General features: G+C 40.0%; 8 protein-coding genes across 24 annotated transcripts; 3 read left to right on the top strand and 5 right to left on the bottom strand.

Moving 5' to 3' along the window:
• The first annotated feature begins 17639 nt into the window (after positions 1-17639).
• On the top strand, positions 17640-25161 carry LOC135252898 (angiopoietin-related protein 4-like). Its single transcript, XM_064331543.1, has 7 exons — positions 17640-18265; positions 19026-19136; positions 19308-19398; positions 22480-22593; positions 22780-22875; positions 23364-23642; positions 23768-25161. The coding sequence occupies exons 1-7, from the start codon at positions 17765-17767 to the stop codon at positions 23947-23949; spliced, it is 1374 nt and encodes a 457-aa protein (XP_064187613.1). The 5' UTR covers positions 17640-17764; the 3' UTR covers positions 23950-25161.
• A 2856-nt stretch (positions 25162-28017) lies between these two features.
• Positions 28018-44644, bottom strand: dpp9 (dipeptidyl-peptidase 9). 5 transcript variants are annotated; one of them, XM_064331538.1, is made up of 21 exons: positions 44445-44644; positions 41541-41631; positions 41133-41371; positions 40294-40406; positions 39145-39318; positions 38827-39019; positions 37786-37896; positions 36682-36810; positions 35358-35419; positions 35169-35269; positions 34471-34648; positions 34065-34224; positions 33494-33573; positions 33238-33390; positions 32934-33069; positions 32095-32240; positions 31653-31799; positions 31087-31239; positions 30327-30469; positions 29658-29769; positions 28018-29103 (listed from the first exon to the last, which is right to left on the bottom strand). In XM_064331538.1, the coding sequence occupies exons 2-21, from the start codon at positions 41594-41596 to the stop codon at positions 29011-29013; spliced, it is 2679 nt and encodes an 892-aa protein (XP_064187608.1). In that variant the 5' UTR covers positions 41597-41631; positions 44445-44644; the 3' UTR covers positions 28018-29010. The 5 variants fall into 5 exon arrangements, with proteins under 5 accessions (XP_064187608.1, XP_064187607.1, XP_064187610.1 ...); XM_064331537.1 differs by having other exon boundaries at positions 38827-39022; positions 44445-44642; XM_064331540.1 differs by having other exon boundaries at positions 38851-39019; positions 44445-44642.
• Positions 44645-47571: 2927 nt separating this feature from the next.
• On the bottom strand, positions 47572-49621 carry rps15 (ribosomal protein S15). The gene is made up of 4 exons (XM_064331544.1): positions 49471-49621; positions 48959-49044; positions 48139-48373; positions 47572-47735 (listed from the first exon to the last, which is right to left on the bottom strand). The coding sequence occupies exons 1-4, from the start codon at positions 49471-49473 to the stop codon at positions 47622-47624; spliced, it is 438 nt and encodes a 145-aa protein (XP_064187614.1). The 5' UTR covers positions 49474-49621; the 3' UTR covers positions 47572-47621.
• Positions 49622-52090: 2469 nt separating this feature from the next.
• dazap1 (DAZ associated protein 1) lies at positions 52091-75351 on the bottom strand. Of its 7 annotated transcripts, none has more exons than XM_064331531.1 (14): positions 75325-75351; positions 74823-75004; positions 72420-72460; positions 67475-67641; positions 67011-67076; positions 66408-66515; positions 65987-66035; positions 62459-62541; positions 59640-59793; positions 58751-58780; positions 57830-57982; positions 57540-57707; positions 56396-56435; positions 52091-53865 (listed from the first exon to the last, which is right to left on the bottom strand). In XM_064331531.1, exons 1-14 carry the CDS (start codon positions 75334-75336, stop codon positions 53817-53819), a joined length of 1302 nt encoding a protein of 433 aa, XP_064187601.1. In that variant the 5' UTR covers positions 75337-75351; the 3' UTR covers positions 52091-53816. The 7 variants fall into 7 exon arrangements, 6 of the variants coding, with proteins under 6 accessions (XP_064187601.1, XP_064187599.1, XP_064187600.1 ...); XM_064331529.1 differs by lacking the exon at positions 56396-56435 and adding an exon at positions 55689-55778; XM_064331533.1 differs by having other exon boundaries at positions 53626-53865; positions 57853-57982.
• Positions 75352-76236: 885 nt separating this feature from the next.
• Positions 76237-79767, top strand: gamt (guanidinoacetate N-methyltransferase). Its single transcript, XM_064331536.1, has 6 exons — positions 76237-76528; positions 77584-77729; positions 77850-77913; positions 78069-78136; positions 78914-79024; positions 79287-79767. The coding sequence occupies exons 1-6, from the start codon at positions 76354-76356 to the stop codon at positions 79425-79427; spliced, it is 705 nt and encodes a 234-aa protein (XP_064187606.1). The 5' UTR covers positions 76237-76353; the 3' UTR covers positions 79428-79767.
• A 4433-nt stretch (positions 79768-84200) lies between these two features.
• On the top strand, positions 84201-89304 carry LOC135252894 (proprotein convertase subtilisin/kexin type 4-like). Its single transcript, XM_064331528.1, has 11 exons — positions 84201-84766; positions 84888-84980; positions 85069-85191; positions 85294-85370; positions 85565-85653; positions 85762-85934; positions 86183-86395; positions 86555-87086; positions 87343-88063; positions 88293-88412; positions 89167-89304. Exons 1-8 carry the CDS (start codon positions 84689-84691, stop codon positions 86657-86659), a joined length of 951 nt encoding a protein of 316 aa, XP_064187598.1. The 5' UTR covers positions 84201-84688; the 3' UTR covers positions 86660-87086; positions 87343-88063; positions 88293-88412; positions 89167-89304.
• On the bottom strand, positions 88708-96058 carry LOC135252891 (transmembrane protein 79-like). 3 transcript variants are annotated; one of them, XM_064331521.1, is made up of 5 exons: positions 95709-96058; positions 92381-92665; positions 91643-92197; positions 90627-90840; positions 88708-90498 (listed from the first exon to the last, which is right to left on the bottom strand). In XM_064331521.1, the coding sequence occupies exons 2-5, from the start codon at positions 92652-92654 to the stop codon at positions 90222-90224; spliced, it is 1320 nt and encodes a 439-aa protein (XP_064187591.1). In that variant the 5' UTR covers positions 92655-92665; positions 95709-96058; the 3' UTR covers positions 88708-90221. The 3 variants fall into 3 exon arrangements, with proteins under 3 accessions (XP_064187591.1, XP_064187592.1, XP_064187590.1); XM_064331522.1 differs by having other exon boundaries at positions 95747-96058; XM_064331520.1 differs by having other exon boundaries at positions 88709-90498; positions 93980-96058.
• A 134-nt stretch (positions 96059-96192) lies between these two features.
• On the bottom strand, positions 96193-103997 carry ctdspl3 (CTD (carboxy-terminal domain, RNA polymerase II, polypeptide A) small phosphatase like 3). Of its 5 annotated transcripts, none has more exons than XM_064331523.1 (11): positions 103722-103997; positions 102563-102677; positions 102333-102464; positions 101888-101996; positions 101495-101606; positions 101132-101218; positions 99881-99943; positions 99215-99294; positions 98644-98770; positions 98393-98488; positions 96193-97467 (listed from the first exon to the last, which is right to left on the bottom strand). In XM_064331523.1, the coding sequence occupies exons 1-11, from the start codon at positions 103836-103838 to the stop codon at positions 97402-97404; spliced, it is 1104 nt and encodes a 367-aa protein (XP_064187593.1). In that variant the 5' UTR covers positions 103839-103997; the 3' UTR covers positions 96193-97401. The 5 variants fall into 5 exon arrangements, with proteins under 5 accessions (XP_064187593.1, XP_064187595.1, XP_064187594.1 ...); XM_064331525.1 differs by having other exon boundaries at positions 102563-102702; positions 103722-103993; XM_064331524.1 differs by lacking the exon at positions 103722-103997 and adding an exon at positions 103369-103697.
• Between the last annotated feature and the right edge of the window lie 2842 nt (positions 103998-106839).

The raw sequence follows: 106839 nt of genomic DNA, 5'->3' as shown, positions 1-106839 counted from the left end.
GTTTACGCATTTTGAGGAGTTAATGGAAGTAACCCACAAAGACGGGGAAAGAACTTTTAAATTTGATTGTTGCATTTAAAAACAACGAAAGGATATTATTCAATGTATTTATAAATTATTCAATAATATCACATAATGACAGTGATAGTTCAATATTGTACGAAATCAGCCACACTTTATCATGGTTTATAATAAAATGTACACAGGTTTTAAAATTAACACCATGAGGTATAAATGTAACGTATAATGCAACACGGTCAATAACGTTTGCCCACTGCTCTTACAGTAGCCTTTTCAGGATTGTACACGCAAAATTCAGACCTCTACCGACTGCCAATAAAAAGGAAGCAATTCGACAATCTTCGTGGAAAATATTTATAAAATAATGTTTTTGAACGATCTGTAAGAATGTGTTCCAAAAGTAATTTTAGTATATCAGGCATTATTTTTTATTTACATTAACTCAAATCATACATAATTTTAGGCAGTCACCTGTCCTTGAAAATTTAGTCTGGTTTTAAGATTAAATTTAAGCGGGAATTGTTTGCTACACGACCAAAAAACGTTATGTCCCCGCCTGTATAAATGCAACAGCTGATACAATTATTCCGCCTCTGAGCTGCTATAACAAACAATGTGCTTTTTTGCTGTTATATGTTTACAGAATGACATCTAAAGAAAAATCGATAGGGTTGGTACCCAGGGAGGCCATATGAACACGAGATGGTGTTTAAAAAAATAGTAAATAAACATCTACACGTAGTGTTCTTTTTGGGGATACCTCAGGCATTTTAAAGGGTTTTTAATAATTGTTAAAGAAATTAAATGGACTGCATTTATATAGCGCTTTTATCCAAAGCGCCTTACAATTGATGCCTCTCATTCACCAGAGCAATTAGGGGTTAGGTGTCTTGCTCAGGGAAGCTTTGACACGCCCAGGGCGGAGATCGAACCGACAACCCTGCGACTGCCAGACAGCTGCTCTTACCTCCTGAGCTATGTCACCCCCCAATTAATTATAAATTAATTGTACGCGTCAATTCGTTTGGCTTTTTAAGGTAGTTAAGTGTTTTATGTTAACTGTGTTGAGCTAATTTAATTGCTGCATTGACATAGCACCATCTTCTGGATGCTCCAAGTGATAAATGGAAATTAAACACCCGCCTGCTCTCAAGCATCTATGACAAGCACCAGATTTGGCCTGTATAGTAGACTAGTTGCTTTGAAAAAACGTACATGTGTGCTGAAAAACAAAAAACAAAAGCAGCTTTCCTCACAGATTTGGACTTCGCCACAACTCACTTCATGGTAAGTTACAAAGCTGTTTCTGCTTCAATGTTTGTGTCTTTTTTCATAAATAAAGCCCCATGCTTCATAATATGAGGATGTGGCTGGTCTCACGTTACCAATGGAAATGTGTTTCCTTCATTTACATTAGTACGCTACATGGTCAAAAGAATATGGATTCTAATTAGTGGGTTCAGCTACTTACACCCATTGTTAACAGGTGCATAAAATTAAGCATGCAACCATGCAATCTATATAGTCAAACATTGGCAACAGAATGGATTGTACTCAAGAGCTCTGTGGCATTCAACGTGGCACTGTCATAGGATGCCACCTTTCCAACAAGTCAGTTCATCAAATTTCTGCCCTGCTAGAGCTGCCCCGGTCAACTGTATGTGCTGTTATAGCAAAGTGGAAACATCTAGCAGCAGCAACAGCTCAGTCGCAAAGCGGTAGGCCACACAAGTTCACAGAACAGGATGGCCGAGTGCTGAAGCGTGTAGCATATAAATCATATGTCCTCATTTGCAACACTCACTACTGCGTCTGCAACGTCAGCACAAGAACTGTCCACTGGGGCTTCATGAAATGAGTTTCCATGGCCGAGCAGCCGCACAGAACCCTAAAATCACCATGTGCCATGCCAAGTGTCGGCTGGAGTGTTTTAAAGCACACTGCCATTGGACTCAGTGGAAACACATTCTCTGGAGAGATGAATCAGTCTTCACTGTCTGGCAGTCTGATGGAGGAATCTGAGTTTGAATGCACGGAAAACGCTACCTGTCCGAATGTATATATTGCCACAACTGTAAAGTTTGATGGAGGAGGAATAATAGCCTGGCTGTTTTTCATGGATTGGGCTGGGCCCCTTAGTTCCAGTGAAGTGAAATCATAATTCTACAGCATACAGTGACATTCCAGAGAACTGTATGCTTCCAACTTTGTGGCAACAGTTTTTGAAGAAGGCATGTCAGTGCCCCCGTGCACAAAGCGCAAAGGTCCATAAAGAAATGATTTGCCGAGTTTGGTGTGGAAGGACTTGACTGGCCTGCACGGAGCCCTGACCTCAACCCCACTGAACACCTTTGGGATCAATTGGAACGCCGACTATGAGCCAGGCCTTATCACCCAACATCAGTGCCCTACCTCGCTAATGCTCTTGTGGCTGAATGGAAGCCAATCCCCGCAGCCATGTTCCTAAATCTAGTGGAGAGCCTTCCCAGATGAGCGGAGGCTGTTATAGCAGCAAAGGGGGGACCAAATCCATATTAATGACCATGGTTTTGGAATGAGATGTTCACAAGCTCATGTGGGTGTGATGTTCAGGTGTTGAAATATTTTTGTGTACCGTGTCGTGTATGTGTCAAAAAACCTCCATTCACAGGTTATAAGGCATTTTCATTTGCTGTTGAATCATACCGACTAGTTCATAAGAATGTAACATCGGACAGCTTGTACTTTTGTTTAAATCGTATCAGTCTGACACACTGGCACAAGCACCCTTGAATTTGAATTTTATGCATTTAATGGCAGGATTGAGTGAAGGCAGGGAAGGGTGAGGTGTTGACACAGGAGGTTAAAATATGCTCTGAATTGTCCTCTGAATTATTTGTAGGGAGACTGGCCAGCAGGAATTTGGGTAGACAAGGTGGGCCTTGACCAGCTGTTTACTTGTTGAATGGAAATTATAAATACAGTAGTTACAGAACTAATTTAAACCCTCACTGATCATCTCCATCTCAGAAACTTTAGGAAGCCAATAAAGGTGGTATCCTGTAGGACAATAACTGCTCATCAATGTCCTTGAAACTTGCTTTTACATCATTTTGTACTATATAATAAATGGGCTTTAAAAATATATATATTCAAACGGAATAATGATTCAATTTTGAATGGTTGATATCAATTTCTTTTTACCCTGGGACCTCCACAAAGGAAATGCAATTCCAGAATAATTTAACTTTCTGTTGTTAATATTCCCTATTTTTTAGCACGGTGCTTTGCAGACACATTAGTGATTCCAAACCTAAAAATATTAATTTTGATTTTCTGATTTTTAGTGCTCCCTTGAAAGTTAGACTTCCAGTTCTTGCACCTCCCTGTGTAGAATCTTTCCCAACAATATGAAATGCAATGTCAATACAATATATTCTTTGCCTGTTTATAAACTGTGTTTTGACTTTCTATGTTTAAAGCCTGTGTTTGTTCCTGCTGATCTTTAATTATATGACTTCAAACACAAACAGCTTCTATTGTTGGCTGCTGTACAGCTTTACAGACTGCCGTTTGGATTATTGTACTGAAAAAGTAAATCTGTGCATGAAGAATGTGTAGAGCAGATAAACATAAAAAATGCACTGTACTGCGCACACTTAAAGTAGCGAAAATACAGCATTGTGGTGTCAAATTGACAAAAACTGAACAATGGTTAAACTGAACAGTAAGGAATAAGCCTGCAAACTTAATGTTCGTCAAAACACTAATGAAATTATCGATCCAAGAATATTTTGACCCAAGCTGGGTATTCAACTGGACTTCTTGATGTTTGATAAAGGCCCCGGTAGGTCTTTCAATGTTAACCACCAAAGGCCCATCCCTAGTCAGTTGTGTTAGAGCAAACAATACTTTACAGTTTCAGTTCAGACACATATATTTTATTTACCACCTTACAAGGAATCACTGTGGAGTACATATGCTTTCTGGTCATTGTAACTTGAACTGCACTGCATAATTTGTAAATATAAAGGATAGGTTAGGTCTACATATTCAAGATTTTCTTATTGCACAGTGTATGCATCCCCATTTACCATGGAAGTCTCTGTAATTGTGCATGTTTCCAGGAGAGGGCACCATCATACTGGTAAGCATCAGTACTGCATACAGTTTTCAGACCCTTCTGTGTTGGACTATACTTTCTCTGCTTCATCTTGTGGAACAGTTCATTGGAGGGAATAAGTTCACTTCAGTTTTGAACTGACATGCATTAAGTGTTTAGGTGGTCTAGAGTCTATAAATGTCTAAAATATGTTTGGTATATCAGTTTCCGCTCTGCTGGGCAAAGTGGTGTGCAACAACAGAGGCGAAGACCGTTTGCATCCAGTTGTTATTGAGATTCCAATGATTCTAAATGTTCATATCTCTGTTCTTTAACTTTGGTCTCAATTGTGCACAAAAAGTAATTAGAAGTGTTATTAATATTTCCTCCCAGTGTCCACCTGGGTTTCATCTGGGTGCTCCGGTTTCCTCCCTCAGTCCAAAGACTGCAGGTAGGCTAATTGGAGGCTCTAAATTGCCCATAGGTATGAATGTATGAGGTGAATGGTGTGCTCTGCGATAGATTGGCAGCCTGTCAAAGGTGTATTTCTGTCTCTCGCCCAATGCACGCTGGGATAGGCTCCAGTACCCCTAGTGACCCTGACCAGGATAAGCAGGTGTAGATAATGAATGGATGGATGGATGATTTGATTAACTTATATATAAAAATAAAACCAGTTTCTGACAGATGTATGAATAAGTTTAATCGGATGATGGTTTACATGTGAGACCTAAATAGTATGATTGTAATTCAGCTCTTCTGATTGTAGAAGTAACTTTTAGACTAGTAAAAAGAAACTAGATCCAATATTTAATACATTATTGGAAAATGCATTCCAATTTCTGTATTCAGTATGATCAATGGTTATAACAATGACACAGTTACACCTGGTTACTCTCAGTACACCTTCTACAAACTTTTCATTTTCCAGTTTTTAAGAAACAACATAGACAGCCATTGAGAGATGCAATATTTTCCAATCATTTGTAACCTTGTGGAAAAATATGTCCAGCTGCTCTAGTTTGGCTGTGAATGATCCTGCTAGAGCCAAGGTTTGATTTATAGTCACTGATAGTGTTACAATCAGTTTATATGAATGAGAACCAGACAGTTCATACCATACAGTTCCCCCATTCTCCACAGTCAGAATGGTTTCATGTATATGCAATGTAGAGGTGTGGGCCTCTTTGGAGTTAGACCAAAATACGCAAACACTGTTCACTTGGCCAGAAAGTCAAAAACAAGCTTGTCAGAAATGGGTGGAGAGATTTAGAGTGTTAGCGGTGAAATCACTGTCTTTTCAGAGATGACAAAGGGAAGAGCTCCCTGCTCTCTTAATAAAAATGTTCTTTCTGCAGATCAGTGGTGGGACAGCGGTGTTTACATAGTCCTCAGTACTCTCATTCTCCCCCTGGGGTCCATCCTGTGTGTCCACAGGGCTCCTCTTGCTCTGTGCCAGAACGAAAACAGCGGAGTTAACTTCAGTGTAAACTGCGCCTGGAGGGACAGCGGCATCTGCGCCCAGAAACATCAGTCCTCCTGCTCCACCGCAGCACTAACAAACAAAGCAGTTGGATGTTGGCAGAATGCCATCTGTCTGTAAATCTAAATAGCATACCTTTCAGGCCTAAGCCCATGTCCAATATGATTGCCTTATGTTTTGTCAATATGTTCTCACAGTACTGGCTCACCTCATTCTTCCCACACTTGACTCTGCACGCACCATAAATGTGAGAAAACTGTGACGGCTCTTGATCCTTGGTCATACCCAGCCAAACACACTATGACTGCAAAACAAAATGATTGCATAAATTTGTACTGCATGGCTTCATCCAGTACAGAATTATAACATTTGTTGTGTTTAGGTCTGTCTATATATGTCCAAAACCTTTTTCCCCATGGCAGTCATTTTTCACAACAGTCTCTCCTCCAGCTCACATCTGGTACATTCATCAGACATAAGAGTACAAGCAATCTCCTGGTCGTGCCACAAAGTCCCAGGCCACATAAAATCAAGACAAATGTTTGAAATACTACTACTGTTTCCCACTGTACATGATTATAGTTTCTGAACAGGAATTCACATATTTTATCAGTACCACATGTACTCTTAACAGCGGCGCAAATTCAACAATCATTCAGTTTGAAATCCTCATTTGTAAATAACTTTTGAAATATGCTTTCTTCGTGCAAGGATGAGAAATAATATTAAAACAAGTTTAGGCTATATAAATATCTTTTAATTAACGTGTCTGAATTGTATGTGAAGGAATAATGTTACTGTAAATACAGTTTTGGCCATAGGACAGTGTTGACTGACACTTAAGATCCAAGATAAAGGTGTTTTTCTCAGCAACAGGGTCAGACTGCCTCGCCACCAGTAAGCAAACCATTGGTGTCAATTGCTTTGCTCTGAAGTTTCATCTAATTTTAACGCACATCATCCTTCTTGGGAAGGCAGTTGTGCAATCAAGAGCATGCATACTGGGTAGGGAGCCAGTGCTTCTAGGGTCAACTCTCAGTGTCACCTTCTACACAGTAATATGCTTCCAAGGAGCACACATACATTCCTAAACCAGACATAGTGGTTCAAACATGCTCAGAGGCCTATGATCCATTTGTCAGAGAAAATTCTTCAGAATATTTGTGAAATTACCCTCGCTAACCTGCTTGCATGCATGCCTCTATGCCTCTCTCTCTCCCTCCCTCCCTTCCTCCCTTCCTCCAGAAGAAGTACTCTAAGGGAAACATCCGGGGGAAGAGGGAGAAATTTTACTGCTCTGGCCTCTGAGGACAGCTCAGGCTGAAGTGACCCCTGTTCAGGGTGGTCACGCCTGGTTAGAGGACTCCAGGGAGATGGAAACAGATGTGAATTGGCTTGAGGGTAACTATAGGACAGAGCAATTCCCTGAAGCCCCGCACGCACATCAGCGCAAGAGTGTTTTCCTCTCGGTAATGGCCGCACCCGAAACCTTGATTATTCTCGGTGAGAGACACACCATTTTACTGCTCTCAGGGCCGTGACATTGGAACAAAGAGCAGCCAGAACAGCCTTTTCAGATGGTCATCATAACACTGCCATTCAGGTACTTCCTCTGCCAAGATGTGCTATATTCAGTTTTCAGAATGGTACATAGCATTAACTCAGAACACGGTCTTTCTCCATCTGTCATTGTAGGGCATCTTGAGCATAAATGTAGCCACAAAAAGAGTTCATTATGGGTAAAATTATTTTTGTTTTGTTCCTTACTACTACATTCTATTTCTTGCCAACATTTATATCATCCTACAGTATACTGCGTATGCCATATTTAATTCAATTTGAGTATAGTAATGACTTAAGATGTCTGATCAGGTCTGGTGAAATGTCTTTGTATGAATGACATACAATGAGGCTGATTGAACAGCAGGTCGGACATGTAACTTCCCGGGTGGTATAAACTCCCTTTGTAAATAGTAAACCTATAATAAACTGTTTCCTTTGTAAATAATCATACTATAATTAAGAACCATCCAGTTCTATGCCTGAATAAATTCAGGACTGCAAAAAAACAAATTTTTCTGATGTTACTCAGAAAGGGGTTACACACTATCTATTATCTTGGCACTTGTGCTCATAAACAAAGGCCTTTCTAAACGTTTAAAAACACCATGCAGTGTGAAATGGTTTCCATGTAGCGAGTCATGCCTTGAAATGTTAGGAGTAGCTACCAGCAGCTGTTGGCATTCACGGGGGGAGCAGAGACAGGAACAATGGTTGTTTTTCATTTGTGCTACACTGCCATTTCCTCAATAGATTTCCACAGTGAGCAAAAGACACCTGTTCTTAGCTCAGGTGAAATGATTTAGTTCCGTCCAGTGCTCACACAAATGCAATTTTACAGAAGCAATGTGACTCCCTTCTTCACAGACTTTTTATGTCTGGCCCAGATCTCCAGGCATTTTTACAGTCAACAAACAGGCAATATTCAAAGCAATATTGTGAGACTTCCAATCTTTTATTGAATCAGGCTGGCGAGGGTTAGTTGATATATGCATGGAATGTCCATTTAATCACTTTGTGGTTTTATTTTTGAAATTGCCCTTTTTCAGAAAACATAAACAGATACAATTACTGTAAAAATAAAAAGTAATCCTTCTTTTACATTAGTTGGTACATTGAAAATAACTCCATTTGTTTTTATAAATAACAATACAATTTGAGGTCCAAAACGCATTGCATGGCCATTCCTTCTATGGGTTTTAGCACCCTATATAATTTCTACCATAAATGTGATGCAAAACAGATAAATATAATGTGCTGTTGAAACTATAATTACTATGGGGTCTATGTGACTGCTAGCAGAGCTGAAAATAATGACCAGGGGGACATGGCATGAGCGTTCGGCATTTACGAGCGACTCAAACTTTCCATGAGCTTGCTCTGCCATGTTAAACCTGTTAGGAAGCCATTCCATCTTGACATCATAAAAAACTGGATTTTAAAGGTTTTTTGAAAACAAAAAATCCTGTAATTGATTGCATCTGAACTCCCTCAGTGATTTTACATTTACATTCAGACACTGAGCAGACTCTCCAGTCCTGAGTGGTTAGCATAAGCGAAACAGAAAGTTAGATGCAATGGGAGTTTTAAAGGACATAGTGATTTGAAAATATATTCAGAGATACAACAGACAGATACAGCAATTGTTTTAAAAATTAATATTTCGTCCTTGTATGTGAAAAGTAATTTTTCTGCACTTTCCAGTGTCTCGTGTTATGCTATATGCAAACACAGATGTCTTCATGTTGAAATGAAATGGCACCAAAAAATGGCAAAATGAACAAAAAGGCACCATAACTACAGAGCTTTTGCCTTTGCTCAAACTGTGCATGAATAGAGGACTCTTCCCTTTACATGATAAAAATGAAATGCTGGCAGGATGTAGACATGTGCAGTTTTGCAGGAGTACATTCTGTGCCTTCACAGGCATGTCAGTTTGCCCTCAGGCCTTCACCTCCCAATATTTCCTGGGACCCTTAGTTTGGGTGAACTGTGAAGGACCCGGAGCTTTTGTCTCAGGTGGTTGTTGGAGAAACCCAAAGGTAAACTCTCCCTGGATGGCAACCTTACAGAATCCTTCCACTGCAGGAAAACAAGATTCAACAACTGCTGATCTACTGTATAGTGTGTTTACTTAGAGAATGACATAACTGTGAAAGTAGGCCAACATGACAAAGAGCAACCATATATTTCCCGGACAAAGTGCAGGTTCCTCATTATGGCTGAAGAAAAAGTACTCTCTTTAGCAGAAATTAAACTGGTACCAGGATGAACTGTATGACTAAGCTCTCTTATGTCATTCTGGACTGTTGTGGTGCCATTATGAAACCTAAGACAAGGTTATTTTGAGGATTGATATGGATTTTGGCCAGTTGCTCACACTGTAAAATTTAGCGTCATTAAATATTAAGTTATTTGCACACAGCATATGCTAAAGGGAAAGTTCAGTGTGGGCAGAGAAGATTATGTCAAGAACCAAAAAAAAAAGAAAAAAAGAACAAGTTGAGTTATTTTGAAGTTATTTTGAAATCATTGAAGCTGTAAAGGAAGCTAAACAAAATGTTCTTCAGAAACTTCCCTGCAGGCCTCTGTGCTGTTCAAGTTGAAACCTTTGATAGTAACAATGTCAACGCAATACTGCCACTGAAAGCAAAACAAACTGTTCTTACAAGAGTGCTCGTGCACACCAATACAGAATGTGATTGGTTGTAAAGCACACTATAATCATGTTGACTGCAATGGGTACGTATCCATGGCAAACTTCCCTGGCGACACTGGCATTGACCATTGACCCATTTCCGTTGAAAGGCTGAGCAGCTGTTCTCTGTTGTCCCCAGCCCAGAGGGGGCTCCATATGAACTGGATCTGTTGGCAGCTGGAGGAAGTCCAGCAGGCTCCATTCATCACTCACGTGCAATGGAAATAACCTATCAAAAAACGTAGCACGTTCACCGTAGCGGAATTTGACCCAAGCAAATATAGTGGGCAAAGAGAGTAGAGAGAGGATTCACTCCATTAAGGTTTAAAGAGTGACAGCCGCAGGGCAAATAACAAGTGGAGAGGGCACTGAGGTTCATGCTGAAAGCACTCTCCCTATTGGCACCATTTCAATTTGGTTTGATTTAGCTTGCAGTCAGAAAGGCATTACAGTCAGTACTCCACGTAATTCATTATATATGACACATAACATGCCTGGCAACACCTGCCTGCCAAGACATACTGTAGGTGTGCAGCAAGTAGTTTTTTATTTTCATGTTAAACCACCTCGGCTATTTCTGCTAGTCCTGTAAAAACAATGCACAAGATTGTTTCCTGATATTTTTAATTGTCCAGACCGCCAAAAGGCAAAAATAATCCTTCAGGCCATTTGATAATCTAGTAATTTAATAGTATACCATTGGGGAAAGTGGGATTTATGTAGACTCATGTCTTATGAATAATTTGTTTTTGAACAACACTAATTGCTAATCAAAAGTGCTTATTTTATATGTATATAATATATTATGTATGTTTTTTTTTACAATTGAATTGAACATGCAAAGATATTTTGCACATAGAAAAGACAAATAACCTTATTTAACCAAGATGAGGACTGGACCCCATTGAACGGCAATATTGTGCTGCATTTCATTAAGGCCCCAGAGCGATACACATAGAATTATTTAGCCTACATGACTTCTTGAGGTGATAAAAGAATAAAGAATTTATTAAACAAATAAATCAAACAACAACATAGTGTCAAGATAAATCTATTGATGGAAAAGCACAATTTCCAAGGAGAACAACAAATGTTAACGCTTAACCTTGTTTTTAGTGTCTTTGAGATTACACCGGTCAGATGTATTCCTTTTATTTAAAATAACCTAACACCGACTCTGCAGATGTGGCAGCTTTCAGACATGCTGAGGCTAGACTGTAAAAAAAAAAAAAAAAACTTTGCACAGAGAAAAACAAGTTTTCTAGAGCACAGAGAACAAAAAAGCATTTGGATCAGGGACAAGAAGGAGGAGCAGAAAGCCAGCCATCGTAAAAACATGGCAGAGTGGGTACAATACCAAGCCCTACAGTGTTGACACAAACATCTTTGGAGACGATGATAATAGGAGTTACAGTGCACTATGACACAGGAAGGATGGTAAGCACACTTCAATTAAATAGCATGAATTGCTTAATACTTGTTTACAGAAGAAGGCCAACAAGGAAAGGAGGCCATGTACAAACACCTAGAGCACAAGTAAGGCTTTTTTATTTTTACTTAGACTGCTGACACGCAGGCACCACCTTCATGTTGCATAATGGAAAGAATGCCTCACACACATAAATCTTATATAATTAGTTTGACTGGAATCTGGCATGTGAATAAAAAGTTAAACTGAAAGAAGCACATTTTTGATTGCCACCTTTTCTATCCCACCAACTGTGCTTACAGAACCGTAAGTGATGTTCAGTAATGTTCAGGCCTGATCCCCATTTGAAAAGTGCTCTATCCTGCCTAGATTCTGTATCTTAGCAAGCACATATGATAGTTGCAGAGCATATGCAATCATAGCACAAAGACAGCAAAACCAATGACAGTTAAAATATTCTTGAGATTCAGTTTATTAATATATTCACAGACATACTTTCTCTAGAACTAAAATAAAACTTTGAAAGGTCCATATCACAGAACACATCATCAAAGGGAACTAACTACAAAAATAGTCCCGTCTTGATTAAGCTAATCCAGCTGCTCAAAGTTAGGCCAAGCTGTAGGCAGCAACATGTGCAATATGTTTTTTTAGTTTGAAGGAGTCCTAAGCTAAGACACATTAAATGCTTCAATATCATTTTTAAGTCAAACATTTGAGGAAATCTGATTAAAATCGGTTTCATGTTTCCGGGCAGTCCAGGTACTCAAATCAAGTGAGCCATGCTACAAAATACTGATATAGACATATAATATTTGTTTACATATAATGAAGACAAATATAATTCCCATTGATTGAGTGATCACTGGGACCTTCTCATCAATTTGCTTTATTCTGAGTGAAAGTCCACTACACGTAGGCATGGAGCCCAAAGACCAACCCATTTCTTACTGGGACAGGGTGCACTGAACTCCACTGTGTATACAGCACTGTCTGAACAGTACTCCTGGAAGTATCAATCATGAACTATAGCACAGAATTAAACGCATGTCAGCAGCTGTCGTATGATCTCAGACATTATGATTCAGACACAACAGTGCACTGTGAAGGGGATTCTGACAGGGACCTAATATTTGGATGACAGCTCCCTACAACTGAAATCCAAAGCAGCACATCAAAAATGTAATATTTCAGAATTAGTATCAGGAAATGAACCTAGTGAATTGTAAAATCTGGGGAAGTGTGATCTATTCAGAGACCAATTATATGAACAAACACAATTTACTCTCAATATACAGGACCTATTCAGGGCTCAGATGGGCACCTAGACTCTGGCCACCAGGAGGTGCAGTAACAAATCCCAGTTTCTTGTAATTTCTCTCACTACTACTATGTCACACAAACCATTTTCTCTTTGTACTGCACTTATTTTTAGAAAGGCTTCTTTTTTGCTTATGACCTATCCTCAAGCTAAGCCCCTTTTCATCTGCTCTTACTATATGTATGTTCACAATGAACAGCCAGCAGCAACTCCACAATAGCAGCATGTGAGAATGTGAACTGTGGGATTGCATTCAAAGGTAATTGCCGACTTAATCAGTTAAACGGCTTTGATTGTGTGGTGTAACACCTGATAGGAAACCAACACCAGTTTAAACCCATATACAGTATTTTACCATGTAGAAGTCATGGTAGTGACCTAACCTCTTTCAAATAAAGCTCTGGGTTCTATATTTGTACAAAGCTAGCACCATGCCACTGATCACGTACTTTCACAAGAGCTAGGTACAGTTGCCATAGTCCAGCACGCAGCTCTGGATGAGCACAAACGTCAACCTGTTCCAAAGTTCTTAGAGCAAAGTCACTTTAGCAATTTACGCACATACAATTGTGGTTACTGTATTTTATGCCTTTTCAGTCATTCATTCTTCATACTCCACGAAAAAGATATTTTAACATTCTCTCAGAAATGATTGTAAGTAGATTATTAAGTTAAACATTTGTATGTATCTTATATTCATACATATTAATTTAAATTAGTATTTTTAAAGAAATAAGTACTGTATCTGTGTAATACAAAACCCAGACATTGCATCATGTGTACTGTGTCTCTATATTATATATATTCCATTTTTACTCATTTGCTTGCAACATGGATTAATTTGTGCCACAAGGTTCCAACCAAGCACACACACAATGCTTGAGCATTGTTGCCATGTAAATCATTTTACCTTTTTTTTCATCTTCCAAAAAACCATATAGCATGTGCTACAAGCACACTGTAGATGAACCAGCAATTAATTACTGCCAGTAAGGTCATACATTACCATAACTTTCTTCTTTGCCATCCTATGGTTCAAAATGGAAAACAACGCTAAACAAAATTAACCTAGTATTGATGTTTCTCAGCTGATTAAAATTTTTTGTGATCAATTATGGGATCCGTTCTAGGATGTAGAATTGTATATAAAAGCTGCACTATTAAATGCTTTACAACATTTTACAACAAAGTTTATATTCTATCTAACAAGGATGGGATATTTTTAGAGGATGGGCAATTGCATCTGGTGTCCTTTTTTTAATACAATCTAATTCGGCTCATTATTTCCTATAGTGGTGCCATCACTGCAAACTCCTCTAGCTGAAGGAAGTTAAAAATAACTTGCATTCAAACTTGGATTTTTAAAAAAAACTGTTCATAAACACTTCTTATATGACTCGTCTTTAAAGATCTCAAGCAAACTAAATAATCAAACAAACAAAATTTCCTTGCAATTTGTTTTAGTTTATTTATGCATTTATAGCCCTGAATCCACTTAGCCATATAGCCAACTTTGGAGTATAAATGAATATTTATACAATAAATTCAAGAAATCATGAAATGCCTGCAGTTGTGGACATCCTGCTTTATCAAAAGTCATCTACTTGGCAAATATGAACAATTTCCACCATGCCATGTCACCGCATGCTTACTCTCTGGCAAGTGTAGACACTGCCCAAGCACTGTTGCACATCTCACAAATGCACTTCAATGAAGCGTGTGTCTACAGATCAATGTCCTCATGCTCCCAATTCAAGGAAGGGCGTTTAGATTCTATTTCATCCAAGAATTACATAAAAGGCCATCTAAAAAGAATACAAGCATCCACTTGTATGTGTTAAACGGAAGACCCAGCAGAGGCCGCATTTTTGGAATCTGGGTAAAAGTTCACTCAATTGGAATCATGGGGAGTCCAGCGCCAGGATGTGGCTCTGGTAATGAGCTGTCAAAGATGAATGGAAAGCTGAAGATTAACCCTGTAGCACCCATAACATTGCTTCTCTGAGGCCCTGTTCAGTCTGTCTCGTAACAAAGCCCATATGCGTAGCACTTAGGAGGTATATTGAACGATGGTGGACAGACACCGAAGGATAGCTGCTTCTTGAACTACTGTATACTGAAGAAAAGGAACTGAAACTTTTCTTCCTTTCTTGTTCCTCAACTTCTTTTTATGAAACTGGTGTCAAGTGATCAGTATCAGTCAAAAAAAGAAATATATTCTCTTGTCAGATTGCTTTACATAGTTAGTTCAGCTTAAATGGACTATCATGTCACATTATGTATTTATATATATTTTTTGACACTTGGATTGGCTCCCTCTAAAATAAAAACACTAAACTCAATGAACCCTTTTTTAATGTTCTGTAGCCTTCACTTACTATGTTGATTTACTGTCTCATGCAGGTTTTACAGGTAAAGAAAGACGATTAAATTGAATCTCCCAATCTAAAATGCTGGCTTCCAGCAGTTCTCTTTTTTTCTTTTTTCTTTTTTTTACAGAAAATTCACCCCTTAGGCCACATTCCAGCACAGGTGCTGGCAAGGGGTGGTGGGCACATGATTTATCAGCACAACCTTTCACACAGTGACCCACCAGTGAACGAGTGGGGAACTGAGTAAAGCTGGGGAGGCTGGAGGAGTTCCCCCAGCCCTATAACCCCCTCATCTCACCCCACCAGACTTCAAACACTGAGACCTTGAAAGCTCTATTTTTTTTTTACTCTGCTTTCCAAATGCAGGTGAAAGTGCCTTCAACTAGTGACTTAATTCATAAACAAAACACATTTATTTTCTTGAACTTAATTTATTATTTATAATGATTGATTAAAAAATAGGCCATGAGGACTATTGAGGATTTAAGGGGGAAAAGTGTAGCAAATGAATTAATCTATCTTTTCGTCTGGTTTGGCAACTGCATACAAAGTACATGCACTGTATTTTCTTTAGAAAGTTCCAGTGGACCTAAAGATCTTACAAATTTTATATTTTGATATCACTAATATATGCAAAACTAACACATAAAAACAATGGCCATCATCAACAGTATCATCAGTGCTGTGTATAGTCATACCAGCCAGTGTCCCTAAACTACAACCTAATGCTTTAGATGTCTTTATTAGGAGAAACTGTTGTTGATGGACACTGGCAGATGATAATAACCAAGAAAATAATCTTTTGTCCATGTAAGAGCTTGGTCCAATAAGTCACACCAAAAAAAAACATTCTTACGCACATGATTGCGCTTGAATCAACTTCCCGTCATGAGTTTGTGTGGTTTTACAAGCACTAGATACAAAATACGTGCTGAACGTGCACATGCAGGATGGGAGGGGTAAGCTTTGGGACACATGCTACCCATAACAGAGCCACTACAGCCCCTGAACTCCTAAACTATGACACACTTCCCTTCTCTTTTCTCCAGGAAAAAAACATTAGCTTTATCTTTTACATACTGTTTGCTTAGTCTTAACATACATGACATCAAATTAATAAATTCTTCCAGATTTGTTTTCCAGATTAACATCTTTTATGTTACATGGATATTTCTATAGTGCCAGTATACTGTGACCAGGTTGACAAGCCCTTGATTATATTCTAGAAAGTGGTTTAAGAAGTGAATCAAACGGCCATTATTCAATATTTGGATATACCTTTTCTCTCCTGCACCTACATAACCTATTGGATGTGCATGTATTATTTTTGTTATACTACTACATTACATTACATTCAAGCATTTAACAGACACTTTTACCCAGAACTTTAAAAATTTATATTTTTGCTTACCATCCATTTATACTACTGGACATGTAGTAAAGTCGTATTAAGTGCTTGAATCATAAAATCATTGTATTTTGAATCATAAAATCATTGTATTTAAAATCAGGAACGTCCTTTTCACTTAAATCATCTGAGCCTGTGAATTTTCTGTAAAACAAACAGAGGTGTTGTTCGGATACTAAATATATAAAGCAGGGTCAATCCAAAAGAAAGCAGCAGGAATTTTTTTCATGTGATGGCCTGCCCATGCATTCCTTGTCTTCTCTACATGCTGTCAGCTCTGGTTTTGGGGATATGGATAATACCGGCATTCTCTATGCGTGAACTTTCCCCTACTTCTCACACTGCTCCAGCCTCCAAGCAGCATTTCTGTTTCCAAGACCACACTGTTCAGCACTATGACCACATGTTTCCAGAACATTGTGAGCATCACCAACTACAGCCAGTCCTGTGCAAATATGAAGAAATTAAAGATGTTTCCAGTTCGTATCAAGCGTTTTTGGAGCTGAGGTAGCTTCATATGTGTAAAAGGATATTCCACACAGGAGATATCAAACCAGAAAATAGACAGCTAACGCATAGCACAAATAATCAGTGACAGATTTCACAGAATAGATTTTCTCTTCTGGAATAATTTTTAAACTCTGAATAACATATTAATCACCTAGATATTTTTCATTCTTTCTCTGGCAGTAGATTAGACTTCCAAATAGCTACCACCTTCACTTCTGAACAGAAATAATACAGTCATGGTTACAAGGTGTCCATTCATAATGTTAAATGTTAGCTGGTAATCAAATATGCGTGTGTGTGTGTATATATATATATATATATATATATATATATATATATAATATACATACACATATGTATGTAAATATGTTTGTGTGTGTGTGTGTGTGTGTGCTTGTGTGTACATACATAGGTAAATTCATCATAGTATTACATTGTAAAATCCAAATTTATTTCACATTCTTGAAACAAACAAAAGTTGTTCGGTGAGTACACAATGCCACACTCAGTGAACAAAGTACAATAATAATAAATAATTTCATCATTATATATTACTCAGATCACTCAGCGTGGCTCACAGTCGGAGCAACAGGCTTCATTGTTGCATCATGGCCTTTTGTTCATACTCTCTGCAGGAACAGTTAAGCACTGAGGAAAAAGAAACCGGAGATGAGTAGCACACACCCCTAGAGGCCGGTGAGCCAATCAGAGCAGACTTCATGCAGGAGCCCAGAGCTCAGAAAGTATATAAGACAACTACTGCTCTCTGTGTAACGGCGCACAGAGCTCATATAGGCTACACAGAACAAGACCAACATTTGACATATACTGTACAATCAAGGTCCGGCAAGGAGAAAGCCAAAGAGGACAAGCCAGCAAAGATGAAGATTACTGCGACAAGCCTGATGCTCTGCACAGCCATTCTGGCTGGTGTCGTGTCAAGCTACCCCTTCGAAAGGAAGAGCGCATCAGGGAAGGAGCAGAATGGGAGGTACGCCTCCTGGGACGACGTGAACGTGATCGCCCACGGTCTCCTGCAACTGGGCCACGGCCTGAAGGAGCACGTGGACAAGACAAAGGGACAGATGAGAGACATCACCACCAAGCTCAAGTCCTTCAACGGCACAGTGACCGAGCTGGGCAAACAGACCCAGCGTCTGCAGGAAGATGGAGAGGCACTGAAGGCCAAGGCGCGGGCGCTGGAGGAGCGAGAGAACCAAGTGCTCAACATCTCCACGGAGCTCTGGGAGAAAGCAGAGCAGCTGCAGCAGGACAGGCAGAAGGTCCAAGAGAGGATAGGCAAGCTGGAGGAAAAGGTGGACGGCATGCTGCAAGGAGAGGGACCAGAGACCATCAACAAAAGCGATGCCCACATCATCCAAGTAAGCTGATTAACCACTGTCTCCAAAATCTTAGGGATGAAAACTGAGCTTTATAAAATACTAGTTATTTGAAACCCAATCAAACATTTTGTTTAAACTGCATGAGACTTTATAGGAATATTGGAATCTCAAAAGCAACCAATCTAATGTCCCAAACTGTGATTTACTAACCTGTGTCTTAATCTTTTGATAACTTAATCACAAATAGAAGATCAGTAAGTGCATATTGTGAAATGTACTATCTTTGTTTCATATACTGACATAAATAGTCAAACAGAAAGCACACGGTATAGAGCGACTATTCTAATCTTGTAACAGATGCATATTGCTAAAGGGACCCCAGTGTCACCAATAGTTGAGTACCATCTTCTAGTTCAGAACGCATCGCAACAGCACACAATGTATAAATTTAGTCTTACCAGGATAAAAAACAAGATACAAGCACACTAAGCATGTGGGTACGTGTCACGATTCCAAACACATGTCAACAGTGTTGTTAAGCGTCAAGAGACATCTTGGCACAGAAAACTAAACTGTACTACGTGCCGAGAGGAACAATAATTGCGCGCAGTGACCTTCAGCCTTGCACGTAGCCTACATAAAATTTAATTGGTACTTACATTCAAAGAAATATGTTTAGCCTACTTTTATTTTCAAAACATTGTACAATTATCATTTTGAAAAGACTACGCTTTTCACAGAGAACATAACGGCGTACAACTTTAACTGTAAAATGTTTAATGTACGCGTATTGTTTCAGTGGATGTTGGAGGCACAAAACCGAAGAATTGATGACCTAGTGGAGAGAATCCGCGTACAGCAAGAGAAACTGGAGAAGCAGAACGTGCGCATACGCACGCTTCAGAATCAGGTAGGCATTTGCGTTCTGGACACTATTTGGTCACTGCAGTTCAATTTGTTTTGAGCTCTGAGCGTGAAATAGAGACCTAAGTTAATGCGTTATTTAATACAAAGGTAAGTCAAAACATTTTGTACCTTAATGCTCAACACACTGTAACTAACAGCCCCATTCCTTTCTCAGATAAAACAGAGGAAAGACAGGAGCTCTCTGAGACGGAAAGTGGACGAAGCCGCTCTCAATGGCAGCATTGAACAAGGCGATTCACCAATTGGTAAGTAGTCCTACATCATGCATCATTTCACGTCTTGTGAAAATATATAGCCAAGAAAAGAATCGATCAAATACTTAAAGCCTCAATAATCCGGTCAAGTAGTTCTGCGTTAGAGACAAAAGAATCGTAGATGCGTTCAGACATTCCCAGTTATCTTGATTTGGCAAGTGGCCAACTGGTGTGACGTTGAATCCCGCGTAGATATTTTTGACATGAGAAGGGTGGGGCGGTGGTTGGCGCATTGTGCTGAGCTGGATTATGAACACGTAAACCTAGTAATCACAGCCACTGGTCTAATGACCCCACTCTTTCTCCACTTTGAAAACCGCAATAATAAGGTTCGAAGATATAAATCCACTTCCATATTCCTGAAATATTCTTGACAGTGACAGAGCAAGAAAGCTAGTAAAATCATTGTTATTCTAACAGAATACGTACAGTACCCGAATTGTGGCCAGGTGTATGGCTGGAATGTTGCCCACTACTTCCCGTATTCAAAATAAGGGTCTTCTTTCAGATTGCACGAAACTGGCTGAAACCCGACTAAAAGTGGCCAGGACCCAGTTTGCTGGTATAGGAACAGTGACCAACTTGACTTAAGTTCCTTTTTTCTGCAGGTTGCTGATTTAACATTTATTCATGTTAAAGGAAAGGTGAAAATTTCTCTAATGAATGACGAAATATATATGATGTCAGAATTAGCCTTTGTAATTCTCATTATGTATTAGGGTAACACTGGTTGACAACAGAACATAAGTGAACTTACGTTAGGATATTACTAGTCTTATTTGGAACATTCATCTCACTTTGGTGATACCATCTGAATAGTAATCACACAGATCAACCGTGAGCTAATTTAAAGTCTGTTGTGTTACAACAGTCTAAAGCCACCAAGCAGAACCTGTAATTGGGTGAAAGGTGAACTCACAGCTAAGAGAGGGAAAGACAGGAAATTGAGAATGCATCCACAAGAAACGTGGCTCAGAAAAAAGTCATTGACGTAAGAGGGATTTTAGAAATGTTGAAAAGTAAAATATTTCTCTGGCTGGAACCCAGATGGGTGAGAGTTGAGCAGCTGTATACAATGTTAATCCAGTGAGACAATGCTGTTCCAAAACAGAGGAATTGAGTTAAAATGCATCTGTGGGAGTGGGGAAAAGGGTCGCTGGCAAATCAGAGACTCCTGCAAAGTTCCCCAGAAGTTGACACATTTCAGAACCAGTCCAAGTCATGTATGTGACGTACATGGGGGATTGGAATTCAGCCTAGGTTTGTGAACTTTGTACACATTGTTCCATTGTTATTTTGAGGACACCATTCCTCCTCCATCTCCTCAAAAAAAAAAAAACACTCGTATTTCCCCAGTAAATTTGTGCGACCTTTACCCTAGTTCTGTCAGAGCCAGACAGCCTCCACCTTGCCCCACCCCTTTCTCTTTATCCTTACATTCCTTCACCATTACGGCTGAAGTAATTGAGAAGTGTGCCAAAGTTGAACGGCATCCTTGGCCCCCCACCCCTCTACCTCCCCAGCGTTAATGTTCTGTACTGTATGAATATAACTGAACATTCAGTCACGTCATTAAAGGATTAAACTAACAGTTGAGATTAGCTTTCCTCCGTAGTTTCAAGCTCTGTCCTGATACGGTATTGATTAATAATCTTACACTTGTCAGAACAGTTGGGATTATGTGATTTGGATACATTAGCTTGCTCCTTAGAAAAAACTTTTGTTCTTAAAAAGCATTGCAACTTGAACAAAAAGCTTAGTGGCATTGCATTATATGCAACATTTCCTATTTGTAACTTGGATGTAAATACATGTAAAGAATTTTGTTTCTGTATCACTACCCCGGGTTTGTTCATTGTCCATCTGATTCCATAGAAAATACATGGACACTTTCTGGTTTACATCTGACATTCCTGTCATTTTGTTTTCAGTATTATTTAGACTGATTATTTATATCAGCATGAAAACACTCAAACATAGCTCATCATCGCACATGGGGAATGTTTGCCCTTGAGATGTTTGTTGTTGTATCTAACTTAGCAGCAGCTTATATGTCAGTGCATGATGGCCACGCAGCCTGACATCAGTAGCAGGCAGCTGTGCATGTGAAGGCGGTGTGACCACAAGGTCTGTGGAATGCCAGTTGGCCCTATGTAGTCAATGTCAACTGCAGGTTTAGGTTCCCCCGGGGTGGGCGGGGGGAGGTGAGTCCAACTGCAACTTTACCAGAAGGGCAGCCTCAACTTTTCAATTGTCAGACAGCTCAAGGTCACAACTCCAGATAAAGGCTTAAACATATGTTACAAACTTAAAATACTAACAGTACGGCAGTTTATCTTGTACTAAATCTGACCACTATTGCAGAGAAGGTATTTAGAAACAACATGGACAGCCAGTTTTCAACAGCTGCATCCATTTTGTTGACCTTTTGGCATTCTGGTGGTAAAATATCACCACATGTGGTAGCTGTTCACTTAGTTGGTGAACAAGTCAGTCAATCTGTAAAGGGAAACTACACAGTAAAAGCTTCAGTGTTTAATCAGATTTGATGGAGTACATTTTATTCCTTTTGAATTTAAACAATCTGAGCATTACTATAAACTTGCTTCCCCTGCTTACAGTATTGGGCTGGAAAAATAGCTATTTCCTTTTATACCTTTGACAGTGATTGAGGGTGAAGAAAAAACACTTGGTTGAAGCTCACAGCAGTTATTTTCAGATGAAAATAAATGGACTTTAGCCCTTCACACACAAACAATAAAGTGTTGGCAGAACGTCCTGTGAGCAGTCTGAAGTTCAAGGAGCATGTGGGGAAAAGTACTGTTTTGCTTCTCCTGTGACTAATAAAGAGCAGATATTGTTTGTTAGGAATGGGTAATTTCAGTTCATAAGGGTCAAGAGTCTTGTAGGTTCTTGGCTTATTTCTCAATGATAAATCTATCGGCACCAATTAAACCAATTGTACATAAATGCATGTGTGTAATAGGTTTGATCAAACAAATAAAAATCCCAGACTTAATTTCCACTGTTGTAATTGTCAGTACTCAAGGTTGGACTTCTTTGTTGTTCCAGACATGGCTGTAGATTGTCACGAATTGTTCCTGCAAGGAGAGAGTACCAGTGGAGTGTACACCATCCAGCCAATCAACTCCCAGCCCTTTGAAGTCTACTGTCAAATGACATCAGGTGAGTGAGACAGAAAAAAAGGTGAGTGAGACAGAAAAAAAGCTGTATTTTCAGCAGACAGATAGCCGTGTCCCCTGAAGAGAGGCATTTGAGCAACCCACAGTAGCCCCACTGAAAGCTGATTCCAGTTTGAGAGCAAATGGCCCTCAGCTAACACCCACACTCTGTCTCCCTCTCTTGACACAGAAGGTGGATGGACAGTCATTCAGAGACGTCAAGATGGCTCGCTGGATTTTGACCAGTTGTGGCAGGCCTATCAGAACGGCTTTGGCAAGCTTGAAGGTAAATATACTGTGTACTTTTAATATACTTTTAACCTACCTCAAGAATGCACTGTTTTACCAAGATGCGTCACAGTAATGAGGAATCTTTCTGAAACTATAGCACAGTAAAAACGGATTGTGATCAGTGCCGAGAGTGGAAATTAACATTGTTCAAAAATCACCTTAATGAAAAGGGACCAATATCAGTACACTAATGAGAATATTTCATGTAAATATTAGGAATGTCTAAAATCAGGCAAATCCCACTAGAGGAGTTGGTAAAAACATATAATCTAATCTCAGTCAGTAGTCATTACCCAACTGCCATCACCCCAAGGGAATAAATCTCCTGTTATTTTCAAAGGATTCCTCTAAAGGATTAGAGGTCAGAGAGGACACATTTTGAAACATCAAAAATACTATTAATAGCAGTTCAAAGTGCTATTTTTGTAGTCGTGAATTACTCAACAGCCTGTGTGCTATAATGCTATATCTTTTCCACTTCAGGCGAGTTCTGGTTGGGGCTGGAGAAGATTCACACTCTGTCCCAACAAGGGGACTACGTTCTGCATGTGGAATTCTCTGACTGGAAGGGCGAGAGCCAGACCATCAAGTACCCATTCCACCTGAGCGGAGAGGAGAACAGCTATTCTCTGCACCTGCAGGGAGGCTCCTCTGGGGACCTGGAGAGTGCCTTGACTTCAGACCCCTCTGGAGTTCCCTTCTCCACCCGAGACAGAGACAATGACCAGAAGACCGATATGAACTGCGCCAAACACCTCTCCGGTACGTCTCAGCTGCCTGAACTCTCAGTTTAGCTTAGGTCAAATGAATGTTCATTCATCACAGCTGTAGAAGAATCATTGATGATAACAATGAACTAAGTCTCTTAAATTCTCTTTGTCATCAAGGTGGCTGGTGGTTTAGCAACTGTGGGCACTCCAACCTGAACGGCAAGTACTTCAACAGCCCTCCTCCCAAACAGAGGCACCAGAGAAAGCAGGGGGTGTTTTGGAAGACCTGGCGAGGGCGCTATTACCCCCTGAAGACGACCGTCATGAAGATTGCCCCAGCCGAGATTGATTATAAATAAGAGGAGGCAGGTGTGGTTCTCCTGAATTTGTCCTCTTAAAACAAAATACTCACAGCAAGTAGGGGAAAAAGAGGGACTGACCTGTGCCCCTGGGACTGACCTGTGTAACAACCAGGCTGTCAGAAGTATTCAGATGGCTGTCAGAAAGAAGACTCGCTGCAAGTCATTCTGTGGAAGGCGCAGCGGACACTCAATTTAATGCAGAGACCAAACTGTCTACATTATCATCTTTAAACATAGCCTTACAAATATAGGGACCAAGGTACTATATTATTCCAAGGTTTGACAACTGGATGTTGGTAGGGAAAAAATGAAAATGAACATATAATATTGGAAGAAATGATTGGTTGTGGGAAATGGTTTCACAGTCTTTTCTAAGAAATGTGGTAATGTATACTCCCAGATTACATTTTGAGCATTGATTCATACCAGAATGCTATGTTTCTCATTAAGCTTAGTTCACAGATTTTAAATCTAACCATGAAAATGTATTAAGACCCACCTGAGAGGCTGATTCTGGCCAGAGTTATCACATGGCACAAGATAGTCATGGATGACACCCAGTCCCTCATTGAATAAAAAAAATTGTACACGAACAGCTGGGTGCCATAAGCAGAGAAGCTTTATCCATCAAAAAAAAATTTTATGGCATAAGCAAACCAAAAAAACACTATCAAAAAAGGTGCTTTTTATAATGTACTGTTATTTATGTCCTGGTGTAAATGATGTTACGACTTCAGAGAACGTCGCACAGTCAGTTATGGTAATTATGAACATGTGTATCCATTCCAGCCATTGAAACAGGTCACAGAGAGCTCTGCCTGTACCTGTAAAGTTGATCCTAGGTCAAAGAGAACCCCTACTCCACTGACTGTCACATGGAGATTATCTCTCAGTCATATTGACTGGTTCTGATGGACAACCTCCACCTGTACACAAGGCAAATGTGGTGTCCATCTTCTGTACAGTGCCTCCAAATATTATTTCTGTTTTCAGATTTTATTTTATTGTAGCAAGTTGCGATGTTTTCTGTATTAAAGTTCTTGTTCATATTTCTAATTTAAATACTGTAAAAAGTGACTACCTTTCTGATGTAAGAAGTTTTTTTTAAGTTATATTGACCCAAATGTAGATTCCATAAAAATACAAAACAAATGGCTAACAGTTGGATGGCTTTGATTGCATCAATAAACTGAATATGGAAACTTAAAATCACTGTGCCGTATCATTACTTTCCAAAAGTCTATGGCCATACATTGCAGTGTGAAAATTTTTAAGGAATCATCGGTTCAAGCCTGGTGAGTCACCGCACCATTATGTTAAATGATGCAAGCTGATATATAATTTTCATGATTAGCAAGCGGGTCCCTCCCCATAATTCTGCTCACAACCACAGATGAAGAACAAATAGCTTTTCACTGAGCACATCCATGCATGTTTTAAAGCTTTCTACTGTGGCTGGTAGAGTACACGGTGCCCTCACACCAACTTAAACCAAACTAAAACACCAGTTTTCCCTTCAAGTGGCCTTTCCATAAACAAACCTGTGCTGAAGGCTCCTCCCCTCCTGAACTGACAAAAACAACCATCACAACAGTCTTTTGCTCAGGGATCATGACATCGCGTAGGGGCATGTCAGGTCATGACCGAATTATTTTTAAAAAACAAGAAGAATAGCATTGTGAAACACCCTGACAGATGTCAGATAACAAGGTTTGAGATTTGAGGAAAAAACAACATAAGGCCAAGCCTCTCTGAAGCAGCATGGAGAAGCAAGGGCATTTCAGTTCATGAAACATCGGGGCACCAGAATTCCTGAGCTGCATCAAAGATCTGTTCGATTCTCTGACCAGTGTAGCCATGCTCACTGGCCCCAAATGGAAATCTGCGCAGCACACGCTCTTAAAAGACACATGTCAAGCTTTCACATCCGCTTGCCTCTCTCAAGCTCAATGCTGAACATCTTGGATGAGGTTCCACTTTGTTAGCTTAGATTAGTGATGCCAGATGAAGAAAGTGACAAAGACACAGTAAGTAGCATACCGTTTCATTGCATAATCAAAATTGCAGAAATGTGGTCGAGGCATATAAAAAGTACCAGCACCAAACCTGTGAAGACAACAAAGAAAACACATGGCAGCTATTATTATGTAGAGACCTACTGCTAAGCCATATGGTGCTACATATAAGACAATCTAGCAATGGAATGTGTTTCGAGAATCAGACGCTTGTAATCAAACTGTAATACGATTAACATTATTTGTTTGTCAATATATGCAATTGTATGAGTATCTAAGTGTATGGACATATTTGAATGGTTATTCTCAAAAAAATATTCACATTTTTTGACAACTTAAAAAGTTGTTTACACACACACACACAAAAACTGTGCTGTATCTATGCATTTCTGCGACACTGGATGTACAGCAGCAAACTTTCAGCTCCCTCTAGTGAACTAACTGGTGCGCTGTTCCTCTGCAACACCAGACTATTATTACTATTTTTTACTGTCCACTGACTATAAAATCACTCAGGCATACATGATTAATACACAGAAAATAAGCTTTTGCCAACTAACCACTGCAGGATTACACCATACGAAAGAGAGTAAACTCAAGAAAAAAGTGTGGAAAAAAACAAACAAAAAAATCCTGTAGATATTGTTTTAAAGGTCATGGCTGGCATTAAAATGTCGAAGGACAGGTGCAGCTATTATTTTTTTAAAATTAACAAATAAAAAAATTGTAGATAAACACTGTCAGCGGAGGTGATCTGGTGTTTTTAGCCCGTTTCATTTCAGATGACAGAAGGAGCCCTGGCTCCAGCAGTGCTATTAATCTCCCCTACAACACTGGGGCTATTGACACGCTGCAGTAAAATAGCCATCTATCATTTGCAGCCATGGCAACAGCAGCCATTTCCTCCAGGGAGAGCAGACACCCGTGGAGACTCCCCACCTGCTAGTGGTCATGATTAAATGGCCCTGTTGCAATAACATCTGGGCTTTCAACTGACACTCTCAAATCAGCAACTTACTCCTTATCTGTAAGGCAGCAGGGCTAAACTGGCAAACTCCTGTGATTCAGACAGCTGGACACCACCCATGCACTATTTGGTACCTCTAATTTTGATGCAATATAACTGTCTGATCATTGAATAACTATCAATTAAATACACAACTGGGGAAGAAAATGGCAGACCAGAGGAGAAATGCACGGCAAGAACTAGACCTTTCATTTGTAAATGGGGTGAATGACCAGGGGGGTATATCACAAAGCAGGATTACGGAGTTAACTCTCTAACTGCACTAAAACTCTGAACACCTCTTTCTACTTCAGTCCATGTTCGTTTCATGTTCTTGGTTTTACTGTTATCCAGGTAACTCCATAGTCCTGCTTCTTGAAATACCCACTGGTGTACAATGGTTTCAGTTTAGGTTTCACTTTTCCCTGGCATATGTCTAGCTTTTTGGGAAGAGAATGGACACGTTGGTATTATTCACCAAGACGTATCAGTATCATAAAAATTATTGTAATTGACAAAACTAAATTCTAATACTCAACTGATACTCATTGTTCTTCAATTTCCGAAAACAGGACTGTAGACAGCCTTGATAATTTCCCAGGTACACTTACCAGTGACAGATGTGTGCAGCATGTCCAATTCTGCAGGAAAATAATGCACAGGAATCTCATCCAGGTCCAGGAATGAAGTATGGTGATCAAGTAGCCATGAAACCACATGCTAGTTTTAAAACCAGAATCATTTCTTGCCTTCTACTGGATGAAGACATTGTGTAAAATGACTCAGTTACCACTTTAACAGGTAATGTCATATTCCACAAAAAGCAACTAGTTCACCAATGCAACGGTTGGATTTCAACCTTTTGCAAAAGTCTTCAATACAGGACATTATGATAGGCTTGCCAACTTTAAATGCACACATCTAGCACTGAAGACTCAAATTATACTCAACACTCACAAACAGTGCAGTTTCCTTGCAAAAATCCCATATATCAGATACAGAACATCTTGCATATTTCTTCCAGTAAAAAAAATTGTCAGCATATTATAAGTTATAATTTTATTACAGTCACCTAAAGTAGGCAAGCCGCCATCTTGGAAATGGTTGCAAATGCCACAACAGTTCTAGATAACTAGAGTAGCAAAGTGAGAGAGATTGCAATAGTTTAATGAGCAGCTACATTTTACACTCATTATAAAAGAATAAGAATTCATAAAAATATTTTCTTTTAATAATACACACTTAAAATACTGGGTGCAGGTAGTAGTGGGTGGTTTCCTTCACTAAGAGCCACTTTTTATTAATTTACCCTCCCCCTCCCGTTTGCCACCCCCCCCCCCCCCCAAGGTTTTAGATTTAGCTCACAGAATGAAACCATTTTATCTTTGATGTATAACTGCAGGGCCTGAAATAAAAACAAAATCAAAGGGAAACTCTGAAATACATGTAAAGACATGAACAGGAGTAAAATGTGTGTGTGTCTGTGTGCGTGTGTGTGTGTGTGTGTGTGCAATGTGTTTGGTGCACGTGATACCTTGTGTTTTGTTACATGTCATCTTAAGCCACTGACTGGACACAAAAAAAAATCATTTGGCAAACTTATCTGGGATCCAGAAAAGAAACAGGAAGCTGAAAGTGGCACATTGACCATAATAAAATAAAATTATAAGTTACTAGCAAGTTATCGTTTCGATTCAAAACTTTGCGTTTGTGTCCTTTTTTTCCATTCTTCCGTTACAGGTGAAAGGGCTCCAGTTTGTGACGCGGGGCTAAGCGCCACTCAGCAGACTCAAAACCCGCCCATCCGCAGAGACAGCAAGCACAAGGGAGAAAAGGACAGGGAGCTCGGCGCAGAGAGACGTTTATGAGGGCGGGGCCGGGGTGCGCGCAGGGGGGGTGGGGCGGGGGGGGGGGCGCTCGGTCGCTCGGGACAGGGCGTCCCATGAGAGCGGGAGGAGCGCGGGAGGAATGGCGAGGATGGGAGGCGAGTGACGTGACGGGGGACGTGAAGGTGCCGCCTGGCCCGGAGCGCCCATATCAGAGGTATTGCTGGAGGAAGTGCAGCAGCATGATCTCATAGTGCTCTCCTGACTCCGGGCAGCGGATGCTGTGCCGCTCGTTGGGGTAAATCTGTGGGGGCGAGAGTGAGGGCGAGAGCACAAGACTTATTATGGGACGCATTCTTACATAAAACACAAAACATGGCAACTAATAATAACAAAACTACATTTTTATAGGGAATGGTCACAAATAAAACACCATATGACAGGTTAATAAAAAAAACAGTCAAGTAGCCAAATAAAACAAGATAGATAAAACAAGACCAATTTAGGGAGATTCATTTGGCAAGAAAATCACAGACACACTTACTCTCATTCTTCATCCTAACCAACACTTTCAAAAGTTCAACAATGAATTCAAATACTAAAATTGCCTTTACACTGATTTTCTTTTATATTTACGTGGAGGTGGGGCTTGTGCATGGCTACAACACACATCGTAAAACTACGTGTCCCCACACTCAACAAACACTGTCTTTTCCACAAGGACCTCAAAAGCATTTCTCGGATGCCTGACCTTTTCACCGTTAGACAAATCTGATTTGACAAACATACGAGTAATCAAAAGGACTACAGTTAACATGATGGTGATATTAATATTAAATAAAGAAAATGAGTCCAAACCTGTAGCTGATATGGCTTCCCAGCACGGATTAGTTGTGACACCAGGAAATTGGTGTGGAAAAAGTGCACATTCTCGTCAAGAAATCCATGTAAAATGAGTAAACGGTTTGGCCTAGGAGAAAGTTTTAAAGTATTAAAAGCAATTCAAATGGGACAAAAATCCTGAATGAGACAAATGCATCACAAATCACCAAATTAAAACTTTCCATTGTGAAATACTTTTGCACAGATCCAGAAAGCAACACAACGTGACCATATATAATCAGTCTTGCGGACGTCGTGCATTTTTCATATACCAGTCTGCCTGGAATAACTAGGATGTCTATGGCTCCCAGCCATGGAAAAAGTACATAAATACACAGTCCTCCTGTCCCCTGCTTGTAACCCAGGCCTCCACACACACAATATATTTCACCGAAAGCAACGGAGGAAACATCTGCAGGATTCCCTGCGCTTACGCAAGACAGCAAGGCACATTAATAAGAGAGCCTGGAACAGCTCGCTCACACATCCCACACATCCCACACGTCCCGCGAACAGCTGGGCCAGCGGGGCGTGCAAACCCGTGCTGACATCCGGTGTCCGGTTGCGCTAGCGGCCAGGACAGGGCGCTCCCACGCACCGGATGCCCTATAAGGCGCCGACCGCACGCCGGGTCAGGTGACTCACTCGTTGGGCAGCTTGTCCACGTGCAGCGCCACTGACCCCGCCTCGTAGCCCTGCTGGTTGTTTTCGGGCACGTCCATGTAGCGCTCGGTGTAGCCGGTGTCATACGCCATCCACACGGTTACCGGGGCGCCCGCAATGGCAACCTGGCCAACAAAGTGACAGGCAAGGTTATGCCAGCATTTCTAGACAGGAAGAAAATAATTCTCCAAGGACAAAGAACGACCTGTTGTTTTCCCCGTTCAAAACTTGTTCCACATATGTTATAGACTGAATTGAACTTTTTTTAACCTGTCAGGTCATCTAATGTAGTGATACTGAACAAAAACCTCAGATCTTGTTTTCAACAGCATGCATGTCAGTCAAAGACCTGCAGACGTTTTGGTTAACATTTGCCATTGCAAAATGGCCCACATCTCTAAAACTTGTCAGATGTGCGAGAGCGAAAGAGAAATCTCAGAACCATGAAACACACAAGAGCCAGTTCAGCTTTTGTACAAACATGCCTGTCCCTTAATATGAAAGATTCTGTACCTGGTTCTTTCAGGGAAATGTGTACAAAGTGACTCAACTGGTTTGGCCTATTAATTTTTGTGTGTACAAAATGGATGGGCATTGTTTTTGGTCTTTATGCAAATTTGATTCACACAAGGCGTACAGAGTAACCTTAGCTTAGTGAAACAATGGCAAGGCAGATGCCACAAAGACTGTGTTAGCCTGGAGTGACTGTTAGGCCAAATGGTCAGCCTTTGAGCCGAATCACCTTGAAGACGTTGGGCCTGTGAATGAGGCCCATGAGGGACAGGAAGCCCCCGTAGGACCAGCCATGGATGGCCACGCGACTGAGGTCCACAAAGTTGTACTTGTCGGCCACGTACTGCAGGCCTTCCACCTGGTCCTCGATCTCCACCTGGCCCTAGAGATAGCATGCACAACACACAGTCTGTTACAGCCAGTCAGGATGGCCTCAATCCTGGAACAGGAAATGCAGTTTTGTTCAGCCCAGTGAATTTCCTCTTTTCAAGGCAACAGGATGAACAGCAAACATCAAGACACAAATGGGTCTTTGTGGAGCAATCTATGACAGACAAATGGCTATCAACAAAAGACCATGAACAAAGGGAGAGGCCAACTAAAAACATACGCTCAATTGTGCGTGGAACTGGGCAAAAATCAGGACGAGGAAGTTATACTTGGGTGGAATCCGTGCCTCATTGATAGCACCACCAATTTTTGGGGCCGTGAAGTCTCATTCAGTGATCACTACTAAACACTATTCAGACAAAGGTTAATGCAAGGACAAGCTCTCTCTGGATAGATCGTCTTTACCATCTTGTTTTTTAGAGCCCCTTCGAACTTCAGGCCCCTCTGACACGAGCCCCTCCCATCAATGACCACCACGGCATAGCCTAAAGAAGCAAGGGTATTCAGCCGCAGGTACTTCACCCCTTTGAAGGAGTTATTGACTAACTGGACCTGTGGAGACACACAAACGATACGTATTGCTTCATTCTCGTAAATTAGCATTGCTGAATCTTCCTGAATTTGTTCCTAGACAGCTACAATTATGTCAACCCAGTGTGGATAGACCGGTTTGACAACACTGGTATAGGAAGACAATATAAAACTAGATCACACCCAGCTCACGAAAAATTATTTAAATAGCTAGGCTGCCTGCACTGCATTGTCAGGTGATCTTGATCTGTATTATACTTGCATTAAAACACAGCCACTTTGTGACCCAAGCTTACAGCTATAGTCTACCACATACCTGAGGCCCACCATACACAAAGAGAATTGTGGGATGCTTCCTGCCAGGTATCAAGTTGTGTGGCTTGTACACCATCCCATAAAGCTGAAACCCAGACCTTCCTGGGAAATCAAATATCTCCGGTGGGATGTAATCCGAGGGGCAACCTGAAACTCAAAACAGAATGAATACCAATGGGAGAGTGTCCACTGCTAGAAATTGAGTCAAAAAACAGCAGCTAGGCCAGAGGATTTCCGCTTCCACATGCTTTTCGGCTGTCTTTTCAGTTAGGCCATTCCAGATTCAAGAGTCAAATCCAAAATCACCTGTATCACTTTTCCCACACAAACTTAGGACTGCTAACAGGCAGCAGGCAGCATAGGTAGCACTGCACCCAGACACAACAATTTAGTGAAGACTGGAGGGCAAGTCTCTTTACCGCGCTAACTTATGTACTGGAACAAGAACGTAATTACACAGGAGCCCTTAAAGTGTAGTGGTAACTCAATGTGGAAAACAGTAGAGCAGCTACACACTGCTGCCTGCCTTTTACAGTCTGACCGCAACACAAGGTCATAAGAGCCTCCAGAGCCAGGGCTCCTAAGGAAAAATACACCATAACTCCTGAAGCATTCCCTGATTGGCTGTGCCTGCAGGCGAGCACCACTTAGGCACGGTACTGTGAAAGCAATAGCCATAAAAGCAAAAACAGAAACGCTACCACGTGCCATGACATTTCACGTGTGTGTGTGCGCACACACAAATTCCAAACTTGACTTGTTCTTAACGTTAGCTTCAACACTTATTTTACAGACACTTGAAAGATGATTAAAATGGCAGCTGCCGCAGGCTCCACCCACCTGTCGCCTCCATCATGCTAGCCCAGAACTCAGGCTCCTTATGCAACGGGTCACTCTCAGGACCCTGCAGCTTGTAAACGTGAACGCAGGGAGGTGTGCTCACGTTGCTGTAGTGGCTGACAAACATGTCAAAATTCTGTCGGGGAAAGAAAGGGGGGGGGGAGTGTGTGTGCCCGAATCAGAGTTCAAAATCATTTACTAATCTCAATCACACAGAATCAGCTCTGGACAGAGAGAGAGAGAGGATAAACACAGGTCTTCACAAACAGCAGTGAACGCAGCTATGCCAGAGTGAAGCTCTTACCTGGCTAATGGAACAGCTGTGCGAGAAGCCAGGCTTGGTCAGCCTGACGATGTCCCCTGGTGAATCGTAGCTGACCACATACAGGTGGTGTTCCAGAGGGGTGTCCCTCGTGCCCTGGAAGTACACCAGCTTGGTGGCTTCATTCACCCAAATCTGTGCATGGGAAAGAAGAGGGGGTGGGAGAAAACTTGTAAGCATGTAGCAATTCAGAAATTGCCAAAAAGCTTAACTGGCTTCCTTGTTCACCTATGCTTACCTTGGACCCATGCCTGGCCAGCACCTCCCACTCCCCACTGGTTAAGGTCACCTCCTCTTTTATCGGGCACTTGAAATCCCCTACAGAAAAGACAGCCAGAGTGAATATCAATGACAGCTCTGTTTTAAAAGATACATGTCACATTCATGTTGTCCCTGCATTCTGGGAAAACTGGCTAAGAAGGTTAAGGCAGCCAAGCAAACAACTTAAAAGGAAAAAGCCAACTACTGGATTCGTACACCATTTTCCCTGGCAGTAAAGAAGCTAAAGAAGCATTAATATGAAATGAAAGTAGTTCACTTCAATACAACACCAGTCAACAGAACTATTATAACACAGGCATATTTACAATAAAAGTGGGAGCCTTCCCATTCATCGAGGAGGGGGGATGTCCATATAAAAATAATTAGTACTCTACAGAGAAAGATCACGAGAATGTGTCATTTCCACTTCTCTCTTCTTGCACCCTTTCCTCCCCCCCTTCCCCTCGTGCCTAAACAGAGTCACCATTTCTGCTTTCATTCTTAAAGAATTACGCCAATCAGATAAGGAAGACCAGTGGCTGTCCTACCGTCAGTATAGCTGTAGTCCCGGGACCACTGGTAACAGCCTGGTTGTAACAGCGATGTGATTTTGTACAGGTGGCAGAAGCCTGTTTTTGACTCATTCACCCAGAGAAAGGTGATCTCATCATCATTCGTCTGGATGAACGGGTAGAAGATGTCGTGAACCTGTCGGCGTAAAAGTGAGCATGTTTAAGGTCTACTGCAAAGCAACATGTGGAGAGCACAACAAGGCCATCAAATGAAGCCCCAAACAGTAGTGAGATGGAAAAATGTCTGACAAATGCAAGCTGAAAGGAAGTGTGGGAGGAACCTTCTGTCACATCGTACATTAACATGACAAATAAGCCATTTCAGTGTAGTTCAGGACATATGCAAGAGCCCCCATTTTGTCCCCACCCCCGGGCATCTCACGTTAATCCAGATGTCAGTAACTTCCTCGTAGATGACGAAGGGGTGGACGCTCTCGGGCACGGCCTCCACGCTCTCCTGCCTCTGGGCCTGGTCTTCGCAGACGGGGATGAAGAGCGCGGGGGGCAGCAGGACCAGCTGCAGCCTCTGCTGACTCCTGTCCAGCAGCACAGCCCAGGCACTGCAGGGAGGAACACAGGCTAGCTCACTCAACCACAAGGCACAGGTAGGAACCAAACGCCACCATTTCACTAGCGTCAGCAGTAAAAGTCATCACTTTTCGAAGTAACATTGCGGCAATTGTTTGCGCTTCCCGGTACGTACAAAAGGGATTTAATTATTATGTGGATTTATACTTATGAATTCGAACAGCAACAGGAAATGTGCACAATCATTGCTCCACTTCATAATCCAAAATGAAAATCCACGCAATAACAATATTCCACTTATACATGGAATTGGACTGCAGTGTGATGCACTTTCACCTTTAGGGATGTAGAAAAAAGCACTCGCACCAGCAGGAATACAGAGCGAAGTGCTTTCACTCACTTTTTCATCTGCAACTTGAATGTGATGTAGAGCACTCATGTACATAAAAGTTTTAATCACTCATACTGCTACCACGCAATCCATTTTTGGACTGCTGAAGCAAACGGCAACAAAAAATACAAGGGTTTGGAAGTGGCTGCGTTTAGACTCACAATTTGCCGTCCTTGGTCCAGCCGGCCCGAGCGATGTACTCCACCCCGGGAAACAGCGTGGTGAAGGGCAGAACCAGCTCTTTGTCTTGCGTGCTCACGATCTGCACAAAAGCACGATTCAGAGCCTCAATAGAAATACCTTCATCCACAGACAATGAATATCCCATCCGAGCCAAACACATCTCTTACTCTGCCAAGGTGGTCAGTCTTGATCTCTGCCAGTTTGAGGGTGATTTGGGGGTTTTTACTCCCTGTGGGAAAAAAAGACATTCAGTACCTATTTTGTGTTTTTGAGTTTTATCTCTTCCTGGAGGGAAATTGTGTCTTATACACTAGGGAATCTGAACGGGGGCGAGACAAAGGCGGTCAAAGTTAGGCCAGGATGGCTACTGCAGTTTCGCAGTTCAGGAGCAGAAAGTGCCTTTGGCATGGGCTTTAGCACCCCTAAACATTATCAAAAGGCCTTTAATTGCAGCAGTGAGTCAGGAGCCGGAACTCAGTTCACGGTCTCAGCAGACTGCTTCAAAGCCAAGTCACCTCAGGATGAAACAGGGGGGGTGACCTCAGAACGAGGGGTGACCCAGGTTATTCCACATCTTCGATCTCGCCCCTGCAAGCCCGCTTGTTGAGCTGCACATGAAGTGTCATCCTGCTGCCCTGTGCTTGTGCGAGTGAATCCATCAGCAAAGAGTGCTGATAAGTACAACTGTGCATCCCATACAGACTGTTTACCTGTGGATTCATGCATGGCTGTGTTAGATGCTTGGTCCGTGCTCTGTGCTGTGCGGTGGTGTGTGCTCTGTGTGCAGCTGCACACTGTGCGTGAGAGGGGTCTCACCTGTGCGGGGGTATCTGTAGGCGCTGTGCTGTGCGGTGGTGTGTGCTCTGTGTGCAGCTGCACACTGTGCGTGAGAGGGGTCTCACCTGTGCGGGGGTATCTGTAGGCGCTGTGCTGTGCGGTGGTGTGTGCTCTGTGTGCAGCTGCACACTGTGCGTGAGAGGGGTCTCACCTGTGCGGGGGTATCTGTAGGCGCTGTGCTGTGCGGTGGTGTGTGCTCTGTGTGCAGCTGCACACTGTGCGTGAGAGGGTCTACCTGTGCGGGTATCTGTAGGCGCGTGCTGTCGGTGGTGTGTGCTCTGGTGCAGCTGCACATGTGCGTGAGAGGGTCTCACCTTGCGGGTATCTGTAGGCGCTGTGCTGTGCGGTGGTGTGTGCTCTGTGTGCAGCTGCACACTGTGCGTGAGAGGGGTCTCACCTGTGCGGGGGTATCTGTAGGCACTGTGCTGTGCGGTGGTGTGTGCTCTGTGTGCAGCTGCACACTGTGCGTGAGAGGGGTCTCACCTGTGCGGGGGTATCTGTAGGCGCTGTGCTGTGCGGTGGTGTGTGCTCTGTGTGCAGCTGCACACTGTGCGTGAGAGGGGTCTCACCTGTGCGGGGGTATCTGTAGCACTGTGCTGTGCGGTGGTGTGTGCTCTGTGTGCAGCTGCACACTGTGCGTGAGAGGGGTCTCACCTGTGCGGGGGTATCTGTAGGCATCAGCCTTCCGTTCCTCCAAGGCTGGAGAGGGCACATGAATAATCTCCACCTCCGACTCGTCCACCTCTTCATATAACAACTGTAGAGTCTTCCCTCCGTCTGAGTCTGACACAAGAGGGGGGGGAGGGAGGGAGGGGGAGAGAGAGAGAGAGAGAGAGAGAGAGAGAGAGAGAGAGAGAGGCAGAGAGAGAGAGAGAGAGAGAGAGAGAGAGAGAGAGAGAGAGAGAGAGAGAGAGAGAGAGAGAGAGAGAGAGAGAGAGAGAGAGAGAGAGAGAGAGAGAGAGAGAGAGAGAGAGAGAAAGGCAGAGAGAGAGAGAGAAAGAGAGAGAGCGTTAAGGCCTCGGATATATCAAATACACAACAAATAAGATTTTGGATCATTTTAACAGCTGAACACTGGCCTTACTACCAACTCAATCTTTTCATCAGTGAACCTCAAAATACATACAATACATTCTTGAAAGAAACAGCCATTCTGGTTGATAGCTCTTAAAGCACGTCAAGCCATAAAGAACCCAAAAGGCTCTGACTGTAATGGAAAGCTGTTGGCTTGGTTTAAAGGCTTATGGGATGTGGTTCTCATTCGTGCCTGGAGTTCTTCTCTAATGAAAGGACCTCTTTTTCTGCCATTAAATGAAATTGCATCTTGCTTAAACCCTGATGAACAAAACATTTCTCTTTTGTCTCAAAACCAAATTGTCTAAACATTTCATTTTCATAACCACACTGAAAGAGCAGAGTCACAACACATAAACTCCACACCATCAATCTTTGGAAGTGGGTAATGAAATACACACACGCACAATTTCCATTCGGTCTGAGTTAAAATAATAACTGAAACAGGGCTGCCCAGTCCTGTCCCTGGAGATCCATCCTGCAGATTTTCAAAGCACACATCACTCCACAGCTAGAGATCACATTGAGTTGCCACTGACTAGAATCAAGTGTGCCAAATTAGGGCTGAAATGGAAACCGACAGGATGGTAGCTCTCTAGGAACAGGGTGGGGCAGCTCTGCTCTAAAATGGTAACGCCTGACTCAGTCCTGTCTGACAGGCAGGGGGCGTAGTGCTCCACTCACCTTCTGCTGCAGCTGGGGACCACCAGTACCCTGTGAACCGATCAAACTCCTCCTGGATCACAAATGTGGCCACACCGGCAGACTTTGGGTCCTCTTTTACATTGTTTAACCCTGCAGTAAACAAATGGACAGGGCTGAGTGCGCAGACTGAGACGCATCAGAAGATAAAAAGGCAGTCAAATTATACAACGTACGTATCTTTTCAGAAAAATTTATATGGAGCATTTGGACTAAAATTATCATACATAATAAACAATAACAGTAAAAGTATATGGGGTTATTATTGTACACTATATCATTACGCTCTGTTTGGACTGTTCAGAATAACAAGTCAATGCGCTGGGCTTACTGGATGGCTGTGCAAGTAAGGATGGAGGCTACTCACAAGAGAGTCTAAAGAGTGAGTTGTTAGTTTACTGCTATACAAACCTGCTACCTTAGCCAGCTAGTTAGATTGTTTGTACAAGCCCTGATTTTGCCAGTAAGTGAAGTCTGCAATGTAATACAGGGTACAGGTACACTTAAGACATCACCAATAAGCATTCAGTAAAGTCTCTAGATCATTATTGCTCAGAGTAACAACAACAACTAGGTGCACCGACTGACTGTCACACTGGCTGGAGCAGACTCAGTTAAAAAAAAACCTATTTGTGGATACATTTGCATATCTTGCTGTGAAGAATGCCATAAAAACCAAAAAGTAATGCAAGCAATTACACACATGACACATGATGTCTAAATGTACACCAAGTCATTGTCAAATGAACACCCATATACCACTACAACTTTTCAGAACAAAATAACACATCAAGATAATAAAAATGTATTATTACATTTGTCTGTCCGGGAGAGACCTGTTTGTGCAAAAAAATTGTCAACCCAATTATTTTTCTTGTAAGATACAAACGAAATATTTATGAATCTCATATTATGTGTGTACGGTTCATATTATTTATTTAATGATTTATGAGAGGATATTAACCCCATAAAAGTGAGAAACACTGTGGCAGTTGGAAAGATTGAATGAAGCGCTGCTCGGACCTTTAATGAGCGCTGCACTCTGACCTTTGTGACAGAAGGTCAGCCTCCTCTCCTCCCCGGACTCAATGCTGGCCACCCATAGGTCGTTGTTACTGATGAAGGCGATGAAGCTGGCGTCCCCCGGGCAGATCTTGGGGTCCATGCGAGTCCCTGAGCACTGCGTCTTGATCTCCACTGGCTTCATCGGGGCGGTCTGCTAAACGACAGAGAGGCTTTCAGGCACGGGGGGCCCGCAGACCTGACTGCGGATGCACGCGGGTTTACGGGGCAGAACAATTGAGAGGAACGATCGGGGCGTGGCTCGCTTTGTACACTCACAATGAAACCGTTGTGACCGCCGTCGCGGCAGTAGAAGAGGCTGTTGCTGGCCTGGAAAAGGAAAAGGCCGCTGTGGGCGTGGTAGTCGTACGACGTGATCCCAAAGACTCCCAGCCGCTTCCTCTCTCTCAGGAGCTCCTCTTCCCTGGAGTAGACCCCATGATGGGGCGTTGCCTGGAGGAGCCAAACAAGCCAGTGGTGAAAAAAAACAGGCCCACACAATCTCTGTAGCACTAATTTTATCTAAAAACACGTATTCCTCAAATAAATCTTAACTCTGATTGGTTGAAGAGAAAAAGAAAACACCATGGTCTTGTAATAAAGAGGCAATCCAGTCAGGAACAGACTTCACACTAGACCGAATTATAAGGGCCTTTATTTATGCAGAAAGAGTATGCCTGCCAACACCGTGCTAAATAAGCATTATTTACAGCAATGTGTTACTCCCTCCCAGGGAGGCTGTGCAACCGTGTGTGTCGGTACTAAAGACAATCTCCTCATTAGCCAGAAAAGTTGGTTATTTTTCCACAGTCCAGCTGCATACTCCCTTTTGGCTTTTCACTCAAGGCCTGTAGGAGTTGAGGATAGGATGCAGTCTGAGATATACTGGTACCTAGCTCACAAGGTTTCTCATCGGATGGAAAACAACAAGCTAAGTTGAATAGGACAGAATGCATCATGTTATATAACCTGTAAGATAAAACATAATAAAAATAAAAATAAAACATGTTAACCTTTCAATTCCTCCTGTTTTTAGATCACAGCAACTTCTGTCTGTCTGGCAGGAAATGTTCACTGGCTCTGGCTACAGAAACACTTAAGCCCATTACTCATGTGTCTACGCAAACAGGGGAAATCACTGCGTTAGACTACACTGTGCTCAGTCTGTGTTTACAAACAAATATATGGTTCTTCAGGGTACAGCAGGCTCTGCGGTGTATTTTAAGTGCTGAACATTTTTAGATTCTTGTTTGTACAAAAAATAAAAGTTGCTGCCTTTTTCCAATTTGTTTGACAAGATCAACTGTCGTAACAGTGACAAATCTCTGCACTCACTGGGATCAAAGAACGTCAGCTGAACATGCAGCAGATGGTGAAAACGCACCTCCACAAAGGTCAGCAGCACTGGGGCAGAAAGCGGAGCCCTACCTGAAAGTGATCCAGCATCTGTTTCCAGGATAGCACCAGGAGGGCCTCTTTCCGAACCTTCTTGGGAATTTCAGAGTAAAGTAGTGAGTTTTCCCTGCTTCCATAGGGCATTCCTGATTGGACACAGTGCAAAGGAAAAAACTCAGACAGACCTTTGAATAGCGGTAGGACCAAATGTCCTTGCCGCTACCCACAAAGCTTGAGACAATCAAACCTGTCTTTTCTGAGAAGGAAGTACTGAAGCTCACTCCAGGAGAGGGAAAATTCTCTTGACCTGATCATTAAGGTCGAACTTTCAAATACTTTCGCTAATAAGACAACTTATCTACATGAAGTACAATAAACATAAATACCAATGGTAGAGCATGTCATACACACTCACACTTATTACAACAAGACAGCCATACTCTTGCCCCAAGGGCGACCTCTAATGGCCTCAACAAATGTTATTGTAAGACACACGACACTGCTATCTTCGGTTAAGGTGCAAGTCCAAAGCAGGGCAAATCAATTGGCACGAAACACAAACACAAATTTAATATTCATGGTGTTTAATTAAAGTAAATTCAATATACATTGCAAATCCTGAGAAAATAGACTACCATGCTTACTGTCCTACTTAAAAGCACGTGAATACCAGCGCTGTGACCATGTTGCATATAAAAAAGACGATGTTTATTCCTAGGTATGTGACAGATAGACTGACAGAGACAGACAGAATGACAGACAGACATACAGACGGACAGATAGATAGACAGATACTTCATGTGTCCAACAGGAAATTACATTATCGTATAAGATAAATACTTTATTTGAAAAGGGGGAAAAGGTGAGCTCACCGAGGTAGTAGAGTCGGTGGGAGTGGGGACCTGACTCATCTTGTTTCTGCACAAACTGGAAGTCATGAGGCGCTTTGTTGACAATCATTCCAGAGTACTTGCGGCTGCTGTGGATGATGTCACGCAAGCCGTCCCAAGAGTGCTTCTCTACAAAGAACTGGGAGGGGACATCCTCCATCTCCACCACCTCTGTACTGTCTGAGAGCTCATCCACCGCAGTCATTCTGACAGCTGTAAAACTAAACACACAGCACTGAGAGTTAACACTGTATCACACAATGAAGGCAGTACAGTAGAAATACATGTATATAAATTAAACAGAGATTGACCGCTCATCCCTTACAAATAGCAAGTGATTATATTCACGACTTACAAATCACCCCCCAGAACAAATACATGACATCATACCTTTTCCAACTACCTTCAGTTTCGTCTTCAAGTTTGACCTTCTTTACTCTATGCATTAACCGGCCAACAAGCCTCAACCAGATTTGGCAACCTAATAAGAGATAAAATATAATCAATAATAAAGGTCTTTAGTTCACAGAAACCAACTACTCATTTACATAGTGAACTAATCAAACTAAAGTATTGACACGAACACTGGTCTCCCCAAAATATATACATTTATTTCCCCCCCCCCATTCACCAGTATATTGCATTTGGTTTACATTATTGACCAGCACGCTAAATAACACTCAACTGCATTACAATCCAAATTCTCAACTGACAAGAGGGCACCTTTCAGCGTAACTGCACAAATATATGCATAAAATAAGTTTTAAAGGTACTACAAAATCACATTATGCGCACAAAATAAAAAAACAGCCATATTAATATCGATAATTAGGGAAAAAAAATCTGGCATCAAGTGGTATCATTCCTGAAGAGGTTTAGTGTTACTACAAGTACACCTTTTCATAGCAAATGGACAAGGACAAACCACTATCATCAAAATACTTTCCAGCATAACAAGAGGAAATTCCCATGTCAAATAATATCCAAACCTAAATACGGTGCCAACAACAGATTCCGCCCTGCAAAACTTCCATAACCCGCAAGAAACTATATAAAAACAGGCCACAGGTAGTACAACCGAAGAGATGGGCAGATTCATGACAAAATTCTTCAGTGGAAGTCTTCACAGAGTTATAGCACCAGAACATCTCTCAAATGGATGATCCTCTTCCAGTACGTGTCTAACTCCTTCTGCCTCTGTGACCCAAAGTGATGCGACACCACATAGCAATGGCGTCTCAATGAGAACATACCGCATACATGAGGAATGTCCTGTCCTAACTCCACATTTTCAAAGTGCAATAAGTTGAAAAGAAATTTCACAGGGCAACCAACAAGACTATTATAAGAAGCAAGGCAAGCATTCATAAGATTTCTTAGAGCTAACTGAATACTGAACCACCACACGGCAAAGAGACATCTCCTGCACCATTTTATGATTCTATGACTGTGACTTATCTTGTCCTCATCTGACCTTATTCTAGTTTCAGCTCAATTAATTAATACTCGCTAGCATTTTATCAATCTTCTTCTTGATTTCTACTTTTGGCTGAACTTGATTCAAAACTACATTCTTTTTTTCCATCATCCTATTTGTATGAAACTGAATAAATATTAAAATAAATATAAAAGTTTAAGTACAATTTCCAAATATGCCATGTTTTTTTTTTTTGGGGGGGGGGGGGGGCGGGTTGAAAACTGTACGTTCTCATAACAATGGGCTGAATAACAAGTGAGATGAATACAAAAAATCAGTATTGTATCACTAGTATATGAACTACATTAATAGGAACTTAAAACTACTTCAATGGAATTTTACATTTTAAAAAATCTGGGCAGCAAGACACGTTTTTACTGGGACTTAGCACAGGTTCCCCCAGATTCTCTTGAAACAACGGAGTTTTGTTGCGGTTTTAAGGACTTTGCGTGAAAGCGGCCGTTTACGACACCATCCATCACATCATTAGTAGGCTAAACAGACAGCCATCTCAAGGTGGTTTTGACTACCTTGCCATTTAATACTTTTTACTTCGTCATAAAAGCTTACTTTAAATGTAAATGCAAATAAATAATGTAGGCTTCCATTTTAACTTCACGCGTAATTTACTTGTTACTACATTTTCTATCACTAGTGATCTCCGGGTTTTCAGCGCTACATTACCTCACCAACGTTACATTGTTTTACTTGAGGCATCAGAACGGAGCACCACTGCACTGGCTAGCGTTACTTGCAACAATACAACCTGACATTGCCTGGAGCGCATCCATTCTTTTCTCTTGTGTGTGACTAGACAACATGAAAACGATCCGGCTAATCAGCGGAATCCCTAATGTGTTACTACGGTTAGCTACGATTTTTTCATTGGCATGGTGCGTGGTTTTCAAAAAAGAACGTAGTAGAAAATCAAATTTCAAATTGAGCTCGCTTAAATGACAAAATTTCCAAGACTGTCACCAATACACCACAACCAAACACACAATTCGTTAGCCATCTAGTTAAACAAAAAACGATTCCTGGCACACATTTTTCAAACGTTCATAGCTAGACTAGTCATAACAGAATTGCCATTTGTAAATGGCAATATGATGCCTCCTTTATCCGGTGCTACAGAGCTATGGTATTAATTGTTGTTAAAATCGCAGGAACGTTCAGGAACGATATTCACGCACATCGCTCACGAAGAATAAAATATATTGTTCAGTTCTTTACGTTTCATTCATTACATTTACTCAACACGACTGATAAGACAAAAACAAATCCGCCTGTTAGGAAGCCACCTATTTGTAGCTCTTGCTGCAGCTAACGTTAGCTAATTGTCTAGCTGCCTATGTCGCTCATAAATGGGAACCCGCATATCAGTAGCTGGCTGGTTCCGATGACAAAGTGCCTAGCTAGCCAAGAACGATAGCTAGTTAGCGATGTAGCTAGCTAGTTGGCAGGATCGCAAGACAATTCTGTACGGTAGCTGGGCAGGCAATTATTTGATTAGCTAGCCTAGCGCTAGCTCACATCGAAATAAAGTCACACTAGGTGACTAACATTATGTTAGTACTGCACGGTTTATTACACTGAATTGCAAACCAGGTACCAAGCGAGGAAGTCTACTCGTTTGAAAAACCCCATTCATTAAACAGACATAACCTTAAGTATAGCTAGCTAGTCGGCTAATGTTAAGTCATTGTCGGTACTTCGCTACAGTCCTTAGCTTGCTGTAGCTAACACTACCTACACAGTATAGTTAGTTTTGGCAGCTACCTACGAAGCCGGCCAGCATACGTACGACCGGTACTTACAGATCCAGTTCCAGCCTCTTGTTAACTCTTTCACCAGTTCTCAGTCCGAAATCTATTGATATCAAAAACAACAATTTTGAAGGATTGCGTCCATGGCCTGGAATATAGACAGGAAGAGTCAATAAACGATCACGGAAACAGGCAGGGAAAGCCCAAGCAGCAGGAACCTTTAACCCGGGAGAGATTACTGCAGTGCTAAACAAGGCACACGGGAAACGTGTCCCGGTCAGTTCCTAATACAAGCGCATTTCATTTAGCTTCTTACCATAGCAAAAAAAGTTACAGGTAAGTGCAGGTACGAAATCCGTTTCGCTTGTTTCGTCTAAAGTTGAAGGTTGGGATGTGGGTAGGGGTTAGCTAATCCTAAACTTGCGTGTATAGGGACAGCATCAGCCTCTAGCATATGGATTGAATGGAGGCACTGAATATGGTAATAGAAAAATATTCAATCAATGACAACAACTATTCACGTTTAGGCGTAACATTTCCATGAAGCGCTCAGTTTTGGGACAAAACCTAGATAAATCAAGACTATTTTTATCTGTCAGGATAACTTATAATGTTACTTGTGATTATTAGTCTGCAGTTAGTGTCACGTTAAGTATTCCGCTTTCTCTTATATTTTTTCCATACATAACAATTATATAGCCTCATATTGCATTATAATCACTCACACCATAAGTTACTAGGCAATATTATTGTACTATGGGTTGTTTTCCTAGACATGCATTAAGCCTGGTCCTAGACTAATTTTGTTTCCCATGGAAATTTGCATGGATTTTTTGTTTTTAGCCTAGAACTACGTATTATAGCCTGACAAGGACTCACAGGTATTGTTCCTGAGACTGTCCATCAGCCAGCCCAGAGGCTTTAAGCCTGCTGCATTTAGCAATTCTTGCCTTATGAACAGAGGCAAGATATTTCAAATGAGTTAGAGTGGTTTAATAGCACACACATTGGGATTCACGGATAAACCACAAGTGTCAGAATTTGGTCCTGGAGGGCTGCAGTGTCTGCTGGTTTTTTGTGCGCTCCACCACCAGTGATTCTTTTAAACATGTTGATTGCCTTGAGTTCACACACTTCATTCTCAAGGCCTTAACTGGCTGCTGATTTGAAAGGAAAGAGCAAAAACCTACAGACACTGCAGCCCTCCAGGATTGGAGTTTGACACCCCTAGAGTAGACAAGCTTACATTTTGAACAAGAAACTCGATTGTTATAGGTGTCCACATTCATCAGACAGGAGCCTATTTATTTACCTGACTATAATTTGATTAGTTTACCGTATGTAATTGTTTGCAATGTTGCACAATAAGCATAGTATAAACACAGGAATTTTAGTCTTTGCATGTATAGCTATTTCTGACAATGTGGTTTAAGAGGGTAAATAATCCTGCTAAACATGAAAAGCACTTAAGAAAAATGAACAGCTTGTTAAAATGCTGGGATTGCAATTGCGGTTGAAATGAAAACCAGCATACACAGGGGTGCCCCAGGACCGAGTGTGGGTGCCATACTGTAGACTGCGCAGTAGCAGCTGCGATTTCTCACGCATAACTATTACAAAATAATGTTAATGTATCTTCCACATTTACCAATGTTGCTGGCATTCTGAGTTTGCCTGGCTCTCAAAATTTTACATACAAAACTAGCAAAGACTTCGAAGAACGGAACGTGTCCCCTGAACTTGTTGCACCAGTGATGCAAGGATTACGTTTTATGTCAGTTGTATTACCCCTCTACATAATGCATTACAGGCATTTTGCATAATGAGAATCTAACAGATTTTTTCTTGCAAGACCTCCTCATGAGTCTTCTGGGTGGCTCCCTGTAGTCAAAGTTTGAGTGGCAAGTTGCCTAGCATCCAAGCATTAACTGGTTTGCTGCAAATTTTCCAGAAAGTGCCCTCTGTTTTGGTAGCAATCTTGGCAGACAAAATCATAAAATTGACAAGAGTATGTTCCAATGTACCTAAACATGATTAATTTGGCTGTTATACCATATGAAGTTACATCAAACGACAGTGGAGGATAATGGACAGTAAGGCTATATCAGAACAGAACCTCTGATTGAAGCCGGCGTCAGAATGACAACTGCCATTTCCAGCCAGTGACCTGTATGCCAACCCCTCCCTATTTTAGGGCACAAATGGTATAAATACAAACGGCAACCAAGTTTCAACATTCATGTTGATGAGCACAGATGTGACCTCATGATTAGAAAAATAACTAATCTGCATTAAAAATATATCAGCCAGGGGTGCATCAAAAACCATTCTGGGGCATGCATTTTGCATCCTCATAATTGTTCACAATCTTGGAATTGGCCGAATACCACCAAGTTTGACTTAAACCATCGCCCTGATATTGACCTCATGACCCTGATATTGTGGATCAAAAAAAAAACAAACACACATTTAACCTCCATTTCTTCTCCCATCATTCACCCAATTCTGACCAGCCAATCTGAAGCTTTGTTCAATTTGTCACTAAGACTGAAACAGCAGTGTTGTGTCGTTCGTGAATGATTCGTTCAAAAGAACAAATCTTTTGGGTGAACAAACTGAACTGAATCACTTCCTGAAACAATCCGTTCATTTCTCAGTCAGTTCAGTTGAGCTCTCAGTCAGTTGCGAGCGAACGTGATTCGTTCGCAGGGATTCACTCACTCACTGAGTGAGTGATTCAAGGCGCACACACACGTTACTGTTTGGACAGCTAGAGGACAGCTATAAGGATACACTCACTGAACGGAGCGCGTGCGTCGCTGCTAATCTGTATATAATAAACAAAACAAACAATATGGGATATTTTCAGATGATACAGTACACTGAAAAGAACTGCTTTACCCATCACTATGAAACAAGAGTGCTTTCAAGATGAGCCATCTAATCAAAATGTTGTACAAGTTTAACATGTAAAATTAATTTTAATTTAAGTTGTGTGTCTAGTTCCTGTAAAATTAAGATGCAAGTTCCCACTGTGCACATCACAGGACTTTTTTTTTTTAAAGCTGAAAATGGGAATCTAAGTGCCCTCAAACTGCATTAAAGTAACCTTGATGGATAACAATCCAAGAGACCATGTTTAGAAATACGAACAAGAAACAGATATCGGAACCGAAGATGGTAAATTGTGTTCAACATTTATTTACACCCACACAAACCACACCATTTCTACTTTAGCGGAATGAAGCGGGAAGAATGGGTGGCTCCAATGCCAGGGCGACCGTGCTTAACAGGCTTGTAAGTGATGGAGAACTCTCCCAGGTAGTGGCCAATCATTTCGGGCTGAAAAGGAACAAGGCTACACATTAGTCCATTATTCATTCATTCATTTCTTCCCAACACACCCAAGTAGTTAGTCATTTTGTCGTATCGACCAAATGCCATTATTGGGGGTGTCGGGGGAAGAGACACTATGGCACTAGTCTATTTTTTTCAAACAATGCAGAGTCATAACAAATACAGTGAACCTTCATCATTAATACATTTAAACTGTATTTTTAAAGGAGGCTAGCCATGTTATTCATGCCATCTGCAAAAGAACAAATTCTGGACAGTTTGATTTTTAAACATTTTTTACATTGACAACATCAATGATAGTGTTAAGAAAGAAGTCAAGATATGCAGAATATACATGTTAAGACATTTACAATCACCTTGATTCAGAGAGAATGCTTTGATTTCTCACCTTGATTTCCACCTGGTTGAAAGTCTTGCCATTGTACACTCCAACCATGGACCCCACCATCTCAGGCAGGATAACCATGTCCCTCAGGTGAGTCTTCACCACTTCAGGCTTCTCCATGGGGGGTGCCTCTTTCTTGGCCTTGCGCAGACGCTTCAGGAGAGACTGCTGCTTGCGACGCAGACCACGGTTCAGCCTTCGGCGCTGACGGGCGCAATACAGCTGCATCAGCTGCTCACTGGTAGAAAAGAAGTTTAAATTTAAGTAAAACACTGAGCACTGCCACAATCTCATTCTGTAAGCATACGTCCCATAATGACAGCCTCAGCATTCTGCTATTCTCCAGCTAAGCTGTGTGGCCATTTTGTTTGTGTGTGCTTAATTTGCAGCTGGCACAGAAAAAAAATCCTGGGGGTTGACCAACCAGAGTAACTTCTCTTACATGAAGATACAAGTGGCAGCAGACAAAAACCTTGCCTCCTTGACAAAGGCGATTAGGGCAGTTATGTACCACTCTGCAGGGTTGGCATGGAAATTTTTCCAGACAGAAGCACCCTATGCTCTCTAGTGGGACATGCAAACGAAAAAGACATCCATGTGCCAAGTTTCATACGGTCATTTAATATGTAAAGTACATTATCACCTTCACGTTTTCCACAGAACTGTAAGACTATTAAAAGTTCCCGAAGTGAATACACATGTTTAATAAAGACAGTCCTGGGCAAAGGGTTCTACCATGTTCATCAACTAAAGCAGTCATCAGAAAGCACTTAGTTGCTGTGAGTCCGTAATGACCACACGATAAAAAGGTAATGTCACTCACTAGGACATGTCCAGAAGCTGGTCCAAGTCTACGCCTCTGTAGGTAAACTTCCTGAAGGTACGCTTCTTCTTCTGCTCAACGTCCGCCTGGAAAAAACATTGGTAGGCTAATTTAGTTAAATGGTACACCATGGGGAGGGTTTAGTAACAGATACAAAACAAATATCTTGTTAGTGAAAAACCATGCTAAGACTGAACGAAAACTAGCGACCAAACAAAGTGTCCAACCCTGCGTTACATTAATTTCCACATTTCTGCAACATATTTATTTGAAAACATGCTTCAACTACAGTGAAACGTTAGCTAGCCAGTAATAACGACAGCGGCCCTGAATTCACCAACACCAGCCTGGCAACTAGACAGATTTCAGAAAATTAAAAATACTGATTTCTAACCATTCTCGTATGTAAAACGTTGTATTGTGCTGTTATTCTAGCATCAATGAAGCACAATTAGGCACGATGGACAAAGATTGTAAAGGGGTAAAAATAGCGCTGAAATGATGTGACCCACCATCTTGCCAGAGTTTTCCGGAAAAGAACGTTTTAGTTCTCGTTTCCCTTGTTATCGCGTGGTTACAATTTCCGTCAGCGTCGTAAATGCGTAAAACCATAGAGACGAGATATACGTAACACTCCACCATCAAGATCCAGAGCCGTAGATCAATAAAGAGCGTACGCGGACTTGATTTGTTTAAAGTTCTTATATAGAATTGTACATCCCACTAGCAAAAAAATTTGCATTTCTTTGTATAATTACCTTTGTTGTGTATTTGTTGTGCTTGTACTTGTTATCAAGATATAATTTTTTAAAGAGAGAGAGAGAGCGTAAATGCATGTGTGCTGGATTGGTTAGACCTATGGTATTTGGAGCTTTTACAGGGTGGAGGTTGCTTGCTTAAGGTACTATGGAAACAGAAACTGTTATACACCTTATTACAATACATATCTTAAATACATTTTTTATGATATTTGTATGTTTAGACTGCCTGCCAAAAAGACATCTTTTATTTATGTTTAACTTGAATTTTGGGGGGGCATTAGTGGGTAGCACTGTCACTTAACTGCAAGAAGGTATTGGGTTCGAATCCAGGCCTGGGCCTTTCTGTGTTTAGTTTGCATGTTCTCCCTGTGTCTACGTGGATTTCCTGCCACAGTCCAAACACATGCAGGAAGGCTAATTGGAGATTGAATTTCCCATAAGAAAGAATGGGTGAGTGAATGGTGTGTGTGCCCTGCGAGAGATTGGCGACCTGTCTAGGGTATATTCCTGCCTCTCACCCAATGCACGCTGGGATAAGCTCCAGCACCCCCTGCGACCCTGACCAGGATAAGTGGGTATTAAAGACATTATAACAGGGCATTAGAAGATATATAGAAGATATAAGATAAGGTAAGATAAGGATTTAGAGAACACATATTACATATTTTGTCATCAGAAATGTCCATTCTGAACTAATATGAGTAGACAACAAATAGGATGCACAGGTTCTGGCCAACAGGTACTTCACAAAAAAATAATGATAAAGAATACATGCATAATGCTATAAACTCCCTATGTACCAAGTAAGAATATGTTTGTTGGAGAACAAGAATGTGTCTGTTGGAGAGGATAAAAAAGGACCCCAAAAAAACCCCAAATAACATTCCAGTCGGAAATCGCATTAAAATCCTCATTGACCTGTCCCGAAAGACAGTCCCATCAAGATTGATATTTATACCAAATTATAAATTTGTAATAAAGGAACAAAACCTTGAGTGGAGATGCACTGAGAGACTCAGCAATAATACAGGGCTGTAGTTACCCATTCCAGGGAACTCCATATGCTTGAAAGCAAAATGCAGTCTAGTTGTGTAATCAAACTTTTATCCCGAGTTTCACCCCCCTTAGTTAATGTTGCTAACTCAGACAAATAATCCTTCCATCAGTCAGAGAGAACCGTGTAGAGGGTATGTATTCCTAGAATGACCAAAGATCTTGTGCATTGATTCAAGGTGTGAACATTCTTGCAGGCAAAAGGGACAAACAAAAGGTTTGGACACTGTCAATATATGTTGCCAAATGGGGAAAGAACAAAAAGTATTGGAAATGTCAACATGTCTACTTGACTGCTTCCATATTCTAGACAAATGAATGACAAGACCTCTAAATAGCAGATTCTCTTTGTATTGTACCAGAGTAGACCTTAACTTTACTGTTCCTTTATTGTTAACAGGTCAGTCTCAGTCTTTAATTTTGAATCATTACTAGCTAGCTGCATAAAGTTTTAACTTACACTTCACACAGTTAGTGTCTTATTTGATATATTAGATTATGTGAAATTTAAGTCCATCCAACCATGAATTACCAGCAGGGGATTTGGTTTCCTCTGTGAGAGAAAATTACATTTGCAAATCATGTAGACAGTAAAAAAATTATCCTGATCACTTAAATGCAGAATTAGACTTCAAATGCATAAAATAAGCTCTAGACAGTTTATATATTAAGCTAGATAATTTGCTTTTAGATGGTTTAGTTGCATGCTAATACAATGGGGAAAGGAAGCAATCAGCTTCCAAAATACAACGAATGTGGTGTATCCTATGAAGGCATGCTGTATATGTAAATGTGAAAAGCCAGATTTGTTGTAGGAAGTCTGAAAACAATTTTTCATTCATCACTCATGCTTTTCAGGGGTAATGTCATATTGCTGATGTCAGGATGTGATGTTCTTATGGAAAGAAATGACCTTTTATTTTCTGTGAAATCCATTGCTTTTTTACAATGTGAATATTGATTAAGCTATAAGGTAAAGAACATACGTTTAAAGAAGTCAAGAGACAACATGAAAAATATTTGTCAAAGGAATTGGATACATTCAAAACCAAGCTGGTTGTTGGACAAAGCTGTCTTCCTGGAACAAATTCCATATAGCAGCAATGCATCTCAATGTTTTCTTAAAGATGGAAACCAAAAACTCAGATCTAATCAATGTGCAAAACAGATATGAATATTTCTCTTAGTCCCATAATGGCAAAAAAATATGAGGTTTATGAACACATACAATTTTTCTTATTGTAGATAGCCTTACATGAATACCAACATGTATTGCAACAGGATCATGATGTCAATAACCAAGTGTGTGACAGTGAGCTAGACGCAACCTGATTTTTATTGAACACACCAGTAAGATCGTATGACAGGCATTTCTGTAGAGTTCTGTGGGAATGGCAGTTTCATTTATGTAAAAGGCCCTAGTTTACTGTTAAGTTCAGTTCTGACCACCTTCGAACTCACATACCTATAGAAACAACATTTACATTTTAATTTCAGTTCTTAAAAATGTTTATGCTGGTAAAATGTTTCAGCCGAACCAAGAAATTAAATTTTCCCAAAACCACAAATCATGGCTGGGCTCAAGTCCACCTCATATGACAGTGAACATTTACATTTGGTAATTGTAATTATTTTAGACTGACCACCATTTTTTCTCATTTGTTGCATAAAAGAAATAAAACATGAATGTTAAGTGCATTAAACAATGCCTTGACATTTTCAGATGCTCAGTGGGGGGAAAAATAAATAATTTTAATATGAACATCAACACATAGGAACTGATCACATTTGCAGGCAGTATTAACCAAACTTCCAAACTTAAAACACAGGGGGGTGCCAGTGTTCTTTTTATGGATTTTTTTAGAGAATAAAGTGGTGCAATGTCTTTAATGTCTTGTTCAGTTTAAACTTCTCCATTTGGTAAAAAATAGAAACGGAAAATAACCAGAATTTTTTAACTCAACTAGTTATATAACCATAACAAAGATATTTAAACTCAAGACCTTTTGATCACACTCCAAGTGGCAGCCTTTGACCGACCACAAAAACACTGTGCTGTATGAATAGAATCTGGGTATCATTCAGTGAATTAAAGCACTGCAGGCTCACTTTCATTTAAATAATCAACCCCCGCAATATTTAGGCCTAATACAAATAATCAATCTAGCAATGTCAGTCATGTTTGAAGTACTCCTGCCCTCAGCATACTGTCACATTTATAAGGTGATGAGGTTGGAAAAAGAATTGAGAACGCTATGACAAAATTAACTTGGATATATTTTTTCATTTTTCTTTTTTATTTGAAATGGATTTTCCATTCTGTTTGTATAAGTGCAAAATGCACTAAAACAGCCACCTGAGGGAAATCTACATCTTTAAATAAAAAAAACAAGCAAAGCGTACATTTTATAGTACAAAATTCTCTTTTTAAAAAATTGCACAGTTTAATTGTATAATATATATTTCTACTTTTAAACTTAAATCTTAAAATAAACGTGAAAAGGCTCAGAAAGTAAAAAAAAAAAAAAAAAAAAACACAAAATGAAAAATAAAAACCTGAAGTACAATTCTTTTTCCCTAGAATTAAAGCTGAAGAGAAACTGGAGACCCTGTTGTCATTTTTATATGTAGCATATTTTATCTGTGCTGACATTTGACCAGACAGTCAAAATCTATTGCAAAATAGTTCATAAATAGTTCTCCATAAAACACATGGAAAAGTCCACAAAAAGATCTCTCATTAAGGTTCTTCAAAAGTCTGCTTTTTATATTGCGTGACTCTGTGTTTGTGAGTGTGTGCATGTGTGTTTATGTTTGCGTGTCTGTTCAGTTAACCATCACACCAGAAATCCAGTTTTGCTTGTGAACAGAATAGACATTTCCCTGACTTTTGGATGTTGTGTTCCGGCGCGGCTGATTCTCAGCGCCGGTACGGGTGGAAGCCCTGTACGTTGTGGTTCTGTCCGCGGCCGAAGCTGGTGGCTGTGGGCTGGGGTCCTGCCGTGGGTTGTGCTGAAGGAGCCCCGTACGAAGGAGTCTGCTGGCTAGGGTCTGCAAAGCTCTGCCCAAAGCCACTCAGGTCCTGCCCATAGCCTGTTTGAAACCAGGAGAGGAGGGGGCACTTAAGAATACAAAAGAAAAAATCTATTTAAGAACCAGAAAATGTTCACTTTAAGCAACCACCATGGAAAGTGCCAGCCTAATTCATCTGATGGCAATTTACTTCAAATCAGGATTTTAAAATGTTCAACTCCACAAAGTGTTCCTATGGGACTGATCATTCTCAATAAGAACATGATATCAGCAATTCAAAATGGTACTGAGAATCCTAAATGTCAATACATTACTGATATCATGTCCATAATCATGAGGACAGAAGAGGTCAAGTAATGATTTGTCAGTGTTGAGTTACACAATGTCATTCACCTTTTAAAGCCAATGTACCAGAGACTGAAATTTTCTTTAATCAGTTGCATGTTCTTCAACCATTATCTCAATGAGGTGTAAACAATTTTTTCAAACTCAAAATGGATTTTCAAAATCCTGAGTGCATTGGCCATAAAAAGGATCAAAGGTGAGAATTTATAATGATTTTACAACTTATGAATAAACCCACCACATATTTTAGGACAGACCACTACTGATTATGACCAAATCAAACACAGGTAAAGAAACATGGGATGTGAACTGGTGTGAGGCATCAAACAGAAAAAAAAAACATTATATGAGGAAAATAACTTTTTAGGTTGAGCAGATCAATAGGCCGTAAGCACACACACACATTCTTGAATCAGACATTGGATGGCGTCATCTCCCTGGAAGTAACTGAATCACGTGCGCCAGGGAACTGTTTGGAGTCTTTGCTGAGCAAGACTAACACAGGACAACGTGATTTCCATACCCCCAGCAAGTCACTCAAAGGTCATGCAAAACAAAATCACATTTGACTGAAAAGCTGGGAGCCTTTGCATTTTTTTCTTATTGAATCAAACATTTGGAGCCAAGCAGAAAAACCTTTCTATGGCTGGACATAATCTATGATTAGTTAACTGGCTTGACCAACACTGAAACTCAATTTAGAAATGTGCTGCGCGTACAATGTGTATACATTGCAAATATAATTTGAATTTTCATACAGCAAACTTAAGAAAATTACTTGAGCTGTAATGAGAAGAGCGATTTCAAAAACAGAAAGTAAAAGAAACATGGATGCCCTGAAAACTGAATGAATGGAAACCAAGACATAACTTTAGTTCTCTTTTTTACTTACAAGTTCCACAAATGTAGAACTCATAACAACTTGGAGGGAAAATACTTCCAACATAAAACAAAAGTGGCCGGTGAAACATACACATTCATGACAATTAGATCATCCTTTTACCAGCAAAGCAGTGCAAAGGGAGGACGCAGACAGGTTTGAGGAAGCGGATTTTATTTGTATAATAAACTACAGCTATTGCAAGAGAAGTGACCTCCTCCAAATCTCTGCTTTCTCACCAGGCATGAAAGATTCTTGCACCTAAAACTGACTTTTGTTTCCTTCTACCCTAAACAAATTTGGCATTAAAAACTGGACTTTTAATTTTTTTTTTTTTTTTTTTTTACAGTAGCACATATTAATTTCCTTTGTTTTTCATACCTTGTGAGAGCCAGGCTTCAATGGTATTTGAATGGACTTCAATCAATCAAGCAAAATGGCATATCTCCATCAACTGGCTCATATTCCAACAGACTAGATAGCTGTACTTTAGTATACTATGAAGAAAACGGAATGTGTGTATATACTATATATAATTGACAAAATATATGTATGTACACACAAAAACGGAGACTTAAGCAACAAAAATAAAGGTCTTACATAACTGTAGCTTAATCTGCTAATTTTCGTGGTTTTAAAAGGCAATACTCACACCTACCTGCACTACACCCCTGCTCATCCTGACCATAACTGTGAGAAGGACGCGTTGGTCCGTAGGCAGAGGGGTCCTGAGGATAGTTACCCAGGCCTATTAGGGAGACGAGGAGACCAGGTTGACTAAACCCAGAGAGAGCCTACTCTTATAACATTGGTTCTACGGGAGGCTGTCCCACTCAGTAGCCAGGCGACGGGAGCACGCTCCGGTCACTACGCGTCCTCGCGCCCTCTTAAACCTCTACTCCACCTGACTGCGCTGAGACTCTGCTAAATAACTGACCGCTTAAAAAGTCATCCATCTGCAATCAAACAAAAAAAATAAAGTGAGCCGTTGTCTACTGCCCTTCAGCGCCGGGAGTCGCTGTTCTAATCATGTAGCCAAGCCCGATGATGAACAGCCGGATGGAAGCAGAGCAGAAGCACAACACACTGAACGAGACAAAGAGTCAATCACACATCTGTCTGTAAATGTGAGATGTGGGGGCACGTTTAGGAACAGGGAGTCTGCAGAGGGCAAGACTGCAGGTATGAACAAACCAGGATATCCTAGTTATCAGTGCTATGGGGTTCTGTACTAGCGGTATCGTAGCCCCAGCATAAAAGCTCTCCTACTTTGGGCCCCTACGGCTGGAGTTTCTGTTTTTTCAGGTACAGTATGGTGGAGGAGTGCTCAATTACACTGCGTGTCCAACAGATTGGTCCGCGTACCTGGCTGCATCTCCAGAGACTCCAGCGTGAGGGAAATGTACTGCATTGTGAGGGCACATAGGATGAAAAACAATTTTTACAGAGGAGCACAAAATTGAGGCTCAAACAGCAAGCGGCACACTGAGGGGAGTCTGTTCATATTCAGGAGGGAGCTTAAGATCATTCATCCAGTGCCTCAACTGGAGAAATCACTGAGTGGTACAGAGACACTGCCAACACACAAACAAATTCACAGATTGTGGCAGCATACAAAAATTTTCAATCCAAATTTTTAGGTCACATATTCATTAGAAATTTTTTTAGTACATCTCTATCGGGAATAAATTCCTACACATATCTAACCTATGCACCGGTTTTTAAATGCTATGTATAAGACATGAGCAAAAATCTAATAATTTCAACTCAAAACGATAGTGGTATAATAGTCAGGTTTGTCAGATCTCAAAATACTTATTTTACCATTGCCATATATTTATTAAACCAGCTGTCAAGAACTGTATCGTGTTTCCTTTATTAAAAAAAAAAATTAAAAAAAAAAGATATCCAGATAGGACAGCAATACAAAGAATATCCTTACTTTTTCATACTGGTTTATTCACTTTTTTATATTGCTGAAGTGAAAAATCTTTGAAACTGGTTCAGCTGGAGAGTCACATGCCTGGCTTACTCATGTGACACATTCTTTCAGCTTTCTCCAAAATCCTGTGATTTACAGCACAATCTGGATGAAAATATCTGCAGTAGCAACCAATCCTCCCCCTCCCCTCCAAAACAACATTGCAAGGAAGGATGATCTAATTCCAACCTACCATCAGTTACCTGTCCAAATCATCATCATCCCAAAGAGCGCCTGGAAATCCTAAAAAGGTAAGACTGAGTACTGGATGCAGGGTGACTTCTACAGCTTCTTCGCAGCAGAAGGATGCGCAAGCTAGATTGCATGTGATGTCATCAAATTAAGGGTTCGAATTTACAAAGCAACAAGAAGCTAGATGACACCAACTGCAAGCTTCCATTTGTGAGCGGGTCACCTTCATGAGCTACGGCTGGGGAGGAATGAACTCAGAGAGTGGGTGAACCCAAAAGACGCAGCACCGGGGTAAGTGATGGGGCGGAGGCCTGCATGGTGGCTATGGCTACCTACCATACTGGCTGTAAGGGAAGTCGGGCTGTCCCGCGGGCGCTTTGCTCAAGTCCTGAGTCGGAGGGGTGGCTGGGGCAAACCCCAGGGGCCCGGTTCCAGGCGTGGTGGGAGGGGGAGGCACTCCTGGTGGGGCAAACTGATCGCCTTGAGGGGTACTGAAACTGTACCCTAAAAAAAAATATTTAAAAAAACACAAAGAATGGTTGAAACTGAATTCATCCGGTCTCGTGGCAAGAACACAAACCGGTTTGTTCATTGCACACTTGAGGCGCACGCGCGCTCCTACTAACCAAATTGTGGGGGTGTGCCGTACCCCTGCTGTGGATATCCCTGAGGTGGCCCGAAGCCTGCTGTGGGGGCGGCTGTCACAAGGAAAGCATTGAAGGGTGACGGGGGTTGTGCAGGGGCCCCTCGGCTCGCTGGCAGGGGGGGACCGTAGCCACCTGATGTGTAAAAAACACATGGATGTAGCAGGACTTCAGAGAACCTTCACCACACTTATCCTGTGTGCTTCTAACCTGGGCTCTGCTAGTACAGATCCTATTTTATTACAGGAGAAAAGGGGGGAAAAAACGACAAACAAAAAAACTGCATCTCGGGCATTCATATACATTGACCGACCATGATATTAAACAAGTAGTTTAAAAAATAAAAAATAAAACAAAATAAAAAATACATGTGAAACAATCTCTTTCCAATATATGCTTCTTCTTTGTCTGGAATGATCATTGATGTGCTATCTGAATATGCATGCAATACTGTGTCCATCAACAAACTATCATACAAGTAATTTAATTCTATGCTTGGAAGACGCACAAAAAATCATGTGATTCAAGGCTCACATGTTCAGCACTGTATGACTGAATTAAAGAATGAATAGATATGTTAATGGAACTCAAGTGGGGAGACATGTCCACTTGGGGAAATCTGAAACATGGGGAAAATTCCCTGGCACAGAAAATGTTAAAGCTCATTGTTTGTTTCTACGGGTTAATTAGCAGTCTGTCCACTGTCACAAGTCACATTCCTAATGTTATGGATTTGTTAGCCACTTTTATCCATTAAACATAATCACAGTTCAGGAGTGTTTGTTTGGGAATGATAAAGTGCACACTACTGATTTACATGACCTTTACTCAAGTGATATACTTTCAAGGACTGCAACAGCAGCAATGAAACATCTTGATAAAATTCAAAATGACAGGACATACCTATTGGTTGGCCTGTGGACACCCAAACTCCTTGAAAGAAGAGAAAAGTTTTATTAAGTTCGGACGCAAACATCCACAGCAGGGTAAAGCTTCCTTTCCTAGTCCCCTTAGTAGTATGTATTTACCAGGTAAATACGCGGTAAAAAAGCACATAATTGGGTAATTACCACTGATAAAAATATAGGTAAATACTAAGAAAGTAAAACCGAAATTCTGAAAAACACCTCCTCTATTACCTATAAATCCAAGTGACAAGTGACTATATTGTTGTTATCAAAGATTTGGTGAAATTTTATAATATTTTCATGGAAACATCTATTAGAAAGCAAGTATTGTCCAATTTCCTAGAAACACACAATTACGCTCAGGCCATAACCAAGCTAAACCTTTGATAACTACAAGATAGTCACTTGAATTGATAGGTAATAGAGGAGTGTTTCAAAGTATTTCAGGGTTAATTTCTTAGTATTTACCCAATCACGTGCTATTCTTACCACACATTTACCTGTTAAATACATAGTACTCAGGTGATGGTAAAATGAAGCATTGCCCACAACAGCACTCAATGCTCACATGCTACAAGATCCAACATTCACTTGGGACATACTACAAAGGATAAATGCATGTCATTCACAAAACCAATCCAGAGCCTCAGGGGAAAGTCCTAAGAGAGCAGTGCTCTCATGGCAGCCAAGCAGAGTACAAAAACATCTACTAAAAAACTGTACATCATACTTAAAAGCTGCTGGTTGAAGATGAGGAATTGACAAATGGGAGGCTATTGGTTATTCATTTAGCCTGCAGTCTGCATCTTAAAGGGATAAATGAGTATGTTCCCAAACTATAAACCTGGGGCATGCGCTTTGCTCTTCACTGCTCTCCAACTCACCCTGAGGCCCATAACTCTGTTGCCAGCCTTGAGCCGGTGCCGCTGACCAGCCATTGGCTGTACTCAAGATGCCCCTATGTCCCCATTGGTTGGCTCCAGGCTGTCCGGGGCCAGGGGCCTTGCTATCCCGAGGTTCTGCCTTCTTCACTTCCACCTAGAGATGGGACAAGGAGGAAGTATTTGGCAAGGCAAACCTGAATGGCATAACACTTTCCCTATCAGACCATACGCATAAATAGAATTATTCTTAGCGCTTTAAAAAGCTTAAAAGAAAATTTTAGTTTTAGGACTTATTTGGGCCTACAGTATATATTGAATATATAATAAAGTGTAGAAATATAGATACTCATACACATTTTATTAAAAAAAATATGTTTCTCAGGTACTCAAATCTGTATAAAAATAGAGGAATTATACACAAAATAGTTTTTTTTTCACGATAATAAAATTATACAAATTAAGGACAAAGCCAGTTTTGATACAGTTAAACGTGAAAGTATTAAATGTGAAAATGTGCTTTTCCATTGTAAATTTAAAAAAATGTCTACCTGAGAAACATAGAATTCCTTATCCTTTCTGTTCTGGGGTGCCTTGGCCCTTTGTTTTATTTATATAAAAGCAGCTAATGGAAGATCAAGACTTACCTTTCCCAGGCTAACGCTTAAAGAATCTCAATTTTATTTAACTTGGAATAGAATTTCAGAGAGGAATGGACGTGGTAGGAAGATCTTAAATCTAACAGAATACAAAGTAGACATGCAGATAATACAAATGGACAAAGTCGTAAGTCAAATTAGAGATGAATCTTCATACTGTGTCTGATAAAAGAAAAACAATTCTGCTGAGGGGCCTCCCACTTAAGAAATTGTTTCACAAGGGTTATTACAAGAGACCCAACTGGGGCAACCTCTAAAATACGTATTTATGAATTACCACTTGCCATTTCAGTCACATAAATACCACCAGTTTACCAAATTGGAAACAAGGACGGGTAGTTTGGGGGATGTAAGACAGAAATAGACTGTAAAGAGGGTGAGTTATTGGGGTCACCTTCACCAAGAGGAAAACTGCTCACAGTATTCTGTTCCACTTGAAAGTAGTTTAAAGCAGTGACACTTTCTTTGCCTCCCCTCTTCCTTCTCTGTCGACCTAATTAGTAACACATGCTTCAGCGAGTGGCCCGCAGCCCGCAGCAAAACTACCTGTGCCCACTCCCCAGGGCATCATGGGATTCGAATGATGGATTCCAGTACTTGTGGGCGCTCCCCCCCCCTCCACCCCACGACACACGAGTTGGGATTTGCAACACAGTTTGACGTGTTCTAGTTTCTAATTTTGTAACTTATCGTCCCCATACCCCTCAAGTCCCAGCTCCAGGTAATGTCAGATCAAGAACAATGGCTCTGGTAGAGTCCCGATTCCTTCTGGAAAACAGGACACAGCCAAGGAGACTGCAGGTAAAAAGTAGGACTCCAAAAGAATGGTTCTATGAGTGGTAAATTTTAAGTTTTAAATTAAATTACATTGTAGAGTTATCTCCTAAAACATTATTCACATGTTCTGTGGTATAAGGAAAAATTAAAGGCAAAACGAATAAATAATTTGTGACTAAAGAATTGGAGAGGACACACATTCATGTGAAGTGATTGGTTCTTGATCTTTTCCACTACAAACAGACTGCTGGTAGACTAGTAACTTCAGGCATAAATGTGGTGAGACCAAGAAAGAGTCAATGTGTTATCCATTTAGATGTTAAACTTGCAACATATATATCAGCATAGCAATGCTGACTATGGAAGCCGTATATTAAATGGTTACTTGAATTACAGGACTCCAACCTCCAATTCTTACTAAGAAGTTGCTAGCATGCTCTCAACAAACAGATACTACAGATGGTGAGAATTTGAAAAATATCCACCCCAGGAAATTAAATTAGATCACCTTGACCCCACCCCCGCCAATCTTTTTTACAGTTGATTGACACAGTATGGAGACTCCACAACTGAGGTCACTTAATTGAGGTTTTTGTTTGGCATTTTAAACACAACATCTTGTTAAAGAAATCTTTTAAAGAACTCAAACAGTAAGTGACCTGGCGAAAAAAAAAACACAAAAGAAATGAAAAGAATGGAAAACAAAAGAGCAACCAGTCCTTTAGGAGGTTTCTACGTTTAATGCAAACTGAACTTGCAATGTTATTCCCTCCACCCCCTGCCCTATACCATTTTTGCCTTTGTTATGGGAATTAAAGACATGACATTATTTTACATCCTAAAGGAGTGGTTCAGTTAAACCAAGCCTTGGGCGACTACAGAGATTTAATCTAACATAGATTAAATGAAGGGAAACCAAGCAAATTCCAGGAAAATCCTTGGTCACTTCTGGTTGCCTAAACTCAAGATGATGTGCAATTTAAATTGGCACTCTTACATTATAGCTCTGTGCTCAGTGTGCACCCTTTATTAATGAGTTTAAAATTTGGATCATGTCTCTAAAAAACATTCTACCCTATGGATTTGAAAGGAAACCGTTATAGCACTACGCTGCAGTACGGTGATTCTAACACAGCTGAACAGCAGGGAGAAAGAACAAAAAAAGATCAACCACCAAAAGCTTTTTTTTTTTTTTTTTTTTTTTAAGAATCAAAAGAATAAAACATTGTTCTGTATGGATTTGTCTGAAACTTGACAGCAGGGGCACCAAACTCATTGGTGGCCCCTGGAATTGCTGTGTGCAAAGGCACCAGCTCCCACCAGATACTCATCATCGCCCAAGCCTCAGTCTGATCTTAAGGGTAAAATAAAACTACAACTACACACTTTTTTGCCCATGATGTCGTGAAAATGCATGTTGACAGCCTGGTCCACTGATTGTTCGGCCTCGAAAGTAATAAATCCAAAACCTAGCCAACGACCAAGAGTGAATCAAGGTAGCAGGGCGTTGTGACAACACAAGATGAAGAACAGTATAGGGGCGGCCCAAGGGGTTCCACCAAGACTGGGCTAGAGGTGCCTGGGGTTCGGATAACGTTGCAGGTCTGAAGCACAACTCAAGCTGGTGTTTCTTCCTCCCACACATACAGTATACACACACAAAGGAGCTTATTCAACTGAAGCAGGACTTACAAATGAAGTGACTGTGACGTAACTGATTATATAAAATGCAATGCATAAAATAAGATTGGAGATTGAGGTTGAATCTAGAATAATAAGACTTGTTGAGAAGTTAACTACTCTTACCTGAGATTTAAAACATATTAACCTGACTATGGTGAGTGATCAGTTAAAGTACACCCACTATAGATTCAACATTTATTTTTATGGATGATGAATTGCTCAACGAGTTGAACTGTCTCGATTGTGAGAGGGCATCAACAACGCTAACAAGTGATATTTAAAGAGCTTCTTGTGCGGTCTCATCCGAACCCCGCCTTGATTTTTCCCCTTGGTATATTTGCTTCGCAGCAAATGCTGACAGCAGCCATTGTTAATGCATAACAAAAAATGGTCAACCAAAAATTGTACAATGTCTAAAGCCTTCTCCCAGCTTTCCCAAGAACTTTCAGTTGGGCAAGCCAAGATAAGCTCATCATGGAAAATTAAGAAATAGCTTACAATAACAACACAAAGATATAGGCCAAAATGTTATTTCTTCAAATCAATTCACATCAGTATTGAAAAATGATAATAACTAAAAGATGCCATCATTAAGGGGTGTAGACAAATTCTTCACAAAAAGAAAAAGAACATTTGGGGGAAATGAAAAAGATCCAAAAGATTTTATGCAAGCTGTACAGAAATAGAACAACACATATGGGGTGTATCAAACAATTTGAAATAAAAGTATGGGACAGTGAAAGTGAGATACTGTTGAGGCTGGCAGAAAATGTAAAACCATACTCTCAAAAAAATGCTAACTAATGCAAACTATAAACACACAAAAATAGAAAATGTGTGGAACCTTGATGAAAGCAAAAATGTGAAAGAAGCCATTTGGTGTCCCTAAAGCGTTGCAATGCAAAAAAAAGACATTTGTCACCTTTCACAACAAAATGAGTGTACAATGAAAGAGCTCAGAAAACACATCTTTTCCACCATCACTGCCTAAATAAGGCGCGGGGTTCAGTACAACTACAGAGCAACGGATATTAATCAGTGTTAGGAAGCCTTATGTGTGGCCTTACAATTATCATCAATTAGGGAGCAAATACACCCTAGTGAACCAGCAATGAAAACCATCACAAGGTCTGACCTCTAATGTGCTGCAGCTAAATCCATTTCCAGGGAAAAACACATATAATTTCAGGGTGTCTCAGAACATTGAAAGCATTCCCTAAACAAAACTGGAAATGTACTCCTGTTACTGCACTTGAAAAGAAGAAAATGTACCATTTAAATGCTTATAACTGCAGGTCTAAAGTTACCAACTGTCTATCTGCTTCTTTAAATGTTAACCCTACCTGCATAATGCTTGAAATACATCAAGCAATCCATTTAAAAGGCGATGGAAAATACTTGAACAACTTGAGACCTACAGCTATTGGACACCACAGAAGTGAACCAGTTTAATTTGATCCAAAAAAAAAATTTAGAAGCAGAAGTAGGTTGCGAGACCATCTACACTTGGGGGACCTAACCTGATTTCAATCATGTGTCTTCTGGGACTGAAGGGATTTGATAACTCCTATATTAAGTTATGTATTCCCCAAATGCCTGATATACTTGAAATACCATCGACTAGTGCACTACTCTGAATCTACAAGTTAAACTTTGTTTAAATGTCCAAGGAAACATTCAAATTCTAGTAAAATACACATTGAACACTAGCTGCATGGCAATATGGAATTCCCTGTGTATTCTAGATTATATTTGATAGTGTTCAAGAGGTGAAATACTAAATGCACACAATTAATATATCATTCATACATACAGTTGTCTGGTACTATAGGAAAGGCTTAAAATATTATTTAGCTTAATATTCAATACTTTTTTAACAATAAAATAATGTGCAACTCACACTTATTAGTTACTCTTCCCCAAATATATATTTTTTTACCACTTAAACAATTATCAATATATAAGCAAAAGGAATAACTTTGTGTACACACCCAAATGATGGCATTACCAGCCTAAACCCATTATTATTTTGTAACTGGCCTGTATCTCTGTGGTACAACTTAGTACACAACAACCTAGAGGAGAAAAGACAAATCTTAAGAGACACCGTTAATCACACTCAAACAATTCACAGGGAAAGGAGACAGAAAAAGAAAGATAGAAAGGGCTTACTTACAAAAGTACTTTACTTTTAAATACGGGAAAATACTTAGTATATCATTTAGATTGTCAAGAGTTCAGTCTAAAATAAACAAATAAAACTTATTCAATTTTTAATGTAAAAATGAGCTTTCATTAAAAGAAAAAACTACACAAATGCATCACATGGATTCTGAAATTGAACTAAACTAGAGAAATTCAGATGACAAACTATTCCTTTAACTTTGCCCCAAAGAGATCAGTTGATTAAATGTTGAACAAGTAAAAGGACGTTCAACAGTGAAGGGAATCATTGACCACTGGATCAGCATTACGTACTGTAGGACGAGTCTTGCGACCACTGACAGCTGCACTGAGAAACCTACATGACACCGTCAACAAAAACTTCATCCAAGCAGATCCAAGTCCTCCAATAATGAAATACATAAATGTACCTATAACTGTATTCCACATGTATTCCAAATTAATGTTGTCAAAATTCTACACAAGTATGGACAAATGAAACAGATGTGAAATAGACAATTATGCATATTGAACATATCTAATCAGCCAACACATTTTAAATGAACCACTCAAATTTTAAGATTTAAAAAGGGCTTTTAAAAATACTGTAAACCATGGGGAAAAATGTATTTTTAATTCTCTCAATTCTAGAAATGTAGCACAAAATGAGCTAACATACTATAAATCAGCCAACTACAAACCAACACAGCCAAGAGGACCTCAAGACCGTTCTGATCAAATGTACAAACTGTTCTCAAAGCCTATCCCGTTAAAAAATGAATCAGAGAATGGTTCTTCTCTCAAACCAAACCATGGGCAGAAAATGCAGAGCTATGTGGCGATGCTGTCGACTTCCTTCTCAATGTGAATCACTGATCACATGAAGAAAAAGCCCAGCAGCATCCGTGATGCGTGTGAGTGAATCATGAACATGGCACATCCCCGCAGTGCACCGAATGACAAATCATAATCAGCGGCTTTTGGATGCGGCCTTCGTCTTTGGGTCGGAATAGTTTGTCATAAGATTGCAGACGGGAGTTACGGAAAGAAAACTGGATCAGCTTTTACCTCGGGGCCTCTGTTTCTCCGCATCATAGATCATTACCACTTCTGTAACCTATAACCAGACAAGCAAGGAGGCAAGAGAAAGATTATTCACAACGATGGCAAGCAGTCCACACATAGAGGACGAATGCACACACTCTTAACCCGCTGCTGTGCTATGCGCCCAAAATGGATGTGCTTGGACAGCACACTCATGTCATTATTTTCAGAGTAAAAGTGTTAATTCAACTCTAACACTATTTATGAGTTCAAGTGGGATCAAATGTACCCTAACAGAGTAAAATGGATTTCACACCAATATATTTTTCAGCGTTTCTTTGGCACTTCCTGCATCACCATTTCATCCCCACACATTTTAACTCACCCCCCTTTCTTGCTTTGACTCAAAAGCTTCAAACTCCTGCCAAAGTTCCACACAACTCACCACTCCAAATCTACTGAAATAGTCCCTGAGTTCGGATTCACCACAGTTGTGAGGGATTCCGCCAACAAAGATCTTCTTTGATTTATTGCTGTCACTTTTGCTTCCCTTCTGCAAAAAAGAAAAGAAGGAAAAAAATGTCACAGGACTTGACAGATATAGCTGAAAAATTCACAAGTTTCAGGTTTTCATGATCTAGTCTAATTGGAAAAATAAGATAAGCATTAACAAGAGATGCTTTTCTCAGCCCAGAGGGAGAATGATTAACACCAATATGACTCCTTTCAGCCAGACTACTGGTCTACTTTTCTTCCTTCTTCTTTTCCGCTAAACACACTTTAATAGCTGAGCCACCAGCTGCCTCAAAAATGATTACTTCTTCAAACAGTTAAATCATCAGTGTTTTCATCACAAAGTGCCTGGCATGCTCATTATTAGATTTATAGCACAGGCAGAGGCAAAGTATGAAAATATGGATATATGGTGGCTCCTTCCCAGGAGTGCTGAAATGCATCGGGCTTGGTCAGCCAACCTGTTCCTCAAAACGAGCGCGTCCAAATACTCCTCCTGAGGGCTTGTGCAGCCTAAATTAAATGTGTTCCTTACCCAGCCATCCTTTGATCTTGTTTTTTCGGGCTGCATTCCCCTAGGGGTACATGGCTTTGGGTCAATCTGATGGCAAAAGAGGACATTTTTGCCACCACATTAGTCAAATTTACCCTTCTCAAAAAACCAAAATATTAAAGTACAGATTTAGGCTACTGAACCTACAACCAACATAATTCTTCATAATTCTGCATTTTATGACATCACACTTAAATTTCATTCTAAATATGTCACAAAGATGTATTTATATCGACTGCTTTAGTTTTTGCATTTCAAATTTATTCTAAATTAATGAAAAACAATCACATTAATGTTACTGGAAATGTGTATAGTGTTTAACTTTAAATTGAATCTTCCTTGAAGTTGTAATACAAAAATTCTGGTGTGGCCTCACCGGGTTATAGTACAACTGTATAGTACAATTATAGTACAGTAAGGCAGCGGGTAATAGCACTGACACTCACATTTCTACCATCCAGGTTATGAGGTTTTGTCTCTAGCACTGTCCGCACGCAGTTAGGGTCTTTAAACTTCACAAACCCAAAACCGCGCGACTGATTTGTAGTCTTGTCTTTCATAATGACGCAGTCAACTACTTCCCCATACTGGGAGAAATAGTTTCGTAATGTCTCTGGTAGGAAAGAGGACATCAACATTAGTCAAATGATACATGATAAACAGATGAGTACACAGACTCCATTCAGTGCTCTCAACTGCACTTTCATTTTCCATCCAGAAGCTGGCCCCATCGCAAATTGTCTATCCATCCACCTTACCCAACCATCTATACCTGCTTACCCTGAGCAGGGTCGTGAGGGGTGCTGGAGCCTAACCCAGCGTGCATTGGGTGGGAGTCAGGAATACACCCTGGACAGGTCGCCAAGCTATCGCAGGGTATCATTCACATCATTCACTCGCCACTCGTACCTATGGGCAATTTAGGGAGGGATCCCTAGTACCTGTCAGCAATTTAGAGCCTCCAATTAGCCTACCTGCATCTCTTTAAGAGGAAACTGGAGAACCCGCAGGAAACCCATGAGGGCATAGGGATAACATGCAAACTCCACGCAGAAAGGCCCTTGCTGTGAGGCGATAGTGTCTAGCATAGCTTAATGAAGTTAGACTGTGCAGCCAGAGTTTGACTTTGTTCTGGCTAAATTTGTGAACAACATGCGAACCATCAAATGTGTGTTCTGACTAGAAGTTTGTGCAATACATCGGCAAGATCCCTGACTTGACGTGATTAGGTTTATTTGTCTCAAAATTATATGCCCCGCTATGATGAGTTACTAGATTCTCAGGGAGTGTGCTGTACACGGTTGCGGTACCCAAAGACATGCGCACACCGCACGTGTCCCAGAGTTGCTCTCCTGGGTTCATGTCAGGTGAGCATTGAAGCCACTCCATCACACTCATTATGACAAATCTGTGCCACGTGTCGTCATGCAAAAATGCGAGTGCATTCCTTTGTGCAATCTATGTGAGATGTGATGTGTGGAACACTGTCTCAACAAAAGTTTACAGTAAAAGAGCCACTGAAAATGCTAAGAACTGACCTCCATTCCCACTGTATTGCAGGCCATACAATCACACTTCTACCTCTGAACCAGTCAACTAGTACAACACAAAGTGAATGAGTTTATCCTCCAACCATGACCCCCAGAGGACACACAACCATGACCCATCTCTACACCCAACAATGCGCCAGTCTGTGTTTGGTAGGCTTGTGCAGCAATGCCTTTCGAGCCTGACTGCACAGTATTGCCCTATTGCAAACATACAGCACTACATTGACATGTGTTGAACCTCTGGCTTTAATGCCCCGACCTTATCGTTGCCGTCATCATTTCCCGCTGATCAATGATCTCCTAGTGCCTCTAATCTCTCTGAATTCGTAAATACTGGTGCACCAGTAATTTTGTACAGTGGTACTGCGGCTGCCCTGGCTGTCAACAATCATGAGTTGATTCTGTGTCAATCAATCACAAATACAGATATTGACTACAGATAAATCAACAGCACGGTCCGTTTGCCCGTGAGGTTTCTTGACCCCACTATCCAAATGGGCTTTGGCCATTTTTGGCTGTTTCTGACCTTTTTAGAAGTTTTAGACTAATACATGTTTTCTCCCTAATTTTGTACCCACAATTAGAGGCACATAAAAAGTGAAGAATTCCCCATGAAAATTGTTGGCTTACATAACACTTCTATAACACAAATAGTCATAATCTTTTGGAAATATGTAGTTTCTCTCTTCAGGCAATGAACCAAGTTTGAATTCATTACCATCAATGTTCATCACTGCTTAAATAGTGTGCTAAAATGCAAGCTGACTTATTTGGTGGAGCAATTAGCTTAACAAAAAATTAAGTTAGGCTTAATATCTTTTAACTTGGAATTTTTTCTAACAACACATACCCTTACCATTTAATGCTGAATACTGCAATTTAACTAATCCATCTACTGAATACTAACCATATTTAGGGAATGAGAAGCACAATTATAAACTCAAAAATTTAGCGATGTAAGAATTAGCTTACTTAAAGACTGGCTATTTAATACACATATGGCAAAGCACCAACAAGGCCATACTAACAAATTTCTCAGAAATTTGCCAATGGAACCCAAAAACCACAACCTGCAGAGAGAACCCTATAGTCAATCAGCAGTTTTGCAGGCAAAGTGCATGCCGTGTACTGCAGCATGTAGGCTAGTCCTCACTCTGAGATGCAAAGATAATGTTTGACAACATTCCGAGCAGCCGGCCGGTGACACGGCGTGCTGCCGGTGATAAAGAGCAGATTCTCAGGCACGCTGCGGCTGTCACCGCAGCCACAGAATGAGACTGACATACATAACCACCCTAGGATACTAAATACACCTTTTTGCTCTATCAAATTCCTTAACAAACTGCATTTAAACTGGGCAAGGCAAAAATGGCTTGTTTGTTGCAGCTGGCTACAGGCCTTTCAGAAGACGTAGCCTACATGTTAGCGTCAATTCACCCAAAGCGGCACAGAATGCTGCAACAACTGAGTGAATTTGCAGTTACAACCGGGCACTCCCAACTGGGGAGAAAAACTGAGAAATAAAAAATGTGTTCACTGGGTTGTACTAAAGTGTCTTTGTCATTCCCTGCTGATCTTGGTTCAGCTTAGCCCAAGTCAATCGATGAAATCTCTATAAAACAAGCTGAGGATCAGTGAGCAATCGACATTAAGAAATTAAGCTATGCATTCCTGCAACGTGCTTTTTGACACAAAAATATATGAATAATAAGGCTAGGGCTACAAATCTTTTTTTTCTGATTGGATTAGTCACCATATATATTATGAATAATGCGGGTACATTACAAATACACAAAACTTGTACCAATAAAAACATATTTTTAGAAAGAAATGCAGAATCTAATCGTAATCTCACAATAGATGTAAAAAGACACATGTATGACCTCCATCTTCCTGCACCAATGACCTGGAACCAACTGAAGGTCATCCTACATACGCCTGTATTGCAATGCTTACTTGAATTTGATGAGGTCAATTTAAAACCAACAACCTTTAAAATCCAATGTTTTCTTTTTCTTTCCATCTTGCTTTTCTTTTCTCAGTATTTAGGTCATTCCCGTTCCTTCAATCGACAAAGTAGTTTTGTTGTTTAAATTTCTTTGCTCAATGGCTGTGGATTTGAGTTAGGAATGAGAAATGAGACATTTTTCTATCCATTTGCATGCAGCCACCCTGAAATGTGCAACCTTTGTTGACCTTGTTTTGCAGGGTATTTGCAGTTCTTTTGGTTGTCACGCGGTTGTTTGATTCTGTCTCGTACGCTTCTGTAAGTTACTTTTCTTGTATCTGTGTCTTTATTTTGTCTTTGAACATTGCATGTTTTTCAAAATCTCAAAATGAAATGCGCTTTGCAGTTTAAGATGTAATGTAAGGACTGCTTTTCGTATGATAATGCGCTCGACAAATACAGATAATTAACACCAACAAAAGATTATATCCTGATAAATGTGAATGCATATAGGCTAAATAAAAATGAACATTTCTGAATCAACTTCATTACGTGACAAGGGCACGCAAGTAATTATCACAATACAATACACACTAACAATTACGGCAATCAATCAGTCAGCTTATTCCCACTGTGTTCTCTGTCAGCTGAGAAATTTAGGAAATCAGAGAAAATGTCCTCAACACTGACCTAAAAGCTTCTTTACAATGAATATGGAAGTCAGTGCATACCATGCAAAACATTATTGAAACAGGCCTTTTAAAAGCATTCTTTGGGAGTGCCATTGGCTAACTGATACCTGACAGAGGTGTTGGAAGGTGTGGTTGGATGCAAAACAAGGTTTTAAAGATAATGCCTATAAGAGAATTTGAAACTTATAAGAGACTAGACTATTATACTATGCATTTAATTCAGGGGAAGTGACTCACACAGCTACATTGCTGAAGGTGAAATGGGGCATTATTTCCTCCATTACATGTATTTGAAGAGCTATCTAACAACTCATAGTAAAACTACTATTTTGTCAGACCAGGATCAGCAGCCCGCAAAATCAACTCTTCATAAAGTAAGGCAATTCACAACTGACACCGAAAGCTCAGCTCAATTCACAAGGCATTTTCGTCCTCCACACCATTCAAATAACACCCGTCTGTATCCTGGAGGGCAGAAGGACACAGGTTTCAACACACAAATTCACAGCATGTGGAGGACTGATAATTGCTTGGCTCGTCATTAAAAGCCCTAGGGAGGAACCATGAAAATAAGGTCTGCAGTGACTAGTGATCTTGACTTTAGAAAACGCAGTGCACAGAGCGAAGTAAAAGCACCGCAGCTACGCTGGGCAACCACACGCAATTCAGACAGTGGCTCTGGATGCCTCCGAGCTACAGATGCACACTTTGTCCTCATCTCGAGGTAAAAAAATGCCAAGTCTCCACATGAATGTGAATTTAATGTAACTGGAAAAAAACAGCCCATAATTAAATTGTCACCATACTCTATCTAAAGATTAAGCGCATTCAAATTTAAAATGTAGTTTCACTTGAGCAAAAACTTAGCCATAAAATACAACAATTTCCTTTTTTCTACAATAACCTAATGGCTGTTTTCTTGTGTGTGCATATAACTAGGGGAAGGTAAGGAATAAAAGCATAAAAGGACTAGCGATAAGGTAGGGGGGAATCAAAACTCAAAGAATCTAGACCCACATATATTTCAGTATGCAGAACAGTGTTATGAGGACCCTAAAATATTGGTCAAGAGTATTGGCCAGGAATATTAAGCTTTTCGCAAAACTGTGCACTCAGTGCAGAAATGGTTATGTGAATATCTGCTATTGGTACAGAAAACTTTTGTGCCGGAAGATTTTAAGGTGTTATTGTGAACACTTACCCTGTGTGGTACTCCAGTCTAAGCCACCCACAAAGAGCTTCCTAAAAAAATCAAATACATTGTCTGTTGAGTGCAGAGTAGAAGTGCAAACATTCAATAAATACTCTTTGTGGTCAACGCTGCATCCACACATGGACCACACAGAGACTGCTGCATCTGTTAAACCTGCACACAAATTAGCTTTTAGATTACAGCATATTCTAGCACAGCAACATACAAGTTTAAAATTCACCATTTACCACACCTTATGTTCTACTCATTTTTATTTGTATCTTCAACAACGTGAGTATTTGGACATTCACAGGCACTTTGGATATTTCAAGCACACTGCATCCTCCACCCAATATAATATCCATCACGAGATACAGACTTTACAGGCTAATTCAAAAGCAGAGATATCCAGTATACAGAGATATAACACTTCACATGGCATCATTATTGAAGTTTGTAAAGGCAATCGTTTTAGACTGCCCATGTGTTCGTACTATATATTTAAATAAATTGTCTTAGTGAAACTTCGGACAAGTTTTAATTCTCTATTTGAGAGTAAATGAATTTCACTCATTTGACTCAACTGTCACAGAGGTGGAATGGTACATAAAGGGTACGTTTTCTTGGATGATAAGTACAGAGAAAGTCAGGCATCTGAACTTTTAGACACTGTTGCCGTAGTTTACACTTATATTACGCACTATAATCATGACAAAATCGCTAGGTAACGGGGCGTTTTGATGCTTCAATTCAGTTACGGTTTGGGAAATTATAAAAGAAAATTGACTTTAGCACAACAGAAAATGCGGAAACGTGTCCATTCTTAAGACCAAGGTCAGTGCAATATGGTCACAGTGGAAAGGCACCCTTAGGAAATCATAGTAATGTCTAACAAGCTGGCAATCCATCCAGCTAACAGCAATAAACAAGTCGCTTGTAATGAATTGGCTGAAGTCAAACTTTAAGCTGATAGCGTGCGACGTTCCCTCATGTGCGATCCAGCTCCTCGTTTTAACGAAAACTAATTTGCCCTTTCCCTACCTAATGGTGACCGCATAAGGACAGCTTGTGTTGAGGTAGAACAATAAATGTCTTGTTTAAAAAAATCTTGCCACGTCTCCTGCGTGTAACACTGGTCATCGTTAGATGTAAGTGCGTTTACCGTTTACTATCAAACCATAGAACAGACTGATATTTGAAAAAATATCTCGACTTTAACATAAAAGGGTGTATCTATTTTTTAGAGTGCGTTTATCAGGTCTTCAATTCATGACAGCCAGCTAGCTGGATATCAAAAAACAAGCTTTCAATGCCAAGACTATCCGCCAGTCTGCTTGAACAGATAGCACTAACTCCTGTCATTATTCTAGCTAAAGTCGAGAAGCTAACGTTAGCTACCAAGTGCTTAACATCAACCCTGACTCTCTGCCCTTGTATTAGCGCATGTGTACCTGGTAAGAAATCTTGCTAAATCTTTTCATTATTTGTTCATTTTACCGTGCGCAAACATGCTGTCACAACTGTCACTGTGTTTTTAAACGAAGCAAATGTGAAACCGACGCTGTTCGTTACAATGTAACGTATGCTAGCAAACGTTAGCCAGCAACCAATGTCGTTAGAATTTGCACACTCTGATGTCTATCTAATGTTAGCTGATAGAAATAATGCGATTGCTAGTTTCTCTCCGAGTATCGCTAGCTGTCCATCTCGAGTCTCTGGTTATCACTGGGTTCCATGTAGGTAGCTAGCTAACACCATCGGTAAAACCTCTTTCCAGCTAAACGCTTCCTGGCAACATTAAATTACCAGACAACCCCACCATCCGAACTAGCTACATAGTTCGCTGGCTAGCTAGCTAAATTGATTAGTTTCAGTTTGCTTATGTTTAAAAAGTTATCTGTCAAGCTAATTCTGAAGTTGGAAAGTTAAACTAGCCGGTAAACAATCAAGACAATTGATGAATGCCATTCAGTTAACTTTAGTTTAACCAACCATTATACTAGCTAGTTACCTCATACAAACACTTTCGCTTGTTAGCTTTCGATATTCTGCTTTCCTGTGTGTCTCCCTCAGCTAGCTAAGTTAGATGGCTGGCTAGCTAACAATAATGAGTAGGTAACGTCAAGTTACTTTCAAGTTTAGCACATTGACAGTTCCATACCATACTTCTAAATAACACAAATCACATATTTCTAACGTCGTGGAGGCTTAAAAACGACACACCATAATATTTAACACAACAAATATAACTCATAGCTAACGTTAGCTCGCTAAATACTGGACGCCCCTTTTCCAAGCAATACCGAGGCTTCTACACGGGCCGGTACTATAAGCTGCATTAACAGCTAGCAACTTGTACAACTAGCAACTACTCTTTTAGTTCCAATTCTTTCGTGGAATATCACTTCTTACCCGATTTCGTCTCCGGCTAAGTTGCTATTCATTTCCGCGGCTGGTGTTCTGTGGACTGTGATGTGTGTAGCTACCGGTCTGCTGGTGGTATTGCCTCTGCAACTAGCCACCCCGGGAAGGTCACTCCGCTCCAGGTTCAAACTGAATCTGCGCAACAACGACGCGATTGCCACGGGGTCCCCCTGCAGGGGGTAAAACGTCACCAAAACGAACCGTTGGCTTGTGGGATATGTATTCAAAGTTTGCTATCCTTTAAAATGGATAGTTCACTTTCAGTTTTTATATTGTGCTACTTTTTTTGCTTGAGCACAGCAGGCTAGATTTGCGTTCTGTACACCACATGAAATAGTTTTAACGAAAAATAATATTTTCCTTATTTTTTTAATAATGTCCGGTGGGGGGAAAACAGCATAGACCAGTGAATATGGTTATGCTGGTGGCCAGCATGCTGGAATCAGCTGGCCTAGCGCAAATATGTCTACCAACATGACCATCACATTACCAGCTTGACCATGGCTGCCCAATCGTGTTCTTGGAGATCTACTGTAGGTTTTCATTCCAACACCAATCCGTCTATGAGAGTGAAAATGGACATTACAGCATTCGAGTCCATACCAAAAAAACAACAACAAAACATTCTTCCAATCTATAACATGATAGAATATTTGTGACTCAAAAAATAACAGCCTGTTGGGTGCCTCACCCTACTAAAACCTGAGTTTCTGTGTGTGATGAGCCTCATAATCTGATAGCAAATTCTGACCTTGCCACATTATACTGTGATTTGGAGCTCTTCCTGGCCTAGGACAGTCTTCACTGCACACCAGTGACTCCTTCGTTCCATCGGGGAATTGCAGGATGAAAGCTGCACATGAAGTGTATTACTCTGATGCAATGACTGTGCTGCACAGCTAGTGGACTATGGAGTGAAAATGAGTGACAACAGTTAATGGTAAAAAAAGAAAGAAAGCAAATCATCCTTCAAATGTCAAAAATCAGTTTGTTGCAGCAGTGTAGCTGGCAAGTGCACAACAGAGATTAAGGTTTCGCCAGCGGAATACATTGCCCAGGGAACTATCAGCAATAAGAAATTCGGAATACATTATTTTATTTCTTTTATAAAAGTCATTTCGATAGGCCACATCAGAAGCTTAATATAATTAAAACTGACTTTGAATTTATTAGCATCCTTGCATTATTATTATTATTATTATTATTATTATTCACGAAGTCAAGAATGCAAAATCGTTAAAAAAGAAAGAAAACACGCGCTGGACTATGTTCATCCCAGCTGACTTACAAATCAGTGTCCCGCCAGGACGCCACTGAATTTGACTTATCAACTTTCGTAGGCTACTCCAACAGAATCTTGCAAGATCAGCAGTCCTGCCCACATATAAATTGCTGCGGCCTTTCTGTTCCGCCTCTTGCCTCCAAAACACATCGCCTACTTAGACGTCTCGGTGCCCTCGTGCTTTCGTTGGCTGTCAGTTACAAAAAAGTAGCTCGGTTTATTTGTTTGGCGTTTACAATGACTACAGCACAACCTATATTTTCCAAGGGGGAAAACTGCAAGCCGGTATGGACCGACGCGAACGCTCAATACGACGACACCGACACCCACCTCGAGATTATGGGGAAACCGGTGATGGAGCGCTGGGAGACACCGTACATGCACGAGCTTGCCACAGTTGCAGCTTCCAAAGGTCTGTCAAATTATTTAAAAAAAATAAATGATTACTAATTGTATTGACAAAGTTCAGAGTCAACACAGAGCTACCGTACTAGCAAAATGTGCGTTTAGTGCATTTACATTCAACAGGCAATGCCATTATTCGACTACTGTAGTTAAATGACCACATAACATTGAAAAATGTATTAAACATTCACGTTGTTTTGTCTTCTTGTCTCTGTTCAATGTAAACATAATACATTTGAGAACGACGATTCATTCTTGCCAATTAACTTTAAAGTTAAAGCAGTGCTGCTAGTAACGTGCCTTTATAATTTGTGCATAATCTGTGTTTCAAATGTGAAGATTACATTCTTTATTCTTTTAATCTTGACAACCCGTGTGATCATGACAGCTACCTTTTGAATAAAACGTCCGTGTTCCATGCAAACTTGGGCTATGTGAGGACAAGGGGTGGAGTTATGCCGTCACTCATGCAATCGTTAACTCCTCAAGTACAACAGCCTAAGGATCTAAAAGGATTGTAGCCTACATAGTGTACACGAACACTTTAATATTTATTCGTTGTAACAGCAAAATCAGCATACCCGTGGGTTTCTTGTTTAGAAATATACATTGGAGTGGAAATTGTACAGTAAATTATTGTTCTATGAAAGAGTGATATCTTTGATAGATTTCAGTCCTGTGCAGTGTGACTTCTGCAAGCTTTAGGCTATAGTTTGACAGTTGGCAGCAACAGGAGGCAGTAGAAATCCAGGCATTCCCATATGTTCAGTACTGCCAGCTTGTGCTATTTTTACACCACTCTGAAAGACTGGAACTCAATGGAGTAGTTTATCACATGCCACAACCTGCTTCATTCTCACACGCTTTTCAAGTTAGATTTAACTTGCTACTTGTATTAGGGTTGACCTTTCATGTTTTTCACAATGTTACGCGTATCAACTCAAGAATGTTGCATTAAAATAGACTGAGAAAGTACAATAAACTGCATGAGACATGCAGTACTTTTGGCAAGCAAATTCAGAGAATAAGGAAAACCAGAAAAACTCCTGCTGTCTGTTACAGGGGGCCGGGTTCTTGAGATAGGGTTTGGAATGGCTATCGCTGCGACCAAGATTGAGTCTTATCCTATTGAGGAGCACTGGATAATCGAGTGCAATGACGGCGTTTTCCAGAGGCTGCAAGAATGGGCCAGGACACAGCCACACAAAGTGAGCATTTTGAGACTTGTCGCCACTCATATTTGTTTGGGGTTTCACAATGATAATCCTTTTGACATTCTGCAACAAGAAAAAAATGGTCTGACTTCTTAAATAATTTTCCTTTTGTAGATAGTTCCTCTTAAAGGCTTATGGGAAGAGGTTGTGCCAACACTGCCTGATGGACACTTTGATGGTAAGGCTTCTAAAGCAATCCCATTTGCAATACTATGAACTACCCATTTTTGAAGAATGTTACCTTTATGACAGTGTTTAATGCTTTGAAGAGTATTCTGCCTCAGAATATCATTTAAAAAACCTGTATGTTGATCTACGGCTGTCTTTCTGTAGGTATTCTGTACGATACCTACCCTCTGTCGGAAGACAGTTGGCACACACATCAGTTCAACTTCATCAAGGTAATTCTTTAAACACAATTGTACAACATTCCGATAAATACATGTCTAAATTTTAAAAACCACAAAGTGTAATTTTTTGAGTGTGACTTTTGAAACTGAGGACTACAGATTTTGTCATACAAAAGGCCAAGCTTGACATAGAAGTTATATATAAGATATAAGTACTGTATTTAAAGGTACTGTACTCTGAGTCAGATGACCAAGGAGAATATTGGGGGAATTAAAGGACAGGAGTGGCATATCCCATATTTGTATGTGATGCGTACCTATTTGGATATCTTTTGATGTTCTTGGTTTTGTTCATTGGCCGAATATATGAATCCAATACAGAACCATGCCTCATCAGCAAGCATAGGATAGTGTCTTATCGCTTTGGGGATTTGTACCAGGAAACACGACCACATGGAGTTTCAGCAGTATTATGTGCATGGAAACAGGGTGGCGTACATTTTTTGTTTCACCACACTGACCTTCAACACATCTTGTTTTATTTTAACTAAATTTGAAGTCATTCCAGCAGTGCAAGCCACCAGAGGTGGAAACTCCAGGGGTGTTTCTTCCATCCATGAACTCAGCCAGCTAATTTCATGATTTAGTTCTACCTCCTGGCTGAATAGTTGTGCTCATTAGTGAATACAGGTGATTAGAACAAAATACTGGGGAGGAATTTTACTTTCTGAACCTGGATTTTCCACCTCTACTCATAACCCTGATGGAGATTCACAGTTCTCCAACGAGCAGATTTATTAAGAGCTGTACCTGATGCAACTTTTTTAGGCTCATGCCAACAGGCTACTGAAACCCAATGGAGTTCTGACCTACTGCAACTTGACATCTTGGGGAGAGTTACTGAAGACTAAATATGATAACATTGAGACCATGTTTCAGGTAAGTCTTCCACATTCCATTATGCTCACCAGTACCAAATACATCAACACTCCATCCATTTATTTGTCCGCAGTACAGTCCCATCTTCAATCAGTCCTGACTGTGAAATCATTTTCTTTTCTCTCGATGGGACCACAAAAAATTATCACTTTTGTAATGTAATTTTTGCTTTTTATGAAACATGAATTCACAGTTTTTCTACAGTGACCAACACTGGGCTGCACCAAATGTCATATACCAGGATTTTGTCTTTCTATTCCAGGAGACTCAGGTGCCTCATCTCATTGAGGCTGGCTTCAAGAAGGAGAAGGTTAGCACCACCTTACTGGACATCATTCCCCCATCTGAGTGTAAATACTATGCCTTCCACAAGATGATTACGCCCACAATCGTAAAGGCATGAGGATGAAGAGACAATGTTGCCTTACATTTATAACTATCCGATATAGCTGCCTTTTCCATCTACCACCTTCCATAACTGCTAGCTTGTGCCTGTGCCACCAAAGTGTCAGTACCACAATAAGCTGTACTGACTTTGTATTATCCTGAATCTCACGATGCACCAAGTGATCCTTTTGCTGAACAAAAGAGTCTTAATAAGCATCTTTTACAAAACTTGAGCATAAACAAGTGGCTGTTCTTCCTAGTCTAATTGTTGAAAGTGGTACTGCATTTCTTGGTACTTTACACTACTATTGTGGATGTTACACTGTAATAAATGACAAATAAATTACTTATATCAATCTTGTTGTTTTTCTTTACACAATATACTTGTGACTTGCCAATGTTTAATCACTTAAATAAATTCTTCAGAACAATTGCAGACAGTTATTATATGTGAAAGGAAGATTATGTAAATCCTGTCCTTATAAATATATGTAATTTTCCATTGTATCATTAACAGAAAACATATAGGACATGTGAATATGAGCAAAGGTCCAGCTAGATAATGGTGATTGATTGATTTTGTACTAGCTAATCACCTATCAGAAATGATTGACCAAGACAATATTTTTCAGTTGTTCCTGCTTATCATACTTATCACACTGAAAACCATGTGATAATTTTCCTCAAGCTGAAAGAATCTTTTGAGTACAAAATTCACCAAGGAAAAAAGTTGATGTGGTCAGCAAGTTGAAGTAGAGATAAAAAATAAGATAATAAAATAAAATAAATGTTATAAATTGAATATTTTTTTATACATCATTGCTATGCACATGCCAATCCCCTTTGTCCAGTTTACCTGTTGACTCTGAAGAAGATGAGAAGTCAAAACATCAATCTTATTTAAATAAACATGCTTTATTTTGTGTGCTCCAGTGTCTACATTCAGTAGTCTCTCTGCAGAGCCTGGGTATATATTTTTTCATCAGCAAGTTGTTATAAAATGGCCATTTAAACCTAGTGACCCAAGGACTGAAAACAATAATAGTGTGTGTATATTCTTTCCTACAGAGTGTGCTGTACTCACAGTTTACGTCACTGGACGAAAAATAAAACCCACAAATCCATCACCAAATAGATACTGTTTAATGTCAAAATTGCTTGAGTATTGAGGTCCAAGATTGGTCCAAGATAATGCACTGACAAGCAAATGCATCAATTCCAGTGCATAGACACTGAGTGTAAGCTCTGAACTGTTTCATATTAATCTCAGTTGAATGGAAAATAGGTGTCGTTTTCAAAAAGAAAAAGTGGGATAGGAACAATAAATTGGATTTTTTCTACATCTGTAGTCTTTTTAAATAAATTATGGAAGAGAGCAACATGATACAAACATCAGAGCTGGCATGGCTTGACAGTGTGTTTGCAAGCTGACATGAATACGCTGCCAACCATTAAAACAGCAGCTGCATAACAAAAATAGAAGCAGCTGTTGAATCAAACTGACACCAGAAAACTGCTGTTACTTTTACTTTAAAAGTTATTTCAGTGAAAGGCTTTTGGCAAAAGACAGCAAATTAACATGTGTGACAACTGTTTCAATCCAATCTCAGCTTTTAATTGGCAGTGGTTGAGGCTACCTTGGCTAACACAGCTGCTGAAAACAGTATATGGGTTCCAGCAGAGGGCAGACACACTACATTGAAGCCAAAGCCATACATGTACACTTGATACAGTGTGATTTGGAGAAATCATTAAATAATAATCATATATGCACATACTAGTTTGGAACAAACAGGCCAATATGACTATAGTGCATCATCTACACAAACCATACTTATTAATAAAACATGCATTGGACAGAGTTCTAAATATTAGAATTATATTTCAATTATAATATATATTATGTGCAATAAATAATATGCAGCTAGAAACAAGACATTCTTTCAAAAAACAAGAATTATTTAATTACTGGTCATTTCAAGACATCCACTTTTATTGGTACTTGTCATTTGGCCATACAAGCTGTAATAAAGAACTACATTATAAATGCAACATAATAAATAATACTGCATTTCAAAGTAATACAATTTCAAACGGATAAGTGATATATCCACATTCTGGGGATATTGCTATAACATCTATATTATAATGCTATTTCAAATACATTGCTATAATATCTATATTATAATGCTATTTCAGATCAATAAAGTATTATAAATAGTATAATTTCAGCAAATCATTTCTGACATAGTATTTCCACTCTGTGTAAACATGGCTGATGCTGTAATAAATATTTTAAAAACTGAGACTTAAGACTTAACAGTACATTGAAACTGAAATCACGTAATATATAGGCTCTGGAATCTGTTCATATACCTGAATAAAAACACAATAAAAAAGATGCTAGACAGCTGGATAGTCTATGAAATTCCCATCAAACACTAATATTAGATAACCATTAATTTTACATAGAGCAGCTTCATCATGATCTACCCCAGTCATATGGAGAACTAAATGTGCCAAAATTAAATAAATTATGAAATAAATAAATGTGGAATTATATAAATAAATATATAAATAAATTGGTAAATAATTAAATAAATACTTAATTTTAGCTTATGACTGTTCTTTTCACAAGAAGGTTATATTTTATTTCATAATAACATGTTGAATTTCCGATTGGCTTTTTCAAGTGATCACTCCCTGTTCACTCTCTGCTCGTGTTGATTGATAGGAGGACTTACCATTTTGAAAAGTGTCATTATAAAATGTAAAAGGGCGTTCGGAAATAAAAATGCCATTCGGGAATAATTCATTCAGAAAAGTATTATTGTTATTATATTATATGTTATTATGAAATGACATAATATTTCATATTATGAAATAACTCAGAATTTTGCCCATCTAATCATGTAAATTGGTATTTTTCAACTTAAGTCATTCATTCATGATAATAATTATTAAATCACCTTGTGCATCTGTTCAACATTGTTCCTTATGTGTTGTTGCAATTAAAAATTCATCACACTTATCACAAAAAATATGGGTGTTAACCATGAGAAAGAGGTCAAATTCCAACTGCGAATCTAGCTACATAAGCATTTGGTACAGTGTTAAACCTCAGTATCACTTATTTTCCTGTGACCCTAAGCCCTATTTGAAAAGAGAAGCATTATTTTCTAGAAAAGATGTACTGTTAAATAAAATAAATTTTTTTTGGCATCCAGCATGGCATAAATTCACACATATAGAGGACAGGATTGTTATGGCACACTGTTAGTCGACCTTGTCCAAGCCAAAAAGGATACATGTGGTGATCAAAGTTTTACCACCTCATAATAGGCACCAGTAGTTTTTGCAGAACTGATGTGTTTTAATTAATTACTCTTTGTTAGCACATTCTGTATATGTAGGGATATTTTATCAGGCTTGCAATGTTATTTCTTTACACATTATTCATTTGGAATCTTACTACAATAATTCAGATAATGTCCTTTCCTCAAGGGCACAATGCAATTCCCAGCTGTAGCAAACCTTCAAAGTTCAGCTCCAGTGTGTTTTAGCTATTAGACTATTACTACTCTGACTCATGCTACTGAGCACAAGCGATACCTTTCAAATGGCAGGGGACAAATTGTCCAGGGTCCCAGCAACAATTATGTGATCAGCATGGTTCGGGCTGACTGTGAACACCAAATCGAGGCAATCCACGTGGGAGTGCACTGCTCTCGTGTGCATTAGCTGCTCCACAACAGAACACCCCAGGCTGAATGATGTCAGCCGTGGGGAGTTCTGTTGGAATTTTAAACAATGATTGCTTAAGCAGGCTTTGATACATGACCACTGCCCATATACTGGGAAATTACATTGTTCAATTGTGAAAGAAAAGGATGCCTGCAAAACAATGCTCGCTAATTCAGCTATTAAAGGCCTTGGTACAGAGACCTTATCCTATCTACCCAGTTCAACAGACCAGAGCAGTGATGGAGTAGTCCCTCTTGATGAATGGCAATGCAAATGTTTTGACAGCCACAACAGGGCATTTCTCTCTATGAGAGCCAACGGAAGCATCTGTATTACAGCTTTCAAATTAACATGAATTTAAATTAACTCTGCCAATTGACAAAGAGGCAAAGAGGACTGGCCCCGGGTGAACATAGCAGTTACAATGATAAATGTATATTCTAAAAAACATTATTTGGAAATATGGAGAAGCATATTGCAGAGTATGAAAACGTTGATGGGGTAGTATATATAATTTACCTCTGTAAATTTAGGCCTATATTTGCAGTTTCCTAATGCTGCAACCGCAGGGATTTAAATATACCATCAGTCAAAATGAACAGTAGTCTAATCTTGCAACTCGTGTCATAACAATACCACTGTTCAAGCATATTCCTCAAACAGCACAGCTGTAATGAAGAAGTATAATGGCCTAGTTCGTAGCCTACACGAGGCTAGGCTACTACTCTTTTCAGATTCCTGAAACCTGCAACAATAAGACCAAGAACTAAAAAGGCAACAAAATCAAGGGTAGGCCTCTGCAACTTTGAGAACGTCTTCACTAATAGCTACACTGTACGGATTCCATGTAAGAAAACTCTTAGTTTTTTTTTTTTTTTTTTGTGGAATTGCTTATTTAATAATTATAACATTTTTCTCTGTACATCGCATTGATAGGATTCGGCAAGGGACAATCGCAAGGGTTCTCATGTAAGTAGGCTATGTATATAGGCTATTTAAGTAAATATTACCCAATTACGTTTTTATTTTTATGCTCGAGTTGTTCTAAAATATTTACTCGTTCTTCCGGCCAGTTGTGGTTACTGGAGTTAAGCACGCGGTTGTTTTTGAATGTTCTCCCAGCCGTTATAGGAAACGGTTCCAGGATTTTGTGTGGTTACAGAAACGAAACAGTTGACCTTATTTACTTAACCAACTAAAATAAAATATAACACCATTTCAGCCATTATGAAAATGGTTTGGTGTCTGTGTGCCCTGTGGGCAACCATTTGTCTCGGAGACAACATCTACACTAACAGCTGGGCAGTTCATTTGAGCGGCACGCCTTTACACATTGAGAGGATCACAAGGAAATATGGGTTCATCAATTTAGGGAAGGTAACACTTCAGCTAAAAACTATAACTTACAATGGAATAGCAAAATAGCCAAACTCCCATATTAGCTAATTAGGCTAAATAGTTTAGCTTTTTACGGCTTATTAATCGCAGGAATTCATTTTAACTTAGATATTTGCGGACGGAAACTACTACCATATGAAGCATAGATCAGTAGCGGAGCAGTCGTTCCAGGCTCATCATTCACACAACCTACGAATGAAAAGAGATCCTAAGGTAAACAATGCTAACATTTTCCTTTGTTTTGGTGGTTTGATTTCGAAGACGTAATCGTTAGCATACACGGAGTAAGCAAATCTTCACTACGCTGACGTAATTATTTTGTTCCCGATTTAAGGTATTTTGGTTCGCCCAACAGTCAGCGAAGCCTCGAAAGAGACGTCATCCTACGCCACTCAACGATCCACTCTTTAACGAGCAGTGGTTTCTGGTAGCCTATTTGATTTCCCTACCATGATTGTACTCGCGTTGTCAAATGCCTTGTTACACAGTTGCCTTTGACGCTTTATTCTTCCTAGAGTGATGCATTTAGTCAGAATGTGGTGGCAGCCTGGATAAGGGGCTGTACAGGGAAAGGCGTTGTGGTCTCCGTATTAGATGATGGCATTGAGAAGAGCCACCCTGACCTTTCTGAAAATTATGTGAGTGGTTCTGAGAAACATTTAATTAATTTGTTATAAGATGGTTTTGAACAGCAGTTGACCCTAAAACAGAACATAACTTGTGTCTTCATGTCTTCTAAGGACCCGAAGGCCAGCTATGATATGAATGATAATGATGCCAACCCGGAACCTCCATACTCACAGATCAGTCAAAATAGGTATAGCAAAATTGACACATATAAATACATCGAAATTACAATTCTTACAATGACAAGAATGCATACATAGAGATACTTTTGCAATTAGAGTGGAATAGAATAACTTTTTCCAAGGGGCCTTCAGGAGTGAATAACAACAGCAAACAAATATTTGTTTAATAATCTGTAATGTTTCTATATCCTACATCACACAGGCATGGAACACGCTGTGCTGGGGTAATTGCAGCTGTGGCAAACAACACAGTGTGCGGTGTCGGGGTAGCATTTAATGCCAGGATTGGCGGCAAGTGCTGACTTCAAATTTCAAGAGCATTTCCATTAAATAATTATTTTGTCACTTATGGTTAATTTCTCTGTGTGTGATTCTGCATTTTTGTACCCTTGTGCCTAGGTATTCGGATGCTAGATGGCTATGTCACTGACTTACTGGAGGCTAAGTCACTTACCTTCAATCAGCAACACATTAACATCTACAGTGCCAGTTGGGGGCCCAAGGATGATGGCAAGACTGTGGATGGGCCTGGAATACTGGCCTCTGAAGCATTCATCAGAGGCATAAGCAGTGTATGATATAATAGAAATCAAATTATTCAGCTATATCATTGAGTTCATTATGGCTCCTGAACTTAAAACAACTGTATTCTGATTATTGACAAAGAAATTGCAGGAGGGCTTGGAATATAGAGGTTGCTCAGGTGTAGATTATTGCAAATCATAACTTTTTATAGCTGAAGGGTTAGGAGCATGTTGTTTATATCCGTACATTTGTCCAGTAACTAAAAATGATGTGGTGATTAAATCTGATTCTGCAGGGTCGAGGTGGCTTGGGTTCCATTTACGTGTGGGCCTCTGGGAATGGTGGTACCAACTTGGATAACTGCAATTGTGATGGCTATTCCAGCAGTATATATACACTATCCATTGGCAGTGCCACAGAGAAAGGAACTGTGCCCTATTACAGTGAGCCCTGCCCTGCCATTATAACGACAACTTACAGTGGAGGAAGCTGGCATCACCGCAAAATTGTAAGACCCTCCATAAGACCCAAGTACATATGCCGTACATTATTTGGCGTGCAGTTTGTGCATTCGTGTGTTTCTCCATTATGACTTATTTCACAAGCAGTTGCTGAGGTAAACAACAGAATGTAACTATCCTTCAAACCTGGTCCTCCCATTTCCCAGGTCACCACAGACGTACGGCACTCTTGCACTTCTGATTATACAGGAACCTCTGCGTCTGCTCCTCTGGCTGCTGGGATCCTTGCACTGGCATTGGAGGCAAAGTAACAACTTCTCTGTAATTATAAGAGCACAGTAACCACTTTGTTTTTGTTTTATAAAAAAAAAGAAAAGATTTGGCTTACCAATGAAAGCTGAAAGGACTGAAATACACTGGCCATTTCCTCAGCCCTGCACTGACTTGGCGTGATGTGCAGCACATCACAGTGCGGGCATCTAGACCAGCTGGGCTTAGAACAAAAGACTGGCGCACCAATGGGGTGGGAAGACCTGGTGAGTTTAGGGTCAGGGAAGGATAGCATATACTTAGTTTTTCTTTGGTTCAATAACATTCTTCTGTCTTGTGTGCTGTATCAGTTAGCCATTACTATGGGTATGGGCTGCTGGATGCTGCAAGGCTGGTTGATCTGGCCAGAAAATGGGATCCAGTGCAACCACAGAGGAAGTGCCTCACTGATGTCATCACCAGCCCCCAGTAAAGAAAATACTTTCATTCTTTATTTTTATAAGGGGAGGTTGATCATTTTCTTCATATGGTGCCCCAAAAAATGGTATTGTGTATGAAAAGCCATTAAGAAAATGTGCATATTGGTTGATAATGATTCTAGCAGTTTATTGCTGTTATAAATATTTACAAATTAAATTGGGTCTTCAGCTTATGAATGTGAATTCCATAATGATCTTATTTGATCTGCTGCCCTGAAGCATCTGGCTTGCCGTCTGTCTTGTAGTGAGCTTCGTGGGAAGCTGATACTAAAGTGGAATGAGACAGCCTGTCTGAGGACCAAAAACTGGATTCACTCTCTGGAACACATCCAGGCACGACTCACACTGGCCTACACTAAGCGAGGAGCCCTGTCACTTACCCTCACCAGTCCCATGGGAACCCGCTCCGCGCTGGTCACCGTCAGGCAAGACATAAGCACCAGTACTACCGTAAATTTAATGCCCACAAAGCGGTTCCACAAATTTGCCTTTTAATATAAAATAAACTGTAAAGATTGGCACTATATGTGATCTCATTAAAAAAAAAAAAAAATGAACAGATGCAATTTGTGAAATGTACGTCTAATATAAAGGCATGTAGATGTATGTGAAGATTCCTTTTGTTTCATGGAAGGTCAGTCATCCTTTTAAGCATTGTAGTGTGATGGTTCTCAATAAAAGTTGGGACCATCGAACAAGACACCCAACCAGCTCATTACATGTATCATGGCTTATTAAACTATATTTCACCAATTTGTGTAGTGTAACTGCAAACTTTTATAGGATCAGAGATGGGGGAAATAGAATAGCTATGTCCTTCCCACTGTCTTGGCTTTTTCAGGCCTTTAGATGCATCTGCAAAGGGATATAATGACTGGGTCTTCATGAGCACACACAGCTGGGATGAGGACCCTCGTGGCCTATGGACTTTCCAAATAGAAAATAAGGGAGATCTATCCAATAGAGGTAAATTTTGCCCCAAAAACAAAGATGCCTTGTATTCCCAGTGAAAGGATAAACACAGCCTTCGTCTTTGAGTAGGGAAAACCAAGAAGTCAAATCTAGCTAATCATGAGCTATGTGTGGATAATCCTGGACAGGCAATGTAAAAAGAATCCCGACGTTGTCATAGCAGTCACGGTTTTATCTGCACATGGAAAGTAATTTACTCGCAGAACTTTCCATATTTCCCCAGGATTCTTGACCCATTTCCAAGTAGTGCTGTATGGGACGGAGGAACGTGTGATAGAAAGGCAGATGGAGGGAGCAGTGGTTAAGCCATGTGAAATTATAAGCTCTGATGGGGGCTGTAAAGGTACATGCCGTCATACCTTTCAGTACACCATGGAACTGTACCTGGGGGGATGAATAAATTATAGTAGAACCGCAGAAATGTGGACATCTACGGTATGGAGGAAGTGAAATAACTTTGAAGGTCACATAAAAATACACAATTTTTAAGCATTTGTATTGCTTTCAGATTGGAATAGATACATTACTTTCACAACTAGCCTGCTATCATTTTGTAGTTTAAGTTTATAAACTAAAAATCAAACCAGCAGTAATTGGGAACCCATTTAGAACATTAATGAAGATTAATCACCTTTCTAATGACATTCCTCCTTTTCTGTCCTGATTCTATTTGTCTCCCATTGATAAAGAAAAATACATTGTAGCACAGCAAAAATTTTAATGCACTTATTTTTGTGTAGCAAGTAAATCTTTTGTAAAATAGCATGAAATAAGGAATGTGCAATTTAGCATGTATATATACAAATTATAATGATTTTGTTTTATGAAAGTGTTTCATGAAAGCATTAGCTATTTTTAAGGAACAGTGTTGGGCACTAGCTCACAATCTAATAAAACAGATTTGTACAATTAATGAAAATGAGGCTGATAAACAAGTCCTGCAAGTGTGAAACAAACCCCCAATAAATAATAACAAAGTTGTTTTGGTGGAATAAATGTTTTATCACAATATCTAACATTGCAATTTATTACAATACATGTAACAAAAATAAGAGCATAATTCTTCCTTTTCATTGTTTCTCTTTTTTATACTCAAGAGTGTGCCTATCCCCTGTACATGTTTGAGACCATCTGCTCGGCATCCTGTCCCCCTCATTACTATGAGTCGGGTAGCAACAGCACCAAGTCTGATCGGAGGTGCCTACTGTGCCATCATACCTGCCAGACTTGCTTTGGTGAGGGGAAGAACAGCTGTCTGGACTGTCCACCCTATTCCACTTTTGACCCTTTCCTGGGTACCTGTAGCTTCTCTTTCTACCCACGGAGCCATTGGCACAAGGCAACAGATGGGACGAAGCAGGCAGCAGCGGTACTTGGCATTCTCCTGGCAGGCCCACTGCTGATCCTGTGCCTGGTGTGGGCCTCTACGTGGATGGCGAGCACGCTCATCATACCCTACATTGCAGCTAGGACCCAGGCGCACAATGGCACGGACCCCAGTCAGGCTGACGGAGTGGAGATGGCGACCGTCAACATGTTCAGAGATGATCAGTAACATTCGGGATAACTCCAGGGAAATTTGACAACTTTCAAAATAAAGCTTTCTCAAGACACAAGATTGTTGCTTTTTCTTTGGTTGCTGAGAGGTCCTTAGTAGAAATGTGGTCTGTTACAAATATAAAAATAAGAAATAAGCAAACATTTGTGAAAAAAAGCTTTATCTCTAGACTCTAGAATTTCATTCATCAGCTTATTTTCATGTAAAAATAAATTTTGTTTTAAAAACATATTCAGATGATTTTTTCTCCAATATTCTGAGATAAATTGACACAAACAGTATTTATTCCTATGCTGAAGTATAATTTATGCCAAAGAACCTTACATTAATACTGTTGCTAGCTGTGCTTGTGTGAACACAAATGTTCACACACTTGATTATAATTCAAACTTAAAAAGTAAGGAAAAATCTTTCTTGGGGAGGTCAAGTCTGGAATATTCTACACAAACGTCTGTACTCTATAAAAAACAAAATGCCACTTAGGGTTTACTAGCTTGGAGGTTAGTGGTAATGGTATTTTATGCAGCTGTGCAAAACTTCAGACCACAGGAATGGAATATTTCTGGTACAAGGAGAGTTTCCAGGGGACTGAGCTCAACAATATCCTCTGCCTTTCTGTGTGTCCAAGCAGTCTGTGGGCAACAAATGATCTGCTGCATCTCTCAGCCCTGTGGCCATCTCTGAAGGCCCAGGAGAGGGGGTGGTCAGAGCAAAGTTTATCTCGTCAGCTCCAGGGAAGAGCTTACTGAAGCCAAGATCAAACAGACAGAAGAGGTTGAAAGCCACCATGGCCAGGAGTGGAAAAACCGTGAGCCCTGAGCCAAACCCACGCCAGGAGCTGCAGAGATGGAGTGAGAGCCAATACACAAGCCTGAGAGAGAGAGAGAGAAAGGGAGGGAGGGAGGGAGAAAGAAGAGGATTCAGACTTGTTTTCAAACTGAACTACACAAAAAAATATTTAGACAAAGAGGATACAACAGTCCTACTCCCAGCTCTTACCTCCCTCCCATAAAGACTCCAGCCAAGATGGGCACTGCTTTCAGCTGGTCTTGAGCCAGAAAGGAAGCCATAACAACAAGGTTGAGAGTATAGAGGGACAGCTGTTCCAAGGACGCAGTAACGAATAGCTGCTGAAGGGTAGAACCTCTGGGTGATGCTTGCACAGGCTCCAGGGATGCAGTGCAGAAACGGGACACAACGGTGGTCAGCATGGCTAGGAAGAATAAAGAGTATTCATTGCCTCTGGTGATATGTACACTGTTCAGCCAGATATAAACCTGCTTTTCAAAATATAAAATTCATGCACAATGTTGCCTTAGAGGTAGATGGAGACTTTACTGGCTGTATATCTGCACAGTATAGTATAGTAGTAATAAATAGTGAGGTATGAAATATAAATTTGTCTAGATGCAACTATACAATCACCAACTTGTATATTAATTAGACTGAGTAGAAAATATATTATTTGTATTTCAATCATTTAAGTATTTGACACACTCAAGAAAACTACTATGCATGTCAGAGGGCCAAATAGTTTCTTATGCAAAAGATGGTAAACATGTTATCCTTTTTGTGAGCCTCAACCTTTGTATTTATCTATGTGATTGTCTGTAAGTGCAACAGCTTTGAACTTGGTAACTAGGCAACAAGATGTCATCTGATCTTGTGCTGCTTTGATATCCAAACCTAATAAGCCCTACCTTCCTTCCACCTTCACCTCATTAAATTGTTTTGCATAAGCTGAGGAAATTACTTTTTATCTCTGAGCTCCCCATAAAACTCAGAATGCCCATGCCCGTAGGGACCTATTAAGGACTGGAACACCAGACACTAACAAACTCCAAACCCATGAACAATTTCAATCTATTTTGACATAGTCCAACTGTTGATTGCAAATGTTGTCCTGATAATCAATGTTTTTTTTCCTCCTGATCAACACACTGCTTTTGGTGTGGCCCCCTAATAATAATGACGATGTCTCTTAGTCTATTATAATATTTTAAAGATTAACATACCCAGCAAGATTGGCACTGCTGCCACAGCACAACACTGGAGTGTGAAAATGAGGCGGCTGACCAAGTCTGGACAGTGGGGGGCATCCAAGGGAACATAGAAGTAGAGTGCATACAGAATCCCTGGGAGACACAGCAAGGATGCCAGAGCTGAGCATAGAGCAGGAACACGGCCACTCATGCAGCACCTACAGCAACAGTGCCCACTGTTGGCTGCCTCTGGAACTGCGTCACACTCCCCTTCTTCCTGCGGGTCCCAAATGTTCATCTCAATACATTCTGGTAGGGTCCTTATCAGCGGGCGGCCTTCATCTACTGTTGAGTCCAGATTGGTGGACTCCAGGGGGTTCCACTGCTCCCCTTCTCTGCCATTTGGAACTTCACCCTGGAGCGCTGGTGGTGGGGTACTGGTGCAGTTTTCCATGGGAACCCCTCCTAGTGTGTCCACTAAAGGGATATCATTAGCAACAGCGTCCTCTGGCAATCCCTGCCGTTCAGTATTTTCCTGTTGTTGTTCTGTGAATTCACCACAGGATCGATTAATGTAGGGATGAGCTTCTGACCAGGAGAAAAAGCAAAAATAATCTCAGACATCTCCAAACGTTTCTAGGAGCACTGAAAATAGTCACATATTTTGGACCACACAGAAAATCATTATTTATCCATGTACAGCTATTTTGTGAAAATCTAACATTAGGTGAGGGTTACATTCAGTATCTGCCAAAGAACATGGTAACTTACGGTCAATATGGTCCCCTGTTGGCAAGGGCTCTAAGGAATGTTGAGAGCCAGGGACAGAGTGAGCGGGAGAGTGCAGCTCCTCAACAGATGATTCAGGGCTATCTGACACAGGAGCCAAGGAGATCTGTGTGTCCAGATCCAGGAATGGGGAGAAGGACAGACGGGCAGGGTCAATGTCCTGCAGCTGGTTGATTATATCACTGATAGACTCCTTCACACTGTCAAACTCCTTAACCTCATGATTGTTGACAGCCAGGTGCCCTGCTGATGTCATTGTCCCAAAACCTACAGCACAGAATAGTCATGAAAAATAAATCCACACATACAATAGTTGGTTCTCACACTTTCACAGCACTTTATGTCAAGATCAGACAGTGAATATATACAGGCTCTGATCAAAATAAATGTGTGAAGAGTATTACAAGGATGAAGTCGGTTAGCAACAATGAAATTCCAGTCCTTGAGGCAGTGAGTGTTAAGTGGTCTCCATCTTTTTGCAATAGAAAAGTTGGAACATTATGTGGGAGAAAGCCTGATTGCCTTCAGGCCAATCCAGGATAGACTCCCCATATACTGTACACCAACCCCAAATTCTTTTTCAAGACAATTTAAATTGCACAACGATATCAACCTTCAACTAAAGAGTTTCATGGACCAAAATATGGATATGAAATATACATTTGTCTAGATGAAACTTTGAATAATGAGTGAAATAAGCAAAGGCTTGGACTGATATTCAGCTTTGATTTATATGGCCTATTCCGTCAGCCATTGTTCAAATGATAGTTCCCGATGCGCCCTGTAGATTTGAGCATCTGGGAATTCGATTTGAGTTCGACTGCGGGCCCAGCGGCTGCTCCTCTGATTACATGACCGACAAGCAACTTGGAAGGTCCTTTAGTCTAAATCCAAACCCATCATAAGTAGGGCACATAGTCCAACCCACTGAGCTGCAACAGAGGGCGATGGAAAGCAGAGTTCACATGTGCTTTCATTTGCCAGCTAAAAATGAATGCAAGCCTTAATGTTTAAAATAGCTGTGTTGCCCTTGTTTTAATCATTTATCAAAGAAAATTGCACGGAATTGACACGATTATGCGATAGAATGACGATTAAACAAAACTACTTCGTATTGATCTAATATACATTGTGAACGCTCTGAATTTTAAAGAACTGATAATAATGGAAGGCTTATGTCCTAAATTAGTTGCATGTGTATGTGCAATGAATAGACATATTAAACAAGAGAACATTCACTTGATAGTATGCTTGCTTGCATCAAAGTAAACGGTTAATATTTGCACAAAATATACAAATAAGCACATGCACAATGAGTATAATTATATTTTGAAACGTCGTCGGGAAAATAGACGTTCTCCAAAAATAGAAGAGTAAATAACCTAAAATACATTTCCTAATCGTTCGGTCATTCCCATGCATTCATCAATAATCCGGAGAAAGTAAGGTAACATTTCAAAACAATTTAAAATTCATAACAGGGAAAATGCTGGAACGAATCCCAACAATGCATACACCAAACGTTTTCTCCAAGTATGACCGTTAAAGGTTAAAAGAAAAGGATGCTAAAACGGAACTTACTGTAAACTTTTTTCGGGGAAGTCAAAAGCAAGGCGAGGATTATTCAGTGGGTTATTGGTATGTTCAGAATTATCAATTGAAACGTTGGGTCCAGCCAGACTTTTCTCTTATCTTTCGCTGACTTTTCCCCCTCAATACTCCAAACTTCTGAATCAAATTTCAAGGCAGACAAAATACTACACTTTAACACCCGCCCACATAGTTTTTTGGTGGCACGTCACTGGGAACATATGGAGCGAATAACTGCGTAGCGGATATACAGAGGGGGCGTTAGTATTTTTATGAGTAGTTCTTAAGGCATCCTTTTATTTCAAAATTGTCTGAGACGTCAAAACTCCAACACATTTTTTCAAATGCACATTATGCATAAAATGCTTTAAATCTGCGTAATACTAAAAACGCAACACAGAGAAAACGTGATTCATCTTAGTCGTGGGAGAGTTTTGGAGGGGTGGGTGGTAGCCTATATTAAGTTACCATTGTTTCAGTGAGTGCCATACTCCCGATAGCCCACACTCAGTAGCCACGGGCTATAAAACCCGACGCTATTCTTTGAACTGTCAAATACTTTTATTTTTTTGAGGGCTTTTAAAAAAAATGATGGACCGTTTCCTTTATCAAACAAATCAAATGTGAATTTTGAAAATGCGTGTAAAATGTAAGTGAAGCACGCACTAGTTGAAAAAACAATCCTTCAGTATTAGTCAAGAGAACGACGTGCGTGCGATATGTGCCAGGGCTGCAGTATGTTTTCACTCTAAGAAGGTGCCCAGGGCAGGTGCCCAGTAGAGGGAATGATTTGTAAAGAATTTCAGAGGCTTTGAAGACAACTAGAACAGAAGCGAAAACACACAATAGTCCTCTTTGTTTCCCAGCCATATGTGCGGGAAATAAAGGTTAGGAGAGAAGAGTAGTGTTTCACTACAGGGCTGGTAAAATCGTTGCTCTGAAGTTTTTATCCCGAGGATGTGTAGCTAAGAAGCGGACCTACAAAGGGCTTCCATATCAAATTTTACCATGCATATAACCGTTCCTAGTTAGCCTACCCATAATAATTTTAGTCAAAAATCGTTTCTTACTAGCACAAAAAAACATTATGTGCATGCCCATGATGCATTAACAGGACATAAAGTATTGTAATCAAAATGTTAAATGAACAATTACATAATTTCACACTGCTTAAATTTATTTTTCTAATTTAAACATAACAAAATTATGCAACCTTTTTTTCAGAGAGAAGAAAAAAACATGTTCAACAAAGAATTTTTTCCAACATATAACCTGCTAACCAGAGCAACAGGTCCCCAATTTAAAAGGCCAAGTTCAGAATCCTGCTTTGTAATGGTTGACAAAAGCAAGGGATTAAACGTGAAATCCACAAAGATCCATTGTGAAGGTTTGAATATACAAAACTAATCCACAGAATAACTAAACATTTTGGTATAGAATGAGTTAGTATAAATGCATCAGTATCCCAATACATCTGTCACTGTCAGCACCCTGTCTGCAGATTACTCACCTTTCATTGTTATTTTGTCCTTACCTTTGACTTAGAATTAAATGCAAATGTTATCGACTTTTTCTTCACGAACTCAGTAGGTAAGGAGAGTTCGTTTTAGTGACAATGGACTTGTTAAACTGTGTTTGGGAAGACGAGAAATACATATTTGCATAATAATTTTAAGTCAGAGAAAGGATGGGTAGTGTAGATGTACAATCACTCGCCTACCACCGCAGAGACCTGGGTTCAATCCCCGGCAGCGGTACTTCCGGCTTGGTCAGACGTTCCTACGAACACAATTGGCAGTGCTCGCGGGTGGGAAGGCGGTGAGGGTATGAGTCCCGATCATTGCATTAGCGACTCCTACTGGTTGGTCGGGGCGCCTGTTCAGCAGGGAGGGGATCTGGGGGAGATAGCGTGAACCTTCACACGCATTATGCTCTCCCAGTGAAACTCCTCGCTGTCAGGTGAAAAGAAGCGGCTGGCAACTCCACATGCATCGGAGGCTGACGTGGTAGTCTACACCCTCCCCAGACCGACAGAGGATAGCGCATTGACCAGGACTGTGATACACACGGGGAATTGGTATAACGACTAAATTGGGGAGAAAATGGTAACAACAACAACAAAAAAAGTCAGAGAAAGGATCAACATTGATTGAATCCAGGCCATTGTGTAGACATGCAAAATTCAATATGACAGACTTCTAATGTATAATCACATCATTAAATTTAATTAACTAATCAATCACAGTTCATTGGTACAATGACTCCCATACAGTCAATTTTATTTTAAAAGATTCATGGGATTACTTTCCTATTGGAAAAAAATAAGGGCATTGTTCATGGATTCTCAAATGCTACGTTGAAGGTAAACATTTATCCTTACATACAAGTCATTTAAATCATTTTGAAAACTATGTTCCCAAACCATTGAAAACAAATATCCAACATTCTAACAAAACAAGAAAGTGCAAATACTTTTAATGAGCAACCATAAATGAGGAATAAAACAACGCATAACTTGTTGTTTAAGCAAATACATACAATGCATGCTGAGAGACAGTTGTTAAAGAGTCTAAACATTTTTAGCACTCTTCAAAAATGCAACCGCCTTACTTCAGCCATCCATTATCTATACCCACTTATTCCTGGTCAGGGTCGCAGGCGGTGCTAGAGCCTATCCCAGAATGCACTGGGCGAGAGGCAGGAGCTTTGCACTCACTTTTGAATGTAAAGTCAGATGATCAGTCCACATGACATGAATGAATAAAACAGAAACTGTATATATTAATAAACCAAGTTAGTCAATTCTGTTAGGACAACACAAATATGTACATTATATTACAGCACTTTGTGGCTTGTGAGCCACCATGTTTTCTATGCAACAGAGAGAACTATATTCTACGCAATACAAAGATCCAGGGCAGTGCAGCTATATTTGTAAACAAGAGTCTCTTATTGTTATGGGCATTCTTGACCCCTTGGTCCAGGTCCACAGACTTTTCAAATAAATAAATAAATAAAAACAAACATTAAGTCTGCTGTATTGTAGGTTTGATTCCCAACTGAGGCACAGCCATTGTACCACTGAGAAAGGTACTTAACCTGAATTGCTTAGGCAAATATCATGTTATACAAATAGGAAATATGTAAAATGCAGGTTTTCACCCCTAACAAAATATACAAAATAACACCATGTAATTACATAATGTTCAGCAGGCAGTTCCTCCAGAAAACAGTGTAAGTATATCTGGGTCTCTGCCTTTTCTATATGTAATGCCAACTCTTCCTGAATCCCATTGACAGTTCACACCATTAAGACGAGTGCAACACAGAACAGACTGGAAATATCGTATGTTTTACATGAGCAGATTGATAGATAAGTGCCAATAATGAAATTATCAGTCATGTGCCACTTATCAGTCTTCAGAGAGCAGTCTGTGCAAATGATCCATCCGCCGCCTCAGAACCTGCCGGAAATCCTCCTAAAAGGTAAAAGCACGAGGTAAATACAAAATGACTAACATTGAAAATTGAAAATAACTGTATTAATGTTCCAATGAAAATATGATAATTTTATAATCACCACATCGATTAAAGAAAGTGTATACTAGATCTTATTAACAACGTAAAAAAAGACCATGATCACACTCTGACTATACCAATATAAAGGTTTTTTAATGTAACAGCAGACCTGACATGGAAAGAGAAGTGTAGCCAGTGGGTTATATCTGGGTAAAATAATCCCACGTTCACGCATAACAGTATGGTTTGAGCCATTTGAGCCTCTGGCACCAAAGTGTGAGTGTTTAACCAACCAACAGGCAATGCTGTAACCATGTTGGGATAATTATGCAGAAATAATTCCTGTTACACCTTAAAGTAGTTTTAAGTTCTAACATGTTCATATTTTTGAGACATTTCTGATATCACACAAGGTATACCTTTTATAGTACTAATACATGTGTGAACACTTTTTTTGTTTTATTTCTTGTCATATGAAAGCTCAATAATGTAAGGCACCACAATCAGCTTAATAAAAATGAATGCATCATCTAAAAAATTATTTGCTTGTGAAAAAGCAAATAATACTGCAATGCAATAACAAAGGAAAACATGGCTTTTTCGAGTTTCTGAGTTGCTCAACTTGCGCAGATGATAGTAGTGTCCAATGTCCAACTAGCTTTCTATAAATTATTCATGTTGGCAAACTGGCTATATTATTGGAACATTATATTAACCTCTGGCCTTTAACTATATGCTTCACTAAGACAACTGAATTGAGGCAACCATGTCTCTAAGGTGCTCAACATTAAAAGAGACCCTAGGAACAAGGCAGCCTACTATACATCTCTAATAATAATAACAGCTGACAAAGAACATCAAGGCTCCAAAGCAATGTTAACCTACTGTTTCGGACAGTTTCTCAAGATAAGGAATGAGCTTCTGCAGTTCATCGTCTTCTCTGTCTCCAGCCCAACTCTTGATGGGGATCATATTCATCAGCTGGAAGAGAACATTAAAACAAAGGTAAAATTGGACTCTTAATTTTTTTTGCAAACCAGCATCCTTATCAGCATGTGTCCTGTGTGAAAATACATTGAATGCCATGTGAACCAAGACCATATTGTATCAAGACCGCACAGGGTGTACAGGCTTACATGGTAAGGAAAGGCGTGGGGAGCATTGTCCAGAACCACTGTTTTGGACAGGTCTCTTTCCAGCACATCCAGGTCCTTGATGTAGTGGCCAAAAACACAGGCACAGTCTTCCTGGTACAAACGATGTCTTCAGACAGAACAGGGGAGATTTAGAAGGTTAAGGTATGGCACAGTGCCCACTGTATAATACTCATAGCCATTGTTATCGACCACTTATTATTTTACTCCCAATTCGACATGCCACCCTTGGTACTCTCAGCAGTCAGCTGTTATTTCAGTCCCTTGTGAATCAACATCTCAGTGATTTTCACCAACATCCAAGGTTCCATACCTTATAGGCTGGAAATAGCAAAATTACAGTAGCCTTATTGGCTCAATCCTTTTGCTTGAAAGGTAGTTAGAAAAATGCTTGTCTATTCAAATGTATGTAAATTATACATCTTTTCTTTCTAAATGAGTTTCCTTCACATCCTTTGTTCAAAAAAGGGTGGACCATGAATTGAAAATTGATGTTCCATGTGCTTTTGACTCAAGTAAGAAGTGATCCAAGTGGATGGAAAAATGTTCTCACCGAAAAAGCTTTTTCTGAGGATCCAGCGTCTCCAAGATCTTCTCAGCATATTCTTTCTTGGCAGAAGTATAAACAAACATCTGAAAAATACAGGTTGACCGAGAATGAAACCCATCAAGCCAAACCACAATTGCATGCAGAGGTGACATCTCAAAGCAATGCAGGTCAGTGTGAGCTTATGTGAGCTTAAAGGGCAGAGAGGATGGTTCTGTGAACACGTACATCCCAGGGAAACTGATTGGCTGCACACATCGACATTTTTTCACATCAGCCTGAAAGAGCTATTGACATGCCTTGAGTCTGACTCCAAAAAACTGTTCTATGTATAAATACTGCACTCATTAACTTTTTCCAGGACAGGGTAATTTGAAACTTAAATTAGATATGATATTAGATATATAACTAAGATTGATTGTCTTCAAGACAAATGTTTCAACAAAACTCTCCCCTAAAGCTAAATTTCCAACGTTTATAATAATAATATATAATAATAAAGCAAAACAGGAACAAAACAAAGCCAAAAGGTATTGCTTAAGGAAAGTTGCAAGAAATGTTATTTTGTGGCAACTGTCATACTCACATTCTGACAAAAAAAAAACATAAATAAATAATAATAATAATAATAATGAATAGAATTTCCAAGAAATGGATGAGAAAGAAACTTACTTCAAAGATTTTTGACATGCTTTGCAAAAACTCTTTAACATGAGGCCTCAGAACCATGAAGACCTAGAAGAAAAAGATTACCGATTCATTCCTGATCACTGCAGGCAGTTTAAGAAAGTGAAGTCATTTGGCAAAGATTAGCTAACATGCTACATTTCAGTTGAAAAAGGAAATCGGCCAGCTACAGAGGCAAGAGGGCTACCAACTGGTGCAGCAAGATAAATCCTTTCAAAAGGTATGTTAAACATTCCTGCTTTTGGATTGTAATAAAAATGCCCGGTAATGAATTATTGTCCCAGACATTAAATCTGTGATAAAACAGAAGACAAACAAAAACTTGTATAAAACAGCTTATTACACATTGGTACTATTTGACATGTACAGTATTGTATTATTAATAAACATGGCAATAATCAGTAGCTCCCCAAGTAACAAAAATTGACATATATGACAGAGGCCTTATGTTGATTACATATTAATTTGTGACATTTAACAACTTGCTACAGTTAGTTGAGTATTTTGAGTAAGACAACAGTTTTTATTCTTTCGGCAAATCCATTTTCCAGTATATCCAATTTTCAAAGCATACATAAAAACTGTCTTTACTACAGAGACAGGTCTGCCGCTGGTCTTAAACTGGCCTTTCCCATCTTCTTGGCACTATGACAGAAATGATTAGGCTAGCTCACCAAACTAAAGACCACAGCTCCTCGATAAGACAATTTATTGAAATTTTATTCAGGCTCCAATAAGGGTGTAATGACTTTGCTTATCTAGGACCCTTGACATTGCTTCCAATAGCAGATGTTCATGTACGCACTCACACATCTAATCTCTGCAACATCAGAAAGATCCTCAACCTCAATTTGTTCTAACAATTTAATACTTTCTCGTTGTCAGCCATTTTATGTACAGTTTCTATGTACACCACCAGTTTCTATTTCAGTCATGTTTCTGGGAACCTGGTATGCTAACCTGGTCACCAATATTGCTTTAGAGAAACAGAGAAGCTTGTATAGCCTTACATACAGCACTACTTCTAAGAATATGTCTAGATGAGCACTACTAAACACATTCTTCTCTTCACTGCCACCTGCTGGTTGAGCACCTAAAATACTACCAAAAAAACAAACCCCTTTCTGTTCACCTAATTGCTTGTTAACTCAGAGAAAGCATTAACCTGGGGGGAAATTGAAACTCAAATAATGAAAATGTCACATAATGTAATAGGGAGGATGTTGTTTCACTCACTTTGTACTCATGATCCTGAAAATAGGTGTGGAAGGTGTGTTCTGCATTCTCAATCATGCTCAGAGAGCTGAACACTAGCGTCTCATCCTGCAGAGCATGTACAATAAATACAAATGACTCTTTTTTTTCACAGGCACAACATGCAAAAATACTTGTATATCAAAATATGTTTTTAAAAAATGTATCAGAAGTGCACTAAACAGTCAATAATAAACTATGCTTTGTTCAAGAAAACAATCCAGTCTTGTTCTCTGTCTAGTTTTACTATTGTCTAGAAATGACTTAATTCCAGCGCCCAAGTAAATAAATTTGGAGTTTAACAAAAAATATTTGTAAAGCAAGGAAATGAAAATAAAAATTCACCAGGTCCAAAACAAGTGTGGCTTGCGGGGTGGTCCTGGTCTTGACCGGGACATCCCGGGTACGAGGTTTCGATTGTTGAGACCGAGACTGAATGTTTTTGATGAAGCAGTACCTGAAAAGGCAAAGGAAAAAACAAGTGTGGGTCTAAAAATCAAATGGCAGCTGATCTCAAAAGATCGGATACGAAGTGACACAACACATCAAGACCACTGACAAATTATTCTTCAGCAAGACATTATAGAAGGCAATAGTCTTCACTCAGATGAAGAAAATAAAGTAATAGACCTATCCTGTTATTTTAGAGGTGGTTAAAAATATAATAAATTCTTTTAAAAATATATCATTACAAAAAAAAATAATAACTACAATAGGGGCACTATGCACAACACTTACGGATTAAACACCTCGTCATCATCTTCCTCGTCTGCCAGAGGGCTTAAAGACTCATAACCAAAAATGCACTGTTCTGGACTCATTGGTTCATCCTCAGGGGATTTCACACCTTCAAAGAGAACACCCCACATAGTCATCATTATCCTTTCTTGAGTCAGAGACCTGTTTTCTCTTAGTGCTACTGAGGTGGGTGTCCACACCCAGGTCTACTATGTATGTTCTGCAAAACATTCTGTGGATTAATATACGACAACCTAGACACTAGGTTTTGGTGAAGAGAGTCAAACAGATACAGGAGCAACTGTTTAGAATCATGAGTATATTTTAACAATACATGCTGATTCCATCAAAACAACAGAAATACAAACATAGTAACTGTACTTTTTTGTGTTTCAATTAAGGTTAAGCACGAGGTAATGCACACAATGACCTTCAGGTCACTAACCATTGTCCACTGTTGACATCGGGAGGCATACAGTCGGGGTGAAGATGTTCCTTACTGCTGTATTAGTGTGGGAGTAGTCTCTCTCCATCCCAAAGCGCACACGGCGCTTCCGGCAGACAGGAGTCATGAACTCTAAATAGCCAAGATAAAGACAGGGGCACAAATACCTATCATTGCAATGAAATAACCAATTTACTAAATACAATGAATAACATGTCGAGGTCATCTACCTTCGTGGTCTCCATGCGTTGAAGCTCTTTTCCTCGTGCGGCCTTTACTGACGGTTGGGACACATTCCTCGTCAGAGTCCTGCGTAGTGCAGTCTGACACCATTTCCCCTTTGCCCTGGATAGATCAGGACATTACTGACCTGACACGTTTATTAATGGTATGGGATAAGCCACCCACCAGACAGATTTAACATAAGTCAATCAACGAATAAGCACCAATAACCTATATCGAGAACAGTCGATATAATTGTATGTAACGTTATAGTACCTAATATTTTATTCTGCAGAAATATTCCCTGTAACGTTGGCTATAATTTACATCACTATATTATAGCTTGCAATGTATCAGCATTTAGTTAACGTTACATTGTTAAGCCCCCAGGCTATGTAACCTACGTTGGCTGCAAACCCCCTGCATCCAGATATACATTTTTGCGAAAATAACGGCTAGCTCCATGTGTTGTGACCACAGACCGACTTAACCCCGATGTCATGCTACTACCTTAAAATGAGTGGCATTTAGTCTACAGTTACGGGGCAACACAGGCTCTCCAGCTTGCCTTCTTCATTATCACCAGAGTTCATATACCCCAGCTGACTTAAGTTGCTAGCTAGTCATAGGCAAAGCTTTTGGTTAACGTTCGTTTTTGACAACCTGACAAAGCTGTGTAATAAATATTATGTTACGGTAGCGCAGTGTCCAGATTTCAATTCCACGTTTTAGTGAATGGCTAGCTAGCTAGACTAGTAGTCGTACGTCTCGTTTGTATCACAGCAGAGTTTGATCACGTTAGCTAGCTCCCAACCTAGCTTCAGGTAATGTTAGTCAGCTCGCCAGCAACAACTCGGGCATTGACCACGCAGAATGATCACATTGTTTTAAGCAAAATGGTTACTGTTCTTCTATACTTCAAAGAAAACAACGGGAACGTAAGGGTTCACAAATGACAACACGCTTGTTACCTAGCTCACTAACCAGTGGCGACTGATAATAATACATAGACTAGCAATCTATCAGACAGCCAGCTACAATAACAGTAACTATAGATCTAGCCACATAGCAGCTAACGTTAGATAGCTAAATAATACATCGTATTGGTCGTAAGGGTAGCCGTCTGAGAGAGTCGAGTTAGCTAGCGCTAGTTCAATTTATTCTCACCGTTTCTATCCCTGCCACCGGCGGCACTCTCGCGTAGGAGCAGCGTCGATGAAGGTTAGTTGGTGTTTTTGGTTCTTTCGGCACGTATGCAGAAATATTTCGGGATCGCAGTATCATCCTCTTGGGGATTACTGAACAGCTAGATGTCTAGCTGTACAGTACCAAATTACCCAACTAAACTGTAATCTGCGTTCAGCGATCGAGTACCACTGCGAGATACCACTAGCTTCATCTGATTGGACGAACTGCTTGTTTTGTTTAGCACCGTTCTCTCGCTTTCGCTATGCGTCATTCATTTAAATCTACCGGGCTCTCTGCACCAATAACATCAGAGCAATCATATGAAGTGGGCGGCGCTACAGAATTCTCTGGTCCCCGTGATCCCGCAGTCACGTTGTACTACTCAGCACACTTTCACGGTTGCGTGCAGTCTAAAGTGGGTTAACACGCTGGCAGATGCGGTGCGTCAGAGAAAAAAAAAACATGCTGCACTATCAGACCTAAAGAAATTTCAGATCCTCTTACAAATTTATCCGACATACATTAAATAGGTTTTTCAAGGAATCTTAAGGAAAACATAGCCAGGCATTTCTGCTGTGAATTAGACTACGTGGAAAATTTTAAATATAGGCTATTATCTTGTCTGCTATACCTAGCAATGTGATTTTGTGTTCGCATTGGCGTTTGTTTCATTCGAGTATGTTACATTCTGAAACAGTTTTTGTATCCGTGTAATGGTCCAACCCTGGTGCTGACAACACACTCTGAACCCTCATTACTGCTTGGTTGCTGGCCACATATGACAAAAGGTCACGCATAAACCATAGATGTAGGATTGGAGACTTTGATTTATGGAGCCTGCTAATAACTCACACATAGCTGTATGGTTACACATCTGAATTTATGATTTTATCGCAAGAATTAAATGTGACAAGAAGCAATTGACATACAAATCAGTGAGATGTTATGTTACAGGTATCCCATAGGCTTCCTAGTCCAAATATTAAATGGATTGGATTATTATGAATTTATTTATTTATTTATTTTGGGGGCGGGGGCGGGGGGGGGGGTTCTATGGAGCATGAAGATTATTATGATCAATGGATGTGTTAAATTTAAACTGTTGAATTGTGCAAGGAAGCCATCATGGAAGATGCAGAATGGAACAGAAGAGTCAAAGACAGTAAATAATATCAGAACTGTACTTTATTAATAATCTTTAGTATTTGCTTACAGTTGAAACTCCATTTTTGGTTTAGTATTTTGAGATTGAATATGATGTATGACATAGAAAATGTAAACTTCAAAAGTTTTTTTGTCTTTTTCTGCTATAAGTAGCTACAAACCAATACCTGAACCTTTGTAAAAATTGAGAGCAACAATGCACTGTACATTAGTAAAGAAGACAGGGCTAATAAAACAGGAAATAAAAAGCAAACCCTTTTTATGAAAGCTGTACAATGATTTCTCACATTGCCAAAATCCTGCAAAATCTGGTTTACATAAAGGCCTTTCAACTGTCAAGTGAAACTGTTCAAGTAAAGAAACTAAAGCAAACAGTGTATTTCAAGAAACTGTATAATGTAACTTTTGTTTAACCGTGCAATTAAAAATGAGTTGCTTTTAAAATGAGAAAGAACATATTAGCATTTCCTTACATTTGTGTTACACATTCATTGTCTTCTTGTGCTGCAACCGGTTTTCATTTTTATCTCCAAAAGTTGATTGTATAAACGAAATATTCTGTTTACATGTTCAGCTGATTGAAATAATAATGTACTAAAACAAACCTTCCAATCATGCACAAACACAATTTTGAGTAAAAAGGCAATTATTTACTTCACCTTTCAGAAGTTGCAAGGAGGCTGCATTGCATTCTATTCTTATGAAATGTAATTAGACAACATCACGTGGAAGCAAATCTGTTTTGCACTTTTCTGACAACTGGTCATTATAAAAACATGACATGCCACATGCGTCACCCAAAATATTTCAAGCGGATTCTAGTTTGGCATTATGGGAAATAGAAATATCACACATGTACAGGACAGGAAAATACATATGCCAAGACATGCTTGGAAGATGTACTGTAAGTTGCAGAAGTAGTTTTTCCTTAAAAAAAACTGCTCAAATGAAACGTGCTACACAAAGATGTCTGATTAAAGGGCATCTAAAATATTTTATAATGTAGACCCAAGGAATGCGCCTGAATGAACCAAGAATTTGCACACCAATTCTTACAGCCACTGATTCAAAATCCAAATACAGTTTTTTATATATTTCAGAAAATTTCTCAGAACACATCAGGTTAAAGTCATGTCTTATATAACAACTGAAAAGTAATTGAGAATAAAATATCTCTAGATGCCCTTTAAAACCCTAAAATGAAAGATTGCAACCCCTTACTTACTCAAAACTGTACTTTTGCCCAAGAATGCATGAACTGGTAAAATTGGAGGTAGAAGTGTATTTCCTGAGAAGTTGAAGACAAATGCCTTGTTCATATTCTGACTTTATGTCTACAAAATAGTTAATATGACTGAATTATCAACCCAATAATCCTCAAGATTAAAAAGATATAATTAACATTTTTAGTTTTGTAATTGTCAATTGCTCTGAAACAATCTTCACTGAATTAATGGCGAATATAAAGATAAAAGAATAAATTGAACCAAAAAGGCATTTTGAAAGTGTAATAATTTTATATAATGGTGATTTGAAATAAGAATTGTCACAGCATAAGGCATCTTATAATTACAGAAGAGATACATCTTAATATTTTTCTTTATCAAAGTCTTCACATACATTTTGGTTGTCCTTGCAATATACAATCTACCTGACCTAGTTATCTAGAACAAGCTTGTACTTTTTATGAATTGTCTTAAGTATAAGGCTAATAATCAAGTTGCACTTTTTCACTTGCAACCCCTGCAAAAAGGATACCTAACAATAAACACACTAAAAAAGCAAGCTTTTCCAAACAAAAAGAAATTAAATTTATTATAGCAAGGATCACTGTATACACGTGTCCATTATGGACGGTGAAGTCACCCCCAGGATTCTTATATTAGAGCTCAGTTCTATTCAAGCTCTAAGCCTCAAGTAAGGTACCTTGCAC

The sequence above is a fragment of the Anguilla rostrata genome, chromosome 4 (genome assembly GCF_018555375.3).
Source record: "Anguilla rostrata isolate EN2019 chromosome 4, ASM1855537v3, whole genome shotgun sequence".
In the NCBI taxonomy this organism is placed as follows: Eukaryota; Metazoa; Chordata; class Actinopteri; order Anguilliformes; family Anguillidae; genus Anguilla; species Anguilla rostrata.
This window is presented reverse-complemented; position numbering and strand designations above follow the sequence as displayed.

Bases quoted from the DNA above. Each gene is read 5' to 3' on its own strand.
- LOC135252898 (XM_064331543.1), top strand. From the start codon at position 17,765: ATGAAGATTACTGCGACAAGCCTGATGCTCTGCACAGCCATTCTGGCT. The intron at 18,266-19,025 runs GTAAGCTGATTA...GTATTGTTTCAG, and splicing joins GCGATGCCCACATCATCCAA to TGGATGTTGGAGGCACAAAA. The intron at 19,399-22,479 runs GTAAGTAGTCCT...TTGTTGTTCCAG, and splicing joins ACAAGGCGATTCACCAATTG to ACATGGCTGTAGATTGTCAC.
- dpp9 (XM_064331537.1), bottom strand. From the start codon at position 41,596: ATGCATAGAGTAAAGAAGGTCAAACTTGAAGACGAAACTGAAGGTAGT. The intron at 34,225-34,470 runs GTGAGATGCCCG...TTACGCCGACAG, and splicing joins TTACTGACATCTGGATTAAC to GTTCACGACATCTTCTACCC. The intron at 31,800-32,094 runs GTATGTGGTAGA...GTGTCTCCACAG, and splicing joins TTGTGTATGGTGGGCCTCAG to GTCCAGTTAGTCAATAACTC.
- rps15 (XM_064331544.1), bottom strand. The intron at 48,374-48,958 runs GTGAGTGACATT...CTTTTCTACCAG, and splicing joins CAGCTTCTGGACATGTCCTA to TGAGCAGCTGATGCAGCTGT. The intron at 47,736-48,138 runs GTGAGAAATCAA...GTTCCTTTTCAG, and splicing joins TCAACCAGGTGGAAATCAAG to CCCGAAATGATTGGCCACTA.
- dazap1 (XM_064331529.1), bottom strand. The intron at 67,642-72,419 runs GTAAGTGTTCAC...CTTTCCTACCAG, and splicing joins AGACTGGAGTACCACACAGG to AGACATTACGAAACTATTTC. The intron at 55,779-57,539 runs GTAGGTAGCCAT...TCTCCCTAATAG, and splicing joins CTTCCCTTACAGCCAGTATG to GCCTGGGTAACTATCCTCAG.
- gamt (XM_064331536.1), top strand. From the start codon at position 76,354: ATGACTACAGCACAACCTATATTTTCCAAGGGGGAAAACTGCAAGCCG. The intron at 76,529-77,583 runs GTCTGTCAAATT...TGTCTGTTACAG, and splicing joins CACAGTTGCAGCTTCCAAAG to GGGGCCGGGTTCTTGAGATA. The intron at 77,914-78,068 runs GTAAGGCTTCTA...GTCTTTCTGTAG, and splicing joins GCCTGATGGACACTTTGATG to GTATTCTGTACGATACCTAC.
- LOC135252894 (XM_064331528.1), top strand. From the start codon at position 84,689: ATGAAGCATAGATCAGTAGCGGAGCAGTCGTTCCAGGCTCATCATTCA. The intron at 85,192-85,293 runs GTGAGTGGTTCT...ATGTCTTCTAAG, and splicing joins CTGACCTTTCTGAAAATTAT to GACCCGAAGGCCAGCTATGA. The intron at 85,371-85,564 runs GTATAGCAAAAT...TACATCACACAG, and splicing joins TCACAGATCAGTCAAAATAG to GCATGGAACACGCTGTGCTG.
- LOC135252891 (XM_064331521.1), bottom strand. From the start codon at position 92,654: ATGACATCAGCAGGGCACCTGGCTGTCAACAATCATGAGGTTAAGGAG. The intron at 92,198-92,380 runs GTAAGTTACCAT...TCTCCTGGTCAG, and splicing joins AACAGGGGACCATATTGACC to AAGCTCATCCCTACATTAAT. The intron at 90,499-90,626 runs GTAAGAGCTGGG...TCTCTCTCTCAG, and splicing joins GGAGTCTTTATGGGAGGGAG to GCTTGTGTATTGGCTCTCAC.
- ctdspl3 (XM_064331523.1), bottom strand. From the start codon at position 103,838: ATGATACTGCGATCCCGAAATATTTCTGCATACGTGCCGAAAGAACCA. The intron at 102,465-102,562 runs GTAGATGACCTC...TTGGCTATTTAG, and splicing joins AACGCATGGAGACCACGAAG to AGTTCATGACTCCTGTCTGC. The intron at 101,219-101,494 runs GTGAATTTTTAT...CATGCTCTGCAG, and splicing joins CCACACTTGTTTTGGACCTG to GATGAGACGCTAGTGTTCAG.